Raw genomic sequence first — 125,681 nt, 5'->3', positions numbered from 1 at the left:
GTTACCAAAGGGAAGGTGTGAGGATATGGGTGAAATACATGAAGAGGATTAAAGAGTACACTTATCATGATGAGCACTGAGTAATGCATAGAATTATTAAATCGTTATATCATACTCCTGAAACTAATATAACATTATATATATATATATATATATATATATATATATATATTTTAAAGTTTATTTATTTTGAGAGAGAGAGACCATGCGCAAGTGAGGGAGGGGAAGAGAGAGGGAGAGAGAGAGAAAATCCTAAGCAGGCTCCTCACTGTCAGTGTGGAGCCCAACATGGGGCTCGAACCCACAAACCCTGAGATCATGACCTGAGCTGAAATCAAGAGTCAGATGCTTAACCGACTAAGCTACACAGGCGCCCCAACATTGTATGTTAACTATACTGGAATTAAAATTAAAAACTCACTAAAATTTAATATAATAATAATAATAATGAAATGTTGGAAGATGTTTAAAAAGAAAAAAAAACTAGAAAATTAACCATAGAATAAACCCAAAGAAAACAGAAAATTTCTCTACTTTTAAGAAAATTAAAATAAAGTTAATGAAAAATGTAGAATAGAGATTCTTTTTTAAAAAGCCAACACGATGTTCTTTGAAACTAACAAAATATACAAATCTTATTACAAAGAAATCACCGAAGTTATGAATGAAAAGAACTGTGAAAAACAAGAAGTAAAAATAAAGTAAGAGCTTTCAGTCCTAAAGGTGCTTTGTGAGGCTAAAGCAAGCCTGGAAACTGTAAGAATGTGTACGTGTTTGGGGGGGATATGGAGAGCCATGACAGTCCTGGGGGTTAGGGGTCAGAGCCTAAGCAGACTGGGAGGGGTATGCACAGGAGGGTTGCCCAGAGTGGGCTGTTAGAGCCCTAGCATAGTGGAAAGGGCTGGTACGGAGGACAAGGGTAGCAGCAACAATGGGACATCAGTGAAATACAGAGGGATTGATCAAAGGAATAAATATATTAATGACAGCTAGATTTCTCACCATCAGAGAAGGGGTTTCGCGTGGACAAGAATGCATCATAAACCGAAGATAATGGTTAATCCATTCGGTGTCCCTGGGGTCCAGAAGAAAAAAGAAAAACAGGACAAAACAAAAGTGCTCAGGCATAACTGTGCTCATGGGAGCATACGTTCATACAACCACTTTGTTTGGCTTTATCTACTAATTCTTTTTTTTTTTTATTAAAAAGTTTTAAAATGTTTATTCATTTTTGAGAGAGACAGAGACAGAGTGCGAATAGGAGAGTGGCAGAGAGAGAGGGAAACACAGAATCTGAAGCAGGCTCCAGGCTCCGAGCTGTCAGCACAGAGCCTGTCACAGGGCTGGAACTCACAAACTGTGAGATCATGACTTGAGAAGTTAGACGCTTAACTGACTCAGCCAGCCAGGCACCCCTGTACTAATTCTTAACATACACATACCCTACTAACATATAAGTATACTCCTAGGTATATACCCAATAGAGATGCTTATATCTGTGAACAAAAGAGGCATAAACTAGAATGTTCATTGGTACCAGAATCCGGAGACAACCCAAGGGTCCATCAGGGAGAACAGATAACTCAGTTGTATGTTCATCCAATAGATACTATGACAATGAAGATAAATGAACTACTGACTCAACAACGTGGACATATCTCAAAAACATAGTATTGAATCAGAGAAGTCAGACCCAAAAGAGAACACATTATATTTCATCTGCTTAAAGTTAAAAGCAGGCAGAAACAATTTGTAGCATTAGAAATGAAGAGTGGTCGTCTTTGGGAGAGACGGAAACAGTGATTGCAATGTGACACAAGGAGGGCTTCCAGAGAGATGATAATGTTCTTTGACCAGCGTGCTAGTTACACAGATGTTGTCACTTTCCGAAATTTTATCATACTGAACACTTGCGATACAGACACATTTCTTTATGTGTGTTTTACACTGTTAAAATTTTACATTATATCTCTTAAGTGGCATTATGGTTGGAATTGCAATTTTCCTGTATGGTGAACAATCTTTGGAGCCATTCTGAACAACAAAAAATTATCATTTTCACTCTACTTACTTTAGAATTTCATTTCAGAAAAAAGTCAGTATATTTCAAACAGTACCGAAAATTTTTATGCATTTGTATATATGTTGTCTTAATAACTTCAGATAATTAATAAACTTTTTTTAACTCCTTTAAAGAAGGTTTCAACTTGTTTAGGGTGCGGACGCAGGGTCTAGCATTCCTGGTTCCTGACCTGTAAAAGTCTGTAGCGCCCTCCAAACAAGGTGGCAACCAAAAACATTTGTGCAAATTTCCAAAACTTCCACCAGGGGGCGGTACCGCCCCGTTGGAGAAGAACAAATCTAGATTACGATTCTAAAGTGGTTTGTATATTTTGGTCTGTGCTGGAGATAAAAACTTGGTGGTGGTGATGGGAGCGTCCTCTGATGTTAAGTGGTCGCCGAGCCCCAATATTTAAGGCTGAGTAGGTGTGCAAGGGCATTGAGACACAGACAATCTCAGGAGTACGGGGTAGAGAGAGATTTTCCTAAAATTATTGCTGGAGAATTGTCAAGGCAGGCGTGATAGGAATTGAGGCTAGTTGAGATGGACCAGGATAAATCACGACGGTCTTCTTATGGTGTTTGTACTTTATCCTATGAATGGTAGGAAGCCAGTAAATAGTTGAAATAACAGCAAACAAACAGCATTCATGAGCCGTCTGCACATGCCAATCCCTATTCTAAGTTTTTTTTGTGGGTTTTCTCCTGGAATTGTTACCACTCATGAGCCCAATTGTTTTATCATCTAGTGTCCATTCACCCTTTTCCATGCTGACTCTTGGGAAGCAGCAATGCCTATTTCTTCACTTTAGGTAGGCTTTGTGCATTGGATGGATGTAGACCTCTACCTGGTGCTCCTGCAAATGGCCACTCGGATTTGGCCAAAGTATTTAACACTCCAACTCCAGTGATTGGCTTAGAGGTCATCAGGGAACCCAATCAGAACTAATGAAAGGACTCTGACCCCAAAGCTGTTCTCCCACTTAGAACTATTTCTCTTTGCTAATATTAAATCCCCTTTCCCTCTCACCACAAAATGGGTGACCACCCACAGGACCATCTGGAACTTCATTCAAGAATCTTCCATGGCTACTATTGAGCAAACCACTGTGTTCTGTCTGTTCTGCCAAGCACCCAAGATTCCCCACCTAGGTTCTCCCCCTCCCAGCCTGTTATTTTCAACCTAACTTTACCCCAGTCTTAGATTTTTCCTTTGGGTAGGTCAGAATCTTTTGTTGTTGCTGTTGTGGCAGATTGTATTTTTCAAAGATGGCCACAAGATTTGCTCTTCTTACAATGTGACTCGACACTATCCACTGAAAGATAAAATCTGTGCCCCCCCCCCCACACCTTGATCTGGGTAGGTTTATGACTGTGGCAGAAATGACACTGTGTGACTTCCAAGACTAGGTCATAAAAGGCAACACAACTTCTTCTTCATTCCCTTAGGATGCTCACTCTAAGAACTTGACCACCATGCTGTAAAGAAGCCCAAGCATTTTACAGAGAGGAACTGAGCCTCCCAGCCCACTGCCTTGACTCAGCTTCCAGCCAACAGCCAGCACCAACTTGTCATATATGTGAGTACAACATCTGGAAAGTGCATCTTCCAGCCTCAAGTTGAGCTGTCCCTGCTCATACTGCATGGAACAGAAACAAGCTGGCCAAGCTGAGCCCTGTCCAAATTGCCAATCTGTAAGCAAAATAAATTACTGCTGTTGTTTTAAGCCACTAAGTTTAGGGGTAGTTTATTTTGCTGCGATAGATAACTGGAGAATTGCTTCTGTTGACTCTCACTCATGGTGGCTTTTTTTCTTGTGTGCTTGGTGATCTTTGAATGTGAACTTATTACTTGATCTTAGTTACCAGGAGTCCTACAAACTTAAATTGGGGAAGCCTTCCTCCAGAGGGGATTTGCTTCTGGTTCCGGTGGTACTTAACGGGGCACAATTAACCTGGGTCTATCTCAAGTCCTCTCAGGGTCTTAGCTGAACTTGAGAGTATCAAGTCCACATGCCCCACCTCTCTGATAGCCCAAGACTTAGCATCTCAATACCAATGCTGTCCTCAGCACTCTCAGAGCAGCTCTATCTGTCTCAACTGTCCCCTGCTCTATCCCCTGCCAGGTCATGATTTTTTTGAGAGGTGATTCTTGGGGACTGTTTTACTTCTTGCAAGATCACAGCGACTCAAGAAGGGGGCAATTTATTCGTACTGCAGCAAGAAGGAATCTCTAAGTCCTGTATCCAACAAATGCCAAATAAATCCATTAAATCATTTATTTGTGCCACAAAAATTAAGTCCTGGGCTAATCACTGGGGATAAATTAATGACATAAACAAATGTGGTCCCTGCCCTCATGACACTCACAGTCTAGGTGTCATATAAACTAAGTATTTGCTCAAATAAGAATGAACGTGTCAGGAACTACAAGTAAGGGGTGGAATGGTTAAACTTCCCCTCTCAGCAAGAGCTGCTCAGGGCAGGACTCGTGGAGGGTGTGTCTTAAATCCTGAGAACTGAGGGCATGTGGGAGTTAATTAGGCAAATAAGAAAGGAAAGTGTTTTCAGGGAAAAGGAACAGCAAGTGCAAAGGCCCTGAACTGGACGAAACCTGGTGTGTTCAAGGGACAGAAAGGATTAAAAGAGGGTGGGAATGAGGGAGATGTAAGAACTAAGTGAGAGAAGTGAAGGGGCTAGACTTTGGGGGCCAGGGTTCTCAGCTGGGGTGAACATTTACTCACCAGGGGAGCTGGTGGCATTCCTAATGCCTAAAAGAGAACAATTACATCAGATTCTGTGAGGTTGGGGGCCCAAATGTCAGAATTTTTAAAAGCTCACTGGATGCTGGAAACAACAGGTTAATGGATAAACAAGCTGAGGTGTATCCACACAACAGAATACTACTCAGTAGTCAAAAGGAGTAGAATTATTGATAAATGCAACAATTTATATGATCTCAGAGACATCATGCTAAGTGTAATAAGCCTGTCTCAAAGAGCTCATACTGTATGGCTGCATATATTTGACATTCTCAACAATACAAAACTACAGTGATGGAAAAGAGATCAGTGGTCATGGGGAGTTATGGGTGGGGAGAGGGTGTGGCTGCAAAAGGAGTGTTTTTGAATGGTGCAACTGTCCTTGCCCTGACTGCAATGGGTGGATGAAATGGATTTATACGTGTGTTAAAATTCATTGAACTGTACACCAAAGGGGGGAAAAGTTATTTTTATTGTATGATAATTAAAATAATCTCCTCAGGTGATCTCATTGTGTAGTCAATGTTAAGACACTGGTGATGGCCTTGAAGGCCATCTGAAGGAGTTTTTTTTCTCTTCAGAACCATGGGGAGCAAGGGAGGGGCATCCCTGAGATGGGAACCCCCCAGGATGATTCATACATTAAGGCTGGTCCGGGGAGTAGAACACTCATTGGTCTGAAGGCGCCAGGGGGATGAGACATATTTGAGCTTTTTTCATGCATTCATTCAATAGCTATTCAGCACCTAAGTTGTGTTGCCTGTGTCTGGAGACTGCAGTTCACTGGGAAACAAAACAAAACAAAAAACTAAACTACTCCTTCCTCCTACCAAGGAAGGAGAAAGGAGTAGTTTAAAGATGGCAAGGGGAAATCTGGGAAGGGAGTCAGAGCCAGTATCTCTGATCTCCCCACTTGGCTAGAGTCTCTGGGCTTGATTCCTGGAATCTGGGATTCTTATGGAAAAGCTTTTGGGGGTCAGAGTGAGGGGACAGTGTTCCTCAGATGCCACACCTGATCAAAGTCTTTGTGCCTGTCACCCTTGGGACTGGGGTTTCCATGAAGATTGAGGGGATGTCCCATTACCCATCCATGCAGTCTCTTGTGTATCTCTCCCCTTCTCCTCCTCCACTCTGTTCCTTCCTCATTATTAAGCCCCTGTTCCTGCTTCAGCCTCCTCCATGGCTTCTAGCCTTAGACCCCCTCTCTTATCTACTCTCCACTGGGCAGCCAGGAGGATCTTCTTTATTTTTTTTTTCAGGGGGACCTTCTTTTTTTTTAATAATTTATTTTTAAATTTACATCCAAGTTAACATATAGTGCAACAATGATTTCAGGAGTAGTTTCCTTAATGCCCCTTACCTATTTAGCTCATCCCCCCTCCCACAACCCCTCCAGCAACCCTCTGTTTGTTCTCTATATTTAAGAGTCTCTTCTGTTTTGTCCCCCTCCCTATTTTTATATTATTTTTGCTTCCCTTCTCTTATTTTCATCTGTTATGTATCTTAAAGTCCTCATATGAGTGAAGTCATATGATATTTGTCTTTCTCTGACTGACTAATTTCACTTAGCATAATACCCTCTAGTTCCATCCATGTAGTTGCAAAAGGCAAGATTTCATTCTTTCTGATTGCCAAGTAATACTCCATTGTATATATATACCACATCTTCTTTATCCATTCATCCATCGATGGACATTTGGGCTCTTTCCATACTTTGGCTATTGTTTATAGTGCTGCTATAAACATTGGGGTGCATGTGCCCCTTTGAAACAGCACATGTATATCTAGGGGGATCTTCTTAAAGCCTAAATCTGAGATTCTCTTCCCCAGCTAGAATCTTCCATGGCTCCCTAGTGTGCTCAAGGTAAAATCGGCTCTTTATAACAAATATTTAAGGTTCCTCACAATCTATTCCCAAAATACAATTTTGCTCCTGGCTTCTCTCCTCTCTCTACACCTCCCTAAACTCTAGTCCTCTTAATCTCCCAATGCGCAGGTGTAGGAAGGCTTTGAACCTAGACCCTCAGCTTGTCTCCTACCCTTGAGGCTGCTCTGGCAGAGCTCTTGAGGAGCCTGGAAGGCCTAATAACATGATGGTTAAGAGACCAGAATCAGGGACTCCAGAGTCAATCTAAATTGTCACTGGTAGGAGACTGGACTAATAAATTATGGCTCTTGACCAGAACACTGGATTTACAGTAAATACATAGGATAAAGGAACATATTAGATGACATCACAAGAGTATAATCAGACAAATACAACATGAGGGGCATTCTACAAGACACCTGGCGTGGGCTTTTTTGGAAGGCTTTTTTAAAAAATCATGAGGACTATACCACAAATATACCTCAAACACTAAAGAGACATAAGAACCAAATGCAAAGCATGAACCTGGATTGATTCTGGTTTAAAAATAATAGTAACATCTATGAGAGCCATTTTGGAGACAATTGGGGAAATCTGAACATGAGTGCAATATTAGACACTAAAGAATTATTGATATTTTCTTAGATGTGAGAATGGTGACGTGGGCATGTAGGAGAATATTCTTATTCTTTATTCTTAAGACGTGCATGCTGAGATGTTACAAGGTCTACAATTTTTTTTTTAATCTTGGAGAGAGATGATGGGGGGAGAGGATCAGAGGGAGAGAGAATCTTAAGCAGGCTCTGTGCTCAGTGTGGAGCCTGATGTAGGGGTCGATCACCCTGGGATCATGACCTGAGCCAAAATCAAGAGTGGAGTGCTCAACTGACTGAGCCACCCAGGCGCCCCTATAACTGACTTTCAAATGGTATGGGGGACATGTTTACATTAAGAGATAGGGGAAGAGGAGAGAAAAAGCAAATATGGCAAGGTTATTGGATCTAGGTGGAAGGTGTATAGGTGGTCTGTGGCCATTCTGGAAACCGTATCTGCAATTTTTTCATGTTAAGTGTCAGGAAAAATGAAGCCATCAATAATGAGAGCCCATACAATTGAACATCCTACAAATGTTAAAAATGAGACAGATCAGCAAACCACAGAGAATAGTAACAAAGCCAAAGTTGGTTGTTTGAAAAGATTAACAAGATTGATAAAATCCCTAGTTAGACTGATCAAGAAAAAAAAGAACAGAAATTGCCAATATCAAGAATGAAAGAGAGGCTGTCTCTACAAATTCTGCAGTTAGATTTGACAATTTAGATGAAGTGAGTATTCTTTGAAAAACGCAAGGTATGAAAGCTTGTGAAATAGAAAATAAGAAGAATCCTATATTTATTGAAAAAATTGAATTCGTTATTGAAAACCTTCTCATAAAGAAAACAATTGGCCCAAATAGCCTTACTGGTGGATTCTATCAAAGATTAAAAGAAGAAACAACACAGAACCTTTCAAATTTGAGATAGAGCTATGCACACTGAGATGGGAATGATCTTTCAAAATACATCGCTAAGTAAAAAAAAAAAAAAAAATCAAAGTACAAAGGAATAAGTAGTATTTTCTCATTCTGTAATAAATAAAGGAGATATATAGGTGCACTTCTATGCGTAGTATATTCTGTCTTTGCAAAGATACCCCATTGCCTTAGAAGGAAGAAATTGAGGGACTAAAATTCAGGAGCTGGAGAAATATTAATTTTTCACTCTGCCTCCTTTTGGATTGTTTTAATTTTTAAATATGAACTGTTCATGGAGTAAAAAAAAACAGTTTAGGGGTGCCTGGGTGGCTCAGTCTGTTAAGCATCCGACTTTGGCTCAAGTCATGATCTCGCAGTTCGTGAGTACGAGCCCCGCATCGGGTTCTGTGCTGACAGTTTGAAGCCTGGAGGCAGCTTCAGATTCTGTGTCTCCCTCTCTCTCTGCTGCTCCCCCACTCGTGCTCTCTCTCTCTCTCTCTCTCTCTGAAAAATAAAGAAAACATTAAAGAAAATAATTTAAAGACTTTTTTAGCTCAAGCTTTGCTGGATTTATAATCTAATTCCAGTCACGTGTTCTGTGAATTGAGTCCTGAAAACAGACTACACAAAGAAGTGGTTAAAATCTTGAGGCCTTGGGTCTCACAGTTGGTGAGATCGAGCCCTGCACTGGGGCTGTCAGCATGGAGCCTGTTTGGAATTCTCTCCCTCTCTCTCTCTCTCTCTCTCTCTGCCGCTCTCCCACTTGTGCATACACACACGTGTTCTCTCTCAATAAAAAAATAAACTTAAAAAAATCTTGAGGCCTGAGGTCTGGGGGACAATGTCATTAAGCCCACGCTTGGCCATCAACTGGCTGTGTGATTTCAAGCAGGTATCTCCACCTCTCTGAGCCTCTGCTTTTAACACCCATGGATTAGGGCTCATGTGAGAGTCCCTGGATGCAGTACTCCAGGCGTGTTGTCATGCATCGTGGCCGGGAGCCTTGAACGCTGCTCGGTGGCACTGGGAGAGAACTAGAAGATTGTGCCTGGGGCACAAGAGACCCCATGGTCCTCTTCCCTTTGTTATTTTTTAAATTTTTCAATTAAACACATTTTTTTTTTAAATTTTAGAGAGAGAGAGAGCAGGAGAGGGGGCAGAGAGAGATGAAAAAAAATCTCAAGAAGGCTCCGTGCTCAGCGAGGAGCCTGATACAGGGCCCAATCCCACCACCGTGAGATCATGACCTGAACTGAAATCAAGAGTCAGACGCTCAACCAACCGAGCCACCCAGGGGCTCCTTGCCTTTGCTATTTTTAAATCTATCTCCTTTCACTGTGATAAACCATAACGGTGAGTAAAACATCTCTTCTGAGTTCTTCGGATCCTTCTAGCCAATAACTGAACCTGAGGTGGTTTTAGAGATCCCCAAACACAGCAGTGATTAACTATATACCTCACCAGGAGCACAGGCACCAATGGAATTTTGCACACACAGTACCTAAAGATCACAGCCGGTACTTACTGGGCACATGTTGTGTCCCAGGCTGTGTGTGCACATGAACTCACTGGATCCTCACAACAGCCCCATGAGATTGATACTTGGATTAATGTTTCATTTTTATCTTGTTGTGAAATGTATTGTCTATTCAGGGGTATAAAATGCAAATGTAGGGCATTAAAAAATACTTAATAACGTGAACAACTGAATCATCAGGTTAAGAAAGGACAGCCCCCGTGTGCCCGTGCCCAGTTACAGCCTCTTCTCTGACTTTTGGGATAATCATTTCATTTACTGTGTTTTCTTTACAGTTTGACCACGCATGTACATATTCCTAACACTGCTGTCACTTCCTTTTCCTTGCTTTCAGGTGCATTGAACAGAAGAATGCAGCATATCCTGTTTGGTGTCTGGCTTCTTTCACTCACCGCTATGGGTGTGAGATATTTTTTTAATATATATTTTTTAAGTTTATTTATTTGGGGGGGGATGGGCAGAGAGAGAGAGAGAGAGGGAGAGAATCCCAAGCAGGCTCTACACTGTCAGCGTGGAGCCCAACATGGGGCTCGAGCCCATGAATTGTGAGATCATGACCTGAGCCAAAACCAAGAACTGGACGCTCAACCGACTAAGCCACCCAGGCGCCCCTCTCCGTGTGTGAAATTTAACCATGTGGTTATACGCATCATTAGCCTGTTCTTTTGTCATTGCCGTATAGTAGTCCATTGTGTGAGCAGGCCACAATGTAGTTATCCATTCTCCAGCTGACAGAAATCTGGATGGTTTGCAGCTGTTACCAACAGTGCAGTTGTAAACGTTCCTTCCTCTTCATGTTTCCCGATGGCGATGTTCTCGAGGTTCTCTTTCTCGACGTTCTCTACGCTATATGCTCAGCATGGTACAGCTGGGTTACAGGTTATGAGCATTTGTAAATTTATTCAGTAAGTAACGCTACAATCTTTCCCATTTGAAGATGAAGCACTTGCAACAAGAGAGGTTAAGTAACTTTCCCAAGATCCCAACACCAGACTGCCTTGAACCCAGGGGTCCTGGCTCCGGAGTCACACTTTCACTTAGCGTGGAGAGCACCTAGGAATTGTGAGCTGCTGTGCTGAGGGTGGTTGGGGGTTATTATTGGGGCTTTCCTCTCTTGTCCCGTTATTTTGAACTCTGTCCCCCTCAGTTAATAATTAACTGCCCCCCAAGGAGCCTATGATCCTAAAAGATTTGCCTTTCCCTGGCTACTGCCTGGTTAATCAGTCACTGTCCCTGGCCGGGCAAGGGGCACTTGGTAGACCTCTTTACTTGCTGTTGGAGCAGCTGGGGATTCATGATGCTCCGGACCTGTCGTGCGCTCTGTTCCCAGGCTGGGCCCTCCACTGGAGGCTGGCAGGCCCTAAACTTTGATGGTGGGGCTTTTCACCTCAAGGGCACAGGAGAGCTGACACGGGCTTTGCTGGTGTTACGGCTGTGTGCCTGGCCCCCTCTGGTCACACATGGCCTGGCGGTGAGCAGTGACCCTGGGGACGGGCCTGGGGGGTCCCCAGGGCTGGATTCTGAGCCCTTGCTCTGTGTCACTCCAGCTCCAGGCCTGGTCTCAGCGGCTCCTGGGCTCCCGGCTCTCGGGCGCATTTCTCCGAGCATCTGTCTACGGGCAGTTTGTAGCTGGTGAGACAGCAGAGGAGGTGAGGGGCTGCGTCCGGCAGCTCCAGGCCCTGGGCCTCCGGCCCCTGCTGGCCGTGCCCACTGAGGAGGAGCCCGACTCAGCTGTCAAGACTGGGTGAGTAGGGGCCGGGCCCTGGGAGGTCGGCAGGAAGGGGGGTGGCGGGCTCCAGAAGCTAATGCCTGCTGGCTGGGCAGCGAGGCCTGGTATGAGGGGAACCTCAGTGCTATGCTTCGGTGTGTGGACCTGTCACGAGGCCTCCTGGAGACCCCTGGCCCGACTGGGAACATCCTTATGCAGCTGAAGGTGACGGCGCTGACCAGCACTCGGCTCTGTGTAAGGGACAGACCAGGTGGGGGAGGGGGGTATGGCTGCCTACCAGGTCCTCCTCACCACTCCACCCACTACCCTATTCCAGAAGGAGCTAACCACGTGGATCAGAAGACCAGGGGCTTCCTTGGAGCTGAGTCCTGAGAGGCTGGCAGAAGCCATGGACTCTGGGCAGGTAAAGACCTCAGGCTGGGGGAGAATGGACGGTTGGTGGGGAATGTGGGGGGAGCGGAGTTCTCTGCACTTGGATGTAGCAACCACCTGTAAGCGGGATATTCAAACTATGTAGCTATTGCTACTCCCCAGGCTTAGAATAATCAGAATAAGTATGCTATAGCCCTGGGGTCTGGTTGGAAGAGATGGAATATGGGTCATCTGGGGGTCTTGGGGAGGGGCCTGGGGGCTGGGAGTTCTCAGAGGAGGGAATGAGATGGTGGCTCTTTACCAACTAGAAGAAAGTAATCAGTATTTGGTCAATCAATTCAGCTATGCTATGTGCTGAATGGCTGGGAGTTGTGATTAGGCCAGTGGGGTTTTGGTTAATTCATTCATTCCTTTCTTTTTATTTGCATACACTATTTTTACCCTCCCTGCCATTGGCATCTGGCTTCGTGATGAACAGAGGGGCCCTCCTCCTCCCTGGGTCACTTGCTTTCCTTGGCATCCCTAAGAGCATCACACCTGGTTTTCCTTTTTCATCTCTGCTGGCTCATTCTCCATCCTTTTGGCTCTTCTCTGCCTGTCTCTTAAATATGGAGGTTCCCCAAGGCTAGATGCTGGCTCCCTCCTCCTTACTCCTTAATCCCTTCAATGGGGCCTTCTTACCCACCCTATAGCCTCAGTTTCCCCAGTCTGTACTAAAGAAGCCCACGTTTATCTCCAGCCCTAGCTTTTTCCCTGAGCCCCTGGATATCCTCCAGACCCCTCACACCTAGCAGGTCCTACCCTGGCTTGAGTGTCTCGCCAAGGCTGCTGCCCTTCCTGTCCCCATCTCAGAGACATCCCCCTACCATCCCATGTCTCAGATTTGAGTCCCTACCCTCCCTGGTCTCCACAGTACAATTCACAACTTGTCCTGTTCACTGTCATATCCTCAGCCCCTGGCACCTAGACGAGATATGATAAGTAGATGTTAAATAGATGGATAAATGGAGCAAGTGATTTTTAAGCAATAAATTAATAGCGAAGAACTTACTGATCACTCACAATGCACCACACACTCTCCTAAGTGGCTCATATATGTTTGAAGGAAATGTTTACCCTGCCTGTGAGTGGGTATATACAGTGATGGTTAAGAACTCAGGGTTTGAAGGTGCCTGAGTGGCCCTGTCAAGTTAAGCATCCAACTCTTGATTTCAGCTCAGGTCATTGTTTCATAGTTCGTGAGATTGAGCCCCAAGTCAGGCTCTGTGCTGTTAGCATGGAGCCTGCTTTGGATTCTCTCTCTCCCTTTCTCTCTGCCTCTCCCCAACTTGCTCTCTCTCTCTCTTTCTCTCTCAAAATAAATAAATAAACTTTAAAAAAAAAAAAGAACTCAGGGTTTGAGGAAGCCGTGTGGCTTTGGACAAGTGGTCTCGCCTCTCTGTGCTTCAGTTTCCCTCTCTGTAGAATGGGGGATGATTAACAGTCCCTACTTCAGGGAGGTGAAGATTACGGGAGTTAAATTCTTGGTGAGGCATGTGAAATAGCACCAGGCACCGCGCAGGACCTCGTTGAGGATGGCCATCGCATACAGCGAGTTTTGCCAGTTTACCCCAGAACTCCCCCAAGACTCTGCCCTCAATTCTCCGATTGAGGAAAAGATGACTGGGCAGGTGCCCCATCTCTTCCCTCCTTCTGGAGAGTTTTCTCCACTAAGATCCGGGGGAGGTTTGCCGTGTTCTCACAGCCCAATTCTGGGGGAGTTCCATTAGCGGACTTAGGCCTACATCTCCATGTGGATTCTGTTGGATATAATAGAACTAAGTCCCACCTGTTCCTCCTTCTTTAATTTCCCAATTTCTTTGAACTCACCTGGACTCCTTGCGTCACCCGCGGCTCACATTGACCCTTGGAATCTCCATAACAAGATCGTAAGTTAGGGACAAATATTATTTCCACATTACAGATGTGTTAATTCCCTGAATGTTTATTGACCACCTACCATGTGCCAGGTGCTGTGCTCCTCCAGGGGTGGAGGGTGGAGGGGACGATGACCAAGACAAACTCCCTGTCCTTGCTGGTCAGGGAGAGGCAAGAGACACTCAATAATTAAAACCAAAGCCGATACGGAACACGTGTCAGTAGGCATCATAGGGAATAGTAAGGCTGAGGAAGGAGAAAGGAAAGCCCCACATCGGGAGCTGCAAATTTGAACCAGGGAAAACCTCTCTGAGAACGTGACATTGAAACAAAGACCTGGAGGAGAGGTGGGAGCGAGGTAAGTGGACATCTAGGGGAAGAGTGTTTCCCACAGTAGGAACAGCCAGAGCAAAGGCCCAGAGGCAGGAAGGTGCCAGGCGTGTTGCAAGAATAGCAGGGAGGCGAGTGTGCCTGGAGGGCAGTGAGCTCGGAGAGCTGAGGAGAGGAAAGCAGAGGGGCCGGATGGGTGGAGCCTTGTGGGCTGCAGTGAGGCTCTGGCCTTAGATGAGGATACTGAGGTCCTAAGAGACCTAATACAAGGCAACACTTAATGGCACTTACTATGACCTAGCTACTGTTCTATGCACTTTCTATGTGTTAATTCCTAGTTATCTCACTCACCAACCTTCAGTCTTCTCCCTGGAAAATGGAGCTTGGAATAACCATCTACTGGGATCGTTGTGAAGATTATATCAATAAGCTAGTATATGAAGTCATTTATTACAAATTGTTTAAAAAATTTTAATGTTTATTTTTTTATTAAAAAATTTTAATGTTTTAATCTATTTTTGAGAGAGAGACACACAGAGTGAGAGCAGGGGAGGGGCAGAGAGAGACGGAGACACAGAATCCAAAGCAGGCTCCAGGCTCCGAGCTGACAGCACAGAGCCCAATGCGGGGCTTGAACCCATGAATGACGAGATCGTGACCCGAGCTGAAGTCGGATGTTTAACTGACTGAGCCACCCAGGCGCCCCATATATATATATATATATTTTTTTTTTTTAGAGAGACAGTGCTAGCGGTGGAGGGGCAGAGAGGGGGAGAGAATCTTAAGCAGGCTCTGTGCTCAGCCTACAACCTGACAAGGGGCTCGATCTCACAACTCTGAGATCATGACCTGAGCCAAAATCAAGAGTCGGATACTTAACCGACTGAGCCACGCAGACACCCCGGAAATCACTTATTATTATAATGACAACGTATATTGAGCGCTTATCATGCGCTGGGCCCCTCCCATTCTTGTGTCAAGGCACACTCCACACAGCAACTCCATGAGGTAGGTGCCATTATTGTCTAATCATTGAAAAAATAGACAACAAATGAGGCCCAGAGAGGTTATACCACTCATCCAAGGCCATACAGTAAGTGGTGGAACCAGGATTCAAACCCAGATCCTGGGTTCTTGACCACTTTATTTCCCTCAATAAATAGTATCCGTGTGATACAGCTACTTTTCATATTTCTAACGATTTCTAAACAGTTTTCCCTTCTCGGTGGTGGGGGAGAGGAGACGTAGGCCCTGGAAGGATCCAGTAACCCGAGCCATTCTCACCTCCCCTCCTGCTCCCCCAGGACCTTCAGGTCTCCTGCCTCAACGCCGAGCAAAACCGGCATCTCCAGGCCTCTCTGGGCCGCTTGCACCGGGTAGTACAGGTAACATCTTCTGTGGCCTGGCCCCACGACACCTCCTGGGCACCCTGACGCCTGACCACGGCCTCTCTCACCCTCAGCACGCCCGGGCCCAGCATGTGAGGCTCCTGGTGGATGCTGAGTACACCTTCCTGAACCCTGCGCTCTCTCTGCTGGTGGATGCCCTGGCCATGCGCTGGAACAGCCCCAGCGAAGGCGGGCCCTGGGTGTGGAACACTTACCAGGCCTATCTGCAGGTGTGTGGCACGCTCTGGGGGACGGAGGGTGGGGGTCCCGATGTCCTGACCCGAAGCTGCCGGGGTCCTCCGCCAGGACACACATGAGCGGCTGAGGCTGGCCGCCGAGGCCGCTGACAGGGCTGGCCTGGCCTTCGGAGTGAAGTTGGTACGAGGGGCATATCTGGACAAGGAGAGAGCGATGGCTCGGCACCAAGGGACAGAAGACCCCACTCAGCCGGACTATGAGGCTACCAATCGGAGGTAGGACTGGGCCAGATAGGCCTCTGAGATAAATGATAACCTCTAACCTCTCATCAGAATGCACTACATGATGCTGAGCTTCCTGTGTATGTCCATGTATTACTTCCTCTCCCCGGTTTAGGATATCGTCCCTTCCCACCCTGAACAGCAGCCTCCTCTTCGGGCTCCCTGCATCCTCCTTTGTCCCTCCCCCTCCCCAGTCTGTTCCCTACCGGCAGCCAGAGGGAGTCTATTAATATTGAAGTCAAATCCTGTCCCTCTTCAGTTCAAAACCCTTCCATGGCTCCCACTGCACCTCAATAAACCCCAAATCCTTAAAGCAGCCCACAGCTCCCTCATGATCTGAGCTTGTCACCTCTCAGCCACACTGGCCTCCTCAATGATCCACAGGGCCTTTGCACTTCCTGTTCCCACTGCCTAGAATGTTCTCCCTCCACACAGCTGCATGGCTCAATCCCTCACCTCCTTACGTCTTTACTTATTGGTACCTTCTCAGGGGACCTTCCCTGCCCTCCCTATCAAAAACTAGAACGCCCACACCTACTCTCTTCCTGAATTTATTTTTCTCTTTAGCCCTTACTTACTGGCATCTGAGGTTCTATACACTTTCATATTCAATTGCACATTGTCTGTCTCCCCCCTCTCTAGAGTGCAGGCTTGGGAGGGCAGGGGTTTCTGTTTTGTTCATTGCTGAACACCCAGTGCTTAGAATCATGCCTTCTACATGGTAGCTTCTGTACAGGTCTGTTCAAAACATAAATAAACAACCCCAAGAAGTAGGTACTATTATTATTACCCCCCACTTCAGAAGCAGGAACCCAGGCACAGAGAGATGGAATCACTTACCCAAGGTCACATAGCTCGTAAGTGGCAGGGCCATGTTTTGAACCCAGCAGGCTGGCCCTACAACCTGCATTCTTACTCACCTCAAATCATAGTGTGCTGGGAGCAAAATATGGGTGAGCTCCTTGGGCCCCCATCCCAGGACCCTAGGAAGGAGGAAATTGTTCCTTTACCACATGCTTTCTGATCACCTAATTTAGATCAGGACCTGTGCTGGACCCTGGTCCCAGTATCAACCAAGGTGGTCCCCAGGCCCTGTCTGTGTAAAGCTTACAAAGTCTACCTCCATTTCACATTGGATCCAGAAGAGGTTTCTAGAGATGCAGGGACTGACCCAAGTTTACAAGGCAAGTGGTCAAGCCATGGCTGGAACTGAGGCTTGCCTCCAAGGCCCATGAGGGCTCCTACATACGGTTGTGCCCCACAGGCTTAACCACTGGCGCCATTATTATTTCTTTTTACTAAGATATACTTCATATACCATAAAATCCACCGCTTTAAAGTATACAATTCAGTGGATTTTAGTATATTCACAAGGTTGTGCAACCATCGCCACTAATTCCAGAACATTTCATCACCCCCCCAAAGAAACCCTGCATCCATTAGCAGCAGTCACTCCCCATTCCTCTAATCTTTCTGTCTCTGTGGATTTGCATATTCTGGACATTCCCTATCAACGGAGTCGTAGAATGTATGGCCTTTCACTTAGCATAATGTTTTCAGGGTTGTTGGAACCATGTTGTTGGATGAATCAGTACTTCATTCCCTCATACGTCCAAATAATATTCCACTGTATGGACGTACCACATTTTGTTTGGCCACTCATCAGCTGACAGACATTTGGATCGCTTCCACTTTGGGCCATTGTGACTAGTGCTGCTATGAACATTCCTGAGCACATTTTTGTGCAAATATACACTTCCAATTCGCTTGAAAGCTCAATCCTCTAGGAGTGGAATCACTGGGTTATACAGTAACTCCCTGTTTAACTTTGTGAGGAACTGCCAGATGGTTTTCCAAAGCTGCTGCACCTTTTTACATTCACACATTATACGTTCTGAATACATAATAAATTTGTGTGATTAAAAATCACAATGATTCAAAAATGAATACAGGCATACCTCACTTCCACCAAATCCCCATCTCATTTTGGAGGCTCCTCACCCTCCACGGGTAACCACTTTTGTTAGTTTGTTACACATTTCCTAAGGTCCTTTATGCATAAATAGGCAAACACAAAGGTTTTGTGTGTCAGTGCACGAAAGGTATCATGCCTGCACACCACTCCCTGTTTTTCCACTCAACTGCTTATTTTAAAGGAAGAACAGTCTAGTGATAATAAATCCATGCCCCGAAGCATCAGACAGCCTGGGTTGAAATCCCAGCCCAGCCACTTCTAGCTGTGTGGCCTGGGGGCAAGCTTCAGTCTTCCCCTCTGTAAAATGGAAATAACCAGAACATCTACCTCATGGAGCTGACCTGAGAGTCAGAAGAGTGAATATGTGTGTGTCAGGCAGGACCCCAGAGGAAACGGAATTCCAAGCAAAGGGCTTTAACTACACAGAAACGTAGTAAAATGCACTCTCTTTATAGAGAATAGGAATACTGAGGAAGCCTGGAACCTACAACAGCATGAGGCTCTTAGGGCCCTTGTGCCGTAGCTGAGGAAGAGGGGCCACCCTAGAGGAGATGTGGCCACCCACAGAGCAGACAGGGTGAGCCAGGGAGGGGGCTGAGGGGTGAACTACCCCAAGCTCTCTCTCCTCCCACCTTCTGATCTCCTGCCCATTACACCATGGGTGATACAGGCCATAAACGTCAGTTTCCTGGGTAGGGGGCAGAGGAGGTCAGAGGACAGATCTGGCAGTCTGTCCAACTCAACTAGCCTAGTACATGAAGTCCTTAGGGTAGCGCTTGGCCTGCAGCAACCTGGGAAAGCATTTGCCAGTCATCTTACCTTTCCATATCAGTGCCCAAGAGGGTCCTCATCCCTTCTCATGGCTGCCCGGCCCTCCACTCTCCATTGTGGGCCACCATTCGTTTCCGCCAGTCTCCACTTACAGACAGTTGGGTTATTGCTACTCGTGTTCTGTAGATAATGCTGCAGTGAATGACCTTAGGTAAATTTCATCTTGTGCACGTGATGTGGCCCTTTGCCGTGAGACTGCCATTGTGCCAGGGGCTTTGACACCCTCATCTCACTCCATCCTCAGCAGCGCTGTTAGGTGAACTTGAATTGTTACAGGAGAGGAAAAAGGCTCAGAGAAGGGCTAAACCTTGCACCTGGTGCAGGCGGAATGGAGGGACTTTCTGACTCCAGAGTACTTGCCCTTAGGCACCCCACCTCCCAAGGACAGGAGCCCTTAGTCCCTGGGGACTGACCCTTAATCAGCGGGTGCCATAATCTGAAGAGATCATCTCCCTTCAGCTACAGCCGCTGTCTGGAGCTGATGCTGACCCATGTGTCCCACCGTGGCCCCATGTGCCACCTCATGGTGGCTTCCCACAATGAGGAATCTGTCCGCCAGGCAACCAAGCGGTATGTAGAAGAATGGAAATAGGTACCCACAAGAAGGCCCCCTTCCTTCCTCTCCCTTGCTCACATGCCAGGGTGGGCAGAGGGGTGGGTGGTGGACATGGAATAGGGGGAGGAACGGTGAGGGGCCAGTAGGTCCACAGGGGTTCTGGGGAGGCTGTTCAGACTAAACAAGACATTGCTCCTTATTTGCTGGGGCATAGAGAGGTCTGAGGGTCCCGGGGAAGGAGGTGGGACTCACTGGAGAGCTTTCCAGGGGCTTGAGAGCAGTGGTTCTCTATCACTGGGTTTGGAAGTACTTCAAAATTTTAGTAACTGAAACAGCCATATGACTGCACAATGGCTGCTTTCAGCTCTGAATCCAGCCACTGTCTGACTTGACGATGTGGCCTTGTGTGTAGCATGTGGGAGCTGGGCATTCCTTTGGATGGGCCCGTCTGTTTTGGACAACTTCTTGGGATGTGTGACCACGTCTCCTTGGCATTAGGTATGTGAATGGCCCCTTCTCCCCATACCCGACCACCATGTCCCACCCAGTCCTAGGCCTCTTTCCCTCCCAGCCACATCCCTTCTCGCATTCCCAACCAATGCCTGGCCAGCCTCCCATCCAGACCCTTCCGGATACATCTGTTGTTCCCATTATCTGAAGGCCTTGCCTGCCTGTCTCTGAGCCTGCTGTCTGTTGGTTTTGTTGGTGCTTGATCATGGTGTCTTATTTCCTGTGTGCTTTGTTATCTTTCCTGTGTTGTTCCCCTGGGTCTGAGACCAGAAGATTTATGTTTTATTCTGCAGGCACTAAGGGGTACAAAACCACTTTACCCTAAATTCAGAGCTTGAGGTTTCTTGAGGCATCTCAGTGATGCAACTTTGAGCTACAAATATGTGAGAGGGCTGATCCAAGGCCTCAGTCTCTCAGAGATGGGTTTCTGTTTTCTTCTGTGCTCCACTTACGGTCAAGGCCATCATTCCCTGTGAGTGGGGGAAGGTGGGAGGGTTGACTTCTGGTTAGCTCTTACACGGAGGGTGCAGCTTGATTTGGGGGAGTTCCCCATTACAACTCTCACCCTGGTCAGGCTCTGGGCCTCGATCTCTGCACCCCCTCAATTCTGCAAAGTCATCAAATAGCAGCTCACTTTTGCCTTCAGGGTGGAAGGACTTCCTGTGCATCCCTTCCCTCCGGGTGCTCACTTTCTCTTAATTTTGGATTAGTAAGCTCCTTACTCTTTTGGCAGTATTTTTATAACTTTAAGAAGATTTTCTAAATGTTTACTGCAGGATTTCTAGTTTTCTAAGTGGGAGATTTTATCCAACTCACCTAGTCTGCCATGTTCTCCGAAATGAAAGTCTCTGTTCCAGATGGGGCCTCACCCCAAACAGGTGTTCATACCCTGCCAACACTCTCTCCACAGGGCAGGCCGGCTATGCCGTGTATAAGTCCATCCCTTATGGTTCTCTGGAGGAGGTGATCCCCTACCTGATCCGGAGGGCCCAGGAGAACCGGAGTGTGCTGCATGGTGCCCGCAGGGAACAGAAGCTGCTCAGCCAAGAACTTCGGAGGAGGCTGCTGGGGCGGGGCCTGAGGGTTCCCCATTAGCACCCCCAGGGGTCCTGTGGTTAATAAAGATCCTGGGAGCTATTGCCCAGGCCGCTGTCCTGCACTGAAGCCGCCTCCTTGGGGAAGGACTAATCTCAACCTCAGTCAGCCCATGCTAGGGAGACCTTTAGCTGACCCTGGAGCACAGCAAGGGCATTGATCAAAGACTTACGATGCCTCTCCCTAACCCCAAGGCAGCCTATCCTGCAATGGGCCTGGGATCAGTCAAGTAACTGATATGGGTGCTTTCTTAACTCCAGTGGATGTCCAGATAAAGAGTAGACTTTGAAGTACTGCATCAAGAGGCCAGGAGGGGCAGAGGGAAGAGGCAAACCACTCATTCACTTGGTAAGCATTTACTGAGGCTCCTTCTGAGCTACACTCTGAGGTGAACAAGGCTGAGGACACAACAGTGCCGAAGACAACTCTGCAGGCCCTGCCTCACAGAGCTTAGTCAGTAGTGGTAGACAGATCCGTCTTCACACAAGGACAGCCTGGTGGATCAAGAGGGCTTCCCAGAGAATTCATAAGACTAACCAAGTGAATGCTGAGCAGAGCATTCAAAAGCAAGGGCATATGCATAGACAGAAAAGTGTGGAACAGACGGGGGAGTGGGGACACAGGGATGGAAGGGTAGGCAGGCCAGGTGATGCCATCTTGGATGCCAGACTTCAGGGCTTGGACTCCGTCCCAGGGGCGTCAGGATGCCCTGGGGAGTCGGGACAGTTTCAGGTAAGGGAAGGACAGAGTTAGGCCTGGCTTAATAAGATTTCCCTGGTGCCATGGAGAGAGTGTACCACAGTGGGGCGACAGGCTGGGAGCCGGAAGGAAGCTGGGGTAAGAAATCCCTGCAGGCAGCTGGAGCACGGCAGGGCTGCAACAAACTGAGGAGGGGGCTGGCTGATGGAAAGGACACTCAGGAGGCTGAGTGGATAGGCCCTCGGCAGACAGACTGGATGGGAGGGAGACATTGCAGGGAGAGGCCCAAGGCTCTGGCTTGAAGAGGGGGGACCCTGAGATGGGGACTGGGGAAGAAATGCAGTTTGAGGGAGATATTACGGCAAGCATGGGACCCAGTGGATGTGAGGGTCCCAGGGGATTCCCAGGGGGAGGTGTCCAGGACACTGCAGGCCCCAGGTTTGGGGCAAAGAGATGAGGCTGGGGCAAGGAAAGGGAGGAAACAGCCCACGGGGATGGTGAGAAGCGTGGGAAGAAGACAGCCAAGGACAGGGATGAGGAAAGGCCCACCACCTCCAGCAAGTCCTGGGGCAGGCGTAATCAGGGGGTAACGTAGGGCACAGCCCACAGCTCTGGGGTGGACATCGCTTTTTCTTTTCTCGCGTCACTTCAGGGCTGGAGGGGCACCTCTCAGGGGTGGGGGCTACTGCGCAAGCGCAAACGTGGCGGGAGGGGGCACTGATGCGCATGCGCCGGTGCTTCCCGCGGCCGGCCAGAGCTAGAGTGCCTGGGTCACGTGGCAGTCACGTAGTGCTTGCTGTGAGAGCCCAACGGTAGGTGCCAAGGCCCCTGGGCTGGGCCCTAGGCCCCCAAACCTTCCTAGAGCTTACTGGGCCCTCAGCTCTTGGCCAGACCCGCCCCCAGGCCGCCCTCTCCCTCCTTCCCATCCTTGGGGGCCGCAGACCCTACCCTTTGTCACACTCTGGCTCCCAGCCCACAGGCACAGGCCTCAGATCCCCTTCTTCCTCAGTCCCTTCCCCCAGCGCGGAGATCCCAACCCAGCACCCAGAGGTTTCCCTGAACCTCAGTCCACATCCCCGGACCTCAGACCTTCTCCCAGCCCGCAGACCCTGCCCTCAGACTGTCTTCCTCCCTTCGATCCCCTTGCATAGCCTAGAGACCCTGCCCCTTCTCAGGTCCCAACCCTCAGGCCCCTCTTCCTCCAGACCCTTTTCCTAACCCCCTAGATTCCTTTCCTACGCCCAGATCCTATCCCTGGAGGTCCTTACACCTCCCTGAGATGGAGTGACCAGCCCTCAGACTCCCTTAGATCCCAGACCTGCTGGTTGTAGCTCCCAGAGCCCACCCCTTTGCTCCTTCAAACGCCTAACAACAAATCAGACCCCTCCTGACTCCCCTGCCTTTCTCACACTGCCCTCCAGGACTCCCAGCCGGCTCTGTTTTTATTGCCCCCAGAGGTCCTGTCTTCACTTTCTCCTGCCCTCATGAGACTCCCTAGGTGATCCCCACCCAGGAGCTGACTGAGTCCGGAGCCCACAGATGCCCTCCCCGCGCTCTCGATTCCCCGTGGAGCTGGGCTCTGTTAGGGATCCAGAAGCCCAGGTGGGACAGCTGCATCGCCTGGCTGTAGCTGGGGGCCCAGGATGGGGCCTCACGCGGCTCCTGCGCAGAGGTGAGGGTCTGGCTGCTGCAGTTGCCTGTGGGGCAAGATCAGGAGGCAGTACAGAAGGTGTGACTTTAGCTAGCCAGTCAACGGCTGTGTAGCGGGCACCTGTTGTCCATGATGGGGATTTAGGGGTGAAGCTAACTTTCTGGGTCATTTCAAATGGAATCTATGAAGAGAATTTAAGAGAATGGTGAAGATGAAGTAGATACACTGAAAAGGGTGGCTTTTTGGATGGGGTGATACTTGTCCCACGTTATAAAAGTTGGTCATGCAAAAACCTGGGGAAGGGCACTTCAGAAGGGTGGAATAGCCATTGCAAAGGCCTTGAAGTCCAAACAGACTGGGTATGTGTAAGTAGCCTTGGAGCAAGGGGGCTCCGGGAGAGGGCTGAAGCTAAGAGGCTGCGGGTGCAGACAGGAAAGGGCCTCAAAAGTAGTGTGTGAATTTTGTTAGATTTTGTTCTGTGTGTGATGGGAAAACATTGGAGCTGTAAGCAGGAAATGAAAGCCTAATTTACAGTTTCCATTTTTTCTTTGATTTTTGTAAGTTGATTGTGTATCTGGCTACTACTTTCTGAGCTTAAGTAATTGTCGTAATTTTTGGTTCTTTTACATTTTTTGTTACCTGAGGATGGTGACAGTTTGGCCCAGCCCTTTAAACTCGAATTCTTTTTTTTTCTCATGTGAGGTGTTGGCCAGAACCCCTGAACTTTGTTGTGGGTGGATAGCTCTTTCCTTTTTTTTTTTCAACGTTTATTTATTTTGGGGACAGAGAGAGACAGAGCATGAACGGGGGAGGGGCAGAGAGAGAGGGAGACACAGAATCGGAAACAGGCTCCAGGCTCTGAGCCATCAGCCCAGAGCCTGACGCGGGGCTCGAACTCGCAGACCGTGAGATCGTGACCTGGCTGAAGTCGGACGCTTAACCGACTGCGCCACCCAGGCGCCCCCTTTCCTTCTTGATATTAAAGGGAATTAACCTGTATTTCTGCATTAAGTATCGTGCTTACTCTTGGGTTTTGGTTTATAATTTTTATGAAGTGAGGAAGTTCCCATCTATTCTTCGTTTTTGAGATATTCCCCCAATCCCCAGTCATAAGTAGGCATTGAATTTTATCAGGTGCTTTTTCTGTATCTACTGAGTCAAATGTGATTTTTGTTCTTTAATCCATGAATGTCTTTTCCTACGTTGATTTTGTTATGTTGAATCATCCTTGATTTTTGGGAATAAATCTATTGGGTAATCCCTTTTACTTTATTTAGGGGGGTTGCATATATGATCATAAATGGAATTGAAATATACTTTCATTTTTGGTTCTGGAAGTTCATCTGGTTTGGGAATTAAGGTCTTACTAGCTTCATAAAGGGAGCCTTGCCCTCTTTTTCTCTTTTTTTGTTTTTGGATCATCGTGTATAAGATTACCTATACATGGAATGAAATGATTACCACTGTAATGATTATATCATGCAATGAGGTGTGTTTTAAGAAGATCCTTCTGCAGGGCAAGACAAATGCAGAAACCCAGTTAGGATGCCACTGTGGATGCAGTGAATGTGGTATTCGGATGTTCCTAAAGGACCACATTTGGAGGGATTTTGTGACAGAGACCAAGCTGGTTTGGACCAAGTGCATGATTGATTTTAGTCATATCTGCCAAGGACATAGGAGTGCAGGGACAAAGACACCACACATTTTCCCTCAGTAGGGATAGGGGCTAGGGCCTAGAGGAAGACGGTTGAGTCCAGGGTAGCTGGGAGCAGTGGGCGAATGGGCTTCATGTGCGGTTAGTTACCTGTCCGCATGCAGCAGCCACAGCAAGGATGATGGGTGGGGAGAGGAGGGGTTAGCAGGGGGATCTGAGCAGGATGATGGGGGGGAAGGGCTTGGCATAGGCGTGGAGGCTCAGAGGAGACTGCTACTTGGATTCAGCTCTTAGAAGCAATATTCAAAAATAAACTTGAGAGATTTCCTGGTAAAATCCAAAGAGTTTGCTTTTCTTGAAGAACTGGATGCTGGCCACATGGGATGTGTGTACATACACTGAATTAAAGCTGGGTAGAGGCTGCCTGCCATGGACAGTGCTTACTCCTGTGAGCCGGAGTCCCTGAGAAGTCCACCTCCCCCCGGCCCCTGGGTACTTTTGTGTGATTTTACCACTTCTGGGATGACAGATGGGTGTCAGCGTGGCAGGTAGACATCACCCCTTGTTGCAGCTCTGTGCACTTACTAGTGGTGAGTACTGTGTTGAGGCGAACTCTGAGGCAGAGTCCCCAGTGGCTGGAGGGTGGGGGTTCCAGGACGTACAGATAGAACCTGGAGTCAAGGGTCACCCAGTCAAGGAGGGACTGTGGGGACTGGAAATTGGCAAAGGTGTTACCTAGCAGCCCTCAGGACCTCTGCCTCTGGAGTAGAGGGCAGGGACAGCCCTGAGCCTCGCTGCCCCTCAGTTGTCCAGGTCGATGGTGAGAACTCTGCTGGGCAGACGGGGCTCTTCCTTTTGGCGCTGCTGGGCCACAGCTCTGCCGTGCAGCTCCTGCTGACCTTCGGCGCCAACCCTAACCAGTGAGTGGACGGATGGCGGTGCCCCCACGCTCCCAGGTCTCTGAGTCACAGTCCCAGAGGTCCTGGGAGCCAGGGCTTTCTTCCGAAGACACCTCTCTCCCTCAGGACACCCTCCTATCCCCAGTGACCTCCCCCTTGTTCTCTGAATTAACCCCTTCTTGTCCTCCAGTGACTATTCCCCTTCTCCTGGTATCTCCCATGCTCACGGTGATACTCTCACCTCTCAAAGACCCCACCGTGTCCCCCAAGTGACCCCTCCTGTTCTGATATCCACCTGCCACGTTCCTTTCATCCCTCAGTGATCCCATCCTGCCACCTCTTGTCCCTGTTACACCCTTTTCTAACCCATTTCTGTCCTCATTGTTCTGCTGCAGCCGCTGCCTCGATGGCAGCACGCCTGTGCACACAGGTGCCTTCTCGGGCCGCCGCCCGGTGGTGCTGCACCTGTTGTGGGCAGGGGGTGACCTGCGTCTACGTGACCAGCAGGGTCGCACGCCTCGGGACTGGGCAGAGCAGGGTGGTGCCAGGCAGAGCCGGGAGGTGAGCGGCGGCCCAGGTAGGGTGGGGGCGTGTCGAGCCAGCACCCCGATCTGCTTCAGCGCACCCCGCCCCCATCCAGGTGCTGGAGCTGCTAGAGCTATGCCGAGCCCGCGTAGCCGCACTGGTGCATGGCGGTGCGTTGGCATCCAGTGTGTCCCTGGGCCAGCTGCAGGCCGGCTCTGTACACCACCTGTGTGGCTCCCTGTGGTTGCCGCGGCTGCTGCGTGCGGACGGGTAACTATCCACGCGTGAAACCCACTAGCCCGCCGCTCCCAGCTACCCTGGACTCACCCCTGTACTTCCCTTTGCCCCAGGGCACCGAGGCAGGAGCAGACCAGAAGACCCCCCCAAATCCCAGCCTTGGGGTTTGGCCAGGTAAGCGGGAGAGGTTGGGGGAGCAGGGGCCACCCCTGTCCATTTCTTGCCTCATAGTCTCACCCCCCTTCCCCAGCTGAGCAGCCTGTGGCCACTGGGGCTGCTGACGGGCATACCCCTCGCAGACCCCAAGGAGCTGCTGCCAGCCCAGGGCGAGCCCGACCGCACCTACGAGAGCAGCTCCCGCACCCTCATGGCCAAGTGAGATCTAGCCCCCCCACGCCCCTGCCTAACTGTCCGGCAGAGCTCTGGGAGGTGTCCAGCTCTCCTGACCTCACAAGGAAAGCCCCCTTGTCTCAGACCTGCACTCTTACCACCTCCTCATTCTCTAGCCTCCTGTGGAGGGGCCACCCTGTGACAGCTCGGCAGCTGAAGGTACCGGGAACTCAGCCTGATGTGCTGTTGGCCGACCTTCAACACTGCAGGTACCCCCACCCCCACCCCCAGCCTTGCCCTCAGGCTAGCCCCATCCCACAGACCAGTCTCCTGCCTGCCTGTCCTACTCAAGTGTTTCACAAACAGAAGGCCAGGAACGTGACAGCCGCCACCGTTATAGTCTTCACCTCCAGGCCAGCGCTTGGCACGGACCCCTCTTACCGGAGTGACCACCCCTCCCCCTGACCGTAAAGTGGCTCCCCGTTCCGCGTGCAGTGTGTTACAGGCCGGTTGTAGGGAGGGTACCACAGGTGGGGTGTGAAGTGGGTGCCGGCCCTGCGAGCCAGGTCTCAGTGTCTCCTGTGTCTGGTGGCTGGTGCAGATCGTCAACCCCTCGCACGCGGTGAGCTGTGCCCAGGGGCAGCCCCCACCGTGCAGGTTGGGGCCTCCTTGTGAGTGGCCTGATCTCCTCCCACCGAGCACCCTGCACCACCCCAACATGTTGCTGCTGATGGCACTGAGCCCCTCGGTGGACCTGTCAGGACTGTGCCTCCTCTTCGAACCCGTGTGGCTGGGCTCCCTGCACGTGGTGCTGCACCCACGGGGACCCAGTCAGGGAGGGCCCCGCAGTGTGCCAGGCCTGCCGCCCGGCCACCTGCTGCTGCAGGTGCTGGAGGCCCTGCTGTTCCTGCAGGCCCGCTGGCGTGCTCATGGCGGCCTTAGCTCTCATGCCGTGCAGCTGGTACGGCCAGGCCTGGCCAAGGTGGGCAGCCTGGAGCACGGGCGCCCGCTGCACCGATGCTGGCCGCCGCCCAGGTGAGTACCTGCCTCACCTGCCCGCCCCTGTGTCCCTGTCCGGTGGCCACTGGCTCACCAGGCCCCTTGGCCTCCGCAGGCCACAGCAGGGCTACCCCCGGGGAGGCCCAGGCCCAGGGCTACCCCCGCCTCCTGAACTGTACCCATGGCTGCCACTTGAGCTCATCTGCGGTGACGTGCCTGCCGCCACCTCAGATCTCTACAGCTTCTGCATCCTGGCCCAGGAGGTCTTCACCGGTCAGTGAGTGATCCTACACCCCGCCCCACGGAGGTACCTGTACTGTTTCGGTCCCCCAGTCATGCTTCCTCACAGGAGAGCTGCCCTGGGCTGGGAGAAAGGGGCCTGAGGTGAAGGCTAAATTGGAGGCAGGTGAGAGCCTGGCCCTGGATCCCCTGGTACCAGCCCCCTACCAGGCCCTGGTTCAGGCTGGGCTGGGCCTAGGGCCCGCTGACCGCTGGGGCAGCCTGCAGAGTACTCGATACCTGCTGCGGGAGGCCATGGCCCAGGTACAGGGCAGGTTGGCAGGGTGGGTGGTAGCCTTGGAGCCTTAGGCAGGACCCACGTCCCATACTCAGCCTCCTTCCCCAGGACTCCACTCCTGAGGTGAGCTCCCGGAAGCATTGGCCCACACGGTACCTTTCATCCCAGGGTTCCCCACCAGGTGAGAGGGCAGGGAGTGGGTGGGAGCAGGTGGTGAGCTCAGCTCTGCTCTCCCCATTCCAACCAGATGGTCTGTCCCCCCAGAGACACTGTACTGTGAGGTGGCTCCCAGAGCCAAGACTATACCCAGGCCTGTGCCCCCTGTGATGCCCCTAGGCCCCTCCCCATGCCAGGTAGGAGCCAGAGCATGGAAGACCAAGGGAGCTGTGGGGCACCTGGGCAGGCCCTGCCAGCTCTCTGCCATGGCTCTTTGCAGGTCCCGGAGACTCCTGAGACCCCAGGCCACAGCAGAGTCCAGAGGGGCACAGCCTGGGACTCAGGCAGCAGCTTGACTCCAGGCAGCCTGAGCCCCAGCCCCAGCTTCTACCCAGGCTTCAGCCCCGCAGCCAGGGTCAGCCTGCACCGCTGCCTGGAACCCAGCTCAACAGTATGGATACCCGCAGGGCCCTGTGCAACCATTCATTTGTTAATCTTTCACCCCTCACCCCAGGTGTCACCAACCCCAATATCCCTGGCTGCCTCCCCTTTGACCAGGGACTCACAGGACACCCCAACTTTCCTGTCACTCACCTGTGCCCTCCTGACCAACTCTGTTTCACCCAGGGCCCTGTCCTGTGCTCTAGCCATCAGGACTCAGCCTCCCTTCTGGGGACCCAGGGCTCTTTGGAGGAGTTTGAGAGGAAGTGCTCAGTCAGGATTCAAGCCCTGCAGGGAGTGTGGCGTCACACACACAGGGCTGCCCTGCGGGGCCCCTCTACCGTGTGAGCCTAGCCCCTGCCTGCTGACCCACAAGGAGGCCTCCCACACCCTGGAGGCTTCTGGCAGGGAAGGCCATGAGGGCAGGTGAAGCAGAGGACCCTGAGCCTATCCCCTGCCCCGTGCCACCTTCCCGGGCACCCTCCATGGCCACTGGGTGGCAGCTCCAGCCTTTTTCCCCTGCAGGTGCCCAGTCCCTAGCTGATCAAAGGAGATCTCTTCTCCAGCCTGCAGAAGTGAGAAATGGGCCCTGCTGGGGGACCCCGGACCCCTTCCTCATCCCTGGGGTAACCTTGGCTCCACCCCTATTCCACTACTCCCCAGGATGGACCTGCTGGAGGAGGTCATAGCAGAGCTGCAAGGTGGATGCCAACTCGGAGACAAGCCCAGCCTCGACCCCACTCCTGACACAGATTCTTAGGGTGCCCATGACTGCCTCCCTGAAGATATCACTGCTCAGAGCCTCCCAGGAGTGACTCCCCGTTCAGCACTTGCTGAAATGATAAAGTGATAAAGCAGCCTATCTGTCTCTGCCTCTTTGTTCACTGCATCTGGCTCCAGCATGATACTAGCAGCCATGTTTTCACCATTTTTATTAATTTTATCAGATGGTTTAGTGGGGGTGTGTGGGGGGAGATGGGCAGGAGCTGTTCCCCAACCCCCTGTGCACAGGGCAGGACAAGCTGGGGGCTCCTGAAGGGAGAGGGAAGACAGGCTGTTAGCCTAGCCCTCAGATTTGTGCGAGAGCCCCCAGGATGGGAGGACGGTGGGGGGATGGGTGTGCCCTTCGGCCCAGGGTAGGAAAGCTATAACAGGTTAGGGACCCACATCAGAAACAAGTTACAAAGTTAGAAACCAAGGGTAGGGGTCAGGAGCTCAAGAAAATACAAAACAAGGGATTGGATTGGGCCAAGATCAGTGAGGGGGAAGGGAAAGGAAGAAGGTTTCCCCCAGCTGCGGCTCAGCAGTAGCTTCGGGTCTGACCCTCAGAATGGAGGGACCAGCTGGGAGTGGGGTAGGGGGGTGGGGGACCAGCCCCCTCCCTTCCTTGCCCCCCATTCCTGTACAAGGATCCTCGGTGGTGTTCACCCCCCCTCCCGTAGGCTGGTGGGGCTGCCCTATACAGCAGAAGAGGCTCTGGAGGGCCCCAGGGCCCAGGCACCCTGTGAGGGGTGTGGGGGCCCCAGGGGGCCCGCTGTTTCTGGGGGAGGCGGGGGGCTGGGGGGCCAGGATCTGAACGGCTACGGGGGTGGGCAGGAGGGGAGGAGGAGCTGGAAGAGGCGGGTGAGGGACCCCTGGGCCCCAGAGCTAGGTTGACATAGAGGGGCTCAGGCCGGGTAGGGCGCCGGGCAGGATGCTGGGAGGCTGAGTAGCCAAGGTGGTCATGGGGAAAGCAGGAGGGGGGTGGTGGGTAGCTGAGCAGGAAGTCGGGGGACCTGTGGAGTGGTGGTGACTGACCAAGCAGGCCGTATGAGGCATTGAGCCTATCTGGGGGCATAGAACGAAAGGGACTCCAGGACCGAGTGGGGCCAGAGTAGGGGGATCCCTCACCTGTCTCGATTTCATAGTACAGGTTCTCTCCCCTATCAAGTGGTGCAGGGGGACCTAGGGGGCTCCTCCAGACCGGGGCTGGGGAGCTGGGCTGGTAGGATGGGGAACCCAGGGAGTACAAGCCTGGTTTAGGGACCCCAAGGAAGGGTGGCAGGCACTCCCGGGGGGCCGAAGAGAAGAAGCCAGGAGTAGGAACCTGTGTGGGGACAGAATACAGGAACTGAGCTGCTGTCTCTGGCTCATCTCCACACCCCCTGCATCCCCCACTTGTCCTGAGCTGGGCACTGACCTGGGAAGGGCCTCGGAGTCCCCTCCTTGAGGTCCCTGGGGGACGCTGGCTCCTCACCAGGCTCCCGTCACTTTGTTGCCTTGGTAGGGAAGGTGGGGGTCCAGGAACCCAGGCACCCGGGTGGGCTAGGGAGTTGGGGGCTGGCCCAACCCCTGAGGTCCCTGGGGGCTCACCGCCCACCTCCAGTGACAGTGAGCGGTGGAAAGGGGAGTGGGGAGCAGAAGGGGTGCTCCCATGCTCCTGTTGGCTCTGTCTCTGGGCCACCTGCTGAGCCCGCTCAGCCAGGGCCAGGGCCATGAGGCGTGCTGGGTTCTTGGGGGGTGGGGGCGGGGCTCCCCCAGGGCGCAGGAGGGACAAGGGTGGGGGCAGCAGCGGAGAATCCGTACCAGGACCTACACAGAGAGGAATGGGAAGAGGAGTCAGGCAGGTCTTGGGTGCAGCTTCTGGGTCTATGAGGGTGTAGGGTAGGCTGAGCAGGACTCACCGTGCTGGCCTTGGGGCCCCCGGGGACCAGGCAGTGACAGCTTGCTGCAGATCTCCTGTTGGCAGGTGTCACTCAGCTGGGCCTCGGCTCCACGCAGCAGCAAGGGGATGAGATGGGGCCGCAGGCCTGGGTTGGGGCTGAGGGCTGGCGTTGGGGTGACTGAGGCAGGTGTTCCCCCAGCCCCCAGCAGCTCCAGGACAGCAGGTGGCACTGATACAGCTAGGGGCTCTGAGATGTCCAGGGCGGTGGGCGAGGCAGGGTTGGTGGTCCCACGGGGTGAGAGGGCCTGGGGGGTCACCCTGGGTGGGAAGGCAGAGGCAGGGGCTGGGGGTGCTGGGCTGGCAGGAGGTGCAGGGTCCCCTGGTGTGGGGCTGCTGCAGCGAAAGGTCAGGGGATCAAAGTCGAGCCCCCGGAGCCCCTCCAGGCAGCGGGGTGGGCTGAAGTCCAGCTCGTCACCATCATCTAGCCAGGCTGAGGTTCGGTGTGAAGGGGAGCCAGAGAGTGCCCCCAGCCCAGCTGCTGAGGATCCAGATGACGAGGACTCAGAAGAGGAGGAGGATTCAGAGGAGGAAGAGGAGGAGGACAGGCTCTCGCAGGAGCCAGCAGGTGCTGGGCCCACAGGGAAAGCATCGCTGCTGGAGTGGGGTCGCCGTAGCCTGTGCAGCCTCTGGAGGCCTGGAAGAGGGGACAGTTTGGTGTCAAGGGCCAGAACTTTACGTACCCATACATCAGTGAGAATAGGGCACACAGCCCAGTGGGTTGGTGGAGGAACGCGAAGAGGTACTTCCCTGGATAGGGTCACAATGGCTGCGAATCCAGGGAGAGCTGCTCAGACTCACAGTGATAAAGAAAATAAATGGCAAGGCCATGAGGAGAACCATTCCAGACCCAAAGGCAAGAACGCAGTCTGACAACCACATAGCTTGTGAGCATGAGACCAATGGGATCTCACAGGTAGCTGGTGGGAGTGCAGACTGGGGCAGCCATATTTGGAAAACAAGTGGGCCTTCTCATGTACAGTTGGACATGAACATACCCTACAGCATGCACCTCCATCCACTCCTGGGTACGTGCAGCGCTCTCACCAGAGTGTGGGGCATGGCAGAGATTGCTCACCAGAGCCCCCTCAACCCATCGGGAGTGGGACGGACATGCAGCTCTGGATGGGACATCCACACACGGCTACCGGAGAGCAGCTGAGAGGAACGAGCCTGGGCTACACTTGGCCACATGGGTGGCAGTGAGTGAAAAGTGAAGTTCCTCATCCAACACCATACCCCCTTTCTTAGGATACCTTTAAAGATCCAAAGCCACTAGGACTGTGCTGTATGTTATTTGTGCAGACACCTACAGGTGAGGAGACCTTAGAGCAAGGGGATGCTGACCATCAAGTCTTGAGGGCACCTCTGGTGGGGAGGCAGCAGATGCGAGGGGAGAAGCTTGCAGGTAAGGTCGTGGGGCTCTTTTAGTTCTGGCCAGTGGGTTCATGGGTGTTCATTTTATTATCTAGATTTGTTTTTCAACAGGAATGCATAGAAGACTGTTTGAAAGGACCCTGCCTGAACCAATGATCACAGTACATCATGAACCAAGGGTGATGCTTTATCCAACTCATTGTACCTAATGTCCAGATTAAGGGAAAAAAAACCCAACCCACCAAATTTGAAGCACATTTAGAGGCCACCTTAGGGCCCCCGGCCCTCCCAGTTCCACCTGGGCACAGGCATGAGCCACCCTGAGCTCACCAGCTCCGCTGGCCTGTGATGACAGAGACTCCTCGCTTTTGGCAGATCTCAGCGTGACGGTGTCAGGTCGGCCACCTGCTAGGAGAGGTACAATGGTCACAGGGCACTTCACGGTGCCTCCCCCTACCACCACCGCCCACTGCCGGCCTCTGACCTGAAGGCTGCGGTGGGGCACGGGTGCCCCCCAGCCAGGGTAGAGGTTTCTTTCGGGGGATGCTGGGGCCCCGGCCCAGGGCAAAGAAGGTCTTCCAGCTGCTCCCCCCTGGCTTTCGCTGTTTCTCGCCTCTCTCCCTTTTCCTCCTGGGGTTTGCATGAGACACAGGAGGCAGTTTGAGGATCTGGGGCCTCCAGGCTGATCCTATGCTCCCCTAGCATTCCACTCACCTCTCCACAGGTGAAGCTGGGGCCTTGGGAGTTATGGGCTCCGTGGGTGTCCCCAGACGGCCCTGGGTGCGAGCCTGGGCTTCCTCCAGCGTCAGCAGGCGAGTGGAGGGGCCGCTGCCCGCAAGTGACTTGGGCCTGGGGAGGAGGCAGCGGCCTAGGGAATTGGGAAAGGGGGCAGCTGTCAGCTCAGGGTGCCATTCAAGGCCACGGGCAAAGCCAAGCGCTACAGCCCAAGCCCCGGCCCCACAGCGTGCCCACCCGGGCTGGCAAGGCAGGGGGCCAGGGCGGATCAGGCGGGAATGGGTGGGCAGCAGGCAGGTGAGGAGGAGGAGTGAGGCAGAACGAGCTGATGAGGAGGCAGCTCCCGGCAGCCAGCGAGGGCAGCGGCTCTGGCTTCAGTTACCTCGGGCCAGTGGGCCCTCCGACGTGCTGAATCCTGATTGGGCTGGGGTCCCGGGTTGGGCGGGGAGTCTGGGTGGGGCCAGGGCGGGGTCAAGTCTGGGGACCTCCCACCTCCTCCCAGATGGACCCATGGCCCCAAGAGCCCCCAGGAGCTACAAGGGGTGAAGGAAGAACGATGTCCGGGCCAAGAAGTGGGGATCCTGAGCGTAGGAGCTGAAATGAGAAGGGGGGGGGGGAGGGGAGGGAGAGGCCGGGGCGGGGTCCTCAAGGAGCCAGGAGGGAGGTCCACCTTCAGTGGGGTAGGGATAGGGCTGGGAGCCCACCTGCCCTCCCACTGCAGCCCTAACAATGAGGGGGCAGTAGCCAGGACATGAGCGGGTGAGATGGGCGTACCTGCAGGGTCGAGGCCTGCAGAGGAGAAGGTGTCGCTAAACAGGACATCCACGTGGGTGAGCAGGAATTCCACCACCACAGACTGCACCCGAACCTCCCTGAAGGCTGCGGCCCCACCCAGCCCCACTGACTCCAGTTCCATGGACCTGGGTGGGAGGAGAGGGAGGGAGGCCAGGTGCTTTAAGCTCCAGCTGGTGGATTTTAGCTACCCAAAATGGGGAGCCAATGGAAGAAATGACTGTCATCTAACACCTCTGACCTTCCCCAAGTGATCACATCTAGCATTGGGTTCTCAACCTTCCCCCAAACCTCCTTCCTCCCTGTCCGCAGCTCAGTCAATGCTCAGGCCAAACACCTCCGGATGTTGTTCCTGATCCCCCTCTTTGCCTCACACTCACATCCAATCTCTCAGAAATCCTCCCTGCTCCACCCACAAAATCTCTCCAGAATCTAAACTCTTCCCCACTGTCCCCACGCCTGGCCTGGCCTCTACCCTTCCCATCCCAGACACCACAGCTCCTCCCTGCCTCCCTGCCCCCTCCCCCTCCATTCTGTGTTCTGCCCTCTGCAGTCTGCTCCCCTCTGCAGCCAGAGGGAGCCCCTCCATGCTGGGTCAAGGCCCTCCGGGCTCAGAGCCCTCCCCTGGCTGCACCCCTGTCCTGGTAAAGTCTGTCCTCACCATGACCCACAAATCATAGGTCATTCCTCTGTCTGGTCCCCTGGCATCTCTGACCTCACCATCTCCTCCCCCTCAACCCCTCCCTCCCTTGCTCACTGGGCTCCAGCCACACTGGCCTCCCCGCTGGTCCTCCAGCACACCGGGCACCTTCCCAGCCTCCAGACATTGGCACTTTTGGTCCCCTCGGTCTGGTTTGTTCTTCCCCAGATATCCACATGTGTCCCTCCCTCACCTTCCAAAGTTCTTAAATGTTACCTTCTCCGTGGAGTCTTCCCCACCCACTTTATTTAAAATTGTAAGCTGCCTTCTCTTTTTGTTTCTTTGTCCTCATAGTTCTTGTATCCACCATCTGATGTACCACCTATTTTATTTGGGACAGAGAGCTTGCCTGTCTTGGTCACCATCAGATCTTCTGTGGCTCATGCTGCTACTGGCCACAGAAGCTTCTTGCTGAAGCTTTCCCTGCCACTCTAAAAATCTCAAAATACCATGACCCTGTGCATCTCCCTTCCCTGCTTTGTAATCTTTCTCCTTGGTACTCATCACTATCAGACCATAGTCTCTATTTTTCTTGTTGATGGTTCATTGTTCATCTCCCCCATGAAAATGTGGACTTAGGAGCACAGGATTTTGCTCACTACTGTGTCCCAGTGCTGAGGAAAGGAACTGGCACACAGAAGGTACTCAAGAAATATGTGTTGAATGAAATGAATAAGAGAGCAAAAGTTGGGTTCTGGGTGTGGGGGGCATCTTGAGGCCCAGCTAGTGGAGAAGGCTGAGGGGGCAGGCTGGTGAGTTGCCAGCTTACCGTAGCAGATTGGGTGCCCAGACAATGGCCAGGTTGCGGGCATGCATGCTGGTGTTGGCGCTGTGTCTTGCCATGCGGGCCAAGTGCCTCAGCAGGTACTCTAGGGTCCTGGGGGTGAGAGTGGAGGAGGACACCTGAGCCTCAACTCCCTTGGGACCCCACCACAGCCCTTCCTGCCCCTCCTGGTTTACCTGTAGTGTGGTGGGGGCAGCTGTTGGATGACGTCGTGGACACGCACCAGGCGTTCCTCCTCCCCAGGCACTGACATGGCTTCCTGAGATTATGCACAAGCATGGTGGGGGCTGGGCCAGATGCATCCCAGCACCCTCCAACCTTGCCAGCTCCCTTACTCACACTGAACTTCCCATAGAGCTGGTATGTGAGCAAGGGGTTCGGCAGCTCCCGGAAGTACAGCTTGCAAAGGGAGGACACACTGTGGATGTCCTGCAGAAAGGCGGGGCCAGACAGTTCAGGGATCCTCTCACTGTCAAACTCATGCCTGAGGCCACCAGGTCAAAGAGGAGAAAGATTCAGGTCAGAGCCGAACCACCTGGCCATGTTCTTCCCCCACTTCCCAAAGTGGCCACACATAGGTGCACGCACACGGATCCTGTGCTGGGCTCTTCAGAGGCAGAACCTTACTGACCGCCTCCCCCCCTCCCCCCTCGCAACAACTCTGTGTGCCCCAGAGAGCATGCCTCATTTGACAGCAAGGACACTGAGGCTCAGGTGGGAGATGCCCCTGCTGTGGGTACCCAAGGCTATCTGAATCCAGACTGTGACCATGCTCCTTCCACGAAGCTGTCATTCTCCTGGCTTCTGGAGGTCACTGAAAAACGTGGCCCAAATCCCAATAGCCCCTGCTCACCACTCTCTGGTGATGTCCCACTGCTCTTGGGTAAACATCCTATCATGTGACCTCATGCCTGTCTCTCAGAGTCTCAGGCTCCACACCGACACCTCATGCCTCCTGTCAGCCCCAGTGCTCGTGGCTCACTGCTTCCCCTTAGACTCTTCCACATGCTGTCCCTCCTCAGCTCAGAACCCTCCTGTGGTTACCCCCTTATTCTGAGTAAAAGGCAAAATCCTAACAGTCATCAAAAAGGCCCTGTATGCTCTGCCCCCATTTCCTTCCGGGACATGACCTCCTGTCGCTTTCCCTTGCACTAACTGTTCCCTCCATGGTGAATGTTCATCCCAGCACGTCCACACAGCTCACTCCCTCACCTCCACCAGAGCAAGCTCTCTCCCAGGCAGCCTTCTCTGCCCACCCTATATAAAACTGCAATACCCCTCCCCAACTTATTATGAGCCTCCCCACCCCATTCTATTTTTCTCCATAGTACTTGTCACCTGCTAGTACACACTCTCATTTCCTTGTTTGTCTCTCCCTCTAGTATGTGAACCCCATGAGGGCAGGAATCTCTGGTTGTCTCTCATCCACCACTGTGTCCCCAGTGCCTCATGCTTGGCATGTGGCAGGTACTCAATGAAGGTTGATCTCTTTGCTTCCAATGCTTATTCTGCTCTTGCCTTTCAGGTCTCAGTGTGGGTATCACTTCCTCAAGGAAGCCCTCTTTGCCCCCAGCCCCAGTCCAACCCCACTCTAAGCCCTCCTAACCCCCCTGATAACTCTATGTCCCCAGCACATGGCACAGGGCCTGAAACAGAGATGATGCTCAGTAGGAGTTTGTGGAAGGAAGGGCTTGGTGGAGGGCCCTCACCGTAGCCTCTGGATGTTGGATGACACTCCTGAGAGCCGGTAGATTCCATCCACCACCCCATGGGCCTCAATAAACTCAGAGCAGCAGCGAAGCACCTGGGGCACTGGGGAAAAGCAGGGGCTCAGGTCTAGGCAGGTTGCAACCAGGGTGGGAGGAGAGGGCTGGGCAGGGAGACATAGGGCCTGTCCTCACCATCCTGGCCTGAATTGCTGAGATGCTCTCCAAGGTCACAGCCAAACACCCTCTGCCTCAGGATGCCCCGCTGCCGTAGCCGCTGCCGAGAAGGGCGGGAGCGCATGAATGTTCGGAGGAGGCCAGCCAGCTTCCCACGTGGCCGGGGCACAGCTGTGGGGGTAAAGGCAGGCCACACAGGGTCAGTGCAGCCACTGATCTTATGGTGGGGGGCAGGGGCCTGGCCCCTTGTTCCCATTACCTGAGGTCAGAGAGGAGACACCCTGGGGAGTTGGGACACCACACGGGGGACCATCGGCATCTGTGGGTGAACAGTAGGTGGAGAGAATGGATGGCAAGCAAAGGATGCAGGGAGGCCTCCACATTTTGCCCCTGGCACTTACCCCCCTTTAGTCCTGGGCCAGGCCGCTCTGTGAACAACTCCACACACTCACTGGGGAAGAAACCGACCTGAAGAGGGTTTGGGGTCAGCGAGTAGGCCACCCTACCTGGCACAGTGCCCTGCCTCACTTGTCCACCCCAAGCCAGGCTCACCTGGAAGCCTCGCTTGCCCCTCCACCAGCTCCGATCCTCAGTGGGTGGCATGTCGATCACTGAGACAATGTCTCCCACCTGAGAGTGGGAAGGTAATTGGAGGGAGGGTCAGAAGGGACAGGGGAAGTGGGGAGCCCAGGTGGAGTCCGCTTCCCCACAGCCTCACCTCGAACGACAGCTCGTCTGGTGCCTGGGCTGTGTACCGTTTTATTACATGGGCAGCGGCCACCGCAGGGATGTTAAGGGAGGCTTCCTCACTGAGGAGCAGTCGCCGGCCATGGTTGTCCAGCTGAGATGGTGGGGGGAGAGGGATGTGCAGGGAGAGGCCAGAAGAAGATAATAAAGGCAGAGGAGGTTCCTCCATGTCCAATGGAGCTCACTACCTGTCCCCTACCTAAAAGCCTTTGTCAGTCAGAGCTATCGGTCAAAGAGCTAAATTCTTGCCCCTACCCAACAAAGCCGCTCCTTCCTCTCATGTCCCAGGATACCCCTGCACCTTCATCCTCCATGACACTGCACATTTGGTATCTAAAAACCGACTGGTTTAAGCCACTGTTGGCCAAGTGTTCTGTGAGTTACAGAGTTCTGTGAGTTTCTAACTGATATATCTTGAAATCCTCACATCCCCATAGTCCAATGCCTCTAACACACACACACACACACACACACACACACACACACACACTCATTCTCTCTCACAGGCATGTGCCCACACAGACACTGAAATATCAGTGCCTCCTCCACTCTGGCTCGTTTCTTTGCTGTGCCCACACACTCTCTCCGGCTGGTTCTCACTCCCCAGACATCCCTCACTCACTCCCCACCCCAAGTCCCCTTTCCCGGGCCTACCTCCATCCAGGTGAGCACAGGCCCACAGTTGAGGTTACTGTCCACCAGTCCTGACAGGGTCTCCAGGTATTGTAGCAGCAGTGGTACCAGCATCTGGGGGCAGGTTGTCAGGATGGGCTTTTGTGAGGGGAACTTGAGAGAGTCACTGCCCTCCTATACTGCCCTAGCTCACCTCTAGGCAGGGCTGAAACTCAGCCTGAATGCATGGGTGCTGCTCCACTGGTAAGCACTGAAATATTTTCATATCAGTTAGTAAATAGGCTATGCCAAGCTCCTGTGTGCCCCCATTGGTCTGGCCATGCCGACTCTCCCACCAAATCCCCTGGAACTCCCATGATCCTAAAGCTGAAAGGAGCCTCCAGAACCTTGCTGCAGTTTTATTCTGGGCCTCTCCATTCTGATTGGTTGGAACTTGGGCCATACCAGTGTTTAAATATTTAACTATCCTCCCTTGATGGTTTCACACAGTGCTTATGAGGACACACCATAGCTGAGGCTGGGACCATAAACAGTTTACCTGGGCAGCCCTGGCACCCTCTGGGGGTGGGGGAAGCTCTGGGAGGCAGGAGAACCTCCTGTCAAATATGCACCGGTGTAGGTGGGCATCCAGGGAACGGAAGTCATCGTAGCTGCGCAGAACTGGCCACGAACGGCCCTGAGGGAGCAGGAGGGACAGAAAGGGGCAGTAGTCCTATTACACTGAGCCAGTGTAGACCACGAAGACCAGTCTGTCAGGCTAGATGAGAGGAGGGGTGGCCTCACCTGGCAGGTCACCTGTACCCCAAACACCAGCTCATTCTCTCCAGAGAAGCTGGGGCCTTCACGCTCTGGAGACAGCAGGAGCTATAGTGGGAAATAAAGGCTCAGGTAAGGGCCTCACTTTTGTCCCAGTCCTGACATTCCCAGGTTAGCACTATCTAGAAATGGATCTGTGTCCCCTGCCTGGGGCTCCCTAAGAGAAGGGCCCGCTGATGGCTCAGAGTACAGGGCCCTGGCACAGTGCGTACACCTAACAAAAAGTTAGGTGAATGAATAAAGAAACGCACAAATGAATGAACAGTTCTCCTCTTCCACCTGCACCTCCTGCCAGCGACTGCTCAGCTATTCCTGAGATAGGCTTCAGGGGTAAAGTGGCTGATATTGCTTCAAGGTTGGGTAGGATCTCACCCTCCCACCTGGGTGCAAAGCCCCCATACCTGAATATGGCCAAAGTCAACATTCTCATAGTGGAAATGGGCACAGTCAGCCAGCCGAGGGAAGGGACCTCGAGGAGCCGAGAGCCTGGGGGACAGGTGACACATCACTAGTGGCTCCTGTGCTTGGCCCCCCTCCTAAGCTGAGCCTCACCCTCACCTCTCACCTTTTCCCAGGCTTCCCCTTCACACTAGGCCCCCCAGTGTGGGGCAGAGGCTGCACTGAGCCTTCCCCTGGGCCATCCAGGCTGTCAGTGCTGCGAGCCTGTAGAGCAGAAAGAAGAATCAGAGGCCTCCAGAGATGGGAGCAGAGAGACAACGGGAGCATTGTTATCTGTGAGCCTGGGCCCAGAGGCCCGAATTGCTTCACAGGCTGCCCTGAGCATGGAGCAGAAGGGTAGGTCAGGGGGAGGTGAAGGCAATTGAGGGTAGGCCTGTTTCTTTGTGGGTGGTCTGGGGTGGGGGGCTGGAAGAAAAGGGACTGAGGGTGAGGGAAGGAGAGCGCACGCTGGTACCATCTCTCCCTGTTTAAAGCCCTCCTTTAGCCCCTGCGGAGTATAGTCATCTCCCCTATGTGCCTGTCCACACCTTTCATTGATGTCTGGACAATCATAGCTCCCATCTTATCAATCTTCCTGCTTCTAACCTCTCCCCTCCTGCTCGCTTCTTCCTAGCAAGTGCTGGTATAATTTTCTTACCACACAGATCTACCTCTGTCTCTCCATAGATCATAGACCTTTAATGGCTCCCTGTTATCTTCAAGATAAACTCTGAATTCTCAGGTCTCTCTTTACCACTCCAGCCCAGCCTTCCCCCCAAATGGCCTCTGCTCTCAGGGCTCACACTGTAGAGTCCAACAAAAGCACGACCTTCTCATTTCCTCCTAGGCCTTTGCAAAGATTGTTCTCTCTGCATGGGACACTCTTCCTAATTCTTTCAGTAGGTTCACTCCTCCTCATGCCTCAGGTCTCAACTCTCATTCTGTCCTCTTGACCCAGGCTGTGTCAGCCTCCTCTTCTGGACTCCTCTATCCCCATTCCAGCCCTGAGCACTCTGAGATGTCACTGGTGACAAGCCCATCTCCCCCATTGGACTGTGACTTCCCCAGGATCAGGGACTCCAGCGCATAGCTGGACACAGAATTGATGCTTCTCACAGGGAAGGTTGCCTGATTCCTCTGTGGGTCCCAGTGTCCAGTTACACAGCAGGAACCAAGTAAAACCTGACAAATAAATTAACCAGCTGCCAGATAGGGATTTTCCAGGCTGGGCTCTAGCCTCTCCTTCCTTCATATCCCTGAGACCCCAAGTTCATCCTTGGGTCTCACCCTCAGGTCTGTCCCCCTCCAGCTCAGAAAGCTCCTCAAAGCAGGATGAGATCTGAATCTCTTTGCACGTGGAACATGGGGTCTGCCCGGAGGTATCAGGGAATGTCTGTTAAATGAGCGAATGAGAGAATGAATGGATGAATGAGCAGAAGCAGCATGGTGGGAGAGGGAGATGGTGGGGGAGGGAGGGTGAGGACAAGAAGATGGAGAAGGACCCAAGGATCTAGCAAGAGGTACACTGCTGGTTTGGGGTTGGGGTGAAGTAAGGAGAGGGGAGACGCTGGAGAGGATGAGGTAAAGGTTCAGGCTGATGGGGGGTAAGGGAGCGTAGATTGAGAGGAAACAGAACGGAATGAGATGGAAGAGAAAGAGAAGAAAAGGGTCAGGCGGAGGATGGAGCCGGGTGGGGGTGGGGCTCAAGAACGCGAAGGGGGCTGGTGGTAGGAGGGCGAGTGGGCTAGTCAGAAAAGGGTGGAGGTGGGGAGAGGAAGCTGAGGATGGCTCTGGGATGGGGACTGGCGAAGGACCCGGGAAGCTTCAGCAGGCCCCTGCGGGGGCCACTTCGTGGTGCGGGTCCTTCCCGGGACTAGCCCCTCCCCCCCAAGCCTGGGTCCTCGGCCACTGTCACCTCCATCCAGGACATGGAAGGGGATGAGCACTGAGGGGGCGGGGCTGGGGTAAGGGCTTGGGCCCAAGACCAGGCCGGGGGACGAGAGGGACCTCGACGAGGGGTGAGGGGCGGCGCAGGCCGCGGGCTCGGGCGGGGCCGGGGGCGGGGCGCGCGGGGCGGGGCCGCGCGCGGACAGACTGACACGCGGACGGACTGACGCCCGCTTGGGCCCCTCACCACCATGGTAGCGTAGCCTCCTCAGGCGCCGGCCGCGCTCGGCCCGTCGCTCGTCGTCCTCGTCGCCGCTGCCGCCGCCATGGCGACACAAAGGGGAGGGCGCGAGCCGCGCGCGGGCGGCTGCAGGCCCCGCCCCTAACGGCTGCCCGTGGCTCCGGCGCGCGCCCCACGGAGGCGGGGCAGTGGGGACGCGGCGCCGCTTTTCATTGGCTCCTCCCTTGGCCTTAGGCTGACTCCCCGCCCACCTAGCGGCTTTTCATTGGCTTGGGTTTTGGTCCCATCCCTGGCTCGGCCTCTTCGGTCCCGCCCCGCGAAGTTTGACAGCGCCGCGCCCATGACTGCTTTTCATTGGCTGTCATTGCCCTCCTGAGACACACCCCCAGGTTCTTTATGCTTTGCTTCCAACACTTCTAACACTAAGCCCTGGGCTCTCCCCTTAGTCCATTCTCAGTGACCACTCCTTTGACACTGTTTTCCCCCTTCTGACACTCTTAATTGGATTCTTCCATGGCCTCAGGGCTTTTCTCCACCCCCAAGTAGCTTTTCAAGGTCTCAATCCTCTAGCTCAATCCTTTGTCAGTTGACCCTGACACCGCCCACAGAATACTGAGGACATTTGCCCATGGATGGTTTTCACTGGCTCAGATACCCTGCCTGGGACATAATCTTTGCCCTTCCCACATTGTCCTTACCTCCTCCTCTACTGTTTCTTACAGGCCGGCCTCTGGCTCTGACTCCTTTTTCATAGGACCTGGTTTAGCCCGCAATGCAGAACATGACCAGGTCTCCTATAAAGCCAATCCCAATCTTTCCGCCTCTAACTTGAGCGAGGTCCAGAAAACACTATAACAATGCTGTTTCCAAGAAGACTTTCACTGGTCATGTTCTCAACAGGGCCCCTCACCTCAGAAAGTACAGCTTTGATTCATTCTCTCATTCATTCAAAAACTAATCACTTAATTTGTGGCTACGTCAGTATTCAAAGGAAGGGAAAATATATCCTGCCTACATGGAGCAGAGATAAACTGTCCCCAACTGTGCTGTGTCCAAATATCTGACTCACAGAATCCATGAACATAACAAAATGATTGCATTATGTCACTAAGGCTTGGAGATGAGTTAAAATCCAGCAATAGTAATTAGGATAGTCTTTTGTCAACTAGTTAATTCCTACCTGTCTCAGCTTGAACGTAACTTCCTCAGAAATCCTCTTTATATCTAAAGAGCTATTTCCTTCTTTTTTATTTCATTTAATTGTGTGGTTTGTTCAAAAAGGCTGAAGACAAATATATGCCATGTCTATGACATACAGAAGCTACTTTTAATAGAAACATATCCTATCCTCCCTCTTTAATAAATACAGATATCAACATAATCCTGATCATACATTCTCCAACATTTTATTATGAAAACTTTCTAACATACAGCAAAGTTGAACAATTTTACAGTTTACACCCATAGATCCACCACTTAGATTCTACAGTAAAATTAACATTTTACTGTATTTGCTTTATCTCAATTCACTTATTACTCTATTCATCCTGTTTCATTAATCTTACTATTTTTTGGATGTATTTCAAAATAAATTATAGGCATTGGTATACTGTCCCCTAAACACTTCAGCATGCATATCTTTAACTAGAGTTCAATATTTATTTTTGAGGTAAACTTCACATACAATGACATTCAGAAATTTCACTGAATTTTGACAAGTGCATACACCTGTGTAACCAAAATCCCTATCCAGCATGGCAACTGGACTTTTTACATGGAAGTCCAGGGCTCCAAAGCATACAAAAGGAGGGGGAGATCAGGGGGATACTGTATCATCTTGGCTAATTTGGTTTAGAAAGTTAAAGCAGTATCATTTCCTCTGCATTCTATTTGTTGAGGCAGTCACAAAGTTTTATCCAGTTTCAAGGAGAAGGGACATAGAATCTACTTTTTGATGGGAAGTGTGTCAAATAATTTGCAGACAAAACAATAGGTTTTTCAATAGTCCAGGTGCCATAGCTTAGGCTGGGGTGAGGGCAGTGGAAGAATAAGGGGTTAAATTCCGGATAGATTTTAAAGGAATTGCTAGCCAAATTGACTGACTGTGGGGTGGGGGAAAGAGAGGAGTCAGGAATGGCCACATGGTTTTTGGCCTGGGCAACTAGAATAGAGCACAGGAAAACCAGAGTGGCAAGTTAGGGGGAAGATTGAGAGCTCAGTTTAAGACCTGTGAACTTTGAGACAGTAGGCATTGGCATGGAAATGGTGAGGAATGGAGCAGGTAGCGGAATACAGGAACCTGAGGTTCAGTGGCCCGGTCTAGGGTGAAGATTGAAATTTGGGGACTATTAGAATAGAGATGGGCTAGAGATGCCTGAGAATGAGTACAGATAGTTAAAGGCAAGGACCTGGGACATGCTAAGGTGACAGGTTGGAGCAATGACAAGGTGTGACCAGAGAGGTGAGGAGTGGGGTGGGGCATTGGAAGGGTAAGGAGGAGGTGTTTCAGAGAGGGAGGTATCAGCACACTAAATGCTGCTTCTGGCTCAAGCAGGGTGTGGACTGAGGATTGACCATTGCCCAGCACTCTGATGACCCCCATTAGTTTCATACCCAAAGGACAGCCCTTTGGTCTCGGCTGAGACAGGAGGATCCACTCTGAGTTGAGAGTCAGCTAAGGTAAGTCCAGTCTTGCCTGAAATCTGTCCTGGAAGCCCTCCCTGTCCTGACCTCAGAGAGGATTCCTCAGAGAGGAAACCAGAAGAGATTTTGTGCCAATGGTCAGGAACTAGAGTGGGGTGGGGCAGGGCAGAGGTACCTCGGATAGGGGGAGGGAGGAAGCCATTTCTCTTAATTAGCACGACTCTTAGCCTTTCCAGAACAACTCTCAGAGAAACTAAGTAACTTGAAAAAAATATTTTATTGGGAAAAATACAATTTGTATAATTCAGCGTCGTCTGGTCTCAAGAGAAGCTCCTTCCTTTTGCAGTCGCCTCTCTGGGGACCTGGAAGGTGATCTGGTTGGAGGAGACCAAGTCGCTTGGTCTTCAGTGTGGTCCAGTAAGAGCGATAACTGCGCGGCCACTTTCCTGCAAAAAATCCGGGGTTGTAGAAGCTGAGGTGGTTATGTGCTCAGGATTGGGGTCTGGGGTTGTGGATGGCTCTGGGAAAGGCGTGTTGTAGATCCTGGTGATGGTCACCTTTTTTGCAGCCTCAGCTCGGCCCTCTTAACTCTTAGCACCTGCAGTACAGTGTCGTCCTGGAACTCGCTGCCGTCAGAGTCTAGGGGAAACAGAGGGAGCGCCAAGAGGTTGACTCGTGGGGTGCTGGACTACTATCCAGATCTGGGCAGCCACGCACATCAGCTCACCCTCTGCAGCCTCTAGAAGTCGGGCGGCCTGGCAGAGCAGATCTGAGGAGGCGTGGTCAGCAGCGGACGGGGGCGTAGCCACCGCCTCCAGAGACCCCGCCCTGAGGGAAGGGGGCGGGGCCTCGATGCAAGCGGACACCTCCTTAGCTGGAGGGGGCGGGACTCTGGGTTTCAGATACCCAGCTTCAGCCAAGGGAGTGTCTTTGTCCTTCTTCGGCTCCGACATCGCTAGGGGGAGCTTGGCCTTGGCAATCCGAGACTCTGCTTTAGACCGACTAGGCGGGGTCTGTTCTTTGGGAAAATGGGATCCAGATAGAGGGGGTGTAACCTTGGTTTGGGGCTGTGTGGCCTTGACTTTCTGAGATTCAGTTTCTGCCAGAGGTGGGCCCTCAAGGTGAGGGGGCGTGTCCTCCAGGCTGTCCGGGAAAAGCCGCGCGGCTACTACCTGGCCCAGGGCGCCTCTGAGCTGCAGGCCAGGACCCTCGTCAGCTGCCGTGACTCTCCCAGCGGACTCCCGGCGCCGGGCTCTGCCACTCCCAGGCTTGGGGCCCTGCTTCTCAGGCTGGGCGGGGCAGCTTGGGGCAAGAGCGGGCGGATCCTGGGGGGCGGCTGGGGGCGGGGAGGTGGAGGCTGAAGGTGCCGCGGTGGAGGCCTGGGGCACCGGAGTGGAACCCGGAGACGCAGGGGTAGAGGCGAAGGGCGTGGGAGGAATGGCCCCGAGAGGTACCCAGGGACCAGGCTGCGGGGCCCAGAAGAACCCATGGGGGCTGGGGCCCCAAAAGATGTGTGGAGAGAACCCTGGCGGAATAGGAGGCCTCTCCATATAGAAGGCCTCCAGGGGACCAGGCCGGGTTACACTGCTCCAAAGTGGGACGCAATTAGGCTGGGTTCCCAAGGAAGCAAGGGACTCTGCAGGGGCAGCGGGAGCTTGTCGACAAACAGGGACAGGGACCTGAGATAAAGAGAAAGGGTAGAGGGGTCCTCAGTGGCCTCCAGGCTCCTCTTTCCTCCAGCTCTCCTTAGCATCCCTCCCTCCAGCCCCCTCAAGCTCCTCCCTCCCCCATCTCACTGGAGTGGTGAGGGCAGGAGTCTGGGGTAGCACCCAGGTTCCATCACCCTGCCCTCCTCGAGCCCTTTCAAGCTTCCGCCGCTGCCGCCACTGGTATAGAATGTCATCCTCTGGACGCAAGGGTGCCTGGGAGGAGATCGGGGCTGGAGCAGGGATGGGGGCATGTGCTGGTGTTCCTGTGGGGTAAGCAGAGAGGGGCTAGGGTGATGAGCAAACCAAGGACAGTCTGTTTATATACCTTTTAACTGTACCAGAAAGTTATTCAGACAAGCTCTCCAGATAATGTCCCAACTCCTCATCCAAATAGGAAGTGAGAAAAGAAGCAGAGTCAGGGATAGAGCACTCCTGGGCTTCTCAAGCTGCCATCATACAATTCTTTATTCATCAGCAAGTATTTATTGAACTCTTACTTTGTGCCTGGACATTATGGATACAGCAGTAAACAAGACAGATGCTCCAGAATCTGCCCTCTTCTCCCCCCGCCCTTTCTTTTTTAATTTTTTTAGACATTCATTTTTGAGAGGGTGGGGAGGGGCAGAGAGAGAGGAAGACATAGAATCCAAAGCAGGCTCCAGACTCTGAGCTGTCAGCACAGAGCCTGACGTGGGGCTTGAACTCATGAACTGTGAGATGATGATGGCCAAAGTCGGACGTTTGACCAACTGAGCCACCCAGGGGCCCTTCACTTCTCCCCCTCTTTACTGCCCTTACCTGGGGCCAACCCAACAGGAACCTTTTCTCTTGTTTCTCTACTTCTGTCCTCCCAATCTATTTACCCTGCAGCCAGAGAGAGCCTGGGAACACCTGAGTCAGATCAGGGCCCTCCTGGATTAGAACCCTCCCCAGGCTGCACCTGTCCTGGTAAAAAGAAAAAGTCTGTGCATTTGTGGTTCCCACTGCCTGTCATGTTGTTCCCTCCTGTATGTACAGGGTTCAGCCCCTCAAATCCTTCCAATCTTTGCTCAGTATCACCTTCTTAGTGAGGTCTTCCCTGGCTACCCTATTTAAAACCACAACAACCCCCAGCCTTACCACTCCCAATCCTCTTTCCTGTTCCATTTTTCTCCTTAGTACTTTTCACATTCTAACATACTCAGTATGGCACTTCTTTGTTTATGTATCTCTGGCAGCTACACAAGGGCAGTGATTATTTCTGTCTGACCATTCTCATATCCCCAGTGTCAAGAACAAGGCCTGATGCCACCAGTATCTGTGGTATAAATGCCAAATGAACTGATTCTATTGAACTGCAGTGCCCAGACCCGTGCTAGAGATACCGCAGTGACTAAGGGTAAGGCCACTGGTTGTCCTCAGTTCAGTGGGGCAAATGGACATGGATATCATTCCGATCATTCAGAGCATAACTTCATCAATAATGATCAGTAGGGCTACCATTGTCTCTTAAAAGACCTGTCATTTGATGTTGCACAGAGAAGGGGGGGTGTCACCCTGGATCTCTCTCCCTCACTCCCCTCTATATCCTGTGACTCTACTTCCAAACCTGGCCACTTCCCTCTACTCTGCTCCTCAGGCTCTGGCCCAAGTGAAACTACCAGCATCTCTCACTAGGGGGTCAACAGCAGCCAGAGGGAGTCTGTTAATCCCCAACTTAGATCACATCCTTTCCCTGCTCAGAATCCTCCATGGCTCCCTAGTACTAAGATCATGACCAAATGCCTCCTGTGCCTACCTGGCCCAATGTAATCTGACTCCTGCCAATCTCTTCCACCTTACCCCACACTACTCTCACCCCCCGCATCCCTTGCCTTTTCTAGTCCATTGTCTGTACCATGTTCCCTCCCACCTCAGGTCCTGAGTACATGCTAGAGGGCTACTGTCTCCACCATCATTGTTCAAGTCTCCGGTTAGATAGCCCCTCTTCCCCAGAGGCCTTCTGTGACTTCCCAGCATCACAACCATCGCATGGCCTTCATTTCTGCTTACATTTCACTTTTGTTTGTGGGGTTATATAGCTATTTTCTGCCCTACACTGACTATATTATGAGGACCATGAAGGTGGGACCATGTATGGTTGGTTCACTGTGGAATCGCCAAGCCCACTCACAGGGCCTCATCCACAACAGGTATTCAATGTTTTTTGTGTTTTTTTTTTTTTTTTAACACTTACTTTTGAGAGACAGAGCATGAACAAGGGAGGGGTAGGCAGAGAGAGAGACACACAGAATCTGAAGCAAGCTCCAGGCTCCAAGCTGTCAGCACAGAGCCTGATGCGGGGTTTGAATCCACAAACCATGGGATCATGACCTGAACTGAACTCGGATGCTTAACTGAACCACCATCTAAAAACCATCAATGTTTTTTAGATGAAAGAATGAATACATTTCTGCAGAACAACTCATGAAGTACATACTAGTTTTACCCCCATTTTACAGATGAGAAAACTGAGGCTTAGGAAGGAAAGGTGAATAAAAGGTGAGGTGAAGCTGAAAAGGAGCAAAGAATCAGACAAGGAGGCAGGGTCACACACCAGGCACGAACGCCTGTCTGTTCACTGTGCCTGCCTGTCCCCGCTCACTTAAGCCCCATGAGACACGGAGAGCATCTGTTCTGTGCACCACGGCATCATCCCAGGACCTGGGCATGGAGTAACAGTAACAACAATGATGACAGTAGTAACCCAGGTCCTTCATCCCACCTCTGAAGTCTGAAAATTTCAGACGGCAGAAATGGAGAGTTCAACAGTTTGCATGCTTTAGCAGGGTCACATGATGTGAATAGCACTGCCAGGGGGCTGGGTCAGTACACCAGACTCAAACACATCAGCATTTCGCTGAACAACACGAAATTGCCAATATGCAACCACCTTTTACTTACAAAGACAGAGATTTTCATGTGGTTCAATGTAACACAACCATAGCAAAAATTGTACGACTAGTCACCCTAAATGAAATACACAGAGATCATAAACAGCCTTCATATTCTTTAGGTCAGATTTTGCATCAAATCAGGTATGGTGCCAAATTAGCAAAGAGCTAATTTCCGATTTTGGACATCTGTGTTCAGAACTGCAAACGGGATGCAGGGAGAGAGCCTGCCATACTAATGATAGGTACTGTTCACAGACCGGCGGTAAGCGCACCCTGCATTCACCGACTCATTTATTACCCCTGTTTTAAAGCTGCAGAAACAGAGGGGCCCAGAAAGGTCCCAGGTGACACAGCTGGTAAATGTCAGAGCTGGGATTCACATCCAGACTGCCCTCAATCGTGGCCTCAGAACTTACCGTGTGCCTTGGGGTCAGAGCCCTTGCTGGAGTCAGGGGTGAAGGTCATGGAGAAGGGAGAGAGGCCATCAGAGCTGACGGGGCATGAGGAGCCGCTGGCATCGCTAGGGCTGAGTGAGGAGGAGGAGACTGAGGCCTTGCTGTAGGGAGAAAGCAGAAGTGAGGCAACAGAGGTCTCAGAGGCAGTGGGCTGGGCCTGGAGCTGTAGGAGTGGGGACGATGAGGGCAGGGAAGGCACCTGCGTTTGAGCAGCCTGGCAGCTCTGCTCTGCAGGCTCAGCGTCTCCAGGTCCAGCAGGGGTGAGTTCCACGTGCTGAGGCTCTGTGAGGTGACAGGGGTCAGAAGCCAGCCCCCACCTCAAAGGGTGCTAGGAAAGGGGCTCTGGACAGAGGGCCCGAAGTCCAGTCTGCACTCCACCTGGTACCCTCACATGCTGGCTTAGAATCTGCTCCTCCTCCTCAGGGAAGGGGGACCCAGTGTTCCTCTGTGGATCCACCCCCTCCCCTCCTTGTAGTCATTGTTGTGGGAGAAGGGTTGACCTCACCTTCCTGACCAAGACTGGCTAATCGCAACAATCTGTCCTCTGGTTCCACAGTGATTGGCTCAAAGATGAACGAATGAGAGTAAGCCCTGGTGCTCTGGAAGGAACTATTGCAAAATCCTCCTCTTTCCGCTAAACTAACTATGTAAGTTAGAAACCTAGAGCGAACTAAGGCTATCTTCGTGACTTCACGGGGAAAGCCTGCCTGAGATTGAACCCAACAAAGAGGAACAGAGATTCAAGAGAGTTGAGTTCCTCTTAATACTGTCCAAACACCTGGATCCAGCCATGCCTGAGAGCATATACATTTGGATTTCTTGATCGTATTAGCCAACGAATCCTTCTTTTTTGTTTAAGCTTCCTTCAGCTGGGATGGACTCTAAGTCTATCCCAGGGCTGGAGCTGTCAGTTCAGGTACAGAGGGAAGGAAGTGGATGAGGATGTCACCTGCTTCATTTCCTGAAGGGGGGCCACAGCCTTAGCCTGAGATGTGCTCGTCACCTTGGCAAGAGTTGAGACTGCTATGTCGGGTCTTCCTTCTGGTTCACTGGCTCCTGCTGAGAAGCCCCAGTTGACTTTGGTGGGGTATGAGGAATGTCTGCTGGGGACATTGATCAGGAAAGGTTTTCAGCTGGGAGTGGATGGGACTGAAGCAGGTACCTGCTGCAAGTCGACTGTTGGTGTCTGGAGATTCAGGCCGCAGCCACCAAAAGTCAGCTGGGCCTGCAGGCTGGCGTTCCTCTCTGCTTGTAGGCTGAGCCTGGCGGAACCGGTTTATGTACCTATGAGCATCAGAGAATGGGGGGTGGGTGAACGAGTGGAGCCAAATAATAATGACAATAACAGTCACAATAGTGACGTTTATCAAGTACCATGGAAGTACCTACTACTTGTCCCTCAACATCTGTTCTCCTTTCTTATATAATAATGCAATATTATATAGGACTATATAAGACTGGACAGGTCTTCTACAGGTATATTTATCAGGGATCCTTACAGTTTTATGGTCATGTAACTAGATTCTTGACCAACAGGGTATGAGGAGATGTGATTCTGGAAAGTGGATGTGGCTGGGAGCCATTTTGGTCCATAAAGGAAAGAGCAACAGCCTAGTGATGGGAGGCAACAAGATAGAAGGAAACTGTGTTGTGTCCCTGACATCTCAACTAGGGGCTGCCGTATCAGCCCTGGCTGCTTCTACCTGGACTGTTAGGTGAGGGAGAAGTAAATGTTCTCTTGATTAAGCCCCAATTAATTTGGTACTCTTTATTAAAGCAGCTGAACTTGTAGCATACAAATCCAAGTACTCACTATGTTATAGTACTTGTTATTGAAGCTTTATAGACAGTAACTCGTTGAAAGCTTAAGACAGCCCTAGGGGGATATATGCTATTAATATCCCAATTTACAGATTGAGGCCCAGATTGGAGGGTAAGTGACAGAGCTAGGATTTGAACCCAGGCAGCCTAGCTCCAGAGCACTTAATAACACACATGAAGTGTGGTTCTAAAAGTGCTGCATTAACAACTCTGGCAATGATGATTATTATGGGATGCCTGCCCCCTCCTGACCCAAACCCTTCTTTCCCTCCAGGGCTCCTGGTACTTACTTGGCCACCACGGACTCCCGGCTGTCAACCAGGGTGGGTGTTGGGGAGGCTCCCTTCTGTTCTTCAGTGGTGCTACGTGGGGAAGGGGTCTCTGAGCTGGATGGCCAGGACTCTTCAAACAGCTCAGAGGAGTTGAGACCTGTGGCCAGAGCCTTAGGAACTTTGGGGAGCTTGGACTTCTGGGACCTGGACAGGCTCAGGGTCTAAGATATGGAGATGGGGAGAAGAAAGTGAGGGCTGAAGGGTCATCCCTTCAGGGGAACGAAGACACACACAAAGCGTGTCTCAGTCCAGAGGGGAGGAAACACATCCTACAATGGCAACAACTCAGTGATTGGGGCTATGACAGGGGATCCAGGTGACAGAGGACTGAGTAAGGGCAGAGCTGTAGGGAGGGCAGGAGGGACTGTCTCTTAATTTCCTACCCCTATCTCTCATCACATGTCCTCCTTCCCTCTAGTCACTCCCTCACCACTGGGCTCACATACAGCACTCTCTATGGGGTGTCCTCACCTTGGGGTGCCAGGTCTGGCTTCGGGATGGCCAGTAGTGGCTTTGATCCAGGGGAGTATCCTCAAAGGGGCTGTCTCCGACTGAGAAAACTGGCAGACTGCAAGGGGAGAATAAGGCTGCAAGCGGAGCATGGTCAGTGCAGCCCTGTTAGGGGGTTGTGGGGTGGAGTTGGGTTGCAAGGTTGGAAGAGGAGGGCAGAACCAGATTACAATTCCCATAGATTCCTGGAAGAGATGAACTATAATTCCCATGAAGTGCCACTGCACATTCAAGATAATGATACTAGAGGCTCGATTCCCATCAGCCCTTGAAGCAGTCTCAGAAAACCAAGGAACTGCTAACTGGTGGCTCTTAACCCTAATCCAATCTAGAAGACTTTAAAAAATACAGATGTGAGGTCCTCAGCCCAGGCCAAAAGAATCATAATATCTGGAAGGAGGCTGGGCATCTGTATCTCTTTTGCATCATCCGTGACTTCGGCTCAGGTCATGATCTCACAGTTTGTGAATTCGAGCCCCAAGACGGTCTCTGTGCTGACAGCTCAGAGCCTGGAGCCTGCTTCCGATTCTTTGTCGCCCCCGCCCTCCCCTGCTCATGCTGTCTTTCTCTCTCAAAAATAATAAATAAAACATTATAAAAGAAAAGAAAAGAAGAGAAAAGAAAAGAAACAAGCCTAAAACTTATCACTGTACATTTCCCATAAGTCCTTGGGACACTGAGGAGAAAACAGTAAATGGACTACAGTCCCCGTAACTGGGCTCCGCCTTAAGCAAGAAAGGTCAAAACCAACACCCATAGGAGTCTGGGGGGAAATTTTAAAATTAAAACATTTAATTTCCAAGAGGGCACTGGGCATCTTTAGAGGAAAATGAAAAGTCCTGGGGCCACTTAGAAAGCGGAACATAAAACGCTACGGGACCCCCGAGATGATGAAGTCCAAGGCTGGAGCAGCCAAAGAATGTGGGGCATCTTGGGAGTTGTAGTTCCAATGCGGTTGAGAAAGAGACTCCGGACCCTAGCAAATCTGACCCAAGGCTGTGTTAATCTCACTCTAGGTCCTCCCCACGCCTCCTGTGGTCCCCGGGAAGGATCGCTCACCTGCGGTCCATCCCGCAGCTACCTGGGCGCTTCCGCCTGCTAAGCTCTTTCACTGGGCTGACCCCGCGCACAGCTTGGTCGCTTAGCAATGCCTTGTCAGGCCCGCCCCTTTCTGGGAGTGCCGACCCTAAAGAGAGCGGCCTCCAAAGCGACCAATGATGGAGAGGAAAACAAAAGTAATTGGAAAGGGGCCAAAGGGAGATGTCTCACAACTGGCTGTATTGTCGGTCTGACTTGAGAGAGCATGTTTAATTGGAGAATCGTAGCGTGCGGCAGTAATTGGCAAGGCTGTGGACCAATGGAAAGGATCTGAGGGTGAGCTCGCGGTTAGGAAGAGTTCCAAAGTACACTAGCTATCTAGCGGGGTGTTCTAGCCACGCCCCCTTTTGCTGCAGAAATGGACTCCAATATAACTACCGCTTTTCGCGTTACAGAGCAATTAGAGAATCCGTCCCCTCTCTAACCAACGCCCCTTCATCCGTCGGACCAGCCAACCGGTCCCGCGGGGTTATTAACCACTTCTGTCTTGCTGCAGGAGCAGCTGGTTGCACTAAGTGCCAGGCCTGGGCTCCTAGCCGAAATGGTGGGATCAAAATGAGCTATTTCGGGCCCGGCGCGCGGCCCCTGGGGGGCCAGCCTGGACTGTTCGTGCCCGCGCCCTCTGGCTGCTGCTCACCTGGCAGACCCCACTACCCTGGGCACCCGAGGCTGAGTCAGAGGCCCAGAATTAGGCCTGGCTTGCCGGGGGGCTGGGCCCAAGGCCCTGTTGAGATGGGAGTAGGGTCTGTTTTGTGTCCTCCTGACAGCCTGGCTGGCTATCACATTCCCTGTACCCAAGAATCTGCTCCTAAGACCGCCATCTACGTCATCCCCGGAGCTGCCTGCGGGGCGGGAATGGATTAAAGGGACTGCGAACCGCGCGGTGGCCCTGGGTCCCAAATACCGTGCTGTTCTACCTACTCGGCAAGGCTGCGCCTCCTCAGCCTTAGTTTCCCCTTTGGGAAATTGGGGGATCACCTATGGCATCCAGCAGGCGCTTAATAAATGGCCAAGTCATTGTTGGGCTTTCTAAATAAGGCTCTATTAATGGCCGGCGCTGGCCGCGGTCCCAGTGTCCCCGGGCGGCCCGCCGAGGGGCGGACACAAGGCGTACTATAAGAGCGGCTGCCGCGCACGCAGGGGCACTGCGGAGCCTAGGGGCGGCGGCGAAGCAGGATGGAGATCCCCGTGCCTGTGCAGCCGTCTTGGCTGCGCCGCGCCTCGGCCCCTTTGCCCGGGCGCCTCTTCGACCAGCGCTTCGGCGAGGGGCTGCTGGAAGCCGAGCTGGCTGCGCTCTGCCCCGCCACGCTGGCCCCCTACTACCTGCGCGCACCCAGCGTGGCGCTGCCTGCCGCCCAGGTGCCAGGCCTGGGGGAGGGCGGTAACCCGGCCACTTCCAAGGCTTGGGGCCCCGGTCATCCTGAGGGGGCGGGGGGGGAGGGTGAGGCAGGCTTGCCCCCTGACTTTGAGCGGGGTGGAAAGTCCGGCCACTCAGAGGGGCTTCTAGAGTTGCCGGAGTATGGAATCTTAGCGGTCGGATTACTGAAGGGGGTGGGAGGTCCCTGACCCTCTGAGGAGGGGCTCAGCTCTGAGGGGCTGGAATGGCTGAGTCACTGATAGGGTGCGGCGGTCACTCCGAGGGGGAGCGTTGGTGGCTGAAGGAGACCGGTGATCCGGGGAAAAGGGGGCGCTCAGTCATTCTGAAGGGGGCGTGTGGGTTCCCAGGGACTCCTGAGGGGAAGGAATGTTTTGTCATTTTCGGGGAAGAGTTTGGAGACTGTATGTGGTGTCCCTCTGTCTCGAGACAGAGGAAGGGTCCTGTGACTTGAGAAAGGGGGGCCTGGCCACTCGGGGAAGTGGAGGATGAATACTGGTAACTGTTGAGGGCGTAAGCGGCCTCGTGACTCCAGTGGGAGGGTAAAGAGAAGACTCTGGAGGCTGGGGGAAGAGGCATCTTGGCAATTTCTGGTGGTGGTGGGGAGGGGGTACAATAAGGGCACCAGGAGTTCTGAGAGGAAGGGGGCTGGGGACTCAGTGTCCAAAGGATACGCTGGCTATGGGTCCTTGACACTGGGGGAGGGGGCAGGGTTACCCTGTGAGAGCCGAGGTCCCTGACTTTGCACAAGAGGGCCTCATCAGTCTGTGTGAGAGGAAAATCTGTGATTACAGGGGGAGGGGTGATCCCAGCTATTCCGGGTGAAGACATCCTTTGGGGCTAGGAGTGGGAAGGGAGACTGCCCAGTTCCGGAGGCCTGGGGCAGGGGCAGCCCCGGAACGGGCGGGGGGAGGGGCCTTGCTGGGCCCTGGGAGCCTCCCCCCCGCCCCCCCTCCCCGCCCCCCCCCCCCCCCCCCGTCCCAGCCATGACGATCGACTGTGCTTAGGTCCCGACGGAACCTGGGCATTTCTCGGTGCTGCTGGACGTGAAGCACTTTTCCCCAGAGGAAATCGCCGTCAAGGTGGTTGGCGACCACGTGGAGGTGCATGCGCGCCACGAGGAGCGCCCGGTGAGCCCGCTGGCGGGGGTGGGACCAGAATGCGTAGGCGGGACCCACCGGCCGGAGCTACGGGGCGTCTATAGGGAAAGGGCGGAGCCACTCAAATCTCTTTCTCTCTCCAGGATGAGCATGGATACATCGCACGCGAGTTCCACCGCCGCTACCGCTTGCCGCCTGGTGTGGACCCTGCCGCCGTGACGTCTGCGCTGTCTCCTGAGGGCGTCCTGTCCATCCAGGCCGCTCCCGCGACAGCCCAGGCGACGGCCCAGGCTCCACCGCCGCCGCAGGCTGCTGCCAAGTAGGCGGTCATGCCTGAACCCTGGGAGCCGCCTCTGGCCCCCTCTTTTAAAGCCGACCTGACTCCGCCCAGCCAGATGTCCTGAGCGCGCCAAAACCACCCACCCAATCTGGGATCCTACCCTGACCCTTCCCAACTAGGCTCTGCCCTGGTAACCTAGACCTTTCTACTGACGCTCCCACTCTCATACCCCCTCCAGCTTTCAACCCCCTGACACCTCCCTAGCTTCCAGGCCCTACAAGCACAACCCTTCAGCCTACAGTCTCCCAGCCCCACTGACCCCACTTTCTTGGCAATATAAACCCACTCAAAATTCCCTCCTCTGCTTCCTTCTGACTCATCTGTTAAAACATCTCCAAATCCCATTTTGATCCTTTCCCCACTCTGACACTATGTTATGGTGTGGCCAGCCCTGCTCCCACCCTAGATCAGTCAAGCATAATCCCTCTCCACCCCTCAAATATCCCAGACTGCCCAGACCTCCCACCCCAGACCATCTAGGCCTGGTCCTCAAGACTCTGGATCCTTCCCCCTCGTTCCAACTGGACACTACTCCCCCTACCCGTCTTGTGACTTGAAACCCCAGCCAGCCACCCCCAGACTCTTGAGCCCCTTTTCTGACCCCCACCCCTGGACACCTATTTCAGGCCAAGCAGGACCCTCAGCCTCAGACTGTATAGACATCCACCCCATCTTCCCAGATTCTGCACAGATATCCTAAGCCCCATCCCCAACTCTACCCAGAACCCCCCAGTCATTCTGTCTTAACCCCTAAGTCTCCAACCACATATCCCAGGCAATCCACCTTCAAAGACCCAACCAAGCAGCCACTTTTTCTTCGGTTCCCCACAATCCTTCCCCCTCCTTGAATTCCCAGCCACCCCTATCCCCTCATACTACCTAGGCCCACTCCCCGAATAAATGTGATAGAGCTGGTACCAACTGCTTTATGTCTGGGCTGGGAAGAATAGGCTGGAGCAAGCAGAGGCCGGTGTGAAGGAGGGGAATGTTTATTGGGGGGATGTGGGGAGCAGGGGAACATCACTGGCGCTCATACATCTCCCGTAGGATCTTCATGCTTTCTGAGTACCGAAGCTGGTTCCGATGAGATGCCTCCTTCCACCTGTGGTGGGGGTGGAGAAGCAGAGGGAGGACTCAGCAGTTGGGGCAGAGGCCATAGGGGTGCGAACAGGATGGGGATGCTCACCTCTGGCGGATGCGCTTCCAGCGCTGCATGTTGCGGTAGATGAGTGTGGATGGTGAGGGCTCAGGCTCGGAGGGCTGAGTGGACAGAGAAGCCAGGCTGGGTGGCCATGCCCGAGCCTCGTAACATATGCCCATAGCCCTGGGTCAGTTTGCATACCCACCTCATCATCGGGGGTACCCTGGGTCTCAGGCTGCAGCGGGGATGGAATTCGGGACCTGCAAGCATCACCAGATGGCCCAGCGGCTGTGGGTGGAGGCAGCTTGTACACATCGCGACTCTTGCTGCTGGTGACCTCTGAACTCTGGGGAAACAAGGGCCCCACCCCGGGCCCAAGAGAGTTAAAGAAGGCCAGCACTATATACTTCACCCCTCCTGCCTCATCCAGTGACAATAGACATGAGGGTCTCACAGGGGCCTGTCTTAAGAGCCATGCCAAAGGAGTGTCTCCTGTCCAATCCAGGGACCCCCATCCACCTCTGCCCAGCCCAGGGACCCCCAGTTACTCCTGCTCAGCCCAACGACCCCCATCTTTTCCCCTAGGCCAGGTGGCTACACATTTTTGCACTAAGGACCCCTGTTGAACCCCCCAGCTTTTGGTCACATCTATCTGCCCAAGGGAACCCTGTTCCCTCTCCCTCTCAGGCCAGGTAGCTGTATCCGTCTGGTTTAGGGAGTTCCATCCATACTCTCAGCCAAAATGTTCATATCTGTGTGCCTCATCAGACCAGAAATCACTGAGGGACAGAGACCTGTGCCTGTCTATCCCACTAGCTTTGGAAGGACACCCTGTGGTTATCTACGCACTGCCCCACTGGCTGCTGGGAGGGGGCCCACCACACATCCAACCTCCTCATCCTCAGGCAGTGGGGGCAGTGGTGAGCTGGGTGAGCGTTCTCGCTCGCGCACTGAGGGGCTGTTGCGCATCCAGGCACGGCAGATTGGGTACAATGGTGTGTTCTCACTGAACTGAGCCAAGTCCACACTCCGGTCAAACAGCTTGATCACATATGTGTCTAGGGTGATGGGAGGGGAAGGTGTGTGAACATCTTCCCATAGCTCCCCATCATGGCCTGCCCTCTAGAGTCACCGCCTACTCACTGGATCGCTGCGGCCCTCCCTCAGCCAGCCCGTCATCCATCTCCCTCCTCTTCTTCCTCCGCTGGTGGGGGAAGCGGGCGGATGGTCTGTGTGGGGCAGGAGAACATCAGGACCAGGGCAGGGGCTGGAGACTTCTTGTCAGTTGGCTGGGGCCCCTGCCATCTTACCGTTTGCCAGTAGATGCAATGGAACAATCCCTGTGGGGAGAGACAAGATGTCAGCAGGTGATTCTAAAACAATGCCTGCTTAAAACCCCAAAAGGTACCCTGGGGAGACTGAGATGTTCACAGGGACCCCACCGAACTCTTAGACCCTGCGTCCCACCCACGCCTCCAGGGCTGGAAGTGCCAACCATAAGGAAACCTAAGCTTCTGCTGCCACAGGGTCTCTGTACATGCAGGGTGGTCAGGACTGCGGTGGAGGAAGTGTGGGGCAGAGTGGTCAGAGCCTGGATGAAGAAGGAAGTTATCCAGCACAAGCCCTCAGATACAGATCCCATTAACAAAACTCACTTGTTGTGGGTGTCCGAGGGGGTTTTCCCAGCTTCCTCCTCCAGGCGCTCCCTGCTAGTGGAAGAGAACTGTGGGCTCAGGGTTCCCAGGGGCAAGTGGGAAGGCACCAAGTAGCTTTTCCATTGGGCCCCTTCCTCCCTAAGCCAGCCTCTGGGGTCCTACCCAGATCCACCCAGGACGACCCATAACCCCTGCTGGGCTAGGTCCCAACCTGTCCATGTGACTCTTCTCCAGCAGACACTGCAGGACAGCATCAAGTTGGTTCCGGGCCTTGGCCATCTCCAACTCTGGGGAAGAAGATACCAACCAGGAGTCGGTTCTAAGGCCCACCGCAGGTGGGCAGCCAACTAGGCTGAAGAAGGACATTCACATCCAAGCCTACGGCCGGGCCCAGGCACATTGGGCGGTGCAGTGGGCAAAGACAACTTGACGTGATGAGCAAGAGCTCCGGGTTCCAGGGTTGTCCCACGTGCTCATGTGTGACCAAAGTCACCTTACCTCACTGAGCCTGTTTCCTCAACTTGAAAATAGGTCTCCCAATGATACCTATCTGCAAGGACCGTTTGAGGTTTAAATAAACCTATGTTGGGGCACCTGGGTGGCTCAGTTGGTTAAGTGTCCAACTTGGGCTCAGCTCATGATCTCCCCGTTCCTGAGTTCAAGCCCCGTGTCGGGCTCAATGCTTACAGCTCAGAGCCTGGAGACTGCTTCAGATCCTGTGTCTCCCTCTCTTTCTCTGCCCCTCCACCACTTGTGCTCTGTCTGTCTCTCAAAAATAAATAAAATGTTAAATTTTTTTTAAACAAACCTATGTTATATATGAATCTCTTAGCAAGATGCAATTACAATAAGATGTGCAGAGTACTTATTATGTGCCAAGAATTGTTCCAAGCACATTACACGTATCAACCCATTAAATTCTCACAATAACTCTGGCAGGTAGATAGGATTATCCCCATCTTATGGATGATGAAACTGAGGCACAGAGAAGTTAGGCTAGGAAATTGCAGGACTGAGGATTTGCACTCAGGCACTCCACAGCTGAAGTTATAAGGCAGAGACTCAAACTGGGTGCAGAATCTAGCTCCCAGATGTAGTCTGTTTGGCTGAGGCAGTGGTGTTATTTTAAATCTGAACTGAATCTAAATGGACAACATGTAATAATTGAGAGACTGCACCTAAAATATCCATTTTTGGCTCCCCCCTGCCCCGCTCGAAATGAGATATGGGCCCACCTTCCTACATTCCTGGCTCTGTTGGCCTGTGTGTTTGCCTCCCCTCATCATAGAACTTAAAGAGGTGATGATGTTATAAATATTCTCCTCTCGCCCTTGTGGGGTGTTTGCTCTCGTTCCAGCCAGTACCTAGCATCACTCTGGTCCAGGGCTCAAAGCCTGGAAGGGCGCTTGGTGACATGCTTTGCCAGCCCTGGGATGAAAGAGGCAGGGATTCCCAACAGCACGGAGGAGAGACAGGGTGGGGGTGAAGGGCTGCAGGCAGCTGAGATTCTAACAGAGAGCCCTGGACAAGAGTCCAGGTATAAATCATACATACCCACATCTCTTTCCCTAGGCCCTGCTTCTCTCCTGAACCTCAGACCTTGGGATCCCATGGTCTCCTGGATACCTCCCCCTGGACATCCCCTAGGCCCCTACCATCTACTGGGTCCACAAAGTTTAGTGTCTCTCTAAACTTTACCACTTTTCCTGGGCCCCCATCTCTGGGGTAGCCCCACTCCCCCAGTCCTTCACTGGGCCTCATAATAGACACCTCTCATCCTCCTCCACCCCAGCTCACCAACCCCATGGTCTGTCCACTTGGCCTCCTGAGTATCTCTCTGCTCTCTCCCTAGCCTGGTTCTCTCCCTTCCCCCAGGCTCCCAGCCTCAATCTCCTCCTCTGACCTACCCTGCACAACGTGCCCAGGAGACTCTGGAAAAACCAAACCCATCCTGATCCTCCCCTGCATAGAATAGTCCACCACTCCGTAGTTCCCCAGGACTGAGTCTGAACTCTTTTGGCCTGGTGTTCACAGGCCTCCAATGACCCTGCCTGCCCCCCTGCCCCCACCATCATCTGTAGTCAGGCCATTGTATTTTACTCTTCCACTCATGATTTTTTTTTTTTTTTGGAATTTGGGGGGGATCTTTATTAACTCACTCCTCAGTTCAAAACCCTCCTTTGGCTTCCCATTTCCCTCAGAACAAAAGCCAAAGTCCTAATTTGGATCCACAAGAACTGTCCTCCTCCCTCTCCCTGTTTGCCATCATCTCACACTCTCCACCTGACTCTCTCTGCTCCAGACACACTGGCCTCTCTGCTGGGCCTTGAACGTGGCAGATGAGTCTTGCACCTCAGGACCTTTTCAGAGCTATTTCCTACATCTGATTTGCTGTTCCTTCATCTGTCCTCACTCCTTCTTTTTTTTTAATTATTTATTTTTGAGAGAGAGAAAGAGAATGAATGAATCCTAAGCAGGATCCAGGCTCTGGGCTGTCAGTACAGAGCTGGACGTGGGGCAGGAACTCATGAACCCTGAGATCATGACCTGAGCTGAAGTCACAGGGCTCAACGGACTGAGCCACTCCGGTGCCCCACCTTGCCTCACTCCTGATCTTACCTTCTCCTGTTTCGTTTTATTAGAACTTATACCATCTAACACCCTACACATCATTTTGCTTTTTGGGGGGTCTGGATTCCATGCCTCTCCCACCACCCTCATTAACATGCCAGTCCTGGGTTCCCATCAGCTCGGACCCAACCCAAAATGACTTCCTCTCTCTCAGCTTCGGTTTCCCAATCTACCACATTTCCTACTTCCTAGGATTACTGGGATACAGGGACTGGGAGGATTAAATGCTTCTCTGTACTTCAAGTGCTGAGCACAATGCTTGACTCATGACCACTGCTGGAAATGGGGAAACCGAGGCAGAGGCAAGAAGTGTCCTTTTCATTGTCACACGTCTCAGGATCCCCGGGTCTTACTGTACCACACGGTCTGAGCCACCACCATTCAATCTCAACGCTACCTTCAACACAGACCGGGAGGGTATGAAGATGGCAAGAATCGTTCAATGCCTGACATAGCGATGGTCAGATGGGCGGCAGGAAGAAGTCGCGTGGTCTGTCTGATCGCGATAATCTTATCTATCGGGACTCCCATACCCTGATGGGTCCGGTGCTCCCCTACAGGCCCCCTACCTCGGGGTCCTCACCTGATTTCTCCACTTTCACCTTCACCGGAAACATGGCTTGGGTCTGAGGTGTGGCTAGCTGGGTCAGAGGAGGCCAAAGAGCCCAGGGTCATAAATGGAGGCCGAAGACTGACGGGAAGAGGTCAAAGATAAGCTTTGTGTGCGACCAGTCCCCCGCGCTGAGCAGTGTCCGGCGGCGACCGCCACTACAGCCGCCACCTCCTCTGTTTCCCTTCTGTGGGCGGGTCCCTTTGGCAATTGCTTGTTCCCATTTGGCAGTGCCACCGTCGATCTCGTCCCTGACCAATTGACACCGCTGCCATCTGCTCCCAGCTGTAAGTCCCACCTTTCTGAGGCCCCGTTTCCGGAAACAAAGCAACGGCATCCCGCGGTGCTTCCTGGGAGGTGTAGTTCTACCTCCGAGACACAGCCAGGGTAACAATGCCTGCGCCGCGCGAGGCACGATGGGAGACGTAGGATCAGGGCTGCGTGAGGTTTCTTGGAACTTGTAGTGTTAGGAGCTTTGAGGAAAACCAATTTAGCTATTACCAAGATTTATTTAACCGTAGGAGTCCTTCTTGTCCCCGAGAAGAAGACAAGTCTGGAGTTAGGCCGGGTTCAACCTTACTGAGCACTCGCCAGGTGCCAGCTACCTGTTAATCTCTCCTCAGGAGCAACCATTTACTTAGCAAATATTTATTAGCGTGCCAGGCACTCTTCTAGGCACTGGGGACACTGCACAGAACAAAACCGACAAAAATTCCTGCCGTAATAGAGCTTATATTTCAGAGGATGTAAGATTACAAGAAGTAAAACAGTTTAAAAGAAATGTAATAAAAGAAAGAATACAACCTCAAGGCACTTAGGGAGTACCAACGTTAAGGATTGAAATTTTAAGTAGGATGGTCAAGGAAGCTTTCTCTGATAAAGCTCTTGGCTATGTCTATTGCTGCAGACAACATCTCCTTCAGAAAATGGGAAACTTCCATTTACCACAGATGCTTTGGGTCTGATAAATTCTAAGAGGTAGTATTGATAGCCACATTTCTTAAAAAAAAATTTTTTTTAATGTTTTATTTTTGAGAGAAAGAGAGAGACAGAGCATGAACAGGGGAGGTCAGAGAGAGAGGGAGACACAAAATCCAAAGTAGGTCCCAGGCTCTGAGCTGTTAGCACAGAGCCTGATGGAAGGCTCGAGTCATGAACGGTGAGATCATGACCTGAGCCGAAGTTGGACACCTAACCTACTGAGCCACCCAGGTGCCCTGGTATCCACATTTCTGATGAGAGTACTGAGGCCAAGTGGGAAAGTAGAGTTTTCAAATTCACACACCCCAGGACAGGATAGCAGCCCCTAGTAATGGAAGCATTGTTTCCTTCTTATTCTGCATCTGTAAAATAGGGTTCCTGAGCAGGAAAATTCCTATTTCAGAGGGTTCATAGAGTGAAGGATTGCACTACTGTGTGAAGCACTAAGCCTGGCACAAAGTGAGAATTCAATACACGTTTCTGAATATTAACAACCATTTTATGCTTCAACCTCCAAAAGATCCAGGAAGTCAATACAGAGGATTAGAGTCCTTTATTGGGGGATGTCAGCAAAGAACACAGGAGATGGGAACAAGTCTTAGGGGCTTGAGAGGGGCTTAGAGTAGAGGAGCCCATCCTGGGAGAATGAGAGAATGAGCAAGTCCCAGGCCTGTGTAGGAAGCTATCAGGGGGTACCTAGGGGTATGGTGAAGGAGAGATAGTCACCAAGGGCGCCCCAACGGGGCCGGTAGATCTGGAAGATGGTGATCCAGGTTGTGAGTACAATCACCCAGAAGAGGAAGCCCACAGCTGAGCGCCAGACATCTGTAAGAAGGAACAGGAATGGGTAAGGTTGGCCTCCAACTGCCCTCTGGTCTCCCCCAGACTGGCCCTCTCTTCTCTTTGGGAGCCCCAGAATTCTGAAACCTCCATCATTCCCTCTGGACACCCAATGGCCTCCCTTCATCTGTGTCCTAGACTCACAGCCTTTGATTTGGCTCTGCTCTGTGTACGCCGGGACTAGGAACGCCTCTCGGAAGAACCAGAAGATGTTGACCAACCAGAGAAAAGGCAGGAAAGCAAACCCACCTAAGAGAAAACAAAACAACACAACAACAACAACAACAACAAAACTGTAACAAAAAGCAGTGACATTCACCCCCGCCCCAAACTTCTACATAGAGGACAGAAGGCCCTCTCCCATGTCCAAGTTCAAATGGAGATCTCTATCAGAGATTTAGGAATTCTGGCTCCTCCCTGTGATCCAAAAATCTGACTCTTCAATCGTCTATTTCTCAGGACCCAGAATCCAGCCCCACAGCTTCCCCCCGTCTCTTGGGACCCAGAAGTTGAGGTCCCAGCTTCCTCTTTCCTCAGGTCTCAGACCCTTCCCTCAGACCCAGGAGTCCGCAACTAAGACCCAAGAATCCAAGTCCCCAGGTCCTCTTCCCTCAGGCGCTCTAGTCCTGTCCCCGTCCCCTCTCTTCTCCTGGGACTCAGGAATCGGCCCTTACCCAGGTAGTACTTCCGGCACAGATTTAGCTTCTCCTCGTTGGACACCCGCTCCAAGTTCATAGTTGCGCTGAGGCGGAGTCGTCCCGAGGGTCTGTAAGGGCAAGAGCCGAGCCTTGACCCCAGGTGACAGATGCAGGGATCGCGAACAACCACGCCCCTATTACGACAAAACGGAGATAAAACTGAAGGGTGGGTTTGCTGAAAGAAGGGTACTCCGGCCCCCACCAGCAAGCTGACAGGGTTGAACGCTCTTCACGTTTATTGGGGTACGCGAAACGACCCCCAACTCACCAGTGGAATCTATTTCCTCCGCTTGGAAGCCTTTGCCACATTCAACTCCGGACGTTTGCGCGAGATACCGCAAGTATCTCTGGAGTTTGTAGTCTTTTTCAGTGAGGCAACGCTGCACGCATGCGCCTTCGGGGAACTCCGGGAGGCGGGATTTTTGCGGGGAGGGCGCAGGTCTCCAACACGCAAGCGCAGCAGACGGTCTAGGCGCGCGTGCGGTGGAGGGAGGCAGCGACAAACTACACTTCCCAATGCTCTAAAGCAACGGAAATGACGTAAAGAGCCGACTGAGTTGGAGGGTTCGAGTAAAAATGGCTGAATATTTAGCTTCGATATTCGGGACTGAGAAGGACAAGTGAGAACGGGCCCAGGGAGTGGCCCCCTGCGGGGACCGGGGCCGGGACATTTGGTTCCCTGGTGGCTGGGAGGCGTTGGGCGGTGTTTCTGGGGTGTCCGGCCTCCGCGGCCCTCGGTTCACCTCTGTCTTTGCACCTCTTCCAGGGTTAACTGCTCTTTTTACTTTAAGATCGGGGCCTGCCGGCACGGGGACCGGTGCTCCCGGCTTCACAACAAACCGACTTTCAGCCAGGTGAGACCCGGCACGGAACCTTGAGGGTTAACGCCTCCCAGCCATTCCCCTTGTTGTCCATCATCACGAGGTCCCGCCTTTTCCGGATTTCAAAGGCCCACCTTACCACCGGCTTTTTTCCTGTCGGGCCTCTGCGGGTTCCTCCCCTTCCCTCAGGTCCCTCTCGCCACGCCCCCGTACTTACGAACTACTCTGCTGGGCTGTCCCTGACTGCTAGGTTTCTCTTCTGGTTTCCTTAAGCGCAAGCATCGCTGATGCGCTCAATCAAGGTGCTTAGGCTTCTTCTCTGTTGCCTGGTCTCAGCCCCAACCTTCATACCCCACCCCTTTGCATGAGCTCAGGCCCCCGCCCCCTTTAAATTCTGTTCAGACCATAGTGCTGCTCAACCTGTACCGGAATCCACAGAACACCGCCCAAACCGCAGACGGATCACACTGTGAGTGAGGGGCCGGTCTTGGGGGCAGGGCAGACAGACCCCGGCAGGCCACCCCCTGATTTCATCCTGCCCCCTCCTCCAGGTCACGTGAGCGACGTGGAGGTGCAAGAGCACTATGATAACTTCTTCGAGGTGAGGGTTGGCAAGGGATGGGTTGAGTTTCCTGTGGGCCAGGAGCTCAGCTGAATGCGTCCTGATCTTCCGCAGGAGGTGTTCACGGAGCTGCAGGAGAAGTACGGGGAGATTGAAGAGATGAATGTGTGCGACAACCTGGGGGACCACCTCGTGGGCAATGTCTACGTCAAGGTGTCTGCTTTCCCCCCAATAGAGCCTACAGGTGGAGGCATTTCAGTGTCACCACTGAAGCCTCACAGCTTGGGGTCCATCACCAAATCCAGCCCAGCCCCAGAGCTGCTAACTGATTCCCTAAAGGCTTCTGAGTTTGCCAACCCTGATCGGTTTTTCCCTTAGTTTCGGCGTGAGGAGGATGCAGAGCGGGCAGTGGCTGAACTCAATAACCGCTGGTTCAATGGGCAGGCAGTGCATGCTGAGCTGTCTCCTGTCACCGACTTCCGGGAGTCGTGCTGTCGGCAATACGAGATGGGGTATGGTAGTACGGGGGTGGGATGGGCACCAGGAGTTCCAGACTCCTGTGTGTTGGGAAGCTGTCATCGACGGCAGCGTCCTCCATCCATCTGTCCCCTACCCAGGGAATGTACCCGGGGTGGCTTCTGCAACTTCATGCACCTTCGGCCCATCTCCCGGAATCTTCGACGTCAGCTGTATGGGCGAGGACCCAGGCGCAGGTACCTCAGGATCAGCTTGTCAGGATGTCTCATACCCTAAGGCCTTTGTACCCTGGGATGGACCTTATCCTATGTCCCCATAACAGCGTGTCTCTTTTAGATCCTAAGACTAGTTCTGAGCATCATCCCAGGACCAGCGCCTAAATCTCAACCCCAAAACCAGCTGGAACTCCAAACCCCAAACCCAAGACCAGTCTGGATCTCCAATCCAGAGATCAGTTCCTGAGCACCTGTCCTGATACCACTCAGTAACTCTGGTTATTTCATCACCTGCCCTGCCCTACCCCAGAACTGAGAGGCAGGCCTGGGGAAGTGTGCAACATTTTTCACAGCTCTAACCCTCATCTCTCCTCTCCTGTTCCCAGGTCACCCCCAAGGTCCCATACTGGTCACCGCCCCCGAGAAAGAAACCGAAGACGTTCCCCAGACCACCGGCATGGCCGCTTCTGAGACCCTGGCTCCCTTGACCTCCACCCCTGACAGGCATAAATGTTCCTGGCCAGAACACCTCCTGAAAGCTTCCTTACCTCCCCAGCACCGTCTTCCCCAGGCTCCGGGGCTCCGTGATGTTAATCTGTTAAACACAGGGACCTTCCTTTACCACCCTTCCCCTAATAAAGTTCTGTATTGAGGGTTTAGAACCTGTTAGCTTGAGCCTAGCTGTGGGCTGGAGTTTCCTTCCACCCCCGCATCTCCTGACGAAAAGGGGAAGCGGGCTGGGCTCTGGCCACAACTTCAGCTGAAGAACTTCCAGCAACAGGTGGGAAAGCAGCACGCTCAGGGCCCAAGGCTCTAGAAACCCCTCAGTGGGACCGGTAGCAGTGGGGACGCTTTTGTGCTGGGAACTTCAGGACATTTCTCGAAGGCTTCTCAAGGGGGAGGTGCCTGATTGTGGCAGGTTGGAGGATTCCCAGCCCGGAGGAGATTGGGGTTAGGAGCTAAGGTAAGGCCCCTGGGAGTTGAGTGGGAGTCTCCAGAGGGTGAGGTCCGGGTGCTCCATGCCAGCTCCCCTGAGGTGGGAGTTCGCGATACCTAATAGTTAAGCTTACTGTATGCTAGGTGCTGTTCTAAGCAGTTTACTTCTAGTAATGGTTTTAAGTCTTCGAAATAAACCTTTGAGACAGGTACTGTTCTCCTGCTTTAGGGATGAGAAAAGAGGTAAGGAAGATGGCAGCGGTGGGATATGAATCCACTCTGTGGTTCCTGAGTCCTCATTCTAGCAATCTAGAGTCCTTGGTGGTCCTTCTAATAACGGGTCAGGAGCTGGACTAGGGGCTGGGGGTGGGGGGCGGTAGGTTCCCCGTCTTCCAAAACGGTTTGGGTATCCCAAGCCCCCACATCACTGCTTCCTTCTTCTGCCCCGGTTTCCTGGAAAGTGTGACAGAGGCGCTGTGGCCGGAAGTTCTGTGGTCACGGCCCCCCAGGCTACAGACCCCGCCCGGATGGGGCCCCTACGCCGCCTCCTGACTGCGGCACTACTTCTGGCTCAGGCTGCGCCTCAGGAGGCCTCCCAGCACTGCGGGCGCCTAGAGTACTGGAACCCTGATAACCGGTGCTGCAGCAGCTGCCTGCAGCGCTTTGGGCCGCCCCCCTGCCCGGGTGAGGAGCAGAGGCCGGGGTATGAGGGTGGAGCCAGGAGGTGATAAGGAGATGGGGAAGGGACGAGGTCTGTGGATTATTGTCTGTGAGGCTTCCTTCTGCGTGGGGGCGGGCCGGCCCTATGCAGATAAGACAGCAGGGGCGCTGAGCCTGTGACGGAAGGGATGGTATGGGTTACGTTAGTGCCAAGGCGAAGTGGTCCTGCCAGTGAGAGGGGCCGGATCTCGGCGGTGTTCAGAGGATGGGCTGTGTGGCTAAATCGGGAGTGGGTGGGGCTTGGTGCCGAAGCGGGGCGGGGCCTGTGTAGAGAGGGTCTTGAGCCTGCTTGGCCAGTGCGGGGAGGGTGGCACGTCCACTGATAGGGTGGGTGAGTAGAGTACAAGGTCGGGATAGGACAAAGGGGAAAGGGCGTCGTTAGTGCAGAAGAGGAGGGGCTGGGCGGCCACACGTGAGACTTTGTTTCCCACCAGACTACGAGTTTTCGGAAAACTGCGGATTCAATGATTTTGCCGACCACGTGACACACCCCTTCAAAGAGTGTCCCTTTGGGCAGTGCAACCCCGACAATGCGGAGCTATGTAGCCCTTGTGGCGCCGGAGCCACGGCCCCCGCTCCCGCAGGGAGCAGGAGCGGAACCCAGCGTCGCTGCAGAGAGGTGCGGGTAGGCCCCGGAGGGCCTGGGAAGGGGTGCAGCCTGTCGGAAGCGGGACAGGGGCTGGGGGGCGTGGTTTGGGGTTAGGTGGGCGGGGTCTGGACTAAGGGAGGGAGTGCAGTCCCACTGAAGAGAATAATAGGGTTGGGGGAATGGTAGTATCAGGAGACCTACCTGGGTTAGGGGGTGGGTCGCTGGCTCAGGTGGGGATTTGGTCCCACTGAGGGATATAAGGATGGGAGGTTCAGGCTGAGGGGGGCAGAAGTGGGTGGGGCACGCCTCCAGCTTTACTCCAACCTATTTGCAGAAGCCGGTCCCTCCCAAGGAGCCCTGTCCTCTCAAGTCTGGGAAACCCAGAGTCTATAGCTCCCAGGAGCCCAGCCCATCAGCGATTTCCAGTGTCTCCTGGACACCTGAGCGCAACGTCACTCAGCAGGCCTTGCCGAATTTCGCCCTGCCAGTGGTGCTGGTTCTCATGGTGCTGGTTCTGCTGGTGACCTCAGCAGTGATCCTTCTGCTTGCCCAGCGGTGTCACTGCCGGGCAAAAGTCCTCCATCCCTACCCCGGCTTGGTTTGTGGCGACACCAATATCCATACGGTCTTCTCCTTGCCCTCGTCCTCTCCAGGCTCCCTGGAGGCATCAGACGCAGGGGATAAGGTCTCTCTGGTTCCACTCCTGGGCAGAGGTTAGTCGGGGACGTGCCAGGGAGGGAAAAGGTGGACTGGAACATTGCCCTTCCTCTTCCTCACCCCTCCATTTGTCTCCCAGAACTGCCGAGTCTGGCATCACAGCCCCTGTCTCGCCTCCTCGATGAGCTGGAGGTGCTGGAGGAGCTGATAGTGCTGCTGGATCCTGAACCTGGGCCAGGTGGGGGGATGGCACGCGGCACCACGAGACACCTGGCGGCGAGGTACGGAGTGCCTGCTGCCTGGTCCACCTTTGCCTACTCACTGCGACCCAGTCGCTCGCCACTGCGGGCCCTGATCGAGATGGTGGTGGCAAGGGAGCCCTCTGCTTCTCTGGGGCAGTTTGGCACACACCTGGCCCAGCTGGGGCGGGCAGATGCGCTGCAGGTGCTGTCCAAACTTGGCTGATCTGGGGCTTGTTCGGCCTACTCCTCAATAAAGTTTCCCATCAATTGCCTGCTGCCTCTGGGCCTCATTAAGGTGCCCTTTTGAAATACGGTCTTAACTGGGCCAAGACCCATCGGGAATCCCCTCATCCCACCATGCGCAACTAGACCAGATGTGGGAGCCGGCCTCGTGCCTCTGGGCACCCATGGTCCCGAGAAATGGCCCTGCTACCCTGGGGAGAGCTCATTCACAGGGGCCCAGCCGGATTCTAATTGGGAATATGTTGAACATTTGTTGCTCCGAAGCCTTAACAGACCCTCACAATTTACTTGTAATTCTGAGTGATAGCCTCACCCTTCTATGGAGGCTGACAGGCTTCCCGGGCTAAGGCATGGCGAAACGGGAGCTCCTACCTGCCCCCAGCACCACACGAACGGGAACACCACCTCTCCAAACATTGACAGACTTTATTACAGGAGGTTCCCACCTGGGATCCCACCCTCTTAAATAAAAAAGTGCATAGAAAAGAAGGGATTTAGAAACCTTTGTACAGTATCTACATCCTGGGCCCCCAGGGCAGGAAGGGGCGATTGCTGGGTGGGGTGGAGGCAGGGCCTTTGCCACCTGCATGCCCACATCCACCCTGAACAGGAGGGTGGGGGTGAGATGCTCTGGGAGGGACGAGGGAGCCCCCAGATGAGGGGCAAGATGGCAGCAGGGGGTGTGGTGGGCAGCCACGGCTTCAGTTCAGGAACCGACGGCAGCGCTTGGCGCCACAGTTGCAGGGCAGCTTGTTGCTGGCATCCTCAATGGGGAACTTGTAGTCATAGGTGAGCTCCTCACCACGCAGGATGCGGCGCAGGGCGAAGATGACGATGTGCTTCTGGCCCTCCACGTGGATGACTCGAGAGAAGCAGTTGGGCTCACACGAGTGGTTGATGAAGCGGGCAGCATTGCCGTGCATTGTGGCATCCACCACATCAAAGTCATCCATGCGGAACATGTAGCACCCGATACCCTACGGGGATAGGATAGGGCAGTCAGGTGCTCCGTTCCCACGGATCAGCCCCACTTTATCCCCTCGTTCCCACGGCCTGGGGGAGCCCACCTTCCCGTCGTAGAACTTCTCCCGCTTGTCAGTCAGCACAGAGCGAATGACGATACCGGAATACTCAATGACCATCTCGCCGGCATCGATGTTGCGCTTACAGAACAGGCCCCGCCCATGGATGGCAGATCTGTGGGGTAGGATAGGCAAGGGGGAGCTCAGGGGGCAGGGGAACAGAACCAAGGCAGCCCCACACCAGGGCACCTGTCCATCCACCCAAGGGGCATCCTCCCCCCCAACCCCACTAACCTGTAGACACCCACAGCCTCTTTGGATGTCTTCTTGAGGTGGCGAAAGCGCATGGCCATGGGCAGCTCCAGGCTGGTGGCACGTCTGGTGGGGTCAGCAGTGTCACAGGCTGGTACCCAGGAATGACCTCTCTTGCCCCTGGTCACCCTCTTTAGGACCCTTCCAGAACACCCCGAGCACCCTGGCCTGCCCTCCATACCTGGTTGACCTGAGCTGCACCTCATCCTCTTCCTCGTCACAGGTGGCTCCCTCAGGGAGCACCCGGTGCTGGGAGGCCAGGAAGTTGAACATGTCAAAGGTACACTTCCTGCAGCAGAGAGAGGAGGAAAGAAGGGAGGATCACAGCCATTCCTTCAAAAAGATGCCACCTACCTACCCATTGGCTTGGGCCTGCCGCTGACAAAAGAAATACCGCTACCACTGGAGACAGAGAAAAGGGGAATGGAGGGGGTTCGTTCTTCCGATGTGAACTTTAGGAATAATTCCTGGTGTGGCCTGGCATCTTCTCCCAGGCCTCAGTTTCCAATCTCTACAAACTTCATTCCCATGCTTGAGAACTCCCACAGGGCTCCCCAGACCTCTCACCGGAGATAGACCTCGGCACGGGCTGCCCCGTGGGGATTCAGGGGTGGTTCCTCCTGGCCCTCTCCCTGCTGGTGGTAGCGGAACTTATAGTGCTGGCAGCGCTGGGCCCCGGGAAGCTGCTCTGCCAGGAAGATGACAGCGTCGTGGTGGATGCCCAGGAGCCTTGCCCCGCTCATTCCTGGGGAGAGTCAAAGGTGAGGACACACAGGTCATGGCAGAGGCCCACCTTGTCCTCTGGGAGTCCTTCCAGCATCCCTGTGGGCTCTCCCCACTTACCACTGAAGGAGAGATGTCGGAGGCGGGCGTGCCCTCGGGCCTCTTGCACCTTCTCAATCAGAGTTCTCCATGCCCCTGAGGAGGGAGCAGGGCCAGAGCAGTCAGGACGGTGCTCCACCAGACACCTGCCCTCCGTCACCACTACTCCCGACTCACCCTCCAAGCTCTCTGCCTCCACGCTGAACCCATCCTCACTGCTGATCTCAAAGCGCAGATGTGGGCCAGCCCGTTTGGGGGCCTGGTTCTCTTTGTCCTCTGGGGATGGAGGCTCTTCCTCGGAGCTCGAAGCCTCACCTGATCCCAAGCAGCAGGTCACAGTGGGTGAGGGTCACCACTCCTGGACTCCAGAGTCCCCGGTTCCCCACCACCCTCCCTTCCTCTCCCTGCACAAGCACAGATACTTGGTCGGTGGCTCTCTTCCTGCTCTAATTACCCAGCGAACCCTACAGGATGGACATTATTATTCTTTTTAGTGTATACTTACTTATTTTGGAGCGAGAAGAGAGAGAACGAGCACAAGCAGGGGAGGGACAGAGAGAGAGGGAGACAGAGGATCCGAAGTGGGTCTACGCTGACAGCAGAGAGCCTGATGCGGGGTTGGAACTCACAAACCGTGAGATCATGACCCAAGCCAAAGTCCGGCACTTAACTGACTGATCCACCCAGGCGCCCCTGGACATTTTTTTTTTCTACAGGGCCTGCGGTCCCTTTTCTACGGGAGCTCTTGGCTAGATGAGCATTTACACAGAGGCCTGGAGTGCCCTGGCTCTGCAGGACACACTTCTGGTTCATTCAAACCCAGTTTACAAAAATGCCTATCTACACCCCTCATTCTTTCTCTCACAGAGAATTTAAAATACCAGAGAAGAGCATTTTACACATGTATTTTTATATACACAGCATATCTGTATAAATACTGCAAATTTATTATTATATAGGCCCCTAACCACAGAGTCAAATATGTGTATCTTATGAGCTATTTAAGGGATCTCTCAGGGGCCAAAGATTTGGAAAACATAGAAGACAGAAGTTGTTGCTATAGGAGATGTAGATATGAGAGACAGTGGAACGTCAAGGACAGCTCAGGTTTGGGACCTGAACACCCAGAAGGATAAAACTGCCAATGACTGAGATGATGAGGGAGAGGGAGGAACAAGTTGGGGGTGAAGGTCAAGAGCTCAGTCTGGGACATGCTGAGTCTGAAATTCCCCTTAGAGAACCTGCCCTTGCAACCTGCTGGGGGGACGGCAAACAGGTGGCAGGATCTAGGAGCCCAGCAACCAATCTGGGGGCTGTCGGAATTAGAGATGGGATCCAGAGCCATGCAGTAGCTGAGAACATCTGAGAGTACAGATAGAGAAGTCAAAGCCAGGGCCCTGGGACACGCCAAAGTGACAGGCTGGGGCAATGACGAGGTATAACTAGATTGGTGAGGAGAGGGGTGGAGTTCTGGAAGCCAGAGAAGGAAGTGCTGCAAGGAGGGAAATCAGTGCAAATGCTGCTGCTTGCTTAAGCAGGGTGTGGACTGAGGACTGTCATGGCTGGGGGGCGGGTGTGGGGGGAACCTAAGTTTGAGTGGAGTACACTTTAGGAGAGAGGCAGGACCCACTGTGGCCGCACTTTCTCCCCACACCACTTCTCTGCGCCAACCTGACTGCGTGCCCTCCCAGCTCTAGGCATGCCTCTAAACCTGATTTGCTGTGCGACCCACATCATCTCCAGGCCTCAGTGCCCCTGCATCCACCTCTGACAGTTTCTTCTACCTCCTCTTTGCCCTTGCCCCATCCTCACCTCCATTGTTCCCTGAACCCGACAGGCTGACTACAGGGGCCTCAGCCAGGCGCTCTCATTGCCTTCTTTCTCACGGTGCTCGTTCTCAGCTGCAGTACACTTGCTAATGTACGTGTCTGTTTCCTCTACCAAAATGTGGTGTGGTCCCTAAGGGTGGGGACCTGTCCGTCATGGTCACTGCCATAACTTCACACCACCTCTGACCCCCATATGCGGTCTTTCAGTTAAGCAGTCTCTGTCTACCTCGCTCCGCTTCCACGCTCAGTAACTCAGCACTACGTAATGAGAGAATCCACACATGTGGACAGGACTCGGGCCAGGAGAAATTCCGAGCCTCAGGCTGCTCAGTTGCCAGCTTGCTTGGCTGTAACCTACCCCTCTGCCGCGGTCCTCTGTAACCAACACAGCACTGCCCTCCTAGCTTCACTGAGGTTGGCAGCCCAATCCACTCTATGTGCCCCCATCCTCTGTCCTGATGTCTCTGCCAGTGCGCTAACCTCACCTTTCCCCCAACGCAGCAGTCTCCTATTCAAACCCAACCACCATGCCTCCTCCCACCTCCGCTTCCATCCACAAGCCCCCTTCCCCCTCCTCCGTGGCTCTGCTGTCTCAGCCCTCACACAAACCCCTCTAGGTTGCTGCCTTCCCCTCAGACCCTTACGCAACCTTGCTGGCAAGATGCCTAAGTCTTGTTTTGGCTTCCTCATCAACCACAGTCTTCAGTTCTGGACCCTGATACAGCATCCTTCCCAGCCGGTACACCAATCCTAAACCCCACATGCCTGGTGTTCTCTGAGGGAGTTAGGACTACCGACTATTCCCTTCCCAGGGCCTCTGGGACACCCCTCTCCTGTGATCTCCTTCCTACTGTTCCTGCCCCTCTGGGTCCTAGGTGAGCTCTATCCTCATTGGCACCCAGGTGCTCTTATCTAGCTGCATGGCTCTGAATCCCATCCCATTGTGACAGCCCCCCCAGCTGCTCAGCTTTACTAGGAACCTAACCCTCTGACCTTGGCAGATTACGTTCTGAAGCTGACCTCCGGGCTCCTGGGCATGCTGCACGGGTACTTTCGAAGGGCCTCTTACATGGAGCTGAAACTTCCTCTCCATGACTGTTTCTGCCATGGGTCACACTCTCCCTGAGAGTGTCTCTAGAACTCTTCACACCTAGTCTCGGGCTCATAGCCAGGTGGGTGTGCGATGTGTGTTTTTGGAAGTGGCCTGATTCTGAACTGACCACCACCCAGCTAAGGCAAGCACAAGGCAGGGAAGCAGAGTGACAGGCCGGTTCCTACCTGAGTAGTGGTGCCACTGGGACTCAAGCAGCAGGTCGGGGGGACCATCAGGGGCCCGAGGAGGACCACCTTCTGGGAGTGACAGCAGAGGGGACCGGTCCTGGAGGGGCCTGTAAGGAGAGACCTGTCAGAAAAAGGAAGGGACAGAGGTCCTAGAGCCTCCAGGGAAAGGGGACTGGCTACTCACCTTGGGCTTTCCTCCCCCGTGGGCTCCCCAGGCTCATCCAAGTCAAGAACTCCACGCACTGTGGGCGTTTTCATCCTTACTCGGCTAAACCTGGGGGAGGAACCCCGAGAAGGCTGAGCTGCTTTCCCCTGCCCACCTCTCACCCTCCTCCAGACTCAGCACACTCACTCACCCGCTGCCACTAAGCCCTGGACCCTGGGGGGCATCCTCCAAGGACTCTCCATCTTCCTCCAGCCGGGGAGTCTTGTTTGGGGGAGGCGCTGGTGGGGAACGGCCAGAAAAGGTGGACACCCTCTTGACGCGGATGGCCTGATGGGGTGGGCTGGGGGGTCCACTGCTCAACACCAGGGTCAGTGGAGGAGGGGGTGGGGGTGGGGCGGGGCGGACCACCCCTACCACTGGCAACACACCCAGCAGCGGTCCTGGGGGCAGAGTCCAGGAAGCAGGGGCTGTAGGGGGGATGGGAGGGGGCAGAGGTGGCTGCTTCACTGGGGGTGAGACGGGTTCACCCTCCCCAGCCATCTTCACAAACACTTGCCCCAACTTGTTGACAAGGATGATTTTGGATGTGGCGGGTTTGGGGGGCTCAGGGGCAGGGCCCAGGCTCAATACCCGGACCCCTGGGGCCCCAGGGAGCCAGGCAAACGTCCGAGTGGGGTCAGCTGGGCTAGGGGGTAGGCCCTGGGAAGGCTGGCTGCCATTGGCCAGGGGAGGTGCTGGGGGGAGGGGTTCCTCTCTGGGTCCAGCACCTCCCTCTCCAGGCCCTCCTAGGTTCTTCAACACAAAATCCACAATTTCTGACGGCAAGTCCTCAGGAGGTCGGGTTCTGTCCCCTGCAGCCCCGATGACCCCAGCCCGGCCCACTCCTGGCCCTGAAGGAGGAGTCCCCTGGCCCCGAGGCTGCTGGACTGCCTCTGCCTCGCTGTCTGTGCCGTCATCCACTCCGTCCAGCTGTTCGATGCGGGGGGTTCCAGGGAGGGCACCAGGGGCCAGGGCAGGGCCAGACACCACAGTCACAGGGAAGTGGACATAGCGGGGGGTAGGGCTAGTCTCCTCCTCTGAGCTGTCCCCTGGACCCCCGTGGCTGCTCCCCACTGCCCCTGCGGCCACAATCTCTTCCTGGAAGGGCTCAGTCCCCAGCAGGCTGGCCGCAAAGTCCAGGTCAGCAGCACTCAGTCCTGACACCACCTCCATGTCCTCAAAGTCTGGGCCCAGGTCTTCAGGGGGTGGTGGAGGAGACGGGGCTGGGCCAGGGGGAGCCAGCTCCCCTGAGGTAGGTGTGAGGGCTCTAACGACTGAGGTAGGAGGGGGCACCCTGAGCTGTGGGGAGGTTCTGAGAGGGGGAGAGGCCCGCCGCGACGGTGGCAGCCTTGGGGTCAGGGGGCTGGGACGACGGGAGCGTCTGGGGGGAGCTGGAAAGTCCAGGTCTCCCACCGTAGGGATGTGGTGGGTCAGAGAAGATGGACTTCCTGTTGGGGGGGAAGGGTCAGTGTCAGCCACAAGCTCCTGCCTCACCCACCCACCCCGTCTCCCCAACAGTCCCAGGTACTCACCAGGGGAGGGCAGGGGTCCAAAGGAGACACCCCCCAAGGGCCTCCGGGATGGTGAGTAGTTGGGCACTTTGATTCGAGCCCCTGAGAAGGAACGGGGGGCTGGAGGAGGGGCAATGCTGAGATCTGGCCGAAGTGGGGGGTCCAGGTTCTGAACAGGTGAGTGGTGCTCAGGAGCTCCAGGGATAAGGGAATCTGTATCTGGCGGGGGGTCCACATGATCCGGGGGTTCTAAAGAGGCAGGAGAATGGCAGGAATGACAAGGACCCTGTCAAAGCCTCTCCTCACACACCCCCCCTTCTTTTGAGCCAACCAAGGCTTCTCCACCCCCACCCAATGGTCTGGTCACAGTGTGCACTGGTTCCCAGTCACCACCCAGGTTCCACACCCCTCTGTGGTTTCTTTAAAACGTCCACACACACCTGGGTCAGGGTCCCTCTGTGACTCCTCCTCACCCACCTCTGCCATCTCCCCCGTTCCTGGCTGCCTACTGTTCTCGGACTCAGGCCCCACATTCCACAAGGGGCACTGCGCGCTCTCCAGCAGGGCCAGTCCTACCACTTTCCCACCTGCACTGTGCATCCCTGCCACATCAAACACATCCGCCTCATGCTGGCGCTTGGGGCTCCCCATTACCTGGCTCCACCCGATCTGTGAGAACAAATCTCTGCTGCCACCTCCAACACTCCCCTGCTTGCAGCCAGGGTGGCTGCACCCTCCTCCCCTCTCCACTTCATAGTGCAACCTGGCACAAACTCCTTTTCTGCAAACATAATCCGAATCTCTTCCTTCTCCCTTTCAGCTCACAACCTCTCCTTTTACTGATCTCCAAGCCCAATCTTTGAGGTGTGCCATCCAGCGCTTGGCTACATCCCTCAGCACTGGTACAGCTATGAGGGGACCAATTCGGTTTGAATCCTGATTCCACCACTGTGTTACGTAGAGAGCAACTGCCCTTTTTAAGCTGCAGTTCGGCAGAGCTTGCACCTTCCTTGTAAGGCTGTGAGGAGCACCACGGGAGCACATAACCCCAAGTTAGGTGGCCATAAACATTATCTGTTTGTCCAGAAGCTGCCACCCCCACAAGTAGGTAGCATGGTGCTCTTCCCTCACTTCCTGCAAAATGCTGAGCACAGTCCCTAGCACATAATGCTATCAGTTACTGACATCGTGACAAACGGAAGAACGACAAAAAACCTAGAGTATCTTTAGGGGAGAGGGGAACCGGGTAGTGGGAAACCGTTTGAGGGCAGCATTCAGGGAAGGAAATGAGGGAGTTCCAACACCCATACCTGAGGAAGGGGTAGGGCTGTGCACAATGGTCTGGTTCTCCTCTGCTGCCTCCAGGTGAACTGGCTCTTCCCTTGGACCCCACGGACGATACTCCAGAATACGACACCGATACCAGCAGCGCCGCCGAGCATCCACTGTGCTCCAGTACAGACGGGAGCACCTGTCAGGTGGGTGTATGGGTCAAGAGAGTCAGGACAATTTGGGAAGTGGGATCCAGGCCTGGAGTCCTTCAACCCCACCCAGGCCCCCTGGGCTGCTCACTGGTAGCCAATGGGGAAGAGCCGTCCCTCGCAGTCCGAGAGATCAGACAGGGTACCCAAGGAGTCAATTCGGATGGAACCTATAGTGCAAAGAAGTGATCAGAAGGGTGGGGCCAGGCAGGGTCAGGAAGACCAGGGTACAGAGCAAGAGGCTTACCAATGAGCACATTGATGGCATCAGGTTCGAGCCCCGTCAAGAACTTTCGCTTAAAGTTGATGCCCTCAAAGTCCACATAGACTCGGCGGAGAACATCAAACCCATCGGGGGTCACAATCTCCTGGGAGGTGGGTGGCAAATGGGGTTGCTGGATTGATGGGGGGGGGCGAGGGGGCTGTGAGGGAAGGCTCTGGACGCAAGGACTGGACAGTTGGGTGCCTGGCTCAAGGACTGAGGAAAACAAGGGAGACACCAAGAGGTAGCTGGGAAGGGCTGAGGGGCTAAAGGGGCCAATGAGTGGAAAAAGAGAGACCAGTGTGGAGCTGTCTCCCCCATGGTCCTGACTCACCTTGCCATCCAGCAGGTCTGTGTGTTTCTGGCAGAAAACTTTCTTGTCGTCCTGGAAGATGCAGTAGCTGGCCCGGGCGCACATGAAGTGGAAGTTGCTGAGGCAGGAGGAAAGGCAGCAGCCCACCGTGGCTCCAGGCTTCAGGCAGAGCTCACAGCGCTGCGGGTGGAAGGGGCTGCTGATGGGAGAAGCCAGTGACCGAGACCAGGGTCTGATGCTCAGCATCACTGTCTGTGAGACTCTGCTTGGGCCCCAGTCTAGCCCAGCACCTCGCATAACAAAGGCACTCACCAAACATAACCTCCTCCCTAGATGCATCCAATGCCAGGTGCGTATCAAACCTACTTCAAATTTTCTGAAGCAGAGTGTTGCAGTAGAGAGAAAAATAACAACAGCTAACGCTTACTTAGCAGCATTTACCATCTTTCTCACAAAATTTCTTAAACATTTATTTAAGTAATCTCTACACCCATCGTGGGGCTCAAACTCAAGACCCCGAGATCAAGAGTTGCGTGCTCTTCTGACTGAGCCAGATGTCCCTCTCACACCATTTTAATGTGAAACCTGTATCATTTCATTTAATCTTCACTGACCTCCCACCAAGTAGATATCCCCTGTGCTTCACTTCCTAATCCTGAGGCATACTACGGCACCTAACCCAGGTCCCACACTGGTGAGGAGAGGTTCTAGCCCAGTCAATACCTCATCTCATAGGGACACAGTAAGAGCTAAGTGCCACACTGCATAGAAAGCATCCAGAACAGGTTGAATCAACAAAAGATCTTCCAACTTTTAATCTCCCAGACTTCAAGCTCAAATGGGGGTGGAGGGGTAGCCGCTGTCATTGCAGCACCAGAGTCCTGGGACAACCAAAAAATGATACCCAGGACCAGCGGTGAAAGGACATGTTGGGGTAAAGACTGTGAAACAGGAGCTGTCTCCCCTGCAGGGGGCCCTACCTGAGACCCCAGGGCTGCCCACCTCTCTAGGCCCGGGCTCTCACCATCTGCCTCCCTCGAGCTACAGCAGCATGCACGTTTTTGAGGGAGCCATCATTTTCCTCAAACACTTCAGCTGACCAAATGGCACAGTTGACATGTGTCCACTCATTCTGCCCAATGTATAGGAGCCGTCCCGCCTCCTGGGGGCAGAGGAGAAATGGTGTGAGGGGAGGCCCCAGGGACTAAGCCCCAAAACCTGGGACTTCACATGGTAGCCCTCACCTTAGAGTCTGCATCCCCATATTTGAGGCAGAGCGCACACTGACGGGGGTCCTCCAGGTGTGAGAAAGCAGCCGGATCCTTGCCCTGAAAAGCTGGAAGGGGTGTGGAAAGGGAAGTTCCAGAATCAGGACCTAGAGTTTGTTCCACCAACTCAGGGGCTCTGGCTTCCAGCCCCCACTTCCCAGTACCTGCTGAGGGGTCCCCTGGAGGCTGCCCTGATTCTGGGGTCTCTGGTTCCTGCTGCCTCCACTGAGCGTAGACATGGTCCAAGGATGGAGGTAACACGGCATTGGGAAGAACTCCGCTGTGGACAGGCAGGGTCAGCATCTGACACGTCTAACATGGGTGGCCACCCAAATCTTAGCCTAAACATGCCATGACACACTTGGTCCTCTCTCCATGTGGCATTTCTCCCAGTCTCCCAAATGAGCCGGGGCCCCCCCATGCCACCTGTGACACGTGAAATGCTGTTCCTCATGTCTGTAATAACTCTTTTTCCACATCTCAGCTGTCATCTCTTCTGGAAAGTCTTAGGCCCTAGGAACCTTCTCTGGGCTCTCATATCCCCTTGGACTTTCCCATCACCACCCTGACAATCTGGCTTATCAGGCATTAATGTGCCTGTTCAACTTCAACTCCCACCCCCCAAACATGGCTAACTCATTGCTGTCCCCAACACTACCTTGCACAAAGTAGAAACAAAGCGGGCTAACTGCACAATCTGAGTTTTTGCTGACCTAGAATTCCCAAGGATGCTCCTCCTGGCTCCACCGCCCTCTAGATGCTAACTCTATTCCTCGTCCATTCTCAGCCCAGGTTGACTCTGGATTCCCATGTGCTCTTGCTTTTGCCCTCATCCCCTAGATCCCCTCCTGCTACCCAGCCTTGCTCACTTTGGCAGCCGGGTACTCCGTCGCCAGTACTTGGGGTCATGGGCGTCGAACCAGCCGAACGCAGACTCTAGCAGCTGGGGAGTGGGTTAACAAAATGAGAAGAACTGGCTTCCCCAGGCAAGTTGGTGGGGGCAGGGTCTGAAGTACCCACTCTCTCTTCCCCACTTCCATTCAAGCCACCCTATAGGCTTTCCCCAAAGTTCTCACCTTCAGTAGGAGCCCCTTCATCTGGCCTCCAGCCCGGCGCTCTGGGGTTTCTCCTTCTTCTGAGTGCTTCATCAGGATGCCCACCATGTCCTCCATAAAGCTGTGCTGTAAGGGAGCTTGTCAGGATCAGAGCCCCCACCCCACCCCCAACCCCCCTCCTCCTGACACCCACCTGTTCCTCTGTGTCCCACTCACCACGGACTTGTAGTGGCCTTCCTCGAACCGCCGACTCACGGCTTGCAGATCACAGGGCCCCGGGTGCAGCTGCTTTCCAGCCTGCCCACACTGCAGAGACAGGAAGTCAGCAGGGCTGGTGCTGGGCCTGGCCCCACCCCCCCTACCTCCTGAGCCCCCAGACCTGAGTGCACAGCAGCAATGGGCCCGCCACCTTGGAGCTCAGTAGACCCTGGAGCACCTGGCGTAGGCCCCCCTGCAAGGCCCCACTCAGGGCCTCTCGCCAGCGGGGGTGTGTGGCCCCCGCACACGGTCCGCAGGTATATAGCACGGAGTCTGGCAGCCCAGAAAGGATCTCATAATCTTCATCTAAAACAGCCAAAGTAGGATAGGAAAGAATGGTTTGGGAGGACGTGAGAGTTGGCTCTCAGCAGCCCCTAGAGGTTGCCAAGGATATTAAGCCCACCTGTCCCATAAGGGCCTGTGCTGTGGGTAGGACAGGGACCCCCTCAGGGCTGAGGCAGCAGCCCAGACACTCTGCTGCTCACCCGAGAGTCCCTCGCACTTGGCGTGCACCCAGTGGTCACACTGTGCACACTGCATCATCTTGCTCTCGTAGTCGTTGTCTTCATAGCAGCGTGTGCAGATTGGGCAGAAATTTCCTGCAGAAAAGGGAAAAAAAGGGCAAGTCAGAGGAGCTGGGGCCACTACCTGTCCCCTGGAGGTCTCTCTGGGGCCACCACCTCTTGGCTGCCGTGAGGGCTGCCTCTGCTATGTTCCATCTTGGATCCCTACTATTCTCAAATCGTTGGCTGAGGGTAAAGCCTCTTTTAACCCTGTGACCCCAATACCTCACAAAGAACCTTGCTAAATATGCTGCCTGAGCAAATGGGGAAAGCCCAGGTTTTCAAAGTGCTCAGTAGAGTCCTGAGATCCAGGGGACATGTCAGGGACCACCACAACAATGGGATCTAGGCCGCCCACTCCCACTGCCCTCAGAGAAAGTATGTCCCTCTATCTGAGGTACTGGCTAGGCTTCTGTGGGAAAGTACCATGAATGGAAGGAAAGGTTCCGCGGCTAGAGGAGGATACAAAGCCACTAGAAAAACACATCTGTCCTGCCTGTCTAGGAGCCTGGCCCACTGCCCGGTGTCCCCCAGGGCCCAGGTCCCCTGACAGGTCCCCACCTTTCTCATAGAGCTGGGTGCACCTGGGGCAGAGGCTGTAATCTCCAGACCACTCGACGTCCCAGTTCTTCCCTGGAGTCGCCCCACAGCTCTTACAGCGTACGCAGGCTGAGCAGATCTGGGGGCGGGGGGGGCAGGGTGACATTAGGGGGAGCAGCCTGGAGCAGTGTTGGGGGGTATAGTGGGAGGAGATGGGCAAAGAAGACTGGATGGCAGGCAGGAGACAAATGAGAAAGGACAGGTAAGAGGAAAAAAAGTGAGCAAGAGAAGCAAGGAGGAAGGAGGGAGAGGAATGAAGTGGGGGGGAGACTGGCACAGGGAGACAGGGAGGAGTGGAGATCAGGCAGGAGCAGGGGATTCTGAGCCCAGGACCTTGGAATCCATGAGCCCCTGCAATCATCCTGTATAAGTTCTGCACGTAAGTCTTGTTTATACGAAATTTCAGAAGAGAAGATGCTGTTTATCAGATAAACTCTCACAAGGACCTCTGACCTTTCCCTCCTCATGGAAGCCCTGGCCTAGAGTAAGTCTGGGGGTGGTAGCAGCCTTAATTAGAGCTCCAAAGCAAGGGGCGTGGGCCTCGTGTCTCACCCAGTGGCGCCGTTTGCGTGTGGCCCGGGTTGGGTAGCTGGGCCCCAGGCAGGCTGGATGATAAGCATGACGGCAGCGCTCACACTCCAGGAGGTGCTGTTGGGAAGTTCGAGAAAGACAACAATGGCAGAACCTACTGACACAAGAACATCCCTCTCCTCCATGCCTCCACCCACTCGCACGGCTCCCGTGCCCAAACCTTGGATCCCCGGCCTTTGCGCCCACAGACGTGGCAAAACTTGCAGCGGCGGCAGCACCAGGTGTCATGATGTTGGGGCAGGGGCCGTTCGGCCTCCTCCAGACAGAATGGATGGAAAGGGTCACAGCAGACTTGGCAGAACACCAGCTGGGGGTGGGGAGAGTGAACAATGGGCACAGTGTGAGGCCAAGAGGCCAGGGATGAGACCCTGCTGAGAGGGCCCAAGAACTCAGGCAAGGAGGGCCAATGGAGACCTGAGGGGCTGTGGAAAAAGGCGGGGATCCAACCTCATGCAGGCCTTTACTGGCACACAGCAAGCACACCATTGGCGGCCCCCCTGGCACAGAGGTGAGCACACTGAGGCCGCCCATCAGCCACACGTTCTCCAGGTCACAATCCTCCTGAGGGGAAGAGAGGACACAGGTCAGAGAGCAGCCAGGAACACAAGCCAAATTCTTCTTTAAAGCCCTGGTTTCTCATATACGATCAAGTTTCTTCCAAACACGGTCCTTGAGACCCTCTTCCTTAATGCCATACCTTAAAATCCACACGGACCCGGTGCACTCCGTCAGGGGACTTCTGTTTTCCAGTCCAACCATTGGGAAAAGAAGTAAAGGGGCCAGGGGCCAGAGCGTCCTAGAAAGGGAGGTGGCGATCGGAAGGGCGCCAAGGCTCACCCTCTACAGACTTCCCTCCACACTGCCGTTTCCCCCAGTCTGCCCAGCCTTGTCTCTTGCCCAGATCTTACTTTGCTTTCCAGAAGGACAGGCCTGCCTTACCCCTCAGGGCCTGTCCTCTGGTGTGGAAAACACGGCACTCAGGTGAGTCCGTTACCCTGACTTGCTAGGAAGCTCCCGAAGGGCAGGAGCCATGCCTTCCACAGGGCTCAGGGTTCTTGGTGTGGGGCCTTGCTGACCTTGTCCAGGCGCCTTCGGGCCTTAAGCTGCAACACAGGCTGCAGGGTGGGTTTGCGGGGCCGGCTCTGCTCCTCAGGTTCTGGTACTGGTAGCTCTAGGCAGGACACATAAATGGTGAGGTTCCCCTATTTAGAGGTTCCTCACCCTAAATAGGTGAGGTTCTTCCTTCCCTATTCCCCTTTCTCCACAACCCCCTAATGTTACCTGGATCCCCAGGGCCATCCTTAACTAAGACCCACTAGGATGACCCGGCTCAATAAGCTACTGAAAACCTCACGCACCAGTTCTCCCTATCCACACCAAACTACCTCCTTTCCTTGCAGTCAGCTATGTTCTCTAACATACTGGTAGGGCCCCGGGTCTGGGAACCCCGCCCCTTCTACACAAAAGACACGGGACTAACTGAAAGGGGAAGCAACAAGCAATTCGCACCATTCTCTCGGGGGGTCCGACGCCGGGGAGCAGGGGGACCCCCAGGCTCTGAGTCATCCGAGTCCTCGAAGATATCATAGGAGGGTCGCTGTTTGACGCAGCGCCGGGCTGACTTGCGCTGCAGTAGGAGGGAGTCCTGCTCCTCGGGCCCTGGGGGGGCCACCACCTCCTCCCGGGGCCCCCCAGCTCCCGCCCCCCGGCGTGGGCCTGGAGGACCAGGGGAGGCCTCAGGAGATTCATCGGAATCCCAGGGCAACAGCGTCTTCACTATCGTCCGGCCTGTGGGAACAGGGGACTTAGTAGGATCTGAGCTCAGCCAGGGACATGGGACACTGGGATGGACAAAAGCCAAAAAGAAGTGGGGCAGAAGAGAACGAGTACAGGAGAGATATGAAAGCACACGATGGAAAGACAACAAAGGTAGGAGACTGCAAAGATAAGGGGAAGAGAACAAAGAAAACATAGTTTCCTCCACACCACGGATCTAAACACGGTTGTATAAAGAAATACTCCTCAAGTCCTGTTACCTTTTTTAGCCAACCGTTCCATCTTCCGAGCCTCTATCTTGTCACACTTCCGGTATCTGGGGAGGGGAGCAGCACGTCACCAGGGTAGGGGACTGGTGGTCTGGGGGAAGAGAGGAAGCTCTCCACAAGGATGCCAATCCCACTGCTCTGGCGGGGCAGGAGGCCTGGGTGACTGACAACCATGGGTGGGAACAGAGGCTCCGCCCAGGCTACTCACACACAGCACTGCTTCTTGGTGTTGGGGCCCCCAAACTTGGGCTTGTCCAGGCAGTTGACACAGGACCCACAGTCCTGCACACGCAGGCAGCCCCGACAGTGTCCACACCGTGCCATCCGCATCTTCTTGCCATGATGGGAGGGCAGCGAGCGCCGGGGCGTTTGGGCCAGGGTCCCTCCAGACCCGGCAGGCTCTGAGTCTCCCCCAGGCCCTGCTGACTCCACCTTTCCCCGCCGAGACCGTGATGGGACACTCTCAGTCTCAGATGCTGATGACGTATCTAGTGTAACGCAGAGGAAGGAATGGAGTCACAAAGCCACTAGGCTTTTTACCTAGATCCCATTCAATTGGCCCTCTGGTCTCCACTTTCCCACAGTGCTCAGGTCCCTGGTGCCCCAATCTGCTCTAAGACCCAGCACTCCAACCCACTTGCCACCTGCCCCAAGCATCCAACTCAGCGCCCACCCTCCTAGGCTCTTGGTGCATTTGCTCGCCCCCAAACTTGACACAGCTGTCAAATCTTCCCACAACACACCCGCCCCTACCCTCCGTGGCGATGTCCTGCCGATCCCGGAGAGGAAGAGCACTGAGGCGGGGGACGTCTTCGGGCACCATGGCCCGGGCCTGACCTAGGGCCACAGCAGCATGACGACAGACATGTTTGATGCGGGGGCCTTGCACGGGGGACTCGGGGCCCTAGGGGAGGAGAAACCAGGAATACATGTGGAAGTAGCCCCTTGTGCTCCTGCAACCAGCCTTCTTCAGAGGGCCTTCCTCCCACTCCATACCGACGGTCTCTCTCTCTTAGTTTCCATCGATTCATCTTCAGACCTGACAGAACCTCTATCTGAGAGTTGCTTGACAGTCCCCACGACTTCCTCCATCTGCCCTCCAGGGCTCGGCTGGTGGGGGGAATAAACAGGGTCAGAGGCTGGAAAGTGAGGAAAGATAGGACCAGCGGACTAGCGTGGGGGAGGGACGGGGCCAGGGAAGGAATATAGGAAGCTGAGAGACAGGAAAGGACTGGCTCTGAGCGTTCCCTGAAATGCTGGAGGCTGACTGAGGAGACAGGCAGTTAAGGAGAATTAAGAGAAGCAAGGCTGGACGATGGGTGCAGGAGCCTGGCCAAAGCACCATGCTCACCGGCAACAAAGACGCCACCTTCTGCTGCTGCTGCTGATCGATCTTGAACAGCTGCACCTTGGCTCTCTTGAGGAGGCTGAACATTTTCTCCTCCACACCAGACAGTGGTAAGGAACCCAAGCCTGCAACACGGGCCTTTTCCAGTGGTGGCGGCTGCTGTGGTGGCGGCTGTGGCTGCAGTTGTAACTGTGGCTGTAATTGTGGCTGCTGTGGTGGTAATGCCTGGGGCAGCAGCTGGGTTTGCAAGGCCTGTAGGGGCTGCTGTAGCTGAGCCTGAGGCTGAGGCTGCTGCCCATTGCTCAGAGCTGGCGCCCCAGGAAGGGGCACCTCGGCCTTGACAGGAGTGGCGACCACAGGGGCAAATCGAGGCAGGCTGAGGTGGTTGGTGCGGCCCACTGCCCGTGGCTCAGGCTCAGCTGGAGAGTCATCGGCGGGAGGAGGCTCTGGCTCAGGGGCTTCGGGGGCCCCAAGAGGAGTAGTAAGCACCGATTCGTAGATCTTCAGGTGGGCTTCGCTTGGGGTAAACTGAGGCGCCCGAAGGAGCAGGGGCCTCCGGGATGGAGTGACAGGGGCAGGAAGTGGAGGTGGGGCCGGTGGAGGAGCAGGAGGAGGAGGGGGCAGTTCCCGGGTCAGTGAGGTCCAGCGAAATGTGGGTTCCCTTAGAATGGACCGTCTCTTTTCAGGAAGCGGGACTGGGGTAGAGGGGGGAGTTGGGGCACGCGGTGGAGAGGGAGCTGGTGCTGGTTCTGGGGGGGCGAGTGGGGACATGGCAACAGGAGGCCGCAGAGTAGGTGAGACTTCTACCTTTAGGGGCTTGGGGGGGTCTTCGTCCATAAATCGCCGGGGTGTCTTGATGACACGGGAGGAGCGGGCACTCACCACGGGCATAATAAACTGCCGGATATTCTTCAGGAAGGTGGTACTTTTGGGGGCCACAGTGGGGCTGTCTTCCAGAGGGCCTCCCGTGGTGGTGCTGGGGGTTGGAGTGGGAGGAGTACCTTCTGGCACTGCCCGAGCAGCTTCTCGCTCTGCCCGCTGGCTGGGAGTCAGGGGAGGCCGGCCCCTCTTCCTGGAGCATGTAGCTGGAACCACTGGAGGAGGAGATTCTTCCTGCTCCTCTGGGGCAGGAGGTGGTGGAGGTGATGGTGGGGGCAGAGGGGACACTGAGGGTGGTGGAGGACAAAGTGGGGATGAAGGAGAAGTTGAGGGAGGAGGGAGGGGTGGAAGGGGTGGTGGGGGCGGTGGGGGTGGAGGGGGTGGAGGAGGTGGAAGAGATGGAGGAGATGGAAGGGGTGGAGGGGGTGGGGCGGGTGGAGGGGCTGCAGGGGCTGCAGGGGCTGCAGGGGCTGGAGGCTCTGGAGGAGTCGAGGGTGGGGATGGCAGCTCTGCCTCTTCCTTTTCCTCCGCCAGCATCATCTCTTCAGGTCCAGCTCCCTCTACCTTCTCTTCCTCCTTCTCCTTGCCTTTCTCCTCTTCTGTCTCCTTCTCTCTCTCCTCCTCCAGCTTTTGCTCTTTCCTCCAGCAGGGGCCCTCTCCCTGTCCAGATCCAGCTCTTCCTTGGGGGGCATCCTGCCAGCTTTCCTCACGTTGATCTTGACCCTGACCTGATTCAACTCCCAAGGACAACTGTCCCATCTTCTCTTTTTTGGCCTTTGAAACAAACTTGATGACGAGAGGGAGCCCGCCTCGGCCTCGGCCTCTACCTCCACGGCCTCCTCGCCCAGCCTGTCCTCCACGCTTAGGGGTCCCAGGTCCTGGGCCGGGCCCCTCCTTGCACTTCCAGCTGCCAGTTCGGTGTTTTACTGGAACCACAGGAGGTGGGGGCTCGGGTTTGGGGATTGTCACAGCTGCTTCTGCCACCACTACTGCTTGTTGCTTCTTCCTGCAGGGGCCTGCTGGCCGTCCTGGGGGCCGTCCCCGAGACCGACGTGGAGTGGAAGGCTCACATGTCCGGCCCCGGGGGGCTGGGGGTGCCTGGGCCCGCCGAAGAAGTTCAGTCAGTGCCTGTACCATCCGTTCTGTGCCTTCCTCACCCCGTTTCCGGGCAGGAGTCTTTGGGGGGGTAGGAGCAACATCTGCTAGGCGAGGAGGCGCAATGGGGGTCGTCTTATGCTTGCGGCCCCGACCTCGGGGGGCTCGACCTAAAAGGAGAATAGGTGTGGGGAGATGGGTCAAGCTAGCCCTGCAGACTGAAGAAGGCACTCCAGGAAGGCAAGGACTAAGTCTTACTTGTCTGTTTCCCCCACAGCCCAGCCTAGCTTGGGCTTGAACACAGAACACACTCTGTAACTGATGGAGACTCTAGCGGAACAGGGAAGAGCTGACACAAAGAGCAAGAATCACATTCCTGTAAAACTACAGAGGTAGAGTTTCCCCATCACTCACCTCGCTGGGATCGGAGCGCAGAGCGCAGGGAACTGGGGGCCACATCTTCATCTGAATGAAAACCCTGAAACTCCTGATTTAGGGGACCAGAGGTGGAGGGGAAAAATAGCAGTCAGTGCCAAAGCCCTCATTTCACCTGAGACTCAGGTATGGAGATATATCCCCAGTTTCCCTCTTAACATACCCCTACCTATTTACAGAAAAACTTAAGAAGCTGGAAGATGTGAGAAGAATAGAAAACAGGGTCTCTCCCTAGGGACAGAGGCACAGGGTATTCTGATCCCCCATCCCCTGTGCCCGACCACATCAGCACAGCCACCAGTGGTTCACTGGCCCAAAAGGGAAGAGAACGGGGTCTTCCCAGGCCAGGAAGTAAACACTACCCTCAGATTCCCTCATCCTCTAACTCAGAAAACGGTGGGACTTGTTTACTCACTCTCAGAATGTAGTTTCTTCCTGAATGAAGATGGGAACGGGGCACCCAAGTGGGGTGTGTGTTTCAAATGGTTTACTGTAATAGGCTCTACTCTGAGCCCTCAGGTTACTACACACTGTCCTAAGTAATACAACCCACACCTTCCTGACTTTTCTGGGAGGCTGAGGATAAATCCTGAGCTGTACTCAGACCTGCTAGAGTTCCCAGCCTCAGCCTTTATTCAATTTCTCTTCAATCTGTGCCCCTGAGAGGAAGCCTTCCACCAGGCTACTATCCCTCCACCTTAAGAGAAAGAATCAGGGTACTGGTGAAACCAGTGATGTGTCAAATTGTAAGGCCAGGCGGAGCAGCCTACAGGTAAGAGCCCAGAGAGCCCTAGCCCAGGTCCACTAAAGCCACGCTGCTGCTGTCAACCTCCACTGGTTGGGCATGCGGTACCCACAGTCTTCTCGCTCAAACCTCTACTGGCGTAGCTTTGCCAACTACCAAGATCATCATCCCAGGACACTTCAGCAGGATGTGCCTCGGGCCCAAGTGCCCAGCTGCAGCCCGGCTTCTCTACCCACTTTCGGAGGCCTTTTGCACCGACACCTCCGTGCAGCCTATCTCCTCCCAGGCCTATCCGCAGGGCCCCACCATCCCTCCGCAAGGACCCTGAGAACCTAGCTTCCTCACGCCACCCCTCGGGGCCACCCAGACCCTTGGAAGCCCCCCGGCCTCCGCCCCGCCCGGCGTTGGGGACGCCTCTGACTGCCTCACCTCATCGTCGGATTCCTCGTCACTGCTCTCCTCAGGCACGCAGCCCCGGCTGGGGCCCCAGCCCCGGCCCCGGCCCCGGCCTCGGCCCCGCTGAATGCGCGGGCCGGCCCACAGGCGGCGGAGCCGGCGCAGGCCCCGGCGGAGCCCCAGCAAACGGAGCAGGGCCGTGTCCTCCCCAGGCTCGGCTCCGCCCGGCCCCGTCGCGCCGCCACCGCGCCGCAGAGCTACCCGCACTCTCTCGGCTCCGCTGCCCCGTCCGCCGCGGCCCCCGCCCCCGCCGGAGCCCCGCGGCCGGCCCGGGAAGCGGCCCCGCGCGGAGCCAGGCCCGGGGCAACTGCCGCCGCCCGCCGCCGCCGCCATCTTGGCACCGTGAGAGGGGCAGGGGAGGCGGGGGGAGGGGCGGCCCGTGCGCAGGGCCGGGGGGGAGGGGAGGGAGAGGTGGGGCGGGGCGGCTGCGGCTCACGACAGCAACCAGCGCCGCCGCGGGGCTAGCGGGAGCCGGGGGCTGGGCCGACCACGCGCGGGGCACCACGGGAGCGGGAGTCCGAAACCAGTCGGCCGTCACCCTTAGACCGCGCCTGAAGAGCATAGACCCCGCGTTGCGGCCCGAGAGGGGTAAGGCGCAGGGGCCCCCGGGAAATGTAGTGCGGGCGCTTCGCTCCTTCCGCCGGGAGCTAGGGCCGCGAGAGCTGGGACTATAGTTCAGAAAGCCATCTCCGGCGCTGCCGGGAAGTGTGGTTCTCGCCGCAGACCCCTCCCATGGTTTCTGTAGAGGCCAGCGGCACGCTTGAACTACCACTCCCAGGGTGCAGTGGCTGCGGACCCTGGGAAATCCCAAAGACACTGGGAAATGAAGTTTGCGACTGCAAGAGGCGTGGGCTGCTTAAGGGGCCGCGGCAAAGGATTAGTGTCAGTTAGAGGTGCGACCCGGCGGTCGTTCTGCGCAGCATGGAGGGAAGGTGCTTGAGAGACCCCGGCTTTGCAGACCCTGTGCTCAAGGAGTGGAGGCGGGTGGCGGAAAGCAGGGTAGAGCACGCGTTCCTCGAGCCGTGGACTGGGGGTCCCAGACTCAGACCCTGCGCGCCGTTGCTTGCTGTGGAAGGGGCGAATAACTTGGTGTCTCACAGGCTTCCCCCACAGGGCTTGCTGCTAAGTCAGCCTGGACTTCGCGGCCCTCGCGGGCCCCTACCTCTGGGGGAGGACTGATAGACCCGGGAGATGGAGGTGCTCCCCGCCCCGCCCCGCTGACAGTGGATGCACGGCCACCAGGGGCCGCTACAGGACAAGAGGCAAGGCTGTCCTTCCCTCTCCCCTGCGCACAGACTGAAGTCTGGACTCGGCTTGTCCTGAGAGGAGGGCACAGGAAAACTCTTTATTTTGGTGATGAGATCGCCAGTCCCCGCACAGTTAATTTTCACTCGTGCAGACTTCACTTCCCACACCCCACACGGACTCGCTTGCCCAGGCTCATAGGGCCAGCGGTCATCTGGGAGAAGGTCTCGGCGCCCTTGCTGCAGTGCTTCTTGGAGCCAAATGTGCTACGCTGCCGTACCTGCGGTGCTGGATCAGAAGCCTATCCAGCCCGGCGGCCCGTCTTTCATTATTTAATTTTATTGTTGGATGAAGCCAGAGAAGGTACCGACACCGTCAGGTGGTGGAGGAAGGGGATCTACAGGGAGAAGTCGAGGCCCGGGATGGCCTTGAAGAGGAGGAGTAGAGGAATGTGGAGCGAATGGTCCATCCAGGTGGGAGCTGGCTGGGCGAGTGGCCGCGCATGTGCGCCTGCATGGAGGCTAGGCTGGGGCAGCCCGCGCGGCACAGAGGGCAGCGGTAGGGTGCGACCCCATGCGTCCGCAGGTGTTTGGTCATGGCTGAGAAGTCCCGGGAGCGCTGGGGACATAGGCTGCAGGAAAAGGGCTTCTCTCCTAGGGCAAGTGGAGGGGGAGGGCGGTGAAGGAAAGAAGGGGCGGAGGCTGGCCTAGGGGGTGATCTGGGCAACTGGACAAAGGAATTGTGTGGGAGCCAAGCAACCGGTGAAGGACTCAGGGACAGACTGGAGTTTGTAAGGGAGCAGATAATTCACCGAGGGCGGGGGGCCCATACCTGTGTGGACTCGGTAGTGTGTCTCCATCTGATGCTTGAGTGTGAACCTCTTTCCACAGACAGAACAAGAATAGGGCCGAGACCGAGCAGGAGGGGGTGGGGGAGGTTGTTGGCGAGGCGGGCCTGCTGTGCTCACCTGACTCACACAGGTTGCAAGTGCACCTGTGGGGACAGAAAAGGCATGGCTGGGAATCCCAGAGCTGGATCACTGGTACTCCCAGGCAAGACATCAGGAGGTACAGTGGGACTGAAGGCAAAGGTGCCCTCACCCTACTCACCTGTGTACTTCTGATTACAGTCTTCCATGTCCCCAGGGCTGAGCTTTTCGGAGCTCTGGGGGAGGGAACCTGGAGAGAGCAGAGTGAAGTTGGTGCCCTACTCAAGCTGGACTTCTGGAGCCCCAGCCTCAGGAGAGAGAGCATGTTAAAATATTTGTACAGGTCACTGAGGGGCTTACCTGGGGCAGGACTGGAGGAGGCCAACTGGCTGTGGTTCCAGAGACCTTTCTCAGGGTTCAGGGACAGTGGGATCCTGGGGATGGGGTGGGGAAGAGTTAGCCTTGGCAAAACCTGGCCAAACCCATCCTGGGGAGAGAGGAGTCAGGAGTCCTCCTCAGGGGCTCGGCTTTGACTTCCCCTGTGATGAAAGCTTCTTGTCCTATCACCAGCTCAGGAAATGTACAGTAGAGATAAGAGATGTGGTACCCCTTCCACCCGTCACTGTCTGCCTATCCTGAGCCACTCCCTCCCAGCCAGGGAGGTCTTCCACTAGGCTCTTCACTCACCTCTGGTCCTGAGGCCAGACCTCCTGCCAGGCTCCAGTGATGGGGGTGCTATGAGAGAAGGGAGTGCCATATCTGGGTGGCAACAGCAGGATGCTCCACAGGGCAGGCTGGCCCTCCCTGAACCAAGGGGTCTCAGCCCACCAGGGACTAGGAATGACGCTGTTTTGGAGGGAGCCTGGTGGGGGAAGGGGGCCAGGGAACTCCCGAAGTCTTTCATCAGAACTCCCTGGGCTCTCTGTCACCCACATAATCACTTCTTGCTTTCCATCTATTCCCCCATGGCCAAGAGGGGATTGCTTGAGTTTCTCCTTTGATCTCATCTCCTCCCCTTCACCTTTCTGCAGTGGTTCTGCTCTCTCAGGGCTCTCTCTTGGTGGCCTTTGCTCATGCAATGTCTCCCATTCTATTCTACGAGCACTAACACATTTTTCTGGTCTCTGCTCTCCATGTCCCCCCAGTCCTCTTTCAGAATCCCTTGTGGGTTTCTCTGGCTCCTCCTGATGTTCCCTCAGCCCTGGACCCAGCTCTCTAACCCCATCCCATCGAGCCCTCCTGCATGCGTCTTCCAGGGACTGCACCCCCAAGGCCCTGGCCGCTTCCTCAAGGGGCCCCAGTTCCCCCGGCTGCAGCTCTACAGTCTCCCCATAAACAAAGTACAGAAGCTGGGCAAAGGTAGAAGGGCTGATGCCTTTCACCAGAGCCCAGCGGCCCCTACGGCCTAGCTGCTGGCTCGCACCTGCCAGCACCAGGCTGTGGGCAGGGAATTCCTGGCTCCCCACAGTGATCAGGGTATCACATAATGCTGGCCGGAGCCTGGCTGCTAGCCGTACCAGCCGATCAGAGCTGTAGGGGCTAGGCAGTCTTGTCCGGAACAAGGGCATCGTGCCTTGCCTGGGTACCAATCTCAGAGGATCTGAAAGAAAGGCCACAGTGTGGGGTCCATGGTGGAAAGGGAAGAGAGCAACGGCATATTCTCAAGCCTGTGGAGGTGAGGGGAGAAAGAGTGAGTTGCAGGTTCAGAGCTCTCTGTGTCCTGAATGAGGCACATAAACTAACCCAAGAGAGGATCTGAGCTTACCTAGAATCATAACAGACCAGGGGGTAGGGATGAGGGTGGGGATGGCAGGAGAATGGAAATTAGACCAAATTCGGGACTTAAAAGAGTAAGGGCCAAGCAGTTAGCAACCATATCAAATGGTGGGTTTAAGGCTGGTGTAAGATGGGTCCAGTCAATTAGCAGTCTCTGACTTAAAAGATAGCAGAGGTTGATACTTATGCTACTCCAAGCCTTTCTGTGGGGAAAGACCTTGGAGCAGGCCAGGCTATCTTCTTTCCAGACAAAGAAATCACCATAAGACCCAGTCAGCCCTGGCAATTAGGGATGGAGCACGACACTGCTTCACGGGAGAGTTTAGAAAGCTAGCGTGCCACCCCCTCACCCCCACTCCAAGCCCATCACATGAAGTTGAGTAGTCCTGAGAGGCAGAAAGGGCAGCAAGACTGAGGTCGTAGCTGCAGAAGGGCATGCTCAAAGGCATCAATAGATTATCTCCCTACGGCTGAAACTTCTAGAACATGTCCTCAGAGAAGGACCTAGAAGAGACCAAAGAATCCCCTCCAGTGGGTTGAGAGAACAGGTGCACAAGCCACAGAAGAGATGGTTCCCAACTCAAGGATGGAGAGAGATTTTGGAGAAGGTTTTGACCCCTGAGGAAGTGGGAGAAAGGGAAATGGGAACGGTAGAGGGGGAGGTATTTCCTTTCCAGATTTGGGTAAGGAGATGGTTTAATTTTGTTTCCCACAAACCAAAAGCAAAGAATAGATAGAGTCCAAACAAGGTGGAAATTTATCACATATCAAAACTACCACGTTGGCTTTTAAGAAGAGAACTGGGAACTGAGATACTAAGAGATCAACAGACCTAAGTATCTCAGCAGGCATATTCCTAAGTGTGGGCTCACTGTGAGTAAGGACCCTTATTGGGAGAATTACTGCTTGGACACCTTGGGGAGAAGGCTACGAATTGGCAAGAAGTGAACAGAAGAGGGGGTGCAATGGGAGGAAAGTCTCAGCTGGGGAGAAGCAACCACTCACCGGTTGTAGCTTCCTCCTGGACACCGCATGCTCTGAACTGCTGTTGGGGCTCCTGGGGCCCCCCTGGAGCTAGCTCCGCCCCTGACCTCACAGTCTTCCATTGGGTGTCCCAGGTACCAGTCTGCCACAGTCCCCCAAGGGGGTGTGGTTTTATAACCCTGGCTCTGCTTCACTCCCCTCTCCCCAGGAGAGAACACCCTCTCTACTTCCAGATTCAAGACATTCTGGCTCCCTGTCTCCTTATTTCATTTGTGAACTTCTAGAGTCAAAGAAGTTCATCTGAGGGGTGCCTAGCTGGCTCAGTCGGTAGAGCATGCTACCCTGGATCTCTGGGTTGTAGGTTCGAGCCCTGTGTTGGGTGTAGAGAGTACTTTAAAAAAATAAAATAAAAATCTTTTTTTAAAAAAGTTCATTTGAGTCAACAAGGAGTTTGGAATAATCAGACCTGCATTTGAGTCTCATCTCTGCCATTTACTAGTTGAGTCACCTTGAGCAAGTCGCCTCTCGGAGCCTCAGTTACCTCATCCATGAAATAGGGATAACCTTTGCTTACCACATTTGGAGGTGAGGATAAAGATAAAATGACATGATAAATGTGAAAGTGGTTTGTCAGTACATCACATCATCCAAATAGTATTAATTCTGCTACTGAGAAGCATCAGTAGAGCTCTAGCAGCTGAAAGCTGTTTCTACTACCTCAGAAGTAAAAAGGGCTGAAACATCTGGATTCCAAGGAGAGAGTGAAAGAGGGCCAAAAGCATGCATCGTTCTTCCTTGCCTTGACTTAGTACTAGGGAAGCTTTAACTGCTCTGTGGAAATGACCCCTGTCATCTGGGCCACCACTGGGGACTGAATGTGCAAGTGACTCAGATTCTCCCATCAAGCTTTGAAGGGGGCAACCCCAGGAAGGGCCTGCGGTGGTCTTCGAAGAGAAAACTCCCTTTTCTTGGGTTGATGACAAATGACATTTCTCTGAAATCAGAACCCTGGGGTTTCTTTCACTTCCTGCCAAAAGGGTCAAGCTCTCAGGAGATTTCCCCTGTTTTCACACTTTAGTGCTTGTTAAGCTGGGGAAAGGAGGTCTGAGAGACTCAAATTTCTTTTTCTGTTTTTTATTATTCCATTATCTCCCATCCTGTGGCACATTTTTCATTCTTTCAACAAACGTAGAGAGATCATTTATGATATGTGCCTGCTGCATCGTATATGCCCAGTAAATAACTGGAAGATGTGCAAGTCAGGCACTGGTAGGCTGCTCTGGTGACATGACAGAGTCTGGTTCCCCCTGGGCTTCTCCCTTAGATCCTCGTCCCCTCCTAGACCCAAATATTCTGTCTCTAAACTCCTGTTTCTCCCTTTTGTTCAGGACCCCAAAATATTCAGACCAGCCTTCTACTTTCTCCCTCCAGACCAAACATGCCTTCCCTCTACTTCTTGTTCTAGCTTGGGTGCAGGCAGATGTTAATCCTTTCTATACAGGCAGGGTGTGCCAATGGGTGAGGCTGGTGGAGGGCAATAATAGGGTGGGGAGAGGGGAAGATGAGTCAGAGTGAAAGGGAAAATGCAAATGGACAGGCTGTATTCATGTGCTACTCTGAACGTTAAATATTTTCCATTTCTGAGCTTTCTAACTCCTCATACCACCACACCCAGGGACTCCTTAGACACCCATATTAAAGACACTTGGCCTGAACATATAAAAGCACCAATCCCTGATATGTATGCATACAGAGAAAAACATCCTTTCTTCAACACAGAAATACAATCCCTGGAGATACGGAATAAGTGGGGAAAGCCATGAGAGAGAAACCCCACATGTAGAAGGAAGGTACAGGGGTCTGGACGATTACATCATCACCCCTTGCCTCCCAGCTCTACTTCATGGGCCTATGACTCAGCTCTCTCACTGGTATGATCTGCCCATTGATGATCAAGAATGTTGGAAACTGTGCTCAAAGGGCAGAATTCTGTGTAAGCCAATTGTAGCTGACGAGGAGTGTCAGCAGGCTTCCGGGAAACATGGAGGAGAAAGCGCAAGGAGATTCCCCATCCAGTGAACAAAAGCCCCCAAGAATGGGAAGCCTCATTTTGCCTCCCATCTGGTGTCTACCCGACCTAAGGATATCCTTTTAGAGACCGCCTCCTTAGAGGTATCTCCAGGGCCCTCTACACCTTAGCCCTTATGCTGGTGACACTTCAGGCCCTTCTACCTACATTCTTGACTACACAGCCCAAGACTTCTTGCATTGAGCAGTAACAGCAGAAGCATGAATAAATTGCCTTTGACTTGGAAGGGTAGGGACACTGCTAACTGTCTGTTTTTGAAAGGTCTCCCATCACAGTCTCAAAACTCTTGTCCAGCTTCCACTTCCCAGGTTGACTCTGTAGAAATCACTTGCAGTTGTCTTATGGGGTGGACACAGGAAACCATGAGTTTTGAGGACACAAACCTGCATCCTGGGAGAGGGTACAGTGAGTAGAAGAGATTAGGTAGGGCATAACTGGAAGGAAGTATGTGGGAAAATGAGGTATGATTGTTGCCTCTCAGTCCTAACACATTACTAAATAAAGTTTAAAATCTGATATTTTTTTATTCTCACTGATAGGCTTGATGATAAGCTCCTTCATAAGCCCCTGCAGGTACAATCCAGCTTTATATAAAAATGTCAACACAGCAATACAGGTATGGATTCTCCTCAAATATAATTAAAACTAAACCATCAGGATAGGCCAGTTAGAGGTATGATTACTTGTTTCACGAAAATGTTCTCTCTTTGTCTCACTTTTAAAAATTTTATTTATTTATTTGTTTGTTTGTTTGTTTGTTTGTTTGTTTTAAGTAGGCTTCGTGCCCAGTGCAGAGCCCAACACAGGGCTTGAACTCACAACCCTGAGATCAAGACCTGAGCTGAGGTCAAGAGTCAGATGCTTAACTGACTGAGCCACCCAGGTTGCCCCTATCTCACTTATTTTAAATATTGAGTACCTCCAAAACCAAGGTAAACAAGATTCAAATTAGAAAAATTCTATGAACTTTCTACTCTCCAGGAACACAACTCTTTCTTCAATAAAGGTGGTTAAACTCCCCCACAGCATTTCATACAGATTTAAGACCAATTATCTAAACCTTACGTAAAATTTCAAATGCCCACTCTTTCTAGTTAAGTACATCCAATATATACCAGAGAAGAGACACCACGGAATAAATTAGTTTCTTTCTTCCTTCAAATCTATGTTTCATATAACTCGAGAACTAGATATAATCATAGCCAGTGAGCTGAATCTAGGCCATAGAGACCCTATCATAGTATATCTTTTGTGGATTAAGTGGAAAAGAACTAGACTAAAGTAAAAAAACAAAAACAAAAAAACTTAGGTTCCACTGCATCCTCCCTGTTGGATGGCCTTTGTTTTTTCAGCCCTAATATGGAGCTAACTCTTCTGAGACCCTCAACTTCCTCACAGGGGCTGTCTTCAAGACCAGAACTGAATGCCAATATTTCCTTAAACCCAGGCAAAAGGCCCACTCTGACCCCCTCTGGCTGTGTCCCTCGCCTTGGGCTAAGGATCCCAAGGACATCTAGGAAGACCCCACCTGGAACATATGTTCCCCCAATTCTAGGCCATGCTCTAAGAGTTTGGAACCCTGAACCTCCTCACCCAAATGGCCCACTTCTAGGACCTACATGGCCCTCAACCCCAGGTCTATACTCATGAGTGAATTGTGTGACTGATGTACACACCCCAGGCCCTGGTAGGTAGACTGAGCTCAGACATGCAGTCTAGTATATGAGATGCCTTGAAGTGTGTGCCAACACCAGGTTTGGGAAGAAAAGAAGACATCATTTCTAGTCTTGTCTGGTCCCTGTATATAATACAGCAGCCTACTTTATTCCAATGATTCTTAACCTCGTAGGTTAAGGGGGTCACCATTCCTTTTAAAATTGTAAGCTATGGAATCAACTGTTTACACTAGAAAATTGTAGATACTCGTACCATTTTGCATGTGAATGACAAGGGATTCACAGATTGCTCTGCAGTCAGTCCTTGGACAGGTTAGATGCTTCTTGCTCATCCGTGTGGCTGCCTTGCACCCCCTCCAATACAATATGCATACAGTTTTTCTTATGATTTCCAGGAGTTCAAACCCCCCTGAAATCCACTCATAGACCACTTCCTTGCATTCCCTCACCCAAGGTTTAAGAACTCTGGGTGTACATGAAAGCACTCTGAAGACTTTAATACCATGTAGAATTTGAACAGCTGAGTGAAATTAGATATAAACACCCTGCCCCGTAAGTATAAAAGATTTTCTGTAAAGACAACCTGGGTGATTTCCTAAGGAGCAGGATGTCTCACACACCTCTTTCTATGCTCCGGTACAATATCCATCTTCCTTATGCATCTGGCCTCATTTTTATAGCCTGGTATCTTCTGGATAACCAGAGTTTGGGGAAGAGTGGGGACAGGGAGTGAAAGGCTCTAAACGTTACCCAATCCTGTTTTTTTCCTAGAGACATCACATGGCAATAGTATCTCATGGAGGTCAAACAACGTATCTGAGATTCAGAAACTCCCTCCTCAAGAACCTCCGGAAGACCATGGGCCTAACCTCCTAGCCAGGTTGTCTAACCTGGACCCGGTACTGAAAAACCTGCCAACAGCACCTCAAGCTGGAGTCCAGAGACCCGAACTCTCCCCGCCGTGTCCCACCCCACCCCCCACCCCCCCGGCAAAGCCTTGCAACCACATATTCTCAGCACAGCCTGGATACAATAGCCTTTGACAACTTCTCATCAGGCTTTCAACCCCAGCAACACTCACTCTCAGCCCAGGCTGGATCCAAAGACTCCAGAAAACCTCTCAAGTGTACATTAGTTTCATCTTTTGGCCAGTAACTCCCAACAACCTCTGGAGAGTCACAGGTCTCTCCTTCCAAGTCACCAGATCCAGACTCAGTCCAGAGACCTCAGACAACCTCTCACAGTTCAGAGGCCATACCTCATGGCCAATGACACCATGCAGAGCTCCAAAAGTCTTTCAACTGCCTCATAAGCTAGCCTCAGGGACCATGGACCAACTCATAGGGGCATGTTGGCCTAGCCTCTGCCCAGCCTGGGTCCAAGGGTGCCCAGGAGGCCCCGTTCCCAGCCTCACCAGGGCAAAGGAAGTCTCCAGGGACTAAAGCCCTCAGTCCTCAATTCTTGACCCTCACGGCCACCACTCAAGCTCCCACACCCCAGCTTTTGCCTGGGTCAGCTCAGGCCTGAAGAAGTGTAAGAAAAACCATGGCACTCACTGACTCAGACCCTGTTCTTCTTCCCACAGCCTCACATACACTGAGGGCAGTGCAAGATCCAGTGTCCGTTAGAAAGTAAGGATGAGCGTGAGGCCAGGAGCTCGAAGCCTGGGCGCGTGCACAGCTCGCTTGTCTCCCTGAGGCGGACGCTGATTGGCGGCAGTGTGGACCGCATCTACTGAGCATTCTCAACATCCTAGGCGGCACCTGGGACAGCTCCACTTGCTCCCTCCAGCCTCGCACCCACCGCTGATTGGCTGCGGAGCTCCCTCCCGCCCTGCTTGCTGTGCGGAGTGGCAGGGCTTTGAGTCTAATTGGTCCGCGGACTCAGGTTTCAGGTCTCTAAGACAGATCTTATCCTCCAGCCCGTCCCCCACCCCTTCTAACTGGCTGCGGAATTTGCTCCTCCTCCGTCCCCCTATGAAAAAACTAGGCCCCGAACCTCTTTCGCTAACAGCCTTGGAATCTTCCTCTGCAAGGGCTCAGGATACCACCAGTTCTTTGCTCCTGTCTTGCCAACGAGTGGCTCTCGTTGCAAACCCTTTCATCTCTCTCTCTCAACCCCTGACAGTCTATGAAATGTATGTCTGTGATTGGTTGGGAGGCCCTCAAGAGCCAGCCGGGATTCAGGTGCCTGTGGGCAGCTCCCCTTCCTGCCTCTTGCCTTGCTTCACTACTGATTGGCTGCAGAACGCCCCCTGCCTCACCTGGAAGTATGCGGGGGCAGGGAAGGCACCAGAGGGGCAGTGCCTTGACCCGTGATTGGTCAAATGCTCATTGCCTGTCAGCTGAGGCAGGGTTAACTGCGTACTTCACGTACCAGCCTCCCCTGCCCGCCCCACAACCCCACCCCAGCCAACACACCAGAGAGAATGGCCCATTGCTTTGCCCCACCATTAAGTTGATCAGAGCTAAGAGCCCAGCCAGCTGGCGTTCTACCAGGAAGGGCTGTAGTGCTGACAGGCGACTAGCTCGAACGGCGCCAGTCCAAGAGCACTACTTGCCTCTCTCCTTCCAAGAGCTCGGCTGCGGTTGCACTGCTGATTGGCTGGCTCCGCTCTTTTCTAAGTGGCTTAGCCTTGCGTTCGCGCAGGGACACATCCAATGAGGAGCGAGGGAGCTCTTAGGAGGCGGGCATTGTTCGACCGGTTCCACTTCTGATTGGTCCAGGGGCTTGCTTCTTCTCTTTTGCTTGATCAGAGGGGCGGGAGGCGGGAGCCCAGCTCAACGGTTATCAGGCGGCAGTTGGAGTTCTGTCCCTGTACTTCAAAAGTTCAGCTTCAGGGCTCGGTGGAGTGTTGTCTGGCGCCTACTTCCCCGTAGCTAGCTGAGGAACTGGGGAGGGAACACGGGGGGAGGAGGACCTGGGACTGTCGCTGCAGCTCCCAGTCGGGATGGAGACCGACTGAGGCGAGTGGCGGACCGGCGGGTGCAAACCCCTCAAAAAGCTGGAAGAGTCAGGTGCTGTAATAGTAGTAACAGCAGCTCCCGCTCACCGAGCCCTTTTGGTGTACCGCTGTGCGTGCATCATCTCACTGACTCCTTCTAAATAACCCTGTGAGGGAGCAGATTACTCTGCCGGTTAACCTCCGAGGGTCATTTGTCGCCCACAGCGAAAGCCGGCATTGCTGGAACTCCAACCTTGTTCTAGAGAGTCCGGCATTCGAGCTACACTATGATTAAGTAGGGTTGATCTTGTAGATGTGGGGTGGGGCCTGATGTGATCACCTTGGCCCTGGCTTACCTCGTCCATACGTGAAGGTGTTTGGGTTTTGGACTAGGATCTGATCCTGAAGGCTTCACTCAGTACATATGCTCAAGTCCTCAAACTTTTAGGTAAATGCATTTGCATTCTGGGAAAGGATAATTTTACTGTTTATTTCTGAGAAAGAGAGAGAGCGAGCCCGAGCGGGGGAGGGGCAAAGAGAGAGCGAGACAGAGGATCCGAAACAGGCCCCGTGCTGACAGCACAGAGCGGGACGCGGGACTCGAACTCATGAACTGTGAGATCATGACCTGAGCTACAGTAGCCGCTTACCTGACTGAGCCACCCAGGCACCCGAGGGAGTCGTTTAGACAACAGAAATTTTTTCCCCACCCCACAGTTCTGGAGGCTGGAAGTCCAAGATCAAACTGCCAATAGAGTTGGTTTCTCCTGAGGATTCTCTCCTTGGCCTGCAGATGTCTGCCTTCTCACTGTGTCCTCCTATGGCCTTTCCCCTATGTACGCACACTCCTTGTGTCTCCTCCTCTTTTGATGAGGTGCCATGTAAACTGTTTTGTGTCAGTAAACTGTTTGTGTCAGTTCACATATTGAAACCTAATCCCCAATGTGGTATTTGGAGATGGGGGGGCTTTGAGAGGCGATTAGGTCATCAGGGGGTGGAGCCCTTATGAATAGGATTAGCGCCTTTATAAAAAAAGGCCCCAGAGATCTCCCTTGCCCCTTCTACCATGAGATGTTCAGTAAGTAGACCGTCATCCATGAACCAGATCCACCAGTGCCTTGATATGGGACATCCCAGCCTCCAGAAAAATAGATTTCTGTTGTTTATAAGCTACCCAGCCCATGGTGTTCTATTACGGCAGCCTGAGCAGACTAAGACATAGTCCTATTGGATTAAGGCCCTACCCTTATGACCGCATTTACCCTTAATTCCCTCCTTAAAGGACCCCCCTCTCCAAATACAGCCATGTTGGGGGTTAGGGCTTCAACATAGGAATTTTGGAGGGGACACAATTCAGTCTGTAACAGAATATCTACCACTAAAGGCCTCAAAGTTTGGTAGGGGAGAGACAAATTACTTACTTCAGAGGGAGGGGGCACATCAGAATGGTTAAGATGTTAGCTCTGGGAACCAGACTGACAGGTTTGGGTCCTGCCTGTACCACTTATCAACTGTGTGAACTTGAGCAATTTTCTTCCACTTCCTGTGCCTCATAAGAACCAAATGAATAGACACCCCTGATATTCTTAGAATAGCCCCTGGCATGGAGCAAGCGCTGATGGGCTATTGTTGGCCATTGTTATTGGTTGCAAGTAAACTTAAAACTATACTAAGTGCTCTGAAGAAAAATCACAAGAGAGAGACTTTAAGAAAGTAAAACAGGACGCTAACCTGGCCAGGGTTTTCAAGAAAGGCTTCCTGGAGGAAGTGAATGCTTGAAGTAAGATTTTCCAAATAATCACTAACACGACTAGGAGAAGGGTGAGTCTTCTGGGCAATGGTCAGATAGGTCCCAGAGCTCTGGGGTGAGAGGAGGCATGGCCCCGAAGTCCATTGTTGTTGGAATGGAGAGAGCAAAGTGAGAGGGAGCAGGGGAAGCAGGGGAGAGTGAGGCTGGATGTGGTGGGCGGGGCCTGGCCCAGAAGGCCATGTTCAGGAGGGCTGGCATTTCCTAAGAACCACGCGCAGCGCAAAGTCGCAGGAGGAGGTGTTTATTACTTTTCAAAGTTTTTGTTTTTATTTATTTTGAGAGAGCAGGGAGAGGCAGAGAGAGAGGGAGTCAGAATCCCAAGCAGGCTCCTTGGCAGAGCCTGATGCGGGGCTCAAACCCACAAACTGCAAGATGTTTATTTTTGCGAGATGTTTGACCTGAGCTGAAATCAACGGACTGAGCCACCCAGGTGCCCCCCTTCCCCCCCCCCTTTTTTTTTTTTTTACAGAGAATGGTTTAACCCTTCCTGGCAATGCTGCAAGCCCTGCCACGTGAACAAACTTGGGCTGGCCTGCGGTAGACACATGGCCCAGTTCAGAGCCATTACCCCAGCCACCTACACCCACTGCCAGCCAGCCATACATGTGAGTGAAACCACCCCAGACCAAACAGCCCCCAGTCACCCCACTAGCTGACTGCAGCTGCGAGAGTCAGCCCAGGTGAGACCAACTGGAAAACTGAACTGCCTGGCTGGGCTCAGCCCAAATGGTCCGGAAGAATCAGGAGCTACAAAATAATAATTATTTTAAGCCACTGTGTTTTGGGTGGTTAAAAAAAAAGCTAACTGACATACCCTGGACCAGAGTAGTTTCTAGGCAACAAATATCACTTACCTGGATTCTGGGTCTCGAAAGTTGAAAAATTCCTTCTGTTTCCAGACTGGTTTCTTCGATTTTTTGAACGAATTTTTATGAGATGAACTTATTTTTTAAAAAAATTCTTAATATTTATTTTTGAGAGACAGAGCATGAGTGGGGGAGGAGCAGAGAGAGGAAGACATAGAATCCAAAGCAGGCTCCAGGCTCCGAGCTGTGAGCACAGAGCCCAAGGCGGGACTCGAACTGAAGAACAATGAGATCATGACCTGACCCGGAGTCAGCTGCTTAATAACCGACTGAGCCTTGGAGGTGCCCCTTATGAGATGAACTTTAATGCCTGGGATCTTTTGGTCATTTTTACCCTAGTAGGACTGAAAGTGGCTTTTCAAAAAACAAACAAACAAAAACCAGTTGCTCTGTTTTGCATCTATTTTCGTTTGCAGAGCATCTGAATAGGCAATTAAGGGAGAAATCATGATTCTATTTCATATTTTCGATACTTCTCTTGGTTAAATGATGCATCCCTGCTGGGCTCAAGGAGGTGCTAGAGGTGGCCAGCTACAAGGGGGAGGGGAGTAACAGCCACCTGTTGGGCACAGCCCATTGCCAACTGGAACAAAGCCCTGGAATCTGGAGAGAAGCCTCTAACTTGCAGTGTCCCTCCAGCGCCCTCTACTGACAAGACCTGACCTCATGCCAGCTGATAAATATTGGAATTAAGAGGCAATCAATCAAAAATTGGCCCAGTGACTAATGGGCTCCCCAAATGTTAATAACAATGATAGTCAAGAGAATGGCTAACATTGAGTTCTCAGTGTTATTTATCTCTGAATAATCAGGAGACAGCTTATGGGGAGAGAGGATAGTGGTCCTTTCTGTGTCTATGGTCTGTTCACCCTTCCCTAGGCTCAGAGCCTGAGTTGGCCCTGGGTAGCCAACTTTCCCCCTGGCAGGGCAGGCCCATTGGGTGGAGCTGAGTCCATCCCTGCTCCAAGGCAGGCATGTGCCCGGGGGATGGTGAGTCAGAGCTCTCTCCAACCCTCCACACCACATTGCGGTGGTGGGACAATGGGAAATAATCCAGGGGAGGAGCCATGTCACCTCCAGAAACTCAGACATCCAGACAGGATGTGGATCTGGTGCTGACACTCCTTGCCTCGCTTCCCTGCTAGTTTTAAAAATTCCTTTTTCTACCTAGCACTTACTATCCTCTGACATGTATGTTTCCCTTCTTGGTTTCCTTGATCTCCTCCTCTGAAAGGTAAGCTTTTATAAAGGGAGAGACTGAGGTCTGATTTGTTCCCTGCCGGGTCCCCAGATCTAGAACAGTGCCTGGCGCACATGTTAGGCAAGCAATAAATATGTGAATGTATGAATGAGTCATTAACAATTATACCACCTAGGACAGGGGCAGATGCAACTTACCTCAGCATAGCTTCCTGGGCCCCCAACTGGGTCTTAAGATATCAGTGACATTGTCTGCATAACATTGGTTCTCACTGGGTCTGGAAAATTTGAGTCTTCTAATTCTACAGTGCCTTGAATACCCAGGACTTAACACCAGTTAAAGAATTTTTGATAAATTCAGTGCGTTGTCCATTTGGTAACATGAACATCTTATCTTGTGAGTTGGTTTCTAGTGAATCACCCTATTTCCTTATTTTCACTCCAGTCCTCAGCCATGTGTAATTTCTTCCTGCAATCCAAAATGAAAACATTTTGAAATAATGCCAACAGATAAAAAATTTCAAATAGGGGCGCCTGGGTGGCTCAGTCAGTTGAGTGCCCGACTTCGGCTTAGGTCATGATCTCGTGGTTTGTGGATTCGAGCCCCGCGACGGGCTCTGTGTTGACAGCTCAGAGCCTGGAGCCTGTTTCGGATTCTTTGTCTCTGTCTCTCTCTCTCTCTCAAAAATAAACATTAAAAAAATTTTCAAATAATGACATTTGTCAGGTAGGTACTCTGAAAAACTCATGATGCAAGTGTGAATATACATTATTTAAAAAATATTCATCAATTGCCGGTGGATAATCATTTCCGAATTAAGGAAAATTACTCATAAAAATACAAGGGCATTTCCTGTGCATACACAAATGTTTCCCTTTTTTCTCTCTTTTTTAGAGTTCTACAAATGTAGAAACATACATTCAGTTGTTTCAAATAAACTTTTTATTTTGGAAGAATTTTGAATTTGCAGAAAAGTTGCAGAGACAGTACAGAGAATTCTTGTATGCCCTTTACCCAGTTTCCCCTAATGTTAACATATTACATAGCCATGGACATGTATCAAAATGAAGAAATTAATGTTGGTACACTACCATTAATCTTCAGACTTTATTTGGATTGTGCCATTTTTTCCACTAATATATCTGGTCTTCCAGGCTCCAATCTAGGATAACAGTTTGCACTGAGCATATATTCAGTTTTGGGCTTTGCGCTTTTATCAATAAACAATATATCTTGGAGATGATTTCATATCAGCAAATATAAATGCGGCTCCCTTTAAACCTAGCCGCATAGTATTCCGTGGTGTGAAAAGAGAATTAGAGAACTATTTCTTTTCTGACATGATTTATGCTGTTTTTCAGGGATTGCTTTTAGGTTATTCTCGTACAGAGCATCTTTGCACACGCTTGTGAGTGCATATGCAGAATAGATTCCCAGAGGTGGAATCACGTGGTCAAAGGCGTGAGAGTTTTACATTTTTGGGACTAAGCTTATCTGCCCTCGTGTAAGGAATGTAAACCACAGCGGGTGTAGACAGAGGCGTGTGCCTGCCCGATGGCTTGTATGGTGTATTCTTTCCATTCTATACTCTCAGATGATGAAAGAAACATTGACCCAGTGGGGCAGGAGTTGGAGATAAGCCTGGGGAGGTGGCAAGGAGACAAGCCATAAGGGACCTTCAGTGCCAGGCAGAGGTGCTGGACGTTATCCCGAGGACACTGGGGAGCCGAGTAGGATTAGAGGCTGGATCAAGCCATGGACAGACGTGGTCAGGTAGAGATGTGGTAAGAAGAAACATCAAATGGCTACCTCTCCCTTGGGTGGCCCCGGGAGCCTCACTCGGCCCTCACGTCTCTCTCCTTCCCTCTCACCCACAGGAGTGGGCATGTGAGCGGAGGGACCAGGGCGGACAAACCTGTTCTGCCGGCCGAGGCCTGCCTAGGACAGGCCACGCTGCTGCCAGTCCGGCTGAGTGAACTACACTCTGCAGGCATGTGACCAGATGGAGCCAAGGAAGGTGGTGGCAGATGTGGGACAGAGGTGGAAGCCTGCCTATCCGCCCTCTCTGAAGCCAGCGCAACCCCCAGCCCCAGCATTTGGCAGAGCCTGGCCTGTTTTAACTGTTTAGGTAAAATTCGAAAATGTTTCGCAGAACCATTCTTTCCTTGATACACATCTCATGTCCCATGGTGACGTTTTTCTTAACATTTGTTTATTGTTTTTGGAGGACAAGCAATAATCATAGAATATTGGCAAATACCAAAATAGCCAAGGAATGAACTAAAAGTCCCTGCAAGTCTCTCCTCTTCCTTAGTAACCGACGATAACCTTTGGGAGACTTTGTTTTACAATTTTATTTATTGATTTTTTAATGTTTATTTTTGAGAGAGAGAGTGCAAGTGGGGGAGGGGCAGAGAGAGGGAGACACGGAACCCGAAGCAGGCTCCAGGCTCCGAGCTGTCAGCACAGAGCACGACGCGGGGCTCAAATCCACCAACCGTGAGATCATGACCTGAGCCGGATGCTTAACTGACTGAGCCACCCAGGCGCCCCTGTTTTACAATTTTAACGCTAACGTGCACATATTTATATTTTTATCAGAAAAGCGATCACACCCAGCACGCTCTTTTGTAATCTTCTGCATTGAACAATTTCCCAAGTATTTTCCCATGACATTAAATATTCTTTTGCAATGTGATTTTTAAGGAAAAAAACTGATTTTATGCATACCAATTTCCATTAATTCCACAAACCCTCTTTTAAAGTTCTTCAGATAAAAAAGCATATTAACTCTGGGGTGATTGGGTGGCTCAGTCAGTTAAGAGTCCAACTTTGGCTCAAGTTCATGATCTCACAGTTCGTGAGTTCGAGTCCCATGTCGGGCTCTATGCAGACATTTGAAAGCCTGGAGCCTGCTTTGGATTCTGTGTCTCCCTGTCTCTCTGCCCTCCCCCACTTGCGCTCCGTCTCCCTCTCAAAAATAAACAAACATTAAGAAAATTTTTAAAAAGTATATTAACTCTAATGTATGCTGAGCCCATGGGTTGAATATCCGCCGCGAAAGCACTAAGCATTTTCCAATAAGACTTTAGTGTTTAAAGCACACGTGTGGGAGTCACTTTGGTGAATCAGCTTCTGTACGTTGAGCATGGTGGACCCCAAACATTTGAAATTGGGACTCATCAGAGACGGTAGCAGCCTCAGCAGATGGTGTATTTCTGCACTCGATTCTGATTACACGGGATTGAGAAAATTCCTGATTCATAATAATAAGGTCTATTAGTTCCTGAACTCAGAATGAATTGGGCCCTATGCCCTGAGGTAAGGACTGTTAGAACACCCATTTCATAGACGGGCACACTGAGGCTCAGAGAATTCAGTGGGGCTTGTGAGAACCTGGCGCTGCCTCTTTGCCTCTCTCAGAGAATCCAAGTCACAGACGGGTCACCCTGAACTTGCTTATGAGGACACACCTACATCTAGCAGTAGATTTGGCTGCAATCCCCCCTTTCCTTGACATGTTTACAAGGCAGTCAAATATGTGCCCAGGATCGGGGAGAATTTTCATTCCAGAGCCTGCAGGAAAGCCAGGTAGGTCAGTTAACACGGGGCAGTTAAAATGTGGTGGGTATCACATCTATGTGGTGTTTAAAAAAATTTTTTTCTAATGTTTACCTATTTTCGAGAGAGAGACAGACAGACAGACAGAGCGTGAGCAGGGGAGGGGCAGAGACAGAGGGAGACACAGAATCCAAAGCAGGCTCCAGGCTCCAAACTATGTGGGGTTTTAAAGCTCTGGGTTTCAAAGCAAAGCTATATGTTGTTCAGTATTTTAGAAACCACTTTTCTTGTTTTTGAAAAATAATAATCTTTCTAAAAAGTTTTTCAAACATTATAAAGATATGTATGGTATGCAGACCCTTCTGTCAGCTCCCCATTCTGCTCCCCTCCTTAAAGGAGTCCTTTGTGGGGAAATTTTATATACATATACATATACATATATATATATATAATAGTATGTATTATATATATTATATATGTACATATTATTATATATGTATATATATTCTGTGTATATATACTGTGTGATCTATATATTATATATATAATATATATAATTTTTATAAAAATGAGATCATGCCTCCTGTTCTGCTCCTTTCCTATTTACATAACAAGATGATCTATGACACATCTAAATCCTGGAATGCATTGCAACAATAAAAAGAAAAAAAAAAGAGGTGAATTCATAAATACTGAATGGAAAGTGACCATAATACATAGTTAAGTGAAGAAAGCAAGTTACAAAGCAATATTTTATAGCATGATTCCATTAAATGTGTGTGCACTTATATAAATATCTATAGATGTGTCTATATAAACTGTTGAAAAGCTAAAAAAGACATTCATCATGTGTCAATAGCAATTGTCCAGGGGGGATGGACCAGATTTGGGGGAGGGGTGATGATTTCCTGGGGCGTGAAATATGGGACGCTTCCATTTCTAAATTTTTATAATCTTTAAGTAGAAGGGTTATAAATTCTTTTAAACATCATTCTAAAAACATTGACCCATTTCTTTAAAAAGACCCAGCCCTGAATATGTTATCCACAGGAATAAAAGTACTGTATGTGCAAGTTTTTCTACTCTGCATTTCTTGGAGATTTTTCCACGTTAAAACATTATGTTTTTTACTACTGTGTGGTATTCTAGAGTATAGACATAGCATAGCTAACTTAACCAGTCCCCGACAGAGGCTCATTTAGGTCACTGTAATGAACATCCTTATGTATACTTGCCAATTATTTATGTCATGATGACATTTTTCTATATTGGCTCATGTAGTTCTCCTTTTTTTAATGTTTTTATTTATTTTTGAGAGACACAGAGCACGAGCGGGGGAGGGGCAGAGAGCGAAGGAGACACAGAATCCGAAGGAGGCTCCAGGCTCTGAGCTACCAGCACAGATCCTGACTCAGGTGGGGCTCAAACTCACAAACCGTGAGATCGTGGCCTGAGCCGAAGTCAGGCGCTTAACAGCCTGGGCCACCCAGGCGCCTCCCTCTACATTCTTCTTTAAAGCCACAGAGAATCCGGCCTAAGGATGTAACATGAGTTGTACAACCCACCCCCTGCCGATGGTTGTTTGCCGTTTTTCACCCTAACAAAAAAGCCTCTTTGACCATTACAAATTAAAAAAAAAAAATGTTTATTTTTGAGAGAGAGAGAGGGAAAGAGAGACAGACAGAGCGTGAGTGGGGGAGGGGAAGAGAGAGAGGGACACGGAATCCGAAGCAGGCCTTGGGCTCTGAGCTGTCAGCACAGATCCTGACACAGGGCTCCAACTCACAAACTGTGAGATCATGACCTGAGCTGAAGTCGGGCGCTCACCCGACTGAGCCACCCAGGCGCCCCAGATCATTGCAGATTTTTAAAAGTATATTTTAAAAAGTTTGATATCTGAATTCAGCATTTGCAGACCATCTATGGAGTAAATGAGGAGTGTGGGAAACTTCATTTGATGGAGAAGGAGGCCAGGCCCTCTTGGCAGGGCCTAATTACTATAAAATGGACAGAGGATGGCCTGCTTCAGAGAGGACAAAAGAGCAAGGATGAGATTCATAGAGTTTTGCTGTCATCCACCCATTAGAGAACTTGCTGGAAACTACAGTCCGTAGGAGGAGGTTATCTGTCACCCATACCAGCCCAACAGCCCGAGCTCTAATTTTCCTTTGATAAACCACCCCCACTTCCCAACACCACCCTTAGCAGTATTAATTCAGATACCCTCCCTTCCCCAACCAAAGGATGGGCTAGACTCTAAAGTAAGACAGTGAGATTGAATCCCTGACCTTGGGTAGAGCTGTTGGGAGAGAGGCCTCTCTTGCTGCTGTGTTGCTTAGCTATGAGAAAGTCTGTCTGCGAATGAAGCAGGTTTCCTTGAAACTTAGATTGAACCCCTGGATCCAGACATGCCTGAAGCCAGCAATACTGACTCAGTTGCATGAGTCGAGAAATTCTATGTTATGTTTCAGTCAGTGCCAGTTGGGTTTCTGCCACTTCCATTGGAAGAGTTATTGTTCATTTGTCTTTGCCCCACAAGAAAGCAAATTAATTCATTCAACCAGTATTTATTGAATATCCACGCTCAGCCCTCTGCTGGGTGATGCTGGGGACAATACAGTGACCATGACACAGCTTGTTCCTCTCTTTCTGGCGACCCTAGTCCACCAGAGAATAAACAACCCCAAACTATTTAGCAATGAGGGCCAACATCTACCATGAAGGAGGAGCTTGGGGAGCTATAAGAGAGGCATTGGTGATGGGGTGGGTGGGATCCCGGAAGGGTCCCCGGAGGACAGGACTTGAAATTGACACTGAAAGATGGGCCAGGAATCAGCAAAGTGAAATGACGTCAAGGGCTAAGGGCCCACGCACACATGTCCCAGGGTTTCGGGGCACCTCCAAGTCCCGGCAGGGCTCAGAAACCTGGGAAAAGGTCTTTGGTGAGGAAGGAGGGAAGCTTGAGGGAGGTGGGAAGGGGAGAGCTGAGGCAGCCATCCAGTCCACGGCCGGAGGAGACAGGAACAGGAGGAGGAAGAGGCCGAGGCGTGCATGTGGCCTTCCTGTCCCTCACAACGTGGTGTAGAAATACATGGCCATCAGCATCACAGGCAGCTGGAGGAGGAGGCAGTGGAGTGAGGGGCGCTCCAGCCCCACACGCACATCCCGCCTAGCCCAGAGGCTCCCCACCTCTCACCGTCCACATCAGGATGGCAAACCCAAACCACGAGATGCCCCATGTGTAGCTGTCGATGGCATGGCTGATGTGCTCGAAGCAACCCTGGGAGGGGGAGAGACAGGGGGTGGGGGTTGAGAAAACGTCACCGTGAGCCCTTGGGGAGGTGATTTCCTTCCTCAAGCCCTGGTTTGGTCACCTGTGCAATGGGGGTGTGTGGCAGTGTCTACCTCCCAGAGCGGTTCTGGGGAACCAGGGATGCGATGTGGAGCCCACGCCCCGCACAGGTGGGTACTGCCCTGTTGGTGGCTATGAGAGTCTGAGGGCAGTCTTGTCTAGAGCTGGCTTTCCATGCTGCCCGTAAGTTCCCAGGGTTTGAAATCTGCCTTTAGGATGACTGCAGTTTTGCTACGTCCTTTAGGAATGAGGCCAGGTGGGGCCCGAGTCTCACAAGTGAGTCATTTCCACGTAGACCCCTGCCTCGACTTGGAAGCAGCAGAGAACGAGATTCAGGGCATCTGTCCTGGAGTCAGGTGGGACTGAATTGGGGACCAGCTCTGCCACCTGTTAGCTGTTGGAGCCTAGGAATGATTCTGACCCTCTAAGCCTCAGCTTCCCCGTCTGTGCAAGTGGCAACCCTGACGCACCGGCCTCCGAGAGCACTTGTGGGGATTCCATGGGACGACACGCGCGCACACGCGCGCACACACACACACACACACACACGCACGCACTCCGCACAGAGTCGGGCTTGAGCAACGGCTGGGTGACTCTGACAGCGGTGATGGTTTGCACAGGCTCCTCTCTCCGTGACACCTGATCTAAGACGTGGCTGAAGGGGCCACCCCCCCCCCCCGGGGGCCCAAAGCAGCCAGAGCAACCACTGGGACTGGTTCTCCTCCCAGCTAATCTCCTCTGGTTTCAATCTCTGCATCTGCACTCACCTTGCACTAGTTAAAGCACCTAGTTGGGGCCTGCCCTCCTGAAATCCAGCCCCAGCTCCATCCCTCACTAGCGAGTGAGCTCCGTTTCCTCATCCTTAAAATGGGATCATTCTAATCTTTGCCTCCCAGGGCTGCGGTGAGAAATCAGACAAAAACTTGAAACACCTAGAAGAATGCCGGGCACCACGCAAAGGCTGGATAAGCGATGGCTGGCGTTGCTGTTGTGCTGTTATTGTTGTTCTTATTCCCAACTGAGAAAAGCCGCAGGTGCCAGGTCCTGGGCCTCCCCCTGACTAGCAGAGGGAGGGAGGGACCGACGGGGAGAGGGTTGGGCGAGCCAGAGAGAGGGGGGAGAAAGAAAAAGCCAGAGGGGGGAGGAGAGGACGGGAGCAGCAGGGAGGGAGAGATAGAAGAAACCAAGGCGGCCAGACCTGCAGACGAGGGGGGGGGGGGCGCACCTTGGTGAACAGGTAGTCTGTGTGGCCCAGGCGGCAGCCTTCTTCATTGAGGGGAATGAAGTTGCCTGTCCGCCGACAGCACAATGGGGGCCAGGGGAGCACCACCTCCGGGGTGGCTGCCCGGAAGGCCGAGGTGAAGTTCACCCAATCCATAGGACCGGATGTGCCACAGCACTCTTGCTGGAGAGAAAGGCCGGAGTCAGGCAGGCTTCGGCTCAGAGAGGACAGCCACTCGCCCGAGGTTGTAGAGTGAGGAAGCTGGGCCTGACTTCCCCATGTCCTCGGCTTCAAAGGGGCGGGGGTGGGGGGGGGGTGGGGGGCAGTGTCCGTGTGTGTGAACAGGGAGCAGAAGATATTTGTCCCATCACCAAGAGGCTGGTGGAGGATTTGGATCAAACCCACCGTTTCGTTACTTATTTTAAAATTCTTTTGAATTAGCTGTCAACAAAACCCGAAGTAAATGACACCCAAAGGCAGAATTTTGGCTTCTTCTGGCCCCTGTGGGTGTTTAATTTGTGGCCCTGAATGATAAAAACATAGGTTCCTTCAAATACGAGTCCCCATCTTGGCTAGCTGTATGACTTGAACCGAATTGGGACCTCAATTTCCCTTGGGTCCTCAATATTCTTCTCTTGTACCACATTGCATTGGGTTTAATTAAGAATGTGGCTTCGGGGGCGCCTGGGTGGCTCAGTCAGTGAAACAGCGACTTTTGGCTCAGGTCATAATCTCGCGGTTCACGAGTGTGAGCCCCACGTTGGGCTCTGTGCCGACAGCTCAGAGCCTGGAGTCTGCTTCGGATTCTGTGTCTCTTTCTTTCTCTCTGCCCCTCCCTCGCTCATGCTGTCTCTGTCTCTCTCCCAAAAATAAACATTAGGAAAAAAAAAAAAAGAATGTGGCTTCTGGAAGCTGATGGTCTGGGTTTCAATCCTGGTTCTGTGACCTACCAGTTGTGTGACCTTGTGTAAGCCACTCAACCTCTTACCTTGGTTTCCTCATTGTTAGAAAGCTGATCTCCTTTATGGGGTAGTTGTGAGGAATAAGTAAGCTTTAAAGGTGCTTTGAACAGTACTAAAGAAGTTAGTACTCATTACATTTCGTTATTATGATTACCATCATTATTAAGAAGGTATGTGTAATGATTAAGAGCAGGGACTCTGGTTATAGGCTGTCAGATCTTGATCCCAGCTTACCAACCACGTGACATTGGACAAGTGACATTCCCTTTTTGGGCCTGTCTCCTCATCTGGAAAATGGCCATGACCAGCCCTCCCCACCCCCCATAAGAACCGCAGGAGTGGGTATCATCTACCAGTGGGCATAATGGGAACCCTAGCTACCTCAGAGTCCCAGGTCCTTCAGCCCTCCCCATCCCTTCGCCCGCCTCAAACCGCCCCCCCCCCCCATGTCCACCTCAATCATGATGCGGTCCCAGAGACGAGTCAGTTCCCAGCCCTGGTCCGTGTCTGCACTGTAGAAGGTCAGCATCTGCTTGGTAATCAGGGATGGGTTGGACACCATCTGTGGAGGTCCAGGAAGAAGAGGATCCAGTGGGGCTGGGTGGGGCGGAAGGTCAACCTCCACCCCACCCCCAGGCCCAGACCCTTGCCACCCTCCCCCAAGTCATGCCCCTCCCCTGGCCTCTGCCCAGCTCACATAGTCTCGGTGAGTGTAGGATGTGATGCAGGAGGCGCATTCAAAGATGTAGACGATGAGCATGAGCACCAGGTACTGGGGAAAGAGGGAGGGAGAGACAGAGGGACAGCCCGGTCAGGGCAAAGCCTGTATCAAGTCACACCCCCTCAAGGGATGGACTGATGGATAGAAATGCAACTTTATTTTATTTTATTTTAATGCTTTTATTTATTTTTGAGAGAGAGAGAGAGACAGAGCATGAGCAGGGCAGGGGCAGACAGAGAGAACTCTAAGCAATTCACAGAATTCTAAGCAGGCTCCAGGCTCTGAGCTGTCGGCCCAAAGTCCGACGTGGGGCTTGAACCCACAAACCATGAGATCCTGACCTGAGCCGAAGTCAGATGCCCAATCGACTGAGCCACCAAGGCGCCCCTAGAAATGCAATTTTAAAAAGAAGTGTAGGACAATGTGAACAGTAGCATCTACGTGGTGGGTGTAAATACAGGGGTTCCCCGTTCAAGTCTTTCACCTTTTCTGTGTTTTTGATATATTTCTGTATTTTTTAATAATAAAATGTTAGGAACAAATGAAAGCAACAGGAATATGTAAAGTATTTCCTGAAGCTAACTATTGGCTTGGGTGCAGTAAAATAAATGTCTACCATAGGAGAGAAAAAAAAAGACCTTCTTGAGACAACCAGGAACATTTGGTTGTCTGTTTGTCTAGTCTGCGTTCAAACAGATATCGCAAGAGAGATATGAAGGAATTTGGGTGGGTTTTGTAGGTGCACCAGTGGCATGATGGTTGTGCATAAGAAGAAAAAAAGCTCTTCCCTCACCCCACGCCCTCTGCCTCAGAGCAATAGGGGGTGGAAAGTGGTCGTGCTAACTCCTCTGCCATGAGCTGAGATGCTGCGGTATAACATGCCTGACTGCTCGAAACTGTCCTCATCACAGAGAAATGTGCACTCAAATATTTATGGGTAAATGACTTGGTGTCTGGAATGCACTTCAAAATACCCCAGAAAGAAGAATGTGGGCAGGCGGGGTGGAGCAGAGGGGACAAAGCTGGCCAAGTCTATGGTCGATGTCGTTGAAACTAGGTGATGGGGGTGCAGGGCTCATGCCACTCACTCTGCTCTATGTTTGAAATTTCCCATAAAATTCTATGCCTTACGTGGAAAGATGCTCAACGTCACTCATCATCAGGGAAATACAAATCAAAACCACACCAAGATATCACCTCATATCCATCAGAGTGGCTAAAATTAACGACTCAGGAAACAACAGATGCTGGCGAGGATGTGGTGAAACGGGAATCCCCTCGCACTGTTGGTGGGAACGCAAACTGGTGCCGCCGCTCTGGAAAACTGTGTGGAGGTTCCTTGAAAAACTAAAAATAGACCTACCCTATGACCCAGCAATAGCACTACTAGGAATTTACCCAAAGGATACAGGAGTGCTGATGCATAGGCACTTGTACCCCGATGTTTATAGCAGCGCTTTCAACAATAGCCAAATCATGGAAAGAGCCTAAATGTCCATCAACCGACGAATCGATCAAGAAGATGTGGTTTATACATACAATGGAATGCTACTTGGCAATAAGAAAGAATGAAATCCTGCCATTTGCAGCAACCTGGATGGAACTGGAGGGTATTCTGCTAAGTGACATAAGTCAGGCAGAGAAAGATATCGTATGTTTTCACTCATATGTGGAATTTCAGAAACTTAACAGAAGACCCGAGGGAAGGGAAGGGGAAAAATAGTTTCAAACAGAGAGGGAGGCAAACCATAAGAGACTCTTAAATACAGAGAACAAACTGAGGGTTGAAGGGGCAGGGGCGCGGCGGGGAGGGGAAAATGGGTGATGGGCATTGAGGAGGGCACTTGTGGGGATGAGCACTGGGTGTTGTATGTAAGCGATGAATCACGGGAATCTACCCCCAAAACCAAGAGCACACTGTATGCACTATGTTAGCCAACTTGACAATAAACTACATTAAAAAATAAAAAATAAATAATGAAAGATTGAGAAACAAAGCAACATGTTAATGACTGGTGAATTTAGAAAGATTTGTGGGAGTTTACTGTTGCCACGATTCTGTAAGTTGGATAATTTTTCAAAATAAAATGTTTAAAAATGTTCTCCAGTCGGTAACCAATGTGCAATTTGCAATATTTGCAATAAAATATCATGTGAAAAAATGCCCAGTTAAAAACATAAAAATAAAAAAGTAAATAAAATTAAAATAAAATAAATAAATAAAATTAAAATTAAATAAAATAAATAAAAATAAAATTTTGTGTCTTAGTTAATGACAAACTAATAAGGGAGACAGCCACCTTTTTTTTTTTTTCACCAGTTGGGTGAGCTTTTAGGGCTTAGGTTAAATGGTTATGCCAGAGAATTCCGTGCAGGAAAGAAAGAAAAAGAGAAGGAGAGCCTTTCCAAGGCTCCATCTTACAATAAGGCCCAGGTCCTTACCAAGGCTGGCAAGACTCACCCATAGGCCCACCTTCCCCTTCTCGCCCTCACGCCCCTTGCCCACCGCCCACTGTACCCACTCCATCCAACCTCATTTCCTCTCCTTCCCCGCCACCCCCACTTGGCTCTGACTTCAGAGCCTTTGCTCTTGCTGTTCCCTCCCCCACGCATGCTCTTCCGCATGCTCTTCCTGTAGACACAAGGCTCACTCCCTCACCTCCCCAAGGCCTTCGCTTTCTCTGGCTGCAGGCCTCCCCTGCCCCAGCTCCGGCTCTCCCTTCCCTCTTCGCTGTGCACTGCTGCTCCCGTTGGAGCATCCTCCCCTGGGACAAGGGGTTCACCAGAGCCCCAGTGCCTAGCGCGGGGTTTGGCACGTGGTTCTTGCTCAATAAACGTTTGTCGATTGAATAAGTAGCTGCTCCCGGGAATCGAAAAGGCCCTAGATTGTAGAGGAGGCACCACGTTGGCTCTGCAGCAGTGGGGTCGGGATTAGAGGCCCTGCCTTCCCGAACGTCTGGGCTGTTGGCCTCTTTGAACCCCAGTTTCCTCAACTGGTAAAGGGGCCGAGAAGCATAACTTTGGAGGCTTCTGGGGAGATCGGCGGAGCTCATTTTCTAAACTGCTCAGCCTAGTGCCGGGCACATGAGGGGTGCTTGGGAAGTGTGGGTTCTTGTGGTGGTGGTCATTCCCGGCAGAAATTCAGAGCACGGGCTCGAGCTGAACTACTCGGGTTCAAATCCCGGCTCTGTCACCCACTCGCTGTGCAACCCTGGATAAGTGACTTCACTTCTCCGAGCCTCAGTTTCTACTCTGTCAAACGGGTTCACGAGGAGGATGGTATCTCATGGTAGGTTGTGAGGAATAAATGAGCCAATCTATGTAAAACATTTAGAATATAGCGAGCACTCCTTGACTGGTAGCTGTGCTGTCATTACTGTTGTTGTTCACGAGCACAGACTCTGGGGACCAACTAGCTGAGGTTCGAATCTCAGCCCTGCCACTCAAGAATCATCCTCCTGGGCAGAGCTTCCTTGCCTTCCTCTCTGTGCCCCAATTTTCTTTGGAAATTGAGGATAACAGCTGAGCCTGTTACTGGGTTAGGGGAAGATTAAATAGGACGACAGGCCCAAGTGTGGCACCATGCTGAACACACAACTCGTGGCCGCGGCGGTGGTTGTTACTATGGTTCCGTGTGGATGATCTCCGTGCCCACCCGTCCCCATGCCCTGCCCCCGGGGCCTCACCGTGAGGATCATGGACCGGCGGCGGCAGAGCGCCGCGCCCACACCAAAGCTGGCCACCACGAAGAAGGAGAAGCCGCAGAATATGGCGATCCAGGCGCCAGCGAAGACGTCATCCTTGCCTGAGACGCCCATCAGTGGGTACACGCGGTACTGGTCAGCTGTCACCCATACGGTCTCAGCAAACAGGGCCAGGCCTGACAGCTGGACAGGGCAACAGGTTAGAAAGGCTGGCTCAGGCATGGCAGCCGGGGCTGCGGGACTCTCTGTGAACAAGTTCCGCTTCCGAGCCCCCACCGGCCTCGGTAAAGCGGGCTGTAAGAAGAAGGGCAAGGACCTCGCCTTCCATGAGTGGGGATGGGGCTGGGCAGAGGCCAGAAGGGAAGGGCTGCCCGGCCGGATCCCTGCCCCCCGCCCACATCCCAGCCGCCAGTTGCTTCAAGGATACGAGGAGATGCCACATATACAGCCCAGAGCGCACGACTGGAACAGAGGAGATGCTTGATCACATGCCCTCTCTCAATAGTGTTGTTATTCCCGAGCTGAGGAATCTGGCCGGGGCCGGAACAACTACAAACGCATCAACCCTTTGATCCACAATTCCGCCTGCAGCAATCAATCCTGCTCGTGCAGGAAAATCATAAACCCACACAGTCATTCCCTGTGTCACCACGTAAAAGGAACCGGCGTGCCACACGAGGGAGTGCTCTGCAGTCATGACAAAGGGCGAGGAGGCTGAGGACTCATGTGGAAGGGCCTACAGACTAGGTCAGCAGGAGAAACTGGGAGGCACAGAACAGGATGTGGAATGAGCTGTATCTTGGACAAAAAGGGAAGAAAATAGGTATACACGTTCCTATTGCTTAAAGAAATTGTTGGAGAAACTAAAAATCTAGGTACTTATGGGGATGAGAGATGGGAAGCAAGGAGAGAGCAAGACTTCTAGAACAGTGGCTACCTTTGACAACACTCACGCTGACACTCATGGGGTATTTAGTGTGTGCGCGCCAGGCACGGTCCCACTGACTGCTTTCTGTGTGATAATCATCGTCACCAGCTGCAGTCATGGCCGATACAAACAGTAACCGTGTGTCGTCCCACGCTCCGCACGAGAATCTGATAAACTCATCTTAAACTCTCGGCATTCCTGTTTTATCTCCATCTACAGATGAGAAAACTGAGGCCCAGAAGGATTACGTTGCCGGCCCCAGGTCCCACAGTAGAAAGCAGCAGAGCTGGGGTTTGAGCCCAGGCTGTCTGGCTCCAGAGCCATGTACAGGCATCACAGTTTAAAAAATTAAATAGTAATTAATAAGACATCGCTATGGTTAGTATTCATTACGATGGGCCTCCTGTGCCCCAAGCAGGCACTTTACGTCTATAGTCACGTTAACGAGGACATTTGTCAAGCACTTTTTCGGAGCTGAGGGTCAGTATGGATGAACCCGCACAACAGTCCCCACAATGGGCACATAATCTATCGATGAGGAAGCAGCACGGAGGAGAGTGGCTTGCTGGAGTTCGCAAAGCTGGGGAGCCGCAGAGCCAGGATTGGAATCCAGGCTGCTCTGGCTTGACAGCCTGCGGCCATCACCAACCCGGGAGTCCTGGGCCCTGAGCCCCCACCCCCAGGTATCCCCTCCTCCCTGCCCGCCCACTGGGCTCCCAGCACTGGGGGAGGTCTCACCAGAATAATGATGTTGCCCACCACCAGCAGTCCCACCACAACCGGAGACCCCTCCTCCGCCTCTGCTGCTGCAGAAGCCATAGTCCTGCTGGGGCACATGCGTGGGAATGAGGCCAGGAGGGGGAGGGAAGCCCCACCAGCCTCACTCCACACCCCAGCTGCCAGGGCTGCTCCTGGCTCTCTGCTTGGCCCAGACTGGTGCTGAATGAATCTCCCCACAACCCTGATGGCGGGCCACTTTACAGACAAGGAAACCGAGGCTCATTGGCCAGAGCTCAGTGCTGGCCTCCCTGCACCTCATAGCTTCCTACTTTCCCTTGCTCATCCAGACCCTCCAGAGCCCCCTCCTCACCTTCTCTTTCCGAAGCCTCTGTGGTCAGCCCCTCCCACAGTGGCTGCCTATATATATATGCCCAGGCCCCTCCTTGGGCCAGTCTCCCAGGAAGGAGGAAGGGAGTCTGGAGGAGGAGGGGACGAGAGGTCAAGCAAGCTGACCAGCATGGGAAAACAGATTTATGAGCACCCCACCCCCCAACCCAGGTGATTTATAGACCTGAAATTCAAGATTGTGCTAATGTCTGGCTACATGAGCAGCATGATGTGCCCATGGCCTCCGGTTCCCAGGCTGTCTTGGTGGGGGAGGGGGCCGGGCCACCTGATGTCTCTCCTTAGGACATGGGCCTTCTTGGGGGTAGGGGGAGATCCAGGTTGGATCCACGTGTGAATCCTGAATTCCAGAACTGCCTCCTGTGTTGGTGGCTCCACCTCTCCGAGGCTGGGAGCCCAGGGGGAGGCCCAGACAGGGACCCAGCAGGCTAGGACAGAGCTGGACCAAGGCAAGGAGGTGGGGAGGAGATGAGGGAGCAGGTGAGAGGGCAGCTCAGAAGGCTGATTATATGGGCTGCAGGCTAAGGGAAGAGGACAGGTGTGTGAGGGGAGTTCCAGATGAGTGCACAAGAGGGGGAAAAGAGTGTGCCAGAAAAAGAGGGAGGGCACACTGAATGGGCTTGGTGGGAGAAAAGCAACCCCTCCCCCACCACCCACGGACAAAGCAGGGTCACAGCGAGGAGCCATAAGTGGAAATGTCTTCAGGCTACAGAATCAAAAGAGACCTACACTGAAATCCCAGCTCTGCTCCTCTGGGCTGCGCAACTTGGTGTGTGCGTTTGCCCATCTGCAGAATGGGTATCATTCTTATACTTAGAGCAGTGGGAACTGAGTGCAGGGATGTCTGCAAAGGATGCCCTCTGGGCGCGTGTACAGCAAGAGGCCAGGCTGCACCAGCAATGCTCCCAAGAGGCCCACTTTTCCTCCGATGGCGCCCCCTAGTGGCAAGAGGTTGGTTCCTTAGATGAAAATGGCTTGGGGCACCCAGTCACTCCCCAGAACTTCTCAAGAACCAAGGCAGTTACCATGTTTTTTCTCTGAACTGTAGCTCCCTCAAGTGTATGTGAAACCGGCAAACAAATGGGACTTAAACTTCACTGTTAAGACAATGGCTTGGTAATAAGACACGTGAGACGTGTTCCAGTTAAAATTAAAACAATTTGGCTTTTAGTCAATCCACTTTACATGGAAAATAGTTTTTCTCGGGGCACCTGGGTGGCTCAGCCAGTTAAGCATCCGACTCTTGATTTAGTCCAGGCCATGATCTCTCAGGATGAGACTCCTGTCAGGCCCCATGCTGAGCATGGAGTTGGCTTGGGAGCATCTCTCTGCCCCTCCCCCACTCTCTCTCCCTCTCTGTCTTTCAAAATAAATAAACATTAAGAAATAGTTTTTTCTCTGTTGATTTACATTTATATTAAGGACTAATAAGAAAATTTAAATAATAATGTACATGACCTGTCAAGTACATTTTATGAGCTTTAGCTAAAATAACTTGGTAACAATAGGGCCATGTGGATAATATGAAATATTTTTATTTTCAAATGGTTGGTAACTGTTAGTAGTTGGGAGTTACATAAAATGTCTCAGGCTTTTGGCTAAAATCAAGTGTAAAATATCTAGTAAAAACAAAAAGTTATCAATGGGGCATTACTCTGTCACCAGTCATAAAAGGGATCCATTCTGTTCTGAAACATGAAGCCAGTGTAGTTTGATGTCAAACTTGAATTTTCATGATTCTTTCTTCTTATTATATAAACCACTCTTCAAACAATACATTTTGAAGTGCTAATTACTTCCTTTAAAAAATCATAACGCCACATCCTCTAAAGATGACATATGGCTATCCTATGATCCAGCCATTTGTCCCTGGGAATGCCCCCATTCCCGGCTACCAAATGCTCTGAATGTATTCGTATCAGCCTTGAACTGGAAACCACCCAAATGCTCCTCAACAGTAGAATGGATACGCATGTTATGGCACACACATACAAGGGATACTATTCAGCAATAAGAGGCAATGAACTATTGACACTTGCAACTACCGGGATGAATTTCAAAAGCATTACACTAAATGGAAAAAGCCACACTCAAAAGACTGTAACTGTATGATTTTAGTATGAGGTTCTAAAACAGGCAAAACCACTCTAGGGAGATAAAAGTCAAGGAAGTGGTTACTCTCGGGGGCATTGTGACTTGGGGGGGGGCAGGGAGGGGATTCTTTTTCTTGATTTGGATACTGGTTACATGGAGTTGTTCAGATTGTGTGAAAGTACATTAAGCTGTATAGTCATGATAAGTGCACTTTTCTATGTATATATGTATATATTTTTCATTGCAATGCATTTTAAGAGGGTAAAATCTTGGGGTGCCTGGGTGGCTCAGTAAGTTGAGCATCCAGCTGTCGGTTTCAGCTCAGGTCATGATCTCATGGTTTCATGAGTTCGAGCCCCACGTCGGGCTCTGTGCTGATGGTGCAGAGCCTGCTTGGGATTCTCTCTCTCCCTCTCTCTCCCTCCCTCCCCTGCTCACTCTGTCTCTCTCAAAATGAATAAATAAAACTTAAAAAAAAAATTTAAAAAGAGGGTAAAATATTTTCAAAGAGACTTATTCAATGTGTTGAAGGGGTGGTTTCTGCACAAGAGATGAGTTTAGGCTGTTTATGGACATGAAATGAAATGGCATGAACCAACTGACATCTAACAAGAAAATGATCTGGTTCTAATCATGATGGTGCCATCGAGAAAGGCTCAGTAAGTAGTTTGATGCTGTGTCCTAAATGCCTCTCTAACCTTGCTTAGAGCAGGTCTCAACAGGCCTCAGTGTCTGACTAGAAGTGAATAATATATTTTCATTGTATTTATTTTTAAGATGAGATGTTTTGGGGGCACCTGGGTAGCTCAGTCGGTTGAGTGTCAGACTTCGACTCAGGTCATGATCTCATGGTTCATGAGTTCAAGCCCCACGTCGGGCTCTGTGCTGACAGCTCAGAGCCTGGAGCCTACTTCCAATTCTGTCTCCCTCTCTCTCTGCCCCTCCTCGCTCATGCTCTGTATCTCTCTCTTTCAAAAGTAAATAAACGTTAAAACTAAGAAAAAAAAATGAGATGTTTTGTTTTCCATGGTCAG

The 125,681-nt window shown here is 52.7% G+C and overlaps 12 protein-coding genes and 1 long non-coding RNA gene across 47 annotated transcripts; 6 read left to right on the top strand and 7 right to left on the bottom strand.

The window, feature by feature from the left end:
* Nucleotides 1-10,969: 10,969 nt before the first annotated feature.
* Nucleotides 10,970-20,971, top strand: PRODH2 (proline dehydrogenase 2). 2 transcript variants are annotated; one of them, XM_015071952.3, is made up of 10 exons: nucleotides 10,970-11,211; nucleotides 11,288-11,484; nucleotides 11,565-11,703; nucleotides 11,786-11,872; nucleotides 15,393-15,473; nucleotides 15,551-15,706; nucleotides 15,783-15,949; nucleotides 19,221-19,331; nucleotides 19,730-19,815; nucleotides 20,738-20,971. In XM_015071952.3, exons 1-10 carry the CDS (start codon nucleotides 11,035-11,037, stop codon nucleotides 20,920-20,922), a joined length of 1,386 nt encoding a protein of 461 aa, XP_014927438.1. In that variant the 5' UTR covers nucleotides 10,970-11,034; the 3' UTR covers nucleotides 20,923-20,971. The 2 variants fall into 2 exon arrangements, with proteins under 2 accessions (XP_014927438.1, XP_026900598.1); XM_027044797.2 differs by having other exon boundaries at nucleotides 10,983-11,113.
* A 1,356-nt stretch (nucleotides 20,972-22,327) lies between these two features.
* Nucleotides 22,328-29,893, top strand: LOC106974679 (inactive serine/threonine-protein kinase TEX14-like). Of its 7 annotated transcripts, XR_008293732.1 has the most exons (17): nucleotides 22,328-22,433; nucleotides 23,043-23,293; nucleotides 25,735-25,849; nucleotides 26,224-26,389; nucleotides 26,469-26,623; nucleotides 26,704-26,764; nucleotides 26,841-26,965; nucleotides 27,097-27,189; nucleotides 27,620-27,955; nucleotides 28,035-28,192; nucleotides 28,269-28,462; nucleotides 28,545-28,617; nucleotides 28,701-28,789; nucleotides 28,873-29,043; nucleotides 29,240-29,459; nucleotides 29,559-29,608; nucleotides 29,697-29,784. XR_008293732.1 is itself a non-coding variant. In XM_053210847.1 (16 exons), the coding sequence occupies exons 2-15, from the start codon at nucleotides 23,161-23,163 to the stop codon at nucleotides 29,571-29,573; spliced, it is 1,884 nt and encodes a 627-aa protein (XP_053066822.1). In that variant the 5' UTR covers nucleotides 22,328-22,433; nucleotides 23,043-23,160; the 3' UTR covers nucleotides 29,574-29,608; nucleotides 29,697-29,893. The 7 variants fall into 7 exon arrangements, 5 of the variants coding, with proteins under 5 accessions (XP_053066822.1, XP_026900526.2, XP_026900528.2 ...); XR_008293731.1 differs by having other exon boundaries at nucleotides 29,240-29,608; nucleotides 29,697-29,796; XM_053210847.1 differs by lacking the exon at nucleotides 29,240-29,459 and having other exon boundaries at nucleotides 29,697-29,893.
* A 55-nt stretch (nucleotides 29,894-29,948) lies between these two features.
* On the bottom strand, nucleotides 29,949-42,927 carry ARHGAP33 (Rho GTPase activating protein 33). Of its 3 annotated transcripts, XM_027044681.2 has the most exons (22): nucleotides 42,774-42,927; nucleotides 40,767-40,864; nucleotides 40,603-40,687; nucleotides 40,169-40,249; nucleotides 39,924-40,061; nucleotides 39,407-39,499; nucleotides 38,724-38,846; nucleotides 38,558-38,635; nucleotides 38,407-38,473; nucleotides 38,265-38,324; nucleotides 38,024-38,176; nucleotides 37,832-37,934; nucleotides 36,462-36,606; nucleotides 36,299-36,381; nucleotides 36,108-36,215; nucleotides 34,621-34,766; nucleotides 33,826-33,979; nucleotides 33,596-33,741; nucleotides 33,442-33,516; nucleotides 31,697-32,371; nucleotides 31,213-31,604; nucleotides 29,949-31,119 (listed from the first exon to the last, which is right to left on the bottom strand). In XM_027044681.2, exons 1-22 carry the CDS (start codon nucleotides 42,777-42,779, stop codon nucleotides 30,334-30,336), a joined length of 3,795 nt encoding a protein of 1,264 aa, XP_026900482.1. In that variant the 5' UTR covers nucleotides 42,780-42,927; the 3' UTR covers nucleotides 29,949-30,333. The 3 variants fall into 3 exon arrangements, with proteins under 3 accessions (XP_026900482.1, XP_026900480.1, XP_026900481.1); XM_027044679.2 differs by having other exon boundaries at nucleotides 29,949-31,604; XM_027044680.2 differs by lacking the exon at nucleotides 42,774-42,927 and adding an exon at nucleotides 41,927-42,279 and having other exon boundaries at nucleotides 29,949-31,604.
* Nucleotides 42,928-45,668: 2,741 nt separating this feature from the next.
* PROSER3 (proline and serine rich 3) lies at nucleotides 45,669-54,415 on the bottom strand. 11 transcript variants are annotated; one of them, XM_027044704.2, is made up of 11 exons: nucleotides 54,212-54,415; nucleotides 53,114-53,210; nucleotides 52,601-52,803; nucleotides 51,652-51,773; nucleotides 51,439-51,566; nucleotides 50,689-50,771; nucleotides 50,451-50,590; nucleotides 47,207-47,382; nucleotides 46,138-47,089; nucleotides 45,968-46,049; nucleotides 45,669-45,856 (listed from the first exon to the last, which is right to left on the bottom strand). In XM_027044704.2, the coding sequence occupies exons 1-11, from the start codon at nucleotides 54,220-54,222 to the stop codon at nucleotides 45,715-45,717; spliced, it is 2,136 nt and encodes a 711-aa protein (XP_026900505.2). In that variant the 5' UTR covers nucleotides 54,223-54,415; the 3' UTR covers nucleotides 45,669-45,714. The 11 variants fall into 11 exon arrangements, with proteins under 11 accessions (XP_026900505.2, XP_026900506.2, XP_026900507.2 ...); XM_027044705.2 differs by having other exon boundaries at nucleotides 51,439-51,548; nucleotides 54,212-54,414; XM_027044706.2 differs by having other exon boundaries at nucleotides 51,439-51,545; nucleotides 54,212-54,413.
* A 973-nt stretch (nucleotides 54,416-55,388) lies between these two features.
* HSPB6 (heat shock protein family B (small) member 6) lies at nucleotides 55,389-57,982 on the top strand. Its single transcript, XM_027044848.2, has 3 exons — nucleotides 55,389-55,609; nucleotides 56,633-56,755; nucleotides 56,869-57,982. Exons 1-3 carry the CDS (start codon nucleotides 55,427-55,429, stop codon nucleotides 57,046-57,048), a joined length of 486 nt encoding a protein of 161 aa, XP_026900649.1. The 5' UTR covers nucleotides 55,389-55,426; the 3' UTR covers nucleotides 57,049-57,982.
* A 56-nt stretch (nucleotides 57,983-58,038) lies between these two features.
* Nucleotides 58,039-63,424, bottom strand: LIN37 (lin-37 DREAM MuvB core complex component). Of its 2 annotated transcripts, none has more exons than XM_015071992.2 (9): nucleotides 63,076-63,424; nucleotides 60,073-60,148; nucleotides 59,862-59,912; nucleotides 59,517-59,546; nucleotides 59,350-59,435; nucleotides 59,098-59,264; nucleotides 58,412-58,552; nucleotides 58,252-58,325; nucleotides 58,039-58,167 (listed from the first exon to the last, which is right to left on the bottom strand). In XM_015071992.2, exons 1-9 carry the CDS (start codon nucleotides 63,107-63,109, stop codon nucleotides 58,086-58,088), a joined length of 741 nt encoding a protein of 246 aa, XP_014927478.1. In that variant the 5' UTR covers nucleotides 63,110-63,424; the 3' UTR covers nucleotides 58,039-58,085. The 2 variants fall into 2 exon arrangements, with proteins under 2 accessions (XP_014927478.1, XP_014927477.1); XM_015071991.3 differs by having other exon boundaries at nucleotides 59,862-59,915; nucleotides 63,076-63,423.
* A 1,193-nt stretch (nucleotides 63,425-64,617) lies between these two features.
* PSENEN (presenilin enhancer, gamma-secretase subunit) lies at nucleotides 64,618-66,044 on the bottom strand. The gene is made up of 4 exons (XM_015072009.3): nucleotides 65,890-66,044; nucleotides 65,598-65,755; nucleotides 65,068-65,172; nucleotides 64,618-64,908 (listed from the first exon to the last, which is right to left on the bottom strand). The coding sequence occupies exons 1-4, from the start codon at nucleotides 65,928-65,930 to the stop codon at nucleotides 64,769-64,771; spliced, it is 444 nt and encodes a 147-aa protein (XP_014927495.1). The 5' UTR covers nucleotides 65,931-66,044; the 3' UTR covers nucleotides 64,618-64,768.
* Nucleotides 66,045-66,087: 43 nt separating this feature from the next.
* On the top strand, nucleotides 66,088-68,371 carry U2AF1L4 (U2 small nuclear RNA auxiliary factor 1 like 4). Of its 3 annotated transcripts, XR_008293734.1 has the most exons (9): nucleotides 66,088-66,241; nucleotides 66,388-66,475; nucleotides 66,845-66,911; nucleotides 66,994-67,043; nucleotides 67,119-67,217; nucleotides 67,383-67,516; nucleotides 67,622-67,717; nucleotides 67,804-67,965; nucleotides 68,083-68,371. XR_008293734.1 is itself a non-coding variant. In XM_053210859.1 (8 exons), the coding sequence occupies exons 1-8, from the start codon at nucleotides 66,198-66,200 to the stop codon at nucleotides 67,822-67,824; spliced, it is 585 nt and encodes a 194-aa protein (XP_053066834.1). In that variant the 5' UTR covers nucleotides 66,088-66,197; the 3' UTR covers nucleotides 67,825-67,959. The 3 variants fall into 3 exon arrangements, 2 of the variants coding, with proteins under 2 accessions (XP_053066834.1, XP_014927480.1); XM_053210859.1 differs by lacking the exon at nucleotides 68,083-68,371 and having other exon boundaries at nucleotides 67,818-67,959; XM_015071994.3 differs by lacking the exon at nucleotides 67,804-67,965 and having other exon boundaries at nucleotides 66,090-66,241.
* Nucleotides 68,372-68,517: 146 nt separating this feature from the next.
* IGFLR1 (IGF like family receptor 1) lies at nucleotides 68,518-71,111 on the top strand. Its single transcript, XM_015071975.3, has 5 exons — nucleotides 68,518-68,972; nucleotides 69,094-69,316; nucleotides 69,787-69,971; nucleotides 70,276-70,654; nucleotides 70,738-71,111. Exons 2-5 carry the CDS (start codon nucleotides 69,160-69,162, stop codon nucleotides 71,061-71,063), a joined length of 1,047 nt encoding a protein of 348 aa, XP_014927461.1. The 5' UTR covers nucleotides 68,518-68,972; nucleotides 69,094-69,159; the 3' UTR covers nucleotides 71,064-71,111.
* A 380-nt stretch (nucleotides 71,112-71,491) lies between these two features.
* Nucleotides 71,492-91,807, bottom strand: KMT2B (lysine methyltransferase 2B). The gene is made up of 37 exons (XM_027044671.2): nucleotides 91,433-91,807; nucleotides 90,238-90,310; nucleotides 87,853-89,993; nucleotides 87,498-87,611; nucleotides 87,255-87,405; nucleotides 86,710-86,989; nucleotides 86,493-86,548; nucleotides 85,966-86,244; nucleotides 85,533-85,627; nucleotides 85,154-85,252; nucleotides 84,904-85,017; nucleotides 84,617-84,763; nucleotides 84,418-84,513; nucleotides 83,827-83,944; nucleotides 83,188-83,301; nucleotides 82,824-83,008; nucleotides 82,661-82,750; nucleotides 82,466-82,570; nucleotides 82,259-82,332; nucleotides 81,554-81,669; nucleotides 81,366-81,457; nucleotides 81,146-81,283; nucleotides 80,143-80,301; nucleotides 79,794-79,914; nucleotides 79,638-79,716; nucleotides 79,376-79,536; nucleotides 78,087-78,314; nucleotides 76,706-78,002; nucleotides 76,534-76,623; nucleotides 76,347-76,456; nucleotides 73,417-73,554; nucleotides 73,261-73,335; nucleotides 72,985-73,162; nucleotides 72,599-72,706; nucleotides 72,400-72,483; nucleotides 72,151-72,280; nucleotides 71,492-72,060 (listed from the first exon to the last, which is right to left on the bottom strand). The coding sequence occupies exons 1-37, from the start codon at nucleotides 91,790-91,792 to the stop codon at nucleotides 71,785-71,787; spliced, it is 8,271 nt and encodes a 2,756-aa protein (XP_026900472.2). The 5' UTR covers nucleotides 91,793-91,807; the 3' UTR covers nucleotides 71,492-71,784.
* Nucleotides 91,808-93,027: 1,220 nt separating this feature from the next.
* On the bottom strand, nucleotides 93,028-102,714 carry ZBTB32 (zinc finger and BTB domain containing 32). 13 transcript variants are annotated; one of them, XM_053210851.1, is made up of 7 exons: nucleotides 101,714-101,768; nucleotides 95,150-95,232; nucleotides 94,320-94,466; nucleotides 93,993-94,066; nucleotides 93,814-93,882; nucleotides 93,536-93,697; nucleotides 93,028-93,357 (listed from the first exon to the last, which is right to left on the bottom strand). In XM_053210851.1, the coding sequence occupies exons 5-7, from the start codon at nucleotides 93,839-93,841 to the stop codon at nucleotides 93,080-93,082; spliced, it is 468 nt and encodes a 155-aa protein (XP_053066826.1). In that variant the 5' UTR covers nucleotides 93,842-93,882; nucleotides 93,993-94,066; nucleotides 94,320-94,466; nucleotides 95,150-95,232; nucleotides 101,714-101,768; the 3' UTR covers nucleotides 93,028-93,079. The 13 variants fall into 13 exon arrangements, with proteins under 13 accessions (XP_053066826.1, XP_053066827.1, XP_053066831.1 ...); XM_053210852.1 differs by having other exon boundaries at nucleotides 94,320-94,367; nucleotides 101,714-101,759; XM_053210856.1 differs by lacking the exons at nucleotides 95,150-95,232; nucleotides 101,714-101,768 and adding an exon at nucleotides 102,608-102,714.
* LOC128313270 (uncharacterized) lies at nucleotides 93,061-105,859 on the top strand. Its single transcript, XR_008293735.1, has 2 exons — nucleotides 93,061-93,177; nucleotides 101,743-105,859. It is a non-coding gene; the product is annotated as an uncharacterized LOC128313270 (long non-coding RNA).
* Nucleotides 105,860-113,074: 7,215 nt separating this feature from the next.
* UPK1A (uroplakin 1A) lies at nucleotides 113,075-122,571 on the bottom strand. The gene is made up of 8 exons (XM_027044831.2): nucleotides 122,519-122,571; nucleotides 122,167-122,254; nucleotides 120,483-120,683; nucleotides 116,773-116,847; nucleotides 116,530-116,637; nucleotides 115,117-115,296; nucleotides 113,736-113,819; nucleotides 113,075-113,653 (listed from the first exon to the last, which is right to left on the bottom strand). The coding sequence occupies exons 2-8, from the start codon at nucleotides 122,245-122,247 to the stop codon at nucleotides 113,609-113,611; spliced, it is 774 nt and encodes a 257-aa protein (XP_026900632.1). The 5' UTR covers nucleotides 122,248-122,254; nucleotides 122,519-122,571; the 3' UTR covers nucleotides 113,075-113,608.
* Between the last annotated feature and the right edge of the window lie 3,110 nt (nucleotides 122,572-125,681).

The sequence above is a fragment of the Acinonyx jubatus genome, chromosome E2, assembly GCF_027475565.1.
Source record: "Acinonyx jubatus isolate Ajub_Pintada_27869175 chromosome E2, VMU_Ajub_asm_v1.0, whole genome shotgun sequence".
Taxonomy (NCBI): domain Eukaryota; kingdom Metazoa; phylum Chordata; class Mammalia; order Carnivora; family Felidae; genus Acinonyx; species Acinonyx jubatus.
Note: the sequence above shows the minus strand (reverse complement) of the source record. Positions and strands in the feature narration are given on the sequence as shown.

Coding starts and splice junctions, on each gene's coding strand:
- ARHGAP33 (XM_027044679.2), bottom strand. Junction 32,372..33,441: donor ATCACAGGCCAGCGGAGCTG/GTGAGCTCAGGG, acceptor CCCCTCTTCCAG/GCCTCCAGAGGCTGCACAGG. Junction 31,605..31,696: donor GGGGCCCCAAGGCCAGCACG/GTGAGTCCTGCT, acceptor CTCTCTGTGTAG/GTCCTGGTACGGATTCTCCG.
- IGFLR1 (XM_015071975.3), top strand. CDS start 69,160: ATGGGGCCCCTACGCCGCCTCCTGACTGCGGCACTACTTCTGGCTCAG. Junction 69,317..69,786: donor TGGGCCGCCCCCCTGCCCGG/GTGAGGAGCAGA, acceptor GTTTCCCACCAG/ACTACGAGTTTTCGGAAAAC. Junction 70,655..70,737: donor GGTTCCACTCCTGGGCAGAG/GTTAGTCGGGGA, acceptor TTTGTCTCCCAG/AACTGCCGAGTCTGGCATCA.
- ZBTB32 (XM_053210849.1), bottom strand. CDS start 95,200: ATGCCCTTGTTCCGGACAAGACTGCCTAGCCCCTACAGCTCTGATCGG. Junction 94,067..94,319: donor GTCTGGCCTCAGGACCAGAG/GTGAGTGAAGAG, acceptor CCCCATCCCCAG/GATCCCACTGTCCCTGAACC. Junction 93,883..93,992: donor CTCCTCCAGTCCTGCCCCAG/GTAAGCCCCTCA, acceptor TGCTCTCTCCAG/GTTCCCTCCCCCAGAGCTCC.
- PROSER3 (XM_053210838.1), bottom strand. CDS start 53,364: ATGGGAATTATAGTTCATCTCTTCCAGGAATCTATGGGAATTGTAATC. Junction 50,772..51,438: donor CCCTTCAGGAAATGAAGCAG/GTGACATCCTCA, acceptor GTCACCTCACAG/AGCCTCAGCACGTGGAACTC. Junction 47,090..47,206: donor CTCCTGCCCTCACCACTCCA/GTGAGATGGGGG, acceptor TCTTTATCTCAG/GTCCCTGTCCCTGTTTGTCG.
- LOC106974679 (XM_027044725.2), top strand. CDS start 23,161: ATGCCCTCCCCGCGCTCTCGATTCCCCGTGGAGCTGGGCTCTGTTAGG. Junction 26,624..26,703: donor CGGCTGCTGCGTGCGGACGG/GTAACTATCCAC, acceptor CCTTTGCCCCAG/GGCACCGAGGCAGGAGCAGA. Junction 28,463..28,544: donor TGCGGGAGGCCATGGCCCAG/GTACAGGGCAGG, acceptor CTCCTTCCCCAG/GACTCCACTCCTGAGGTGAG.
- KMT2B (XM_027044671.2), bottom strand. CDS start 91,792: ATGGCGGCGGCGGCGGGCGGCGGCAGTTGCCCCGGGCCTGGCTCCGCG. Junction 76,624..76,705: donor CCAGGGCTTAGTGGCAGCGG/GTGAGTGAGTGT, acceptor TTCCTCCCCCAG/GTTTAGCCGAGTAAGGATGA. Junction 73,555..76,346: donor CCAGTGGCACCACTACTCAG/GTAGGAACCGGC, acceptor GCTTGGGATCAG/GTGAGGCTTCGAGCTCCGAG.
- HSPB6 (XM_027044848.2), top strand. CDS start 55,427: ATGGAGATCCCCGTGCCTGTGCAGCCGTCTTGGCTGCGCCGCGCCTCG. Junction 55,610..56,632: donor TGGCGCTGCCTGCCGCCCAG/GTGCCAGGCCTG, acceptor GACTGTGCTTAG/GTCCCGACGGAACCTGGGCA. Junction 56,756..56,868: donor CGCGCCACGAGGAGCGCCCG/GTGAGCCCGCTG, acceptor TTCTCTCTCCAG/GATGAGCATGGATACATCGC.
- U2AF1L4 (XM_015071994.3), top strand. CDS start 66,198: ATGGCTGAATATTTAGCTTCGATATTCGGGACTGAGAAGGACAA. Junction 67,218..67,382: donor TGGGCAATGTCTACGTCAAG/GTGTCTGCTTTC, acceptor TTTTTCCCTTAG/TTTCGGCGTGAGGAGGATGC. Junction 67,517..67,621: donor TGTCGGCAATACGAGATGGG/GTATGGTAGTAC, acceptor TCCCCTACCCAG/GGAATGTACCCGGGGTGGCT.
- UPK1A (XM_027044831.2), bottom strand. CDS start 122,247: ATGGCTTCTGCAGCAGCAGAGGCGGAGGAGGGGTCTCCGGTTGTGGTG. Junction 116,638..116,772: donor CCTACACTCACCGAGACTAT/GTGAGCTGGGCA, acceptor GGACCTCCACAG/ATGGTGTCCAACCCATCCCT. Junction 115,297..116,529: donor GGGACCGCATCATGATTGAG/GTGGACATGGGG, acceptor CTTTCTCTCCAG/CAAGAGTGCTGTGGCACATC.
- PRODH2 (XM_015071952.3), top strand. CDS start 11,035: ATGATGCTCCGGACCTGTCGTGCGCTCTGTTCCCAGGCTGGGCCCTCC. Junction 11,873..15,392: donor AAGCCATGGACTCTGGGCAG/GTAAAGACCTCA, acceptor CTGCTCCCCCAG/GACCTTCAGGTCTCCTGCCT. Junction 15,707..15,782: donor CTTACCAGGCCTATCTGCAG/GTGTGTGGCACG, acceptor GTCCTCCGCCAG/GACACACATGAGCGGCTGAG.
- PSENEN (XM_015072009.3), bottom strand. CDS start 65,930: ATGTGGCAAAGGCTTCCAAGCGGAGGAAATAGATTCCACTG. Junction 65,756..65,889: donor GGAGGAAATAGATTCCACTG/GTGAGTTGGGGG, acceptor TTGTCGTAATAG/GGGCGTGGTTGTTCGCGATC. Junction 64,909..65,067: donor GCAGAGCCAAATCAAAGGCT/GTGAGTCTAGGA, acceptor TCCTTCTTACAG/ATGTCTGGCGCTCAGCTGTG.
- LIN37 (XM_015071991.3), bottom strand. CDS start 63,109: ATGTTTCCGGTGAAGGTGAAAGTGGAGAAATCAG. Junction 58,553..59,097: donor CACTGCCTGAGGATGAGGAG/GTTGGATGTGTG, acceptor TTGTTTCCCCAG/AGTTCAGAGGTCACCAGCAG. Junction 58,326..58,411: donor AGGGTACCCCCGATGATGAG/GTGGGTATGCAA, acceptor CTGTCCACTCAG/CCCTCCGAGCCTGAGCCCTC.